The sequence below is a fragment of the Miscanthus floridulus genome, chromosome 7 (assembly GCF_019320115.1).
Source record: "Miscanthus floridulus cultivar M001 chromosome 7, ASM1932011v1, whole genome shotgun sequence".
In the NCBI taxonomy this organism is placed as follows: Eukaryota; Viridiplantae; Streptophyta; class Magnoliopsida; order Poales; family Poaceae; genus Miscanthus; species Miscanthus floridulus.
The window spans coordinates 101,424,108-101,568,286 of NC_089586.1; the positions used below are offsets into that span (position 1 = coordinate 101,424,108).

The window sequence follows — 144,179 nt, forward strand, 5'->3', positions numbered from 1 at the left end:
CGCCGCCGCCCACTCGGCGCACGAACACGCCGGCCGCGACGCTGGACGCGTGCGTCCCGTGCGTGCCCACCCTCGGTGCCGTGCCGCGTGAAGTCCCTCGCGCCGATGAGCTTGTTGGTGCAAGACGCGACGCCGGCGTGCTTGCACCGGCCCCACCACCTGGCGGGAGGCGGCGGCATCCCCTCGTCGCCGAACGACGGGTGGCCCGTGTCGATGCCGTCGTCGAGCACCCCGATGACGACGCCTTCGCCCATGTTGCTCGTGGCCCACACAGCTTCGTGCTGGCCGCCTTGCAGCCGCGGCAGCGTCAGGGTGTCGTCGTCGTCGTGCAACGCGGCTGCCGCGCGCAGCAGCTCGGAGGAGAGCACGAGAAGGAGAGCGATCTTTGAGGAATCCATTTGAGATGGAGAGTGCAATTCACAAGGCCGCTGGAATGGACGTGGAGATTCATGTGGGGAAGGAAGGAGAAGGAGCAGACATATATATACGTGCCGAGGCAGTTCGGTGGCGAACATGCGTTGCCACTCCTGGGCTAAACTGAGCTGGTCAAGCAGTTGAGCTCGTAGTTTGTTCAGTTGAAGAAGTTTGACTGTTTGAGCAGGTAGGTCCAGTTCATCTGTAGCCAGCTGAAGCCCAGTTGAAACTCTGCTTCAACGTTCTGTGCGGTTGGCAGTTGGAACTGGACTGGGCCATTTATGGAAACGGCGTAATCAGACGAACTCGTGCCGCCGGAACCGATTAAGGGCATGTTCGGTTGAAGGGAACGACTCCCTGGAAAGATTTCGATCGGTTATCTAATTTGTATAAGCTTCGAGCCGGAATTGTTCCTGGCCTCGTTCCAGCTAAACCGAACGAGCCCTAAGCAGGTAGGAATGCCTGTCTCTCGTGGAAATGTTTTTCGTGTCTCCAGAAATAGGGGGAGAAAAACCGTCCATTTCACGCTTGTGCTGTTCTGAAACACCAATGCGCGTGGCGCCACGAATGTTACATCACGAATCGGGATAAAAATGCAATTTTGCTTCGATGTTGTTGTGCGCCGAAGAGAATTTGATGTGGTTCTGCGTCGAGTCCATGACAGTTGAGCACCCACTTGTAGCAGTAGCTGGGCTCTCATTGCAACGAGCCCTTGTTGCGAAACGAGCACGGGCCACATGCCCGGCACGGCACAGTCGCACAGATCTCTCCCACACGCAGGAGCCACGCCACGCGACGGACGGCTCAACGCTGGCATCCTCCCTGGCGGACGCGAGGACTGGTAGCCGGCGATGCCGTGCGCGTTGCGCCCACTCGGACACGCTCCCCGCGGTGGGGAGGTAGCAGGACGGGACCCGAAGGCGCCAGGCCGCCAGCGATGGAGGACGCGTGCGGCCGCACGACCGCGGCCGTCACGTGCTGCTGGGGCAGGTTCGGCGTGGCGATGCTGTGGCGCAGGCTCAGGTGCATGACCTGGCCCCGCCGGCGCTACCGAACGTACGTCCTCGGCGCCGGCGGCCTCAACTATGACCCGCTCAGCTACTCCCAGAACTTCGACGACGGCAAAGTCTGCGAGTGCGAGGCCGACTTCCTGGCCAGGTACGCCCTCGCGCAGCTCGCCGGCTTGCCGGGGCAGGCGGAGGCACCATCGAATCCTTCGCCCCGGGCGGCGCAAGTCTCTGGCATGAAGAGCCATGGGGGCAAGGTGCAGCCGAAGAGCCTCGCAGCCGCCTTCCTTGCATTCGCGCGGACTTCCGGCGGCGGCGAGGATGCGAGATGAAGTAGGCGGCGAGGATATGGGTTACATGTACAATTTTAACTCAAAGTATGTACACATGTACCTACACCTACATGGCTACACGAAGTATGTACCTACTAACCTATACTACACGAAGTACCATCATAAGACTAAACTATCGCCTACATATAAATACAAAACTGCCTCCCAAGTTGCTTAGTGCCATATTCCCCGGGCCATGCATGCATATACATGTGGATACTGAGCAAACAGGATACAAAACTGGCCATTGTTTCTATATATAAATATAAACGAAACTAAAATACAAAACTAGGGTTCCCCGAAGCCCGAAGGGAAACCAATCACCTTTACCTTTTTACTGATAATAGTACAAAATTTTCTATCGCCTAGCTCGATCTGAGATTAGCCAAAAGATGTACTGTATTCTGCAATCCTAATACACAACTTTGTTAACAGCACCCAAAAATTGGATTCTGCGGTAACTTCAACTAAAGTCCTCACAAGTCAGATTATCCCAGATCCGCATACCGATACCAGTTCTGTACTTGCAGTGTTGCTGCGCCATCTTCTCATTTCACGATCAAAAGCTCCTCGCAGGAACCTCTTTTTCGGGTTCAGGAAACATCAATGTATTGAGAAACTCATAGGACGTAAAGAATATAGCACCTTGACACATATACATAGCCAGCCTTGGAGTCAAACCCCTGTGAGAAAACATGTCACTTGATAATTTGCGTACTTACAATAGGGTCTTTTTCAGACAGGAATGAATAATAATTGAAATTAACTAGCTTGGTATGCCTCTGGCAAATTTTTGTACCTGTAAAGACCACATAAGCCTTCATGCCGAAAAATTTCTTTTAGTGCATGAACAACCCCATCATACTTGCTAACAGGGCTGAGTGCCTGATTAACAGAAAGAAAGCTGAAGTATTAGCTCTGCTGGGAACATTAGTCTGTCGTTGAACATACGCTGGTTGTCCATAATTTATAATTCTATTATAAAAATAGTCAACAATATACGATAAATGTCACAACTAGAAGTCAATATGGCAGATGCACATGTCACAGTACCTGTAATTGCACTCGTGTCTTGACAACATCAAATGGAGTCGTACAGAGAGCAGCAGTTGACCCAGCAAAACCTCCGCATAAAAGCTGCAATGAACCAAAGCGGTGCAAGGTTGGTTTTATCTGTTGTATTTGAGATGCTAGGAGAGGTCAATCATCATTTTTTCTCTTCGAAGCATTGGCAAACAATGCAGGATAGTATTAGAAGTGCCCATGGGTTCTACACTTCTACTTCAGGTCGATAGGTGGGTATAAGATTGAATGAATGATGCTTTAACAAGGTAAGGTACCGAGGTTAAAAAACTAACCGTTTGGCCAGAATTGAGTTTGGCACTATCAGGTGCTGATTTCAACAGAGACTGCTTCAGACTCTCATAGGCATAAAACTACAAAATTCAGAACAGGGATCATGTTCTTTAAACACCAGAAACAAATTATCAAATTAAAGAAAATTTTGAATTATTGGACTTGAATGCAAGTACTTCAATTTTGATACCTTTACTATGGAATGTGGGATATTTCTACAAAGAACAGCACCCCATCCAGCATATAATGAAGCAATGCCACCCTTTTTGAGACATCCTACTAAAGCATTCCTGATGGCATGAAACTCTTATTAGAGGACGATGAAAATACGACATCCTACTGAAGCATTCGTATGAAGATATCCTACTCAAGCATTAATCATGACATGAAACTAATAGATTTGTGTCTATCTTGCTATTTGTTACGCTAGAAAATGAAGCTTTTAAATACAGGAAATAAACGAATGAACAACCCAAAAAGAGGCAAGGAAAATCCGAAATTGAATACCAGCAGTTCTGATAATGGGAACCCACTTGCATTTGTTGTTTTATGCATTCACTGGGTGTAAAAACAAAGGATGTTGCAATACTAGAACAGCCACCGGCAGCACAATGTGCAATTGAATGATATTCCTGTAGAGATCTCCATGTAACAGCACATAGAAGATTGACGGATATACCATGTAAAGACGACAAAAATTTCAGCATAAAAACTAAACTGAAATTACCTTTGGAAAAACAGGCAGAAGAGCCCCCTTTACTGTTTCATAAGTTAAGGTATAAATTGCAGAAATTGGTGCAGAACAAACAAGTTTGCCAGCAAGTCCTCCATATAGCCCCAGAACACCTTTACTAATCATCAAGCACTAAATTAATATAGGAAATTATAGTTCTCAAAGGGTAGCAATAATTGGAAATTGGAAATTTAGGTTGTGGAAATTGCTCTCATTGCACGTTACCTCTCTCAACAAGGGTGAGCCTTAGTGTATGGTAGACTGAACTTTGTCCACAACTGTTAGCCTGAATTATTGTTTTCACAGTATCAATTGGATGCAAAGAAGCACTGACTGCTGTCCCAGCTAATGCTCCTGCCACAGCATGCCTGTTTACGGTAACAGCACCATCAAATCGATGCTGAAAAGTTGGTTGGAGCTCTTGTGAACACTTGTCTACAGAAAGCCGCAGACACACATCATCCCTACAAGCACATTCATCTGCATTTGCTGAATTAAGAACAGCAGCATCACCCACCAGACAAGACATGTGTTCTGATTCGTCAAGCTGAACATCTGTGCATGCCTTACTGACAACTTGATTCCCTGGCATTATCCTCACATCTTTGGCAATTTCCAATTCGTGAACTGGGCAAGCTAAAAAATTAGAATCTTCTTGAAAATTTTGTAGATTGCACTCAGTATTGTGTCCAGAACTTGCACAATCATGTGTACTGCTAGATTCTTCATTTGAGATAGTAAATAGCTCATTAGGCGTGCTTCTTGTTTGATTCGAATAGCTATCGTCCTTAATGTCCATATTGTTGGAACCAGCACAAGTTTCCTCACACATGCTTCTTTTGCTACTCTGAGAAGTCCCAATTTTTTCCATCTTTTCGGTTTGCATAGAGTATATAGTTCCAAATTGCAAATAATGTGCACCTCCAACCTTATTTGAGGAATGCATATGCCTCCATGTGGATGATGCACCAACAACACTACTGAATGGTGTCAGCATTAACATCTTCTTCTTTACCGAGATAAGATCCTCATAAATTTCTTTTGGTGTAGACAAGCAGTTTTGAGATCTCAGACCACTTGAGCTTTCCACACAGCAAGGTGTCAGTATATTTCCTTGTTGATCCCTGCTAAAGCACACAGGGTCTTCCCTACTCGAAGTCCCATGAATATCAGATCTTTGAGTTGTGCCAGATGATTCAGGCTGGCCAACAAGATTCCAGATTCCAGTCAATGCAGATACAAACTGGGGAGTGGTCAATCTTCTGTAAGCATGTGTTCTGCAAGATTGCGAGCTTTGCCTTGATTGATGATTGGCATCTCGCTCCTTAGTAATCAAAGCATCCGGCTCAAATAAGTGGTGCTCATCTAATGAAAACCTGTGGTAATTGATTGTTGACTTTGCCGCTTTTGAAGCCCGGCGTGTCGAGTTCATCTTTTACTAGCTAGGTAGGAAGTATACCCAAGAAAAAAAAAAGTCCAACCAATCAGCTGCTTGAGATCTGCAGGAAGCAATAATGAACAGAGTATTTAGCTCACTGAAGTAGTTCTCTAGAAGCTAGCACGTAGTATCCGACAGTAGCACCCTACCCTAGTAAGACCGAATCTCAGAGCATCAGCAATCTACAAAAACAACCGAGCAAGCAGAAGCAATCCAGTTGCTGGAATAGGATGAACAGGATCTGAAGGCTCAGATAAATAGAGAAAAGTTCACGGAAACTCCGAATCCCAGCTACTCTGTTATTCGGGGCATTTCTCCGAACACCCCATGTGCGCGAGACGAAGAGCAAGCTCCCAGTCCATGAGCGTCTCATCCCCCGGCATACGCGAGCTACCAATATTATCCGATTCGATACGAGTGGGCACTCGAACACGTGCGACCATTCGAGTTGGGATCGGAGGGTGCTTACCTCGATATGACAGCGAGCGAGCTCCTGTCGGTCGCGGGCCGCGCTTCACGGGGGGCGAGGAGGAGAAGGGCCTCGCTCTGCTTCTCCTCCTCCCCTCCTACTCTAATGGCAGAGAGGTTTATGCCGCCGTGGGAGCCTGGTCTCGCGTCCGCAGCATCTCCATCTCCATGTCTCTTCTTGCTCTGCCGTTCTCCAGCTCTTTCCAGGAATCGAGGGCTACGTTCGGCGGGAGTCATAGCTGCTGCGGTGGATTTTCCACGGTAGCTGAGTCAGGCCTGAATTTATTACGAGAGAAAAAAAATATTATTTATTTACTAAAAAATACAGCTTATAAGTCAAGTAAATAAAAAAAAAAGTATAACGGATTCTGGCTTACAAAAGGAACAGAGCCGAGGCCAGCAGCGCAATCAGTGGGTCAGGGTCCCTCCGGTTGTGTTCAGTTCTTCCCTGCAGGTCCCAAACACGTGCTTGTGATAATTAGTTCGTTGGTTGGTCTCTGGGCTAATAAACTCGACTGACGCTGATTGTTATGAGAGAAAAATACTGTACCATATCTGTAAGCCTTGGTTAAAACCAACCAACGAATATGTTGAACATCATGGACTTACCTAAATAGTAGAGAAATGCTATCCAACCTTCCATGTTGGAACACTCTTTCTCTGTCTTTTTTCTCACCCTCTCTTCTTCTCCATCTCGTTCGGGTTTAGAAGAATCTTTTTTGAAGGCAGCCAAGCTAGGTGGTGGGAATGGAGAGACAGCGGCGAGGCAGAGGCGACGGTGACACCATCCGACAATGGGCGGATGGGCCAGGTCGCGGCGAGGATTGGAGGAAGGGAAGAAAAAGGTTGCCACAGGGGTGGAGACGGTGGGCGGCGACAGCACCAAGGAGAAAGAAGCTAGTACAAAAAAAAAAAACAATCGGGTGTCACGAGATCCAATTTCATTTCGCGATTCGACCGCGATGAATGAGAGACCACGTCTGCGTGGACTCATAACGTTCCTTTTTCGTCCCTTTTCTTTCTGTCCTTTTATTTACTCATTTTCAAATATATTATCCTCGCGACATGGGATATATTCTTTGCATGCGGGTGTATGCTGGTCGGATTCGTTTAGTGGCAGGGACACCTACACGAACATTTTATTTCTTCATTTTTTGCTTTTTTCTTTCTACCATTTTTTATTTTATTACATATTTATAAATTATACTACATAGTTATTTTCATAAGTAGTTTTATATTTCTATTAATATATTATGATATTAATTTGTACATCTAAGATATTGAATATAACTTATGCGTTCAACTTTACATCTAAGTCATTCATCAAGTTATATATCTAAGTTATAAAAACAAGTTATTATAATATAAGTTATTGATATTAATTAACTTATACATATAAGTTTATTCATCTAATTTATAAGTTATACAAATAAATTATTATAATATAAGTTATCAATGTTGACTTGTAATATAAGTTTTCATTTAACTTTTACAAGAATACCATCTAACTTATAAAAAGTATATTTTATTTAATTGCCACCACTCAATTGGGTGCGTAATAAAAAAGGGAGCAAATCAGCCTAGCATGTGCATGCGTCAAAGAAGCAAATCAATATAAACGAACCTACATGTTTACGTTCCTTTCCGTGCGTGCGAAAAGGAAAAGAGGTGAGGAATTATTTTTTCTGGAAAAGGAAATTGGTGCATATGTTGGATTATTGATCGCTGGAAATGAATCGGGTGACCGTTCGCGATTTAGTCCGCTCGGCATGGAGAGCTCAAAACGCTCGAATGTTGTATAGACAGTTTCAAATCGTATCGTAAATCGTAAATTCGTAATAGCGCAAGAAGTATTTTTACCGTTTGACCCAGAGAGATGTTTCAGAAATCAAATAGATCCATTCCCCAATGCCAGATTACTGAATGAGATTAGCAGCAGCTATTGTTCCTGTCCTATTTTTGCTGAATGAATTTCTTTCTTTTATTTTGTGTATGTGCACATGTTTTATATCTGTGCTGCATGCCTGTCAACTGAACAAGATGCCCGTCATATTTTCTCAAGAAAACAAAAACCTTACTCCTTCCTTGGTATTGAAATCAACCTTTTCGGTACACATAGATGGCACCAGCCTAAGGTCTTGTTTAAATCTAGTCAGATGGGAAAATATTTCTAAGTATATGTACTCCTATCAGCCCCCGAGAAAAACCCGACCCTAGGTAGTTGCTGGGGTCAGGTGTTACTGAAGTCTGATCAAATCAGAAGCGAACCCGATAGGAGGTAACATTTTTTGGTTTTTGCAGAAACATTACTTAGTTTGATAAGCATATTGGAAGCTTTGGAACAGAAAGACTAAGGGTAAAAGTGATGTAGCTGCTCGATGTTCCAGGCATTGACGATGGCTTTGCCATCATTAGTCTTGAGCTTGTAGGTGCCGGGTCGGAGTACTTCTGCAATGAAGTATGACCCTTCCCACGACACCGAAAGCTTGTGGTGATTTTTGTTGCTTTGGATACGGCAAAGGACTAAATCGCCTAAGCCAAAGGGGTGACCCCGCACGCGTCGGCTATGGTACCGTCATAGTGCCTGCTGGTATTTGGCTGAACAGAGCAGGACGACATCGCGTGCTTCATCAAGTAGGTCCATGGCGTCTTCCAAAGATGCTTTATTTCCTTGCTCGTTGTAGGCCTTGACCCTTGGCGCTCTGTAGTCAAGGTCGGTCGGGAGGATGGCTTCAGAGCTATAGACCATGAAAAATGGTGTGTAACCAGTTGCTCGACTGCTAGACGTCCTTAGGCTCTAGAGTACTGAGGGGAGCTCCACGACCCATCGTCCACCAGCTTTGTTGAGCTGGTTGAAGATCCTAGGCTTGAGGCCTTGGAGGACCATGCCGTTCACGCACTCGACCTACCCGCTCATGCTTGGGTGCGCTATGGCAGCCCAATCAACGTGGATGTGGTGGTCATCGCAGAACTAGAGGAATTTCTTCCCCGTGAACTATGTGCTGTTGTCGGTTATGATGGAGTTTGGGACCCTGAATCGGTGGATGATGTCCGTGAAGAACAACACGGCATGCTTGGATTTGATCATGGTGATCGGCCGAGCCTCTATCCACTTCATGAGCTTGTCCATGGCGACAAGTAAGTGTGTAAAGCCCCCAGGTGCCCTCTTGAGGGGCCCTACCAGGTCGAGCCCCCAGACCATGAAAGGCCACATGATGGGGATCGTTTGGAGCGCTTGGGCCGGTAGGTGAGTTTGTCGAGCATAGTACTGGCATCCTTTGTAGGTGCGTATGACTCACTTAGCGTCGGCCACCATGGTTGGCCAGTAGAAACCTTGCTGGAATGCATTTCCAACTAAGGTTCTAGGTGCGGCGTGATGTCCGTAGACCCCTCCATGGATGTCTTTCAGCAGGTCCTTCCCCTGCTCGGTGGAGATGCAATGCTGCAGGATTCTGGTGTGGCTACACTTGTAGAGCTCCCCTTTGATGCCGACGAAGGACTTGGCGCGACACGTGAGCCATCGGGCCTCCGTCTTGTCGACAGGGAGCACCTCATGGAGGAGGCAATCGAGATAAGGTGTTCTCTAGTCGGTCGGAGGGTCGGGCTCTGCCACTATGTCTTTGATAAGTGCCATGACCTTAGGGTCAGATGGAACTGAGGGTCGGTCAGCCCCTAGCCCAGAACTAGCGGCTCATTGCTAGTCTATTCTAGCTCCTCGTATCGGACTAAGGGCTTATGCAGGACGCTAGCGAAGATGCTGGTGGGGACCAGCTCTTGGCTCGATGCCATCTTTGCTAACGTGTCGGCTACTTCGTTGAGCCACCTCAGGATATGGTTGAGCTTGAGGCCATCGAACTTGTCCTCCAACTGTCCAACCTCATTGCAATACATAGCCATCTTAGCGTTGTGGTAGCTTGACTCCTTCATGACCTGGTTGATGACCAGTTGTGAGTCGCCTTGAACGTCAAGCCATTGGATGCCCAACTCAATGGCGATGCGCAAGCCATTGATGAGTGCCTCATACTTAGCCACATTATTTGAAACTAGGAAGTGGATGCGAATTGCGTACCTCATGCATACCCCGAGGGGTGAAATGAAAACTAGCCTAACCCTAGTGCCCTTCTTCATTAGTGATCCATCGAAGTACATCATCCAGTACTCTTGATCGATGGCTGCCGGTGGCATCTGGATCTCGGTCCATTCGGCCACAAAGTCAGCTAGTACCTAAGACTTGATGGCCATTCGTGGGGTGTACGTGACGCCCTAATCCATCAGCTTGAGCGCCCATTTCAAGATTCTCCCTATGGCTTCCTGGTTCTGGATAACCTCGTCGAGGGGAAAGATGATACGTTGGTCACCTAGTGTTAGTCGAAGTAGTGGCGTAGCTTCCTCTTGGTGATCAAGCTGGCATATAGGGGCTTCTAGATCTAGAGATAGAATGTCTTGGAGTCGGACAAGACTTCGCTAACGAAGTACATGGGGCACTATACCTTGAGGGCATTTCCCTCTTCTTCCTATTCTACAACCAAGGCGGCGCTGACCACCTGAGTCGTAGCTACAACGTAAAGTAGGAGTAGCTCTCCCTCAGCCGGTAGGACTAGAATCAAGGCCTTTGTCAAGAGCACTTTGAGCTTGTCAAGCGCTTCTTGAGCTTTAGGCGTCCACACGAATCGGTTGGTTTTCTTCAGGAGCTGGTAAAGGGGGAGCCCCTGTTCGCTGAGGCTTAAAATGAAGCGACTAAGCGCTATGAGTCACCCGATGACCTTCTGAACTCCCTTTAGGTTTGGAATTGGGCCCATCTTCGTGATGGCTAAGATTTTTACTGGGTTGGCTTTGATGCCACGCTCGAAGACGATGAATCCGAGCAGCATGCCCCTTGGGACCCCAAAGATGCATTTCTTAGGGTTGAGCTCGATGCTGTTCTCCTAGAGTTTCCTGAAGGTATGCTCTAGGTCAACCATGAGCTGGTCGGTCTGCTTGGACTTGACTATGATGTCGTCCATGTAAGCCTCAATGGTCCGCTTGATGAGGTCCCCAAAGCATTTGGTCATGCAACACTGGTACATAGCCCCAATGTTCTTGAGTCCGAACGTCATTGTAATGTAGCAGAACGATCCAAACAGGGTGATGAAAGAGGTCATGAGGTGGTTGGACTCTTTCATCATAATTTGATGGTACCCGGAGTACGCATCAAGGAAGTATAGGGTTTCACACCCCAAGGTTGAGTCAACTACCTAATCTATGCGTGGCAAAGGAAATGAATCCTTGGGGCACGTCTTATTGCGGCTCATATAGTCAACACACATTCTCTATTTCCCACTTTTCTCTTTTACTAGAATGGGATTGGACAATCACTCTAGGTGGTATACTTCCTTGATGAAACCGATGGCCAAGAGCTTGGTGATTTCCTCACCAATGAGCCTCCGCTTCTCCTCGTTGAAGCGACGTAGGCATTGTTTGACTGGCCTGGAACTTGGCCTAATCTTCAAGGCATGCTCCATGACTTCCCTCAGAATTCTCGGCATATCCGAGGGTTTCCACGCAAAGATGTCTCAATTAGCATGGAGGAAGTCAACGAGCGTGCCTTCCTACTTGGGGGAGAGGGTGGTGTCGATGTGTACCATCTTGTTGGCAGAGTTGTCAGGGTTGATGAAGACCTCCTTGATGTTCTCCACAGGCTCAAAGGATCTGGTTGCTCGCTTTGTGTCGAGCGCTCCTTCAGCGATGTCCTTCCCGATGGTTGCGAGCTCCTCTAAAGCGAGGGTTGTCGAAGCGAGCTCATAGCTTTCGACCTTGCACTCATAGGCCCTCTGGAAAGAAGTGCCAATGGTGATGACCCCACATGGGGCCCAACATCTTGAGCTTGAGGTAGGTGTAGTTGGGAATGGCCATGAACTTTGCATAACATGGTCGCCCAAGAATGGTGTGGTAGACCAGGGGAACCCGACTACCTCGAAGGTGAGGGTCTCTATCCTGTTGTTGGATGGATTCCTGAAGGTGATGGGTAGGTCAATCTACCCGATTGATATGGCCTACTTTCCTGGCATGATGCCATGGAAAGGTGCCCTAGTTGGCCGGATGCGCGATCAGTCGACGCCCATAGCGTTGAGTGTCTCGGCGTACATGATGTTGAGGCCGTTGCCTCCATCCATCAGTACCTTGGTGAGCCACTTCATGCCGATGATAGGGTCGACCATGAGCGGGTACTTGCCTGGGTGTGTGATGCTATCTAGGTGGTCAGATCGGTCAAAGGTTATGGGAAACCCTGACCATTTGAGCAAAGCGGGTGTGGTGGGTCTGGCTTCGTAGACCTCTTAGCACGTGAGCTTCTGTTGGTGCTTGGAGCCATATGCCTCCGGCCCATCGAAGATCATGAGGCAACCATCTGGCAACGAAAATCCACCATCCTTCTCTCCGGCGTCGTCGGCTTCTACCTCGGGCTTCTGCTTCTGCTCCCATTTCTTGGAGCCGCTAGTGAAGAAACACTTCATGAGGGAGTAGTCTTTGTACATGTGTTTGATGGGGAAGGCATGGTTTGGGCATAGCGCCTCGAGCAGCTTGTCAAAGTGATCGGGGGTGCCCTTGGCCGGCGCTCAACTGGCTTTTCGCTCGGCGGCGGCCACGAGCGAGCCCCACGCCATTTTAGGTTCTTCTTATTCAAACGGTTGGAGGGCCCTTCATCAGCGTCCTTGTCCCGCTTTGCCTTTGAAAGGTCCTTGTGTGGTTTTGGTAATTAAGTGACAACCTAGGTAGACTAATTATGTTTATGTAAGATACACAGGTAATTAGTCCACAGATACATATGTGTGAGCAACATATGCCATGAAGGTGAAAATGGCTTAGAGATGTTGCAAAGCTTACACATGTGATGATGAAGGAGCTCATTGCACATGAGACATGTCATTGAGTCATGTGATCAAGGTGGAGATGATCAAGACAAGACTTGGCTTGATAGACCGGTTGCAAGCGTGAAGGGCAAGTCGAAGGCTTTGGAGCGATGGACCACGTGGCGGTAAAGCTTGAGCAAGACTTGGCACCGATGGACGAAGGCAACAGTGAAAAGCAAGTGAAGTCAAGATCGATGAACCAATATGATCACATGATGATATGAAGTGGATCATATCATTGTTGATCATGTTGGTGCATGTGTTGCATCGACATTAGAGGAGATGGAATGGAATGCTCAAGGCAAAGGTATAACATAGGGCATTTCATTTCACCGGTCATAGGTGTGTAGAGAAGTTTGTGACCAGGTTTTGGATAGATGGCTGTACTATCAAGAGGGGCAAAGTTGTTTGCATATCGGTCATCTAGTGCCACTTGAGTGATCTAACTTTGCATCGTCGCTAGGATTGAGTGGCGTGGCAAGTTGAGTGGCTAATCCTTTGGAAAAGATTTGTGAAAATGCTAACACACATACATATGGTGGTGTACACTTGGTGGTGTTGGCACATTTATAAAGGAGATGAAGTTGGAGTTGATGTGGATCAACTCGGCGATGGAATGGAGGTGAGAAGGGTTTGAAACTCCACCGGTGGAGTGTCCGCCCGTAGAGTGTGGACAGTCCGATGATACCATCGGCGCACTAGACATAAAAGATAGGGTCTTATAAAGTGCACCGGACACTGGTCATGTGGTAACCGGACGCTGGGTTCCAGCATCCGGCCAGTGATGGCAGACAGCGTGCAAGCGTCGGTCATCGATCGGACGCTAGCATTGGAAGTGATCGGACACTGACTTTGTGCGTCTGGTCAGGTGATGTGTGATGATGCAGGTAGAGTAGAGAAGCTAGAAGTGACCGGACGCTGGTGTTGCGTCCGATCGCGATCGACCGGACGCGTCCGGTCATATCCAGTACCTTACTGGAAATGACCGGACACTGGGGTTGCTGCGTCCGATTAGTTGAAGCTGGAGCGTTCGGTCGATAGATGACCATTGGGATCGGGCAAACAGTATTTGAAGTAGGGGACACGTGGCGTGCATCACACGACCGGACGCTGAGGTCCAATATCCGGTCGATCGGACCGGAGCGTCCGGTCGTCCCAACTTTTGCCCAGTAAAGGGGTAATAGCTCTATTTGTTCGTGGAGTTATAAATAGAAGCCATAGTCGGCCTTAGGCCGGTAGCTGAGCACACTAGAGCCTTGGTGGCTTGTGTAGTAGTGCTTAGGAGCCCTCCATCTCACATATACTTGATAGTGATCATTCAATTATGTGAGAGGTCGATTCTAGTGTGATTGCATCAAGTGGCACTAGGTGATCGAGTTGCAAGCCAGTGGTGTTTGTTACTCTTAGAGATTGCCACCTCCTAGATGGCTTGGTGGTGGTCTTTGTTGAAGCCCGCAAGAAGCTTGTGCGGTGCTTCAGAGAAGAGCTTTGTGAGGGGCATTGTGCTCGCCCCGCAGGAGCCACGAAGAGCAACTCTAGTTTAGCGTGTCATTAAGCTGCCCTCACTTTTGGGGTAGGTTCTTACGGTGCCCGATGTGCAGGCTTGGCGGGTGATGCCAATTAGCCACCGAACCTCCAAGTGAGTGATCGACACAACGGGGACGTAGCATGTTGGCAAGCACGTGAACCTCAGGAGAAAATCACCGTGTCAACCATGTTTTTCCCATTGGTTTGCAATCCTCTTACACAAGCTTATGATTACTTTTATATACATTGTGCTTGTGTAGTTGCTCTTGTAGTTAGTTAGCTTATGTAGCTCACTAGTTACCTTCTTGCTTGTGTAGCATAGAAGTAGCTTCCTTGCGTGGCTAATTTGGTTTGTGTAACCTTGTTAGTCACTTTGCTTAGTTTGTGTAGCTAAGCATTAGCGCTCTCTAATTTAGCATTGGTTGCCTTGTTATTGAGCATTGCTAGTGAGCTTTGTTGGCTTTGTGCTTTTGCTTACTAGCATGTGTAGAAGCTCCCTCATTACTTGAAATACCAGTGGCATAGGTTTATGTGACTTTGCTCCTAGAATTGGTTAGGTGAGCTCTATCTAGCCCGGCACCTTTGTTGCTTAATCAGTATCTTTGGAAGGTGATAGAGAACATAGATAGAGGGGTGTAGTCTTGGCTAGACCGATAGTTCTAATTCCGCACTTGTTTCGGTTAGCCGACGCGATTAATTTTAGAAAGGACTATTCACCCCCCTCTAGTCCGCTATCTCAACCCTACAGCCTTGCCTCTAGAGCGATCGAAAATTGCTCCAACCACCTCCTCGCTGGAAGCATGGCTGGTCGCAATGTTGAGGAGTTCCTTGGTAGTCCATGGGCCCTTATGTCTCAACTTATGGACTAGGGACTCATAGGTGGTCCCTTATAAGAAGGCTCCGATGATGTCAGCATCGACGACATTGGGGAGCTCGTTGCACTACCGGGAGAAGCATTAGATGTACTCACGGAGAGTCTCTGCCGACTTCTGTCGGTAGTTCTTCAAGTCCTAGGGGTTCCTAGGGTGCACATAAGTGCCCTGAAAGTTCCCCACGAAGATTTGTTTCAGGTCCGCCCAACTCTGAACGTAGTTGGGCGGAAGGTGCTCCAGCCATGTTCATGCCGAGTCGGCCAGGAATAGGGGGAGATTGTGGATGATGAAGTCATCATTGACCGCACCGCCGGCCCAGCAGGTGAGCCGGTAGTCCTCGAGCCACAAGCCAGGGTTCGTTTCCTCAGAGTATTTTCGGGATGTTAGTCGGCGGGCGGTATCGGGGTGGGAGCATCGCCTTGAGGATATGCCAACCGAAAGCCTAGTCCCCATTGGTTTGGGCCTATGACTCCGGTCCTCCTCACGTCCATAGCGCCCACCGCGGCAAGGGTGGTAGCCATGGTTGGCTACCTCATCTCTATCACCATGTGCATGCCTTCGGGCGTTTAGGGTGAGCCGAGCGTCATGATCGTGGCCGAGATGCCCTTGGATTGGGGCCATGGTAGGCCTTCCACTGCCCTACGATGATGGCGCCTGGTGGACGGATATGTCCCTGGTGCGATGTCCTAAGGACGCGCGTTGGCTGGCATCGAGCTCGCATCACCGAGACATCAAGCTCTCTACCTGCTGCACCACTGCTCGCTCGAGCAACGTGCGTATCTTCCGATGAGCTCGGCGCTCATTGGGCATCGTGGGCTCTGGCATGCCTCAGATCATAGTCGCCGCGGCGGCTATGTTCTGACTGGCGCGGGCGAAGTATGTGAGGCCATCGTCGTCCTCGATGATCCTCCTATGTATGTTGTGGGCCACGGCACGTGCGTGCCCACCGTCCATGCGGTGAGCGATCTCATGCTAGAGCTCCACTTGCTCCTGCTCTAGCTAGAGCCATGCGTCCTTGAGCTCCTTCTGCCACACCGCAACTGCTCCACGTGTGGGGCCCTTGCGTCCTCCTCGGCGGCGTCATCCCGGCCATTCGAGGGAGTGGCTTCCCCATCGTGGACACCTTTGTCGTGCACATCACGGATTCCTGCCATGAAGCACTTGCGCGATGGGTGGTGGCTCCCCCCACCGAAGTCAGAATCAGAGACGGTCTCGGAGCCTTCCGCGATTAGGTTGTTGAAAGACTCCGAAACGTAGTTCGTCACGCCCAGGAACTCGCTGCTCACGGTGGACGGGCGTAGGTCACTCCCGGGAGCATGGGTTCCCGGGGTGTGCAGCCATAGCTCCCCAAGGGTCTCGATGACTGCATCGAGATTGACGGCCTGAGGCGATGTGGCGGGGCCGTTAGCCCATGCTAGTTCTCCCTCCGTGGAGACGATGAAGTCTAGGCTCCCGAAACACATGTGCGTGCCCGGGACCCAGCTCGCACCGTGGTTAGCCATCTGCGGCCTAGTGGTGTCGACGTGACGCGCAAAGAGCCCCTACCTGGCGCGCCAACTGTCGGTGTTTCGAACATCCACCTAGTAAATTTGTATATTACGCGTCTGACCCGGATGATGTGCTAAGAGGACACAAGGATTATACTAGTTCGGGCTGAATATTCCTACATCCAGTTTCGGGCTGCTCGTGTTACCAGCACTGAGTTTGTAGTAGGGGGTTACAAACTGACGAGAGAGGGAGGAGCTCCTAAGTCTCTGTGGTTCGATTGCTCGATGCTTCTACCGCTCGATCTATTGGTTGATTGATCTCTCTTCCTGAACGGTGTCCTGCCTTCCCTTTTATAGACCAAGGGGAGAGAACAGGATACCAGAGACCGAGAGAAGGGAAGAGGAGAAAAAAGAAAGAGAAATAAGGCTCCCGGGGGTGTGCCGTCCTCCTCTTTGAGTGGGTCTCGTTGACCCTGTAGATCGTGGTGGCAGCGGCGTCACACCGGGGTCCTGTTGACCGCTGCAGCATACGTGCGGGCGTCGTGCGCCGTTCTTGTTCTCCATCCCATCCGAGCGGACAAAATGGTCAAAGGGTCCCTTGACAGAAGCCATACGGGGGGCTGGCGGTACAGTGTCAGTCAACTGACGTCGGTCGACTGGCGTTGGACGGTGGTCAGGCAGGGAGTTGGCAGCATAGTATTGGCCTGTTGACGCGGAGGATGACGTGAGTCTCCTAGCATGGCTTGATGAGACCGCCAGTCGCATCCGGACGTGCGCCTCCACACCGTAGTAGTTTAAGCGGTTTGGGTCCCACCCTGGGGCTACTGCTTTTGTCTGGTAGCAAATCCGACCCCCAGGGAACGGTCGAGGCGGAAATCTCGTCCTGGGGGCCGGGCGAGATGGAATCCGACCCTCGGGGGTCGGATGAGGGGGAGCCCTTCCCGTGGGACCGGACGAGTTAGAGTCCGCGTCTTGGGGTCGGAGGAGTCGCAGCCCACGCCTTGGGATTGGACGAGGTGGAAACCTTGTGAGGGTCGGACGAGGCCGCAGTTACGTTCTTAACCATTGGATGAGCCGACGTGACGCTCATTAATCCTTCGACAAAGGCCTATAGCATTTGTCAGCCCTATATTAATAAATCCAAAAACCGTATTGACCCACAGTAGTTCAATCTGCCACCGCCAGTCCGCCACAAACAAATGCGAGACCACCGGCCATAAGCAAACGTGGAGCACTGGAGCCTCATAATTTTTGCATCTTCACGGCATACCATGTGTCCATGTCACAAACACTTGACGAACATCTATCTGAGTATCTCACAGCGCCGGGTTTTCAGTCTTCACCCCTCTTTCTCGGCGCTTGTCCATGGTTCCATGCCCAGCGACTGCAGAAGAAGAAGAGCCTCCTCCACGGGATGCTCGGCAGCGCGAAGTTGAGAAACAGCCCGTACCCGGCGGCGCTCGTCTGCTTCGTCGTCGGCGCAGGGCACCGCACGCAGTCTCTCGACTGCTCCAGGCTAACCTGCATTTTATTTGTCGCGATGGACGAGTTCAGGTGCCGTATCATATCGATGGGGGTGAAAACTGAAAGTCAAACGAGTGTACTCATCGTGTGCGTGCGTGCTTACGCTGGAGATGAACTTGAGGCCCAGCTTGAGCACGCCCTTGTACGTGCCGTCCTCGAGCACGATGTTGTACGACGCCGGCTTCATCTGCAGGAACTCCAGCTCGCTGCCCTCGCTGATGATCTCGCCGACGTACACCCTGCAAATTAAGCGTCAACGTGTTCCTGAGCGATGTTTATGTATATGCAGTTGTTGCAAGCGGTCCACGATTCCGAGCTCGTCGTCGTGTTAGCTGTGTGCTCGGCGTACCTGGTTTCGCCGACGGCGGTCTCTTCTGTGAATTTGTCCATCTCCATGATCGTCAGCGTCACCTTCTCCAGCTCCTTGCGTTCGGCGTCTGACAGCGCGAACCTGAACTTCTCGTTCCACCAAATCTTTTTACCCCTACCTGCAGCAAATCACCATTGCCAGCTCTAAGAGAACTCACCAGGCATTCTACTGTTTTTTGGGGGGGCAAGTAAAAATGCACGCCAACTAGAATTTCGAGTAAGACACCTAATTTATATTATCATCATAGGAATTAGCTAGTTCATACCTTGTGTGATTTTGCTCGTCACAATTTTGTCCCCGCACTCAATGGTCACATAATGTCTTTTTGATCCTGGAAACAAGAAGATCAGCTGCGCGATGAGTCTAATAATGATGTGCTCATAAGAAATTCAGCTTCTGAATCTGAAAACTGCAGGGTGGTTGTTGTCACAGACGTCGCGGGTGATGATGAGCATGCTTGAGGCCCTCGGCGCTGACCAAAAGAAGTTCCAAGACGCCCTCCCTAGGCTCCATGGAGAAAAGAAGGGGCCAGAGAGAACAGAATGGAACAAACTGAGATTTATAGTTGCACGCTCAGGAGAGTTACCCCTGAAACTCCTACGAGCAATCAAACACGTTTAACAGCGCCAGGAGTTTCAACAGCGTGAAACGCTTTAGTCATTACTCATTAACGTACTAAACCTCACCTGTGCAGGTCCATGGTCGTCAAACGATGTAGAGGCTGGAACCTCGTTCCATTATCTATAAATTAACGTACTAAACTTACACCGCAGGGAGAAGATGCCACTTGACACTTGGCTTCGTCTTTGAGGGGATGATAATCAAACCCTGAGTAGCTAGGTAACTTGTTCTCATTAAGGACCCACGCGCGCCACTTGTGAGCACTGAGGCACGGCTTCTCTCTACTCGGAACTTTGCAACTGGAGCATTCACTCAATTACATTTGCTCAATTCCATTACAGAAATAATGAATTTATAAGGACCCGTTTAGATCGATGAATTGTGGCCACAGTCGCGGAATTGAATTTGCCCATTTCATTTTCAGGTGTTCAATGTCCCTTCGAGCCGTAATAACTGAAAAAAAGCAATGAAATCTGACGTGAGACTTTGACAGTCTATCTTCAACCTCGGCACTGGTTATCACAGCCAGGTTACCAATGGTGTTTTCTAGGTCAGATAATACATGAACGATTTTTTAAAGAAAATAAAGCTACAATAATGCGTTACACACAACAAATTAATTTTCTGGCGCTAATATTATGCAATTTATTTTAGTAAGTTTGGATCGGCTCAATAACCTAGAAGAAGTGCCTACCCCATTGGTACTAGCCAATACAAGACCACCACTTTCTTCCCTTCCCACCATAAGAACACTCGGGCTGCGGGGTAGACACCCCGAGCTATTTTAGCTTATTAAGGTAGTAGAGGACTTCTCACGTAGTCTGAGAAAACCATCGAATTCTAAGTCCATGAGAAAATTTTAGATTTGAAGAAGAGGAAAACCTCCCCTAGATATGAAGTTATTTTTTTTCCAAATTTTTGGATGCATCCCTTTGGTTTGAAAAAAATTTCTACCGTGCATTTTTTAAAAGTGGAATTTCTTTGAAATTTTGGAGTGAACTGTGTTCATATTGTTCTATTTTATTTATAGGTAGAGATAGAGAGGAACAGGGACTGCCAATCTGCCAAAATTTCAAAGCCCAGGCCCACCACCGTCAGAACGCTTGCACTCGCTCATTTCCCAACGCGCACGGCGCACCCGAACATGGCCGCTCCGACCGCCGCCGTCGACACCACCGCCCCGCTTCCTCCTCCGTCGGCAGAGCCCGCGGCTGCACCCGCACCGGATCAAGAGGTCTCTCCTCCTCCTCATGCCCCTCAGTCCGATGCGCCTGCGCCCGCAGTGGCCGCGCTCGCGCCCGCGCCAGCCCCGGCTCCTGCGCCCGTGCCCGTGCCCGTGCCCGCGCCAGCACCGAGGAAGCGGAAGCTCGAGGAATCGGGGTTCCACACCTCCGAATACTACAAGATCCGTGCCGTCGTCGCCGACCTGCGTGTCCGCTTCGTCCAGGTTCACACTCAATATCTTTTATTTCTTTGTCTAAAAATCCCCCTAATTTTCACTAAGGCTAGTTGTGTACTCTTGTGGAAAACGCAGAGTTGGTCATTTTAGCTAAAGCTTCTGGAAATCTGGGGCTGGGGCAAAATCCACTAATCCAGGCTACATGATAATAGAACAATATTTTAGCGAATTCGAGTATCTTTCACCTGCTACTGCTATGCAGTGTTGTTTCTCGTGTTATGGAATACTGTAAATCTATTCTGAATTGTCGTATATCTTTTTGTGAAGGTTTACCAAGCTACTGATTTCTGCAACACGGATGCTGCTCGTGAGATTTTGAAAGGTATATAAATGAAACCTAATTTTCTGTCTTGTTAGGATGGCAATTGCCAGTTGAAGGGATTTGAGCCAAATCTTAGGTTTAGTACTGAAAATGAATAGCCTTTAGTGGATCCATGATCTAGAGCTCAGGCTTTGCATAACTTGACCCCGCTGTGTCCTTGGTGCTGATCCTCTCGCCATTGCTGGTGAGGTTGTTGCTATGGAGGCCATTGAGGTTGAAATGCAGCATAATCGAGTCCCTTTGTTCAAGATCTCTGGGTGGTATAGGTGGGAGGCGAAGACTTAAAAGACAGCCATGAGAGTTGTCGGAATCTATGAGCAGTTGCTGACTGCTTACCAGTTTGGGCGGGACATTTGAAGAGAGTTTGAGTTGTTGGAGCAAAGAATTTAATGGCATAAGTAGAATTAGGGTGGGTGGGTGGGGGGAATGCAAGCATCTTTTAACTTTAACATGAGATGGGTCAGCGGTGCATGACTTCCAATCTTCCAATTAGAAAACGAAATAAATACTGAATGTTTATAACTAAAATGGGTGCTGTTATATAAGAAGTATAGATCAGGAATAAATATTCCTTTTTTTATTATAAGTATTGTTTCTCTAGGCTGCTTAACAGCTTCAAACCCTGAGCCATTACCTTTGAGCTTAGTAGTTCAGTCATAGTCCTGTATTTTCTCGTGTCTCATCTCTTTAGCCAGAACACTATGATCAACCCTAGTAATGGTAAAATCTCCTAGCATCGTTTGTACTGATGTATAAGCTTGCCTTTTTTTGGACTGGTGAAAATCAGTGTTCATGTGGTTACGTGTCAAGAAAACGTTGGCTGTGCAATTAGAAATTGGCGGTACCAACAACCCAAGACGGGCAACTTAGGGTTGATCCAGGAAAGCTAGAGTAAAAAGGCCTGATAAATATTGTCTTTTTAGTACTTAGCATAAAAATAGAGCTGAGGACGTGAGGTGAAGGAGAGCCATTTAGTCATGAACAATCTTGGCAATCATGAAGCGTGAATAGTAGACCCTATAGGTAAAGGAAAGACGTAATCAGTGCTGAAAGCAAAGTTTTTGAAACTATAGTTTTGTGCAGGGAGTATCAGATTTGGTTCTTTGTACTGGTACAAGGCTTGGTATTGAAGCCACACACTAGGGAAGTTTGAAACCAATTTTTCTTTCTAGAATCACTGCTAGGCAATGAACTAGCTGCAGAGGGAAATGCACCAATGCGGCTACTTGTAATCTTAGTGTTTCATATTATGTAAACAGTCGATGCATTGCACTCTGCGCTTCATTTGGCTAGTTGTATACACAATGGTGTCGTAGGAGATTTTTGTTAATCAATTTTGTTGTGAGTCACTTTCTTCTGTTGATTTGTTGCTAGTGCATTCTAAGTTTGATGTAGCCGCAGCCTTCTGTAACAGCATTGCATCAAATGATGTAACCCATTCGCATCTCTACTTCTTATGACTTGACTTTCATAACTTTCCATATGACATACAAAATCTTGCATGCAAACACATGATTTACACACATTGTACATCCTTCTTCCGTATTTTTTTTTACTAGTAAAAAAATAAAATAAAAATTTATAGGTGTCACTAGAAAAATCAATTATGTGTTTTATCCTTTTAAATGGTCAGCATTGTTTCAAATATATTCTCCACAGAACTGCTAAGCATATGATAGATGTTCTTTACCTATATTTTCAGTAGGTAATTTCTTTATCACTCAATTTAGTAATGATGTTTGTCGAACTTTGTAAGAGCAACTCCAAGAGATGGGCTATTTGTACTGTCTAATCTAAATTTAGATATTTTGGTAAGATATAGAGGTCCAACAGTCGTTCTATCCAGCGATCTAAAATAGCAAGCGCTCTATCCCGTGCTCCTCGCTAGCTAGAAATAGCACACCGCAGCGGCTTGCCATCCGCCTCCCCGGACCTATTCCCACGCGGCGCCCGTGTCCTCCCACGTGCGTGGATCATTTTTCTCGCGAGTTCCTGCCGTGCACCCGCGCTCCAATAGCTTGCCACCATGCTGCTGGGAAACAAGATGATCTCACTCTGCACTTGATTTCGCGGAATCCGATCTCGCACCCCCGTCGCGGCACTTGTGCTGCTGCTGCTGCTGCTGGGAACAAGCTGCTGCTGCCGCCCCCGCCGTGCTTGATCTCGCCGGCCCCATCTCGACACTTTGTGCTGCTGCTGCCACTATTATGGCAAAATTAATGGAGCTCGGTGGGGAAGTGACGAGAAGCGAGGAGTAGAGATGGCAGCCGCTGGTAACTGAAAGGATAATGAGAGATCTAATCCGATGACGTGTAGTAGTTTTAAAAATAGAGAACCGAAAATTTAGACAGGCTGTTGGGTTACTCTAGTTTTTTGGTGGGTATTTTATTTTAGACAATGGCTAAATTATGGATTTTAGCATCTAATTTTACATGATCTCTTGGAGTTGCTCTAATTCATTGTGAAAATAAGCAACCTGAAGTCTTATGTTCAGTTCAATATGTACTATGTACATTTGTCTGTTGACATGGCTTGATCTTATACACATATGCTTGTCATGTGTTTTAGAAATAAATGTTGTCATGGATCTATCCAAGAAAATGAGGCTCAAGCTTGGTGCTACTTCTGAGCCTGTGAAACCATTGGAGAAACCTTCAGCTGGATTTGTGAAGGATGAGCTTGTGAAACCAGCAGAGAAGCCTTCAGCTGGACCTGTGACCGCAGAGCCTGTGAAGCCACCAGAGAAGCCTTCAGCTGGACCTGTGACCGCAGAGCCTGTGAAGCCACTAGAGAAGCCTTCAGCTGGACCTGTGAAAAATGAACCCACTGTACCAGCTCCAGCTGGAGAAAACAATCAAGCTCACGGGGTAAGCCAGACTACAATTTCTCCAAATAATGCAGGTGTTGATACACCAGTCAAGCATGATAACTCGGAGGCGCAGAAGTGAAGACGATAGAGGAAACCCAAAGCACGATCCATTGAGATGGCATATCATGCAAATCTGCTCGACAAAAATGCAGAGTGACTGGTTGATCCCGCTCAGATTTTCTTGCCTCTCCTGGAGGTAAAATTGTTTGCCTTGGGCAAAAGCTAATCGACGAAGAGTGGTGGGCATATCAAGATCCAAATTAGATTGTGTTCAGTTGTTCACATTCATTCATTCTGTACTGTGTTGCTAATTGCCCATGGATAATTTAATCTTCAAATAGTTACTCTGTAACTGGATCATACTATACATCACATTGCCCTGTTGTATGAAGTATTAGCCAGTCAATTTCAAGTCGTGCTTGAGAAGAGGTGATGGAACTGCAAGCAGGGTGTTCAGTGTCTCATCAGGATTTTATCCGTATCACTTATTATGTCTTATAGCAGGGTGTTCTTGCATAATCTGCAGTTTATGGTCCAAACTAAAGTGTGCAGTGTTTTTAAATTTCTGGATTTACTTTGAACCCTTCTCCAAGGATTTCTTGAGGTTTCGCGCCTCGACCGGAGAGCACGCAACTAGTGCCAGCATGCACGGCATGAGCTATGAATGGCCGTGAGTTTCCTATGCATATTACACCTTTCCTCCTAAATATAGGGCTTTTGAAACTTTCCAAAACGAATTTCCAACGATGCCCCACACGCCGCCGGGTTTCACGCTAACGACATCGAATCCGTTATTATTTTCCCAATTAATAGAAACCATCAGGAACTCAGGATAAGTTCGGGAGACAGACAGATCCATCCGATCTCGCCACCCAGCCAGCTTTGATTTGATGATCACAATATCCGCGACTTCCCACAAACCACGGATCCGATCCACGACTTCCTCCTTCCAAACAATCTCCGGTGTCTCCAAACCATGGCGCTAGGCTACCCATGAATCACCGGCCGCCTCGGACTCCGGGCTCCAGACGCGTCCGTCCACGCGCGCGCGTCGTCATGTGGCGCTGGTGGGAGCTACAAAGACGCGACGCGCCCGAGGGCAAGCTGGGCAGGGGGCGCGCAGTTTGCGCCGCGCCGTGCCTTCCGCGGGCGTCCCTGCTCGTGATCCCCGCACACGCGCGCCCGTCTCTAGCAGCCGCCGCGCAAGGGGGCTGTCAGGGGACGAGCAGGCGGATCGATCCGCTTATAGCCCCCCCGTGCGGGCGGGGGGAGAAACGGAGATGAGAGAGGCCGCGGAAGGAGAAGGAGGAGGGCTCACGCGCGTGGAAGACGCGGCCGGCTATATATACCAGGAGGGCTCGCACCTCCGCCCACCCACGCGCGCACCCTCGTTGTTTTCCCCCAGATCGACGAACCCACGAAGCCGCGGGCTGCATCGTGCCATCGTCGACTTCGTAACAAGATCTTTGCACGGCGCGCCGGCATTACGATCTCGTGATCGTGAGGTGAGTCGCCTTTCCATGCTCCGATTCCGCCGTGAAAAGTTGCCCCCGCCGCCGGTTCACCAGCCCACGTACGGCGCCGTTCGCCAGGCATTGTTAGGGCTAGAGATTTCCGCCGAGATAGTTTTGTTTTCCAACAATTAACTTTTTTTTAACATAACAATTAACCTTTTCTTTGCATATTCTTCTGTGCAAACTAAAATTGTTATGCAGTATCTTTTTTACCAAAAAAAGATTGATTTTGATCTGTGCTCGAACTCTTTGCTTCCTTCGTACATCTTCTCGTGTGCCATTGAAATCATTGATCGATTTTGTTGATCTGAATTCTTACAACAAGTTTGGTCTCAATTTATTCTAGGCATTCTTCTGAAGTTAGTACGCTCAGTTGGATTGTGAGCAGATGGCGAGCAAGTTCGACAACCAAAACAATGTAAGTTAAGATATATCACTTGGGTAAATAACTTCAAGCACGATTCGTTTCAAAAAAATCACGATTGTATCATGTTGTTTATCGCGAAGATTATTGTAAATAAGAGCAGGTGCCACCATTACATCTCATATTTAGCAATTGAACGGATTTCATCGTTTCTAATCTTTCAACGGATGCTGCCAGGAGCAACTCGTGGACGAATATTGTGACCAAGATGAGGACGGCCTCGGTGACTTCATTGTGTATAGCGACGACGACGAGGAGTCATTGAAGCAAAAGCAGCACCAGCAGGAGTTGGATGATGAGGTGGAAGAGGAAGAGGATGATGAGCACCAGCAGGAGTTGGATGATGAGGTGGAAGAGGAAGAAGAGGAAGAGGTTGAGGATGAAGAAGAGGAGGCACCAGTTGGGCAGCAAGAGATCCTTAGCCTGAGGGAGCAGTTAAAGGAGGAAATCAGGAGGAAAAACGCGGCAATGGCTGCTGGCGCTCGCAAACCTAATTTACCATTGTCATCCAAGAACCAGACGATGCCACCCGTTAAGGACGGGTAAGATTTCTATGCTCTTGCGGACGTGCTATAGTCTTATTTGGTTCTGATTTTAGTTCCAGTTGCTAATAGCAAAACTTTTGTAGATATGGCACCTTCTTTGGGCCATCAAAGCCAGTGCTTGCTCGCCGAGTCATCGAAGAAGGGTGTTCAACGATCATGAAAGATCTACAGAATGTACCCTCCAAAGTATGTGTTAACACTTCTATGTGTCTTGGTTTTTTTTGTAACATTGAACTTTGCATTCATCGTATGATCATATTTCGTGCAGAAAGATGTTTCCTTGGCTTTGAAGATGCGACAAGGCGCAGTTGAGAAAATGCAGAAACTGAAGTTTGTTAGTGAGGTAATAACAAGAAATTAACACCTGACCATGCTATTTACTGTATGGTGCTCTGGAGCCAATTCATTTATAAACTTGTTACAATACGCAGGAGAAGAGAAAGGTTGATACACTTCGAAAGAATCGAGATTACTCATGTCTGTTCTCAGATGATGCTGATACTCAACCCCCTACTAAAGATCATCCTGAGAGTAGTAGGGCCCTTCTTCTTGTTCCGAAATCTGGTATGGACACTACTTTTTTGTTGAACAAAATATACTTATTTCCCTTTGCAGTAAATGTAATGAACAAAATACTTACATACTTGATGTGTAGAGACTCAAGATGCTGGGCAGGTGAATTCTGCCAGGAAAAGCAGAGTGTTCACAGGTCAACCTGCCACATTATCATCAACAGACCATGGATTGAAGAAGGGTTCTGGGTCTCTGGGAAAGAAGGCTCATGCAGAAAGAAAAGGCGCTATAGCTGCTGGTAGAAACGGGTCCAACCTGCCTAACTTGAAGAAGAAATCTCCAGGGCTGCTATCATCCTCGAAAGGCCAAGAGCTGCAGCCGTCACTCCATAACAAGAGGCCGCAGGCGTCGATTCCAGGACAGAAGCTGCGGCAGCAGCCGCAGAGTCAGAGGCCGCAAGGCAATGGCCGTCAGCCACCGTTGCAAGGTCGAAGTCTACAAGGTCAGCTTATTGGACAGAATAGATCGGCTGCGCAAAATGGGAGATTGAAATCAGCACAAAAGCAGCTCATTCCTTCCTCAAAATTCAAGGTAACAAATCGTTCACTGCACAAAAAGCATTGTTTTTCTCTTATTATTACAGGACACCAATTAACAAGGACTTTTTGTTTTTTCGACGTTGAGCATTTGCAGGCATCTCATGGAGTAGAAAAGCATATAGTAAAAAGAAGGAAATCCAATGATGACAGACAAATAATGCATAAGTACGATTCTCATTATTGTTCTTGGTATTATTACTGTATTTGTATCAGTGCTCTTGCGTTTGCATTCACATGGGTTCCGGGCATACTACTACCTCCGTTGGGTTTTAGTAGGCATATTAGGATTTCACAAAAAAACGTTTAAAGGGAATACTTTGACCACAAATTCTCACAATATATCATTATTTGCTACCATAATATTAACGTTGTTAAAAATATTATTATATGGATTTATTTATACACCTTTTATAAACACAAAACAAAACATGCTTATATTTTGACTAAATTGATGGTCTCATGAAGTTTAGTATTTTTGTGAAGTAGTAATACGTTTACTAAGAGTTAACAGAGGGGAACGCTATGTTATGTGCCACATGCCGGTGCATACTGTTCTAGATCCTGCACTCCTGGTTCTAAAAATTGTTACATCACTACATCTAGGGGCCGTAGATTGTTTTTGAACTGTGGGGTCGTAGATTGTACAGTTAAGTTTGTACTTACTTTGATTTGGTGTTTGACTTTATGTGCTCAGATATGACGAATTTGCTATCAGCGATGAAGACGAGAGTGATATGGAAGCTGATTTTGCTAGCATACAAAGGGAAGAGAGAAGAAGGTAAACTTTCAGCTCCATTCACACGTGAAGACCCTTTTTTGGTCTGAGGTTGCTTAAGTCAAATCTTTGAAATATATATGGAGGTAATCATCCACCAAATTAATGGTTTCCAACCCACAATAGATAGCCTCTTTTAACAAGATATATAAAATGGTTCCTTCAACCAAACATTTTAGAACGTGCGCTTTTGTACCAAGTTAGTTTTAATTTGCTGAATGTGTACTGATTAAATCTTATGCATTGGTCGTTCAGCGCGGCACTTGCAAGGAAAGAGGACCAGGAGCAGCTCCGGTTGATCAAGGAAGAAGAGAGGCGCGAACGCGCAATGAAGAGGAAAAGGGCAGCACAAAAGGAATAATAAGCGGTTAGGGCAGAATAGCCTTCCAAGTGTGACAGACTGACAGTAGAAGTTAGTTAGAAGCGGCCAGTTCTTGAAATCCAGTATTATACAGGGAACGGTTTGGCCAAAGGGTTAGGTTATTGATATGGTAATCTATCGTCATGTAAATCTACGTACGCAGGCATGCAGCAAGTAAGACCCCAGTTTCGAAGCTAATCTAAGGCCTATGTAGGAGAACTCAGTTCCAAGCCTATATCGATTTTTTTTTTTATGAAACAAAGCTACATATGAAAAAAATGGCCAATAAGGCCTATGTAGTAGACCTCAGTTCCAAAGCCTATATCGATTTTTTTATGAAAAGCTACTTATGAAAAAATTTTATGGAAGTTAGCTAGGTGAGGACAACGTATATTATGGATGAAGTAGTAGGCCAGACCGACGACTCTAAATAAATATATGTGGCCAACTGCTCCTCCTGTTCTGAAATATATAAGGTATTGAGGCATTCAAAATTTGTCCTAAATCATAAAATATTCTATGTGAATTAACTCTCCAAAAGTTTCATCCTGTCATTAGTACCACCAGGACCAAGCTTAAATGGTAAGCACAGAGTCCCTCTATAGTTAAAATATCCTCACCTGTTTTGATTGATGACAAAGGTGAGGGTAGTCCCCACCTATTTTGATTGATGACAGTGTCCATACATGCGCCGGTCCTCTTGAATTTATGCAATATACACATCTGCTACTAATTGCTCCTGAATTTATGCAATGGCCCTAGATTTACACAGTTAGAGCATCTTCATCAAGAGACTATATCCTTCCTAAATGCTAGGAATAGAGATTTTGGTAAAAAACTAACCCCAACAGTTTCTCTAAATGGTTATCCAAATATAACATTCTTTTATTCTGGGTTTTTCGCTACCAAAGATAGAAGACGAAAATGGCTCTCTAGAGTACGTACGAGATATAGAAAAACTGTTGGAGAGTGAAAAGATATATAAAGCTATTTTTATGCAAATGACTCTTCAAATGATGATTTAGAGAGTGAGCTTTAGAAAGGCTCTTGGAAATGCTCTTAGATGCTTGCGCGGTAGTCTCATGATGGTCAAGCGAGAATTGTCCTCATCTAGTCCCCCCCCCCTCTCTTCACATATATGCCTTGACACAGCCCATCTCTTTTCTCTCTCGTTCCAACTAGGTTTCATCACCTAAATCCAAGCACTATGTGCTTTGTTTGACTTCTCTTCTAGTCCTAGCCAAATTGATATTTAAGCATTAAAATCTCAGGAGTGCTTTGTTTGACTTCTCTTCTAGTCCTAGCCCAATTGATATTTAAGCATTAAGGATTTGTTTGGATGCAGCCCTGAGTCACTTTTGCCTGGAAAATCTGTTGCCTGTAATCTGCCCGGAAGGTATTTGGTTGAAGCCCTGGGCAGCAGCTTGGGCCAGGCAGATGCCTCTTCCCCAGGCAACCAAAATTGACTGCCTGGTTGCTGCTTGCAGTTGCCTGGACTTTAATCACCGTGAAAACTCTCCAGGGGCCCACAACTCTCTTTTCCAAACCGTCACCCATGCGGTTGCCTGGCCAGGCAAAATCGAATGGATTTGCAGGCAACATACAGACAGCATGTTTCTTCAGGCAAATGATTCAGGGCTGCAACCAAACAAGCCCTAAAACCTCAATAGACTATATTATTTTTTATGAGCTATCCTTGTCTATGTTATATATCCACATACTTTAATGTCTACTTGTGTAATAATTTTGTAATTACAAAAACATTGATAAAGAAAAATGGCTACTTTTACCTACCATTTTTATTTGAATTTCTTCACTTGACCTATCATTTTATTAAATATTATCCATTATAATTTAGCTCACTTCAATATTGGAGATTATTACAATTGTATTTTGATTTTATTTCACTTTGGTTATCGACGAACTTAGTAGTAAAATTCTATTCATGTATGTTGAATCCAGACAAAATTGGCCACCAGACACTGAAAGTGGCCTCTCTTTGCTTGCGGACATGTAAAATGAAGCAGTTTGCTGGTGGACACCAACGTTGTTGTCAAATTTGTTCCTGGGCACTACGCTGAATAAAATATTCATTTCTGGCTAAGGAGAAGAGAATAGGCGCGAAATGTCCTTTTTGCCCCTGACTCTTTCTTCTTCCCCATCTCCTTCTCTACTCAGGCCAAGCCCCGCCGCCTCCATGGCTGAGCTCACCTCCTCCATGGCCGCCTCTGGGAGAAGCTGAGCGCGGAGTAGCAGGACAGGTCGAGGTCGAAGAACGGGCCCTCGTCCTCCTCCTCACCATATAACCCGTATACGCCGCAGCCGCAGCCGCCGCGAGGGGTCACCGGTGTTGCTGGGGACGGTGCGGCCACCCAGGGATAGAACGCCGGGGATGGGGGCGAGCTTACTGCGGACGGGGATGAGGTCGCCGGGGATGGGGATGAGCTCGCCGCGGATGGGGACAAGGTCATCGGGGATTTGGATGAGCTCGCCCATGGAGGTGGTGGACACAGAGGAGGTGAGCTCGGCCATGGAAGCGGCGGGGCTTGGCCTGAGTAGAGAAGGAGATGGGGAAGAAGAAGAGCCAGGGGCAAAAAGGACATTTCATGCCTATTCTCTCTCCTTATCTAGAAATGAATATTTTATTCGGCATGGTGCCCAGGAGCAAATTTGACAACAACGTTGGTGTCCACCAGCAAACTGCTCCATTTAACATGTCCGCTAGCAAAGAGTTTCAGTGTTTGGTGGCCAATTTTACCTTGAATCTAACAATATGCACTTTGAGTTGAATTGAGTAAATACCTGAATAAAATATGAATTCGAGACATCTATTTTGTATTTGAAAATATCCGTATCATATTCAAATTTGAATAAAAATATGGTAAAAGGTGATATATGTATCCAACTATATGCGAATCCGATCCGTTTCAATAGGAGGTCTTGTTGTATCAGACATGAATCAGTTGGTTCTCTATGTTGATTACCACCATCATAGGCATCATTGCCGCCTTGCCACCCCTTAAGCCATTATGGCCAGACAACGAAGATGGTGCTTCCACCGGCCAAGGTCATGCCTCTCCTCTCCTACTAGTATAAAGCGTGCGTCTCTACGCGCGTGTCGGTAAACAATATGGGTGTGATACACTAAAATTATATGAGAAGTTAATTAAGAGTAATAGGCAAATACATACCTAATTGAACATACTTTATGGAACATAGTTTTGTAGCTGACTAATTATACATTATGGTTGGGGCATTAGTGCAGAGCTCTTTAGAACCGTGCACAATAGGCGTAAGAGCACTATTTAGGGCATAATACAGGGTGCATATAAGAGCAGGAAATAAGTAAGCAGCTAGGCAGGGACATAGACAGATGTTGGGGCTATATAATGACATCATTCAAGAAGCGCATTTGCAGAAGGTGTTAGCTAAGTAGAAGTTGTGGCACAATAGGAAAGCTTTCCTTCCAGAGTAGCTGATGGTGGCCCAACGTGGATCTTCTCAGTAGTTTGGTTCACGATCAGAGAGGTCGCCGGTGTGGCGGTGTAAGATCGTCAGCTGCATAGAACAATATCCACCATTAGATGGATTTAAAGCATACACATATCATTCAGTAGGTCTGTCACATTTCAAATCTTATTCAAATCGCCTAAATTATCACTTAAGAAAAACACTACAAAAAACATGAGACAGGTTAATTGAATGAGGAAAGGCCAAATTAGGAAGGAAAATGGCATAACCTCAGAGTCTCAACATCCGAGGACATTCCCGCAGCATATGTAGGTGAATCATAGGTCCAAGAATTATGTGTAGCTGGAGGAGTAAATATTGGCGGAGCATCTATAGGACGTTTTGGGAACACCACACCTCTTGTTTGCAGCAAAGTTCATCAGTTACCTAAGGTAGTTGCAACTAAAAGGATTGTTTGCAGAAAAGGCAGAGAGGCATAAATGGATCTATGCGGCTATGCCAATTCAAACAAACAGAATTTGGGGAAAAATGCTACTCAATACTCTACCTGGGAAGATGCCACTCAAAATCTCTGTTGCTTTGAAATATCCCATTGTCTCTCCCTTTTCGTATCTGAACATTCTTGTCCTCCTAGAAATGAGATAAAAGGGCAGGGACCAAAAGAAAAGTAGAAAGAGAGCGATTTTTTTAATCAACATGTTTTTTAGCAGCTTGCTAAAATCAAATTCGCCAAAAAGAAGGGGATGCTTTGCAATAACAACATTGCCAATGCATGTTGAATGCAGAACATGTTTCTGAAACCCTGCATAGTGGTAACAATATTTGGTGAAAACATCCTGCATATTATTCTGGAATCAAATTCTAAAAGAGATATTGCCTAAAATTCTAACATGGATGTCACCTTATTATAGGCAGTGACAAAACAAGAAAGGAATACAGCACAAATAAACTAAAATGGATCTTTGTAGAACCAAAAACTATGGCATGTCAGCTGATCCAAACAATAATTTATGGTTTCTCATTGCAAAGGACTTTGGAAAAAGTACTTACAAAGGAAAAGGTGTGTTGTGGTATGAACAAAAAATTTAGGAGAAAGTACTGTAGCATCAGTAACCGGAGAAAACAAAATATTCTGAGTGACTATTTTGTCAGTGCCAAATTGTCCAAGTGCAGCAACCATACAATCTATCTAATTCTATCTAATAGGTCAAAACATGCACATGGAAATGTTAGTTTTAGCATTGTAGGTATCTTCGGTCCATGTCTCAAGCCGTTGTTCAAGGTTATTTCATACTAAAATGATGCCTTCTCAAGCAGATCACACCTTGAGATAATATGAGCTTCATGCAATGCCAAAAGAAAATAGCAGAACAGCCTAGACATACTTATTAATGTATTGTCACCCCCTACCTTGTCTGTTTTTTTAATTTGTCAACTTGCTAATTTCTGTACAGCTGCAACCAGTTAATGAGCAATCCAATAGCATAGGTAAGCATTCAGAAGGCATAGGCACAACTGTACTTGTTATTAGTAGATACCGAAACAAATATATTTTTTCCTATCTAATCCAAGCATAGAAAAACTGAACTAATATGAGAATGGTTGTTTCAGTCTGCATTGATTAGTTTCACTCTACAAAATCACCTTTACTTTGGCAACATGTTTTAGAGGCACCATATTGTTTTTTAGTAGCATAGGTGTTATGGAAGTCTATAAATAATCACATCCAAATTTGATGAGTAAAAAAGTAGAGTAAATTGGCACTACTAACTACAACAAAATCACCAGTTCTACAGGAATCGACTTCAGGGCATCACATAAATAACCAAGCTGACTTTGTGGAAACTCAAAACATTGGTTTTCACCATTAGTTTTTTTCGTCTCGTTTCAATGATTCCATCGACCTTTTGTTAGCAATGCTATTCTTACACGCTGGGCATCCCAGTAGCTAAATTAATGGGCCATGAATAATAAGAACTTGCAGACCTAAGGGAACCAAGAGGAAGAAAACAATGTAGTATAGTTTGAAAATTTATTCTCTCAATATCACAGTAGGCACGTTTGCTATGTCATTTAGTTTGGTAAATAGTTTCGTCTGAGGAGGAAACTATGTTTTTTTTTTCGTTGGAAGTGAAGGACACGAATAAGGGAACATACCATTAATTCGAAAAGGCTAAATCATGCAGTTACTTGAACATGACTACAAAGACCTGGAAAGAGAATACCTTGAAATTTGCCATTCCTCCATAGTTTCGAAAAGGCTAAATCATGCAGTTACCTGAACATGAATACAAAACCTGGAAAGAGAACACCTTGAAATTTGCCATTCCTCCACAGTGTGCATACTGTTGTCGGAACCCACAGTAGAGAAAGAACTACTGCAAGCAAGAATAAGGAGCAGCCTTTAGTAGTTTTTTTTTTGCTGATGCGTTGCACCACACACTTGGTATATGCAGTCGACAAAGAAACATTGCAAGAAAGAATAAGAGTGCTGTTTTTAGTGGCTTAGTTAGCCTTATAGCAAAAGTGGCAGCTATTAGAAAGTTAGCGACACCATCAAGAAATTAAAAAAAAGACTATCTATGTGAAACTGAACCTATATCAACAGTGTACATTGTATACGTGAAAAGGACAAACGGATCTTATAAATGAATCAAACTGAATAATATCATAAATAGATTGTGTGAAGCAGATCACACAATAAATCTTAGAGAGATAAAAAAGCATTTAGATTGCAAAGCTGCGTTTATTCTTACCAAGAGTGGTTGTCAAACCTTTTTCCATGCCATGCATCCATGCACCCATTACACTAATCTCCAATATTGTTAGCATGTGTTTCTGCAATAGGTATTGTTTTTACAAATTTAGCCAATATAAAAGGAGTAGGTCCTTCTGATTGTTGCAAATAATTAGATAAATCTTTTGTACCCAAGGCAATTGTAGATAATTGTATGTCCTGTTTCCCAAAATAGCATGATGAAGCAAACCAAAATCTATTAGTTGGTATAGAAAACAAGACCTTCAGCTGTTGCCGCTAAACCAGACCTCATGCCATCCCCTGAGTGCAGGCTGGTGCCTCTGCACTTTGGTGCTGCCCTGCAACAATCCAAATGTGAAGCACCATTGTATGAATAATATACAGAAATGGCTCTATGTTAGTGCCCTTTAGCTATACTTATTACTTTGGTGGTTGCTATGCGGTAGCATACAATAGAGACATGTAGAACCAAAGCTTAATTTCTGTTGTTTTGTGTAATCCAATGAGCAAGATGAACATGTCTGTCAGCAACGATGCTAACATCTTGTATGCTAAAGCAGCAACAACAGCAGTATGGAACTGAATGGACCAGAAAACACAAGCAATAGATTTAGAAAAGAAAGGGATAGACGATATGGAACAGAATGCATACCATTCTAATAGAAACTGTAGAGGCTGAGTTGTTGGTTCCATTTTAGGGTGACACTCTTATTTATCAACTATGCCTTCAACCTGTGGGAAAAGCCGCAAAATAAGTACAATTAGTAGACACACGTATATGTGAAAAGGGACAGTAGAGAACTAAAAGGGGAACTTTAAACGTGAAAAATAGAATTCAAATACTCTAAGAACACAAATTTGTCAGGTCTATTGCAAGAAAGCTAAGGAAGTACGTTTACACAACCTGAGCGTACGTAAAAGAAATAGAAAACACAATTACAGCAACAGTCGCACAGACCAGGCAATAAATAAATCCATATTTGCTCATGATACTAATGGAGGCAGACTTGTCCAACCCAAACTCAACAACAGAGAAAGATGGAAGTCCAAACACGAAAGAGCGTATAGAATTATCGTTTGAGTAGAATTTAATATAAGAGAGCACACCAAGGAGCCCTGGCAAAATTAACTTTGTGATATCCGGTGAGCATCGTGGAAAACCCAGTGAGCATCATGGAAAAGCAATCATCCTGAAAGCATCTAGGCCCCTAGTTGGATTTCGGTGATTAATGACAACACAAGATTACTGTGACTCACGTGTGTTTTGCATAGGCAACTTGAGTTAGGTCATGATAATGGTGATTGATTGGGCAATTATGGTTTTCATGCCCCTGTCGATGGAAATCGCTTCAGTTTTCAAAGGATGGACGACAAGGTTAAGGACGGACTAGTTCTAAGTGTTGTTTGGCGTTGGAGAAACACTTAGAGTAGTTTAGGACTTTGTTTCTTTTCCTTTGGCCATACTATTAAGGGGGATATGAACTAGTAGCTTGACCTATATGAGTCTAATGGTTTAGGTGTGGTGCACACGTATCAAATTTAGCACTAGGTAGCTCAAGGATAGCCCATAGATCAGTTGAAGTCGATGTTGTTCATAAAGTTGGTAAAATTTGAGGTGAATGGAGACTTGGATGATGACCAGACGTTGGACCGGACACATAGGTGCCACGTTTGGTCAGTGTTAGCTCACGTAGCTAGGGTGTGTTCATCGACCGAATGCTGGACCGGACTCACGGATGTCTCATCCGGTCAGTATTAGCTTGCGTTGCTAGGGTTTGCTTTTCGACCAGATGTTGAGGACGTTGTGACCTGACGCACTAGAGGTAGTGTCCGGTCAACAACAGTAAGCATCCAGAGAAGGAAATTTTTTGACCGGATGCGTCTGGTGGGTGGTGACTGGACGCTAGTCAGAGTCCGGTCTCTGATAACTGGGCTGATGTCATGTAGCCGTTGGCCACTGACCAGACGCGTCAGATCACTTTGACCTGAGCGTCCGGACACCCCGAAATGTGCTGAGTTGGACCCCCAACGAGTATGTTTTGAAGTGGGGAGTATAAATACCTCTCCTACTAGTCCAACTTAGCACTCTTGCCCATATGTTTAGTTGAGAAACACCTTTGGAGTGCAAGAGCCTAGTGGGGTGATTGAGATTTGATAATCCAAGATTAAGGACCTCATTAGTGCATAGGGAGTAGCAAGTGTGCATCCACCCTTCTCATTAGGCTTGTCTTGGTCAAGTGAGAGCTTATGCTTATTACTCTTGGTGATCGCCATCACCTAGATGGCTTGGTGGTGATTGGGAACTTGGTGATCATCCAACAGAGCTTGTGGATGGCCCAAGTCATGGTGTGAGCGGTTGTGGACGATTCATCGCGATGGAGTGTCAAAGAATCAGTCGATAGAGAGCACTTGATCCTTGCGTTGATCAAGGGGGAGCTACACCCTTGCACGGGTGCTCCAACGAGAACTAGTGGGGAGTGGTGACTCTCTGATACCTCAGAAAAACATTGGCGTGTTCCTCTTCCTCTCTTTACTTTGAGCATTTACATTTGAGCAATTCAATTCATGTCTCTATATTCCTAGAATTGTTATGCTAGAGTAGGATTAGAACCTAGGGTGTAAAACTCTTGTGCAATAGAACAATAGAAACACTTCTAAGGATAAGGGGGTGAAATGGGCTAAGTGTAGCCCAATTCACCCCCTCTTGGGCATCTTGATCATTTCAATTGGTATCGAAGCCTCGTGCTCCTTAAATTAGGCTTAACCGCCTTGAGCAAGATGTCCCACGGGGATAGACCCCCTCCCGTCTTTGAGGGAGATGATTTTTCTTATTGAAAAATTCACATGGAGGCGTATCTAGAGGCTTTAGATGCTGGAGTGCTTAGAGCCGCCACATAAGGTTTTCCAACACCTAGGGATCCCGCTAACCTTCACGGTGATGAGGTTCACTATGAGAAGTGGAATGCAAAGGCGCTCATTCATTATGATCGGATATTTGTGCGCTCCATGAGGGAACCAAGAGTGAGCATGAGGAATGCTACCACCTTGTAATGAAGAAGCTTAACTCATTTGAAATGCTTTCTAGTGAAAATGCTAATGAAATGTATTAATGTTTGAATGTTCTTGTAGAGGAATTCAATGGGCTTGGACTCACTCAAATGCAACCATCCTATGTTGTGAGAAAGATTTTGAGTGTCCTCCCCATTGACAAGTATGGGCATATTGTGACGGTGCTTCATCAAAGTGATCTTTCCACCGCTACGCGAACTCAAATATTGGGGAAGATCAATGCACATGAGATGTACATGCCCATCACTCCTCAAGATGGCTCCTCTTCTACCAAGAAGAAAGATTTGGCTTTCAAGGCTTGCCAAGAGAAGAGGGGCAAAGCAAAAGTTGATCATGATAGCTCAAGTGATGATGAGATTAATGATGCAAACCTTGCTCTCATGGTGAGAAGAACTGCCAAGATGCTCAAGAAGCTAAACAAGAATGGTGTCAAGTTTGATGGTAAGAAAAAAAATTCACTAGTAGTAGAAGGAAGCCCATCTCCGAAATAGATTGCTACAATTGTGGAGATCTTGGTCATCTAGCTCATCAATGTCCTAAACCCAAGAAAGACAAGTACTAGAAGAAATACAAGGGCAAGAAAGATGACTCAAGTGATGATGATGATGAGAAGAAGAACAAACCATACAAGAAGAAGAATGGCAAGAAGAAGGAATTTCATAAGAAGAAGAATGGCAAGGCCTATATTGTTGGTGATTGGCTCACGGACATTGAATCTTCAAGCGGCTCATCTAATGATGAAAGTGAAAATGAGAAGGAGAAGGTGGCCGCTCTTGTGATTGGTTCTTCACTACATCCACCGACACCACCGTCATCATCCTCTACACACCTATGCCTCATGGCCAAGGGTGAATGAAAGGTACAAATGATGATGATAGTTGTGGTGATGACAATGCTAGTGATGATGAGAATGGTAGTGATAGTGATGAAGAATTTGAATTACCTTCTTATGATGATCTTGTCAAATTGTTAAACCAATACACTAAAATCATTAGAAAGATAAGAGCTAAAAATGAGAAGCTAGAACTTATGAATGACTCACTCTTAGCAAAGTATGACATAGCCAAAAAGGCTAATGATGAGCTTAGAGAAGAGAACAAAATTGTGTCATCCAAACTCAAGGAACTCAAAACCTCTAAAAGGGAGCTTAGAGAAAAACATGATAAACTTGAGGAGATACACAATGAGCTCACCACTAGTTACAACTTGATAAAAGAAGAGTACACTAATCTTAAGGTTAATCATGATAATCTTGTTCTTTCTCATGAGTTATTACCAAATGAGCCACATGATGCTACTAACAATGTTGTTAAGATTGATATAGCCATATCCTGTGATGACTTGATTGTTGAGAGTATTGAGCAAGGTTCTAGTAGCAAAGGGAAGAAAGTGGTTGAATCCAACAACTATGATGATTATGTCAAGCTCAAGAATGAAAATGAAAAGCTCAAGAAGGATCCTGAGAAACTATCAACCACCAACACAATTATGATAGAGAATCTTAACAATAATCATGATATGGCACTTGAGAATGAGATGCTTAGAGAAGAGAACAAGAAACTCAAGATGAAGAAGAACCATGATGAACTTAGAGAAGAAAACAAGAAACTTAAGTTGGAGAAAGAGCATCTCAACACCGATTTGAGCAAGTTCACAAGAGGTAAATATCTCCAAAGTGAGCTACTTATGAACACCATGATAAAGATGGATAGAAGTGGTATTGGGTTCTTGGCAAATCAGGAGAAGAAAACTCAAGCTCAACATCAACAATAATACAAGTCAAAGCCTAAGCCAAAGAGATGCTTCGAGTGTGGACAAGAAGGTCACTTTACTCATGAATGTGAAACTCCACCACCACAGCCCTTGCCCAAGCATGCTAGACCCTTTGCCTTCAATGCTCACTACATGCTTAGAAATGATTCTAGTGGAAAAATGAAAGTCATATTCTTAGGTCCACCCAACAAGAATAGGCCTAAGCAAATTTGGGTTGCTAAGTCACTAGTTGAGAAAGTCAAGGGCCCTCATCAAGTTTGGGTCCCTAAACAATAAGCTTGATCTCTTGTGTGTAGGTGAACTACAAGACCAGTGGAAGTCATTAGGTTATTGATAGTGGTTGTACTCAACATATGACCGGTGATCCTTGTATGTTCACCTCATTAGATGAAGAATTAGATGGTCAAGAAAGGATTACATTTGGTGACAATTCAAAGGGCAAAGTACAAGGGTTGGGCAAAGTTGCAATATGAAATTATCACTCAATATCAAATGTTCTATATATTGCTTCTTTGAGATTCAACTTGCTATCCGTTGGTTAATTGTGTGATCTTGGTTTTCAATGTTTGTTCACCGAGAAGGAAGTGGTTGTGTCAAACAAAGATGATCATCAAGTTATATTCAAGGGCTTTAGATACAACAACCTATATCTAGTGGATTTCACCTCCAAAGATACAAACTTGAAGACATGCTTATTCACCAAAACATCACTTGGGTGGCTTTGGCATAGAAGACTTGCACATGTTGGGATAAGTTCACTCAAGAAGTTAATGAAAAATGAGTTGGTGAGAGGTTTGAAGGATGTGAAATTTGAAAAGGACAAGCTTTGTAGACTTGTAGTGCATGTCAAGCCGGCAAGCAAGTTGCAAACACTTATCCAACCAAAGCTTATATGTCAACAACAAGAGTGCTAGAGCTTCTCCACATGGATCTATTTGGACCAACAACTTACAAGAGTTTGGGAGACAATCTCTATTGTCTTGTGATAGTTGATGACTACTCTAGATACACTTGGGTGTTCTTCCTTCATGACAAGACTGAAGTGTCCACTTGTTTCAAGAAGTTTGCCAAGAGAGCACAAAATGAATTTGAAGTGAAGCTCAAGAAGATAAGAAGTGACAATGGAAAAGAATTTGACAACACAAACATTGAAGCATATTATGATGAAGTTGGGATCAAGCATGAGGTCTCCGCAACCTACACTCCTCAACAAAATTATGTAGTAGAGAGAAAGAACCAGACACTAATCACCCTTGCAAGAACAATGCTTGATGAGTACAATACACCTCAAGATCTATGGGCGGAAGCTATCAACACCGCATGCTATGCATCCAACCGCCTATTTCTTCAAAAGTTTTTTTGGTAAGACCCCTTATGAGTTGCTCAATGGTAAGAATCCGGATGTCTCATTCTTCTGGGTGTTTGGTTGCAAATGCTACATCTACAAGAAGTGGCAACACCTAGGAAAGTTCCAAAGATGTTGTGATATTGGTTTTCTTATTGGTCACTCATCAAAGTCCAAAGCATATTGAATATTTAATCATATCACCGGCTTGGTTGAAGAAAGATATGATGTGGAATTTGATGAATCTAACAGCTCCTAAGGAGCACATGAGAATCTTGATGATGTAGGTGATGAACCATTTATGGAGGTCATAAAGAACATTCCATTTGGAGACATCAAGCCCAAAGATGATGAAGATGATGTACAAGTGATTAATCCACTTTCTTCATCAAATGTGCCACAAGATGATGATAAAGATGGGAGAGTAGAAAATGAAGATACTCACGTCTCCCATGACCAAATGGTGGCACAAGCCCAAGATGTTTATGCTCCACATCCTCCTCCTCAAGTGGTTGATAGAAGAAATTCACCCCTACTACAAGCACATCCACAAGATCTCATCATAGGGAGTCATTCAAAGGGTGTAATGACTCGCTCTCAAAAACTCGCTTCATTTATTGAACATGACTCGTTTGTTTCTTGCATTGAGCCTAAGAATGTAGAAGAAGCTCTTCAAGATTCGGATTGGATAAATGCCATGCAAGGAAGTTTGGACACTTGAAGAGCGACCACATGATGCAAGAGTCATTGGAACAAAGTGGGTGTTCCGTGACAAGCAAGATGATCAAGGCATCATTGTGAGGAACAAGGCAAGGTTAGTTGCAAAGGGGTTCTCTCAAGTTGACGGGTTGGATTTTGGAGAGACCTTTGCACCGGTTACAAGACTTGAAGCCATTCGTATCCTTCTTGCATATGCATCTCATCATGAAATGAAATTATGTCAAATGAATGTTAAAAGTGCATTTTTAAATGGCTTCATAAATGAACTAGTCTATGTCGATCAACCTCCGGGGTTTAAAGACCCTAGATATCCTAATCATGTTTATAGATTGTCCAAGGCACTATATGGGCTAAAGCAAGCCCCAAGAGCTTGGTCTGAGTGCCTTTGGAATTTCCTCATTGAGAAAGGCTTCACCATTGGGAAGGTTGACACTACACTATTCACCAAGAAGCTTGATGGAGAGATCTTCATTTGTTAAGTTTATGTTGATGATATCATATTTGGCTCATCAAATGAAGACTATTGCAAAGAGTTTGGTGAATTAATGTCGAAGGAGTTCAAGATGTTTATGATTGGAGAGCTTACATTCTTTCTTGGTTTTCAAGTCAAGCAAATGAGAGAAGGGATCTTCATCTCTCAAGAAAAATATACCAAGGATCTTCTCAAGAAGTTTAAAATGGATGAATGTAAACCAATCAAGACACCAATGCCATCTAATGGACATCTCAACCTAGATGAGGGAGGTAAATCGGTTGATCAAACTCTCTATCGTTCTATGATTGGTAGCTTGTTATACTTGACTGTATCTAGGCCCAACATCATGTTTAGTGTGTGTATGTGTGCTAGATTTCAAGCTAATCCTAAGGAGGCTCACATGGTTGCCATTAAAAGAATCCTTAGGTATCTTAAGCACACACCAAGCATTGGTCTTTGGTATCCCAAAGGAGCTAGATTCCATCTAGTTGGCTATTCCGATTCAGATTATGCTGGTTGCAAAATTGATAGAAAAAGCACACCCGGAGGGTGCCATTTGCTTGGTAGATCACTAGTGTCTTGGACCTCTAAGAAGCAAAATGGTGTGGCCTTGTCCACCACCGAGGTGGAGTACATTGTCACGGGTGCTTGTTGTGCACAAATCCTTTATATGGAGCAAACTCTTCTAGACTATGGTGTAGTTCTAGAAAAGGTACCTCTTTTGTGTGACAATGAGAGCATGGTAAAACTTGCTAATAATCTGGTTCGACACTCTTGCACCAAGCACATAGATATTCGGTATCACTTTCTTAGAGATTATGTTGCTAAAAATGATATATCACTAGAAGGTGTAAGGACCAAAGATCAATTGGCGGATATCTTCACAAAACCACTATATGAGGCTACGTTTTGTCGGTTAAGGAATGAGCTCAATGTGCTTGACCTAAGTCACTTCACTAAAAAATGAGCTTGTGTTGTCCCTTGCATTGCATTATAATATAAAACATGTTTAATTTTTAGTAAAGCACTTAGAGCTTGTCTAACATGGTTAAGATAACCATCGAAAAGCATGTGAAAAAGCTTAACCTTGGATCAAACTTGGCAAGCAACTAGATTTTCCTTCAAGTATGGCATTGCATATGCAAGTGTGTTGCTTTGTCATTTCTTTTTGGTTATTTTTTGAGCATCCGCTGTGTTCATCAATAAATAGGGAGAGCATTTGAAGCTCCTATTGGTTATAAACCCTGCCACATGTTGAGGCTACACTTCCTACAGTGACACCTTCTACACCACAGGGTTAGGCTACTACTTCAGCTTCTACCTCACAGCTAGCCGACCTAGTTACTAAGACCATAGTGTAGACCAAGACCGCTTCACCTCCACTTCCAGTGACCGAGGGTCCGACCGCTTAGAGTTTTGGGTCCGAGGATGATGCAGCTCAGTTTCAAATCTCTCACCATACCTCAGTGCTCGACTCATCTGCTGCTATCCCACCGCCCGATCCTTAGGTTTTTGTGCTTAACGCCAAAGGGGGAGAGGGAGCGAGTATGTTAGATTTATGGAGAGCATGTGAGATGGACTCATTCTTTTGTGTGTGATACTTTATGCATTCACGTTTATTCTCATGCATTATGTTATATGTGATATATGTGTGAGACTTATGTGACATGTGTGCTCTCTACCTTGATATATATGTCATGTCACTTGATTATGCTCATTTGCTTTGCTTCCATGTTTTACTCCGATACAAATGAGCTTTACTTTGTGTACTTATGCTTATTTCTTACCTTGTAAGTACATTGTGTTGGCTTGGATCATATAAGCATGCCTAACTCTCCTTTGTTTCTATTGTCAATTGCTTATATGAACCAAGCATGTTGAAAACCTCACTCATCTTTTATACATACTCAAGGTTGTGTTGTCATCAATCACCAAAAAGGGGGAGATTGAAAGCATCTAGCCCCTAGTTGGGTTTCGGTGATTAATGACGACACAAGATTACTGTGACTAACGTGTGTTTTGCAGAGGCAACTTGAGTTAGGTCATGGTAATGGTGATTGATTGGGCAATTATGGTTTTCATGCCCCTATCGATGGAAATCGCTTCGGTTTTCAAAGGATGGATGACAAGGTTAAGGACGGACTAGTTCTAAGTGTCACTTGGCGTTGGAGAAACACTTAGAGTAGTTTATGACTTTGTTTCTTTTCCTTTGGCCATACTATTAAGGGGGGTATGAACTAGTAGCTTGACCTAGATGAGTCTAATGGTTTAGGTGTGGTGCACACTTGTCAAACTTAGCACTAGGTAACTCAAGGGCAGCCCATAGATCAGTTGAAGTCGATATCATTCACAAAGTTGGTAAAATTTGAGGTGAATGGAGACTTGGATGATGACCGGACGCTGGACCGGACGCACAGGTGCCGTGTCCGGTTAGTGTTAGCTCATGCAGCTAGGGTGTGTTCATTGATCGGACGCTGGATCGGACTCACAGATGTCGTGTCTGGTCAGTATTAGCTCGCGTTGCTAGGGTTTGCTTTTCGATCGGAAGCTGAGGACGTTGTGACCTGACGCACTAGAGGTAGCGTCCGGTCAACAACAGTAAGCATCCAGAGAAGGAAAAATTTTAACCGGACGCGTCTGATGGGTGGCGACCGGACGCTAGTCACAATCCGGTCTCTAATAACTAGGCTGGCGTCATGTAGCCGTTGGCCACTGACCGGACACGTCCGGTCACTTTGACCTGAGGGTCCGGTCACCCCGAAATGTGCTGAGTTGGACCCCAACGAGTATGTTTTGAAGTGGGGAGTATAAATACCTCTCCTACTCGTCCAACTTAGCACTCTTGCCCATATGTTCAGCTGAGAAACACCTTTGGAGTGCAAGGGAGAGCAAGAGCTTAGTGGGGTGATTGAGATTTGATAATCCAAGATTAAGGACCTCATTAGTGCATAGGAAGTAGCAAGTGTGCATCCACCCTTCTCATTAGGCTTGTCTTGGTCAAATGAGAGCTTGTGCTTACTCTTGGTGATCGCCATCACCTAGATGGCTTGATGGTGATTGAGAACGTGGTGATCATCCGACGGAGCTTGTGGATCGCCCAAGTCATGGTGTGAGCAGTTGTAGGCGATTCACCGCGACGGAGTGTAAAAGAATCAGCCCATAGAGAGCACTTGATCCTTGTGCGGATCAAGAGGAGCTACACCCTTGCACGGGTGCTCCAACGAGGACTAGTGGGGAATGATGACTCTCCGACACCTTGGAAAAACATTGATGCGTTCCTCTTCCTCTCTTTACTTTAAGCATTTATATTTGAGCAATTTAATTTATGTCTCTATATTCCAAGATTGCCATGCTAGAGTAGGATTGAAACCTAGGGTGCAAAGCTCTTGTGCGATAGAACAATAGAAACACTTCTAGGCAAAAGAGGGTGAAATGAGCTAAGTGTAGAGCTTAATTATTACAAGAAATTTAGAAGTAGCCTAATTCACCCCTCTCTTGGGCATCTTGATCCTTTCACATCCGACAAATCAAATTGAGAATCTAAGAACCAGAACACAGTGATGATTAAGCAGCAATCTAACTCTCCCCAACGACATGGCAGACTAACTACACAAGAAAAATAGTCACTTTATTTTTTGTCCTGATTCTTAACGATGTGGTCTACAACTGAATATATGCTTTATTTTATGAAACAACCAAAGGTGAACCATGTAGAACACTACTCGGTAAAACACCATGCGTACCTATCTGGCACTTCCACCGGACCTTGGACGCTGCAGTACAGTCAACGTTGCTATTTTTCTACATGCAAATAGGTATACTACGACATGATGAGCACAGAAGAGATGAAAAAGAAACTGTGACCAGGCTGAGCGAGGGGCTGTACCTTCAATGAAGGAGCACAAGAAGCACCTTGAGGTTAATTCTAGCACACCATTGCTGCAAAACATGGAGACAAAGTCTGTAGTAATAAAATAAATATAATAGGAATTGCCAAGAAGAACCAAGACATAACACATATTTCAATATGAAGGAACTAATAAAAGCATATCACTCTACCATCGGTAATCTGCTTTTGGCATGGAAGAATGATTTTTTAAGGGAAAATATCTTACCACTGTAGTACTATTTAGACATTTTAAATAGTGCATAAAGATAAGGCTATAAATAGCCGATCAAACAAATTGAGCTCAGTGCAAAGAATAGTAGTATTCGTCGACACAAACTAACTATTTCTATAAGAGAAGGGAAACATTGTTGAGACATAGTTGAGTAGTGAACAGAATCCAATGGGCCAAAACACGGAGGCTCAACACGAAATTGTATAAAACACTAATCATTCAGCTAACAGAATAATAAGGCTCTAAATACTGTAAGCAATTACTCTTAAATAAAAGATAGGAAATACACCCTAAGCATAACACATAAACTGCATATTTATCTTAATGGTGCACGGATAGTAATGAAACCAAATAAAAAAAGATGAGGCACCAAAAAAAAAATTACACATTACTGTTATAAACTTGGTATACATCTATCTCTCTCTACCTCTCTCTATATGTTACCTCTTTGCCCTAGAAATTTTAAAAAAATGTGACGCAAATATAAGAACGGTGCACTTAGATACAAATTCAATAATAGATTTTATAGGATTAAATCCACGTAACATCCAACCTACTGCTATGGCGATGATAGTATAGTGGTGGATATGACACCATTAAGCTTCATGAACCCCGCTGCTGCAACAAGCAAGGAGAGATCAGAACATTTACGAAATTAAACTATAAGTGTAACAAATCGATGTAAAAGAGCACAAAATCCAAAAACAAAACAACCTTTAACCCTAGCCAGGTCAAAATCGGACAAAAAACAACCTTTAACCCTAGCCAGGTCGTGGAGGTGACCATTTGCGCGGGTACAACAGGCGGAGGAGGGTACACCGCTCGGGTCAGGGACACCGTGCAGAGGTTCAGCCGTGACAGGTCATCGTAGCCGGAGCGGACTACGAGATCCATAAATGAAATCGAGGAAAGTGTAAGAAAACAAGAATCAAACAATGGAGAGAACCATCCATAAATGGAATCGAGGAAAGTGTAAGAAAAGAAGAATCAAACAATGGAGAGAACTGACGAGGTTACCTGGCCCTGAAATCGTCTATTAGGGTACCGCCGAGGAGGAGGCATTCAGGAGGGATGGAGGTATGGAGTCGACGGCCGGGCACGGTGGTGGCGCCAGAGATGGGGAGGGGGCGCTGGGCTGCGGCAGTGGAGGCGCGGGGTCAGGAGGCGACGGAAGCGAGGGGGATATTTAACTTTTTATCATCATAACAGATGGCGCCTCCTCAAATAGCGGCTTTAGTTTTGGTGCTACGTTTTTAGCAGCAGAGGGAGAAAAACGATACACATTTACCACTTTTACTCACGTGGCACGCCAGCTCCGCTTTCCAGCTTGGATCCAACTCAGCGTCCTCAAGTAAAATGACCGCCCCTGCCCCTAGCTTCTCCCTCTCCCCATTACTGACACACGGGCCCCACAAGTCAGATTCTTCTTCAACCTCCGGCCATCACCACACAGTGAGGAAGGGGAGGAGCTCGTGCAGTCCATGGTGACACCGCCCGTCTCCACCCGAGACGCCAGTGACCCCGACGAGGGCGCGTAAACCGCCGAAGCCAGGGTCACGCCAGACGGAGGCGACGGAAGCGAGGGGGATATTTAACTTTTTATCATCATAACATATGGCGCCTCCTCAAATAGCGGCTTTAGTTTTGGTGCTACATTTTTAGCAGCAGAGAGAGAAAAACGATACACATTTACCACTTTTACTCGCGTGGCACGCCAGCTCCGCTTTCCAGCTTGGATCCGACTCAGCGTCCTCAAGTAAAATGACCGCCCCTGCCCCTAGCTTCTCCCTCTCCCCATTACTGACACACGGGCCCCACAAGTCAGATTCTTCTTCAACCTCCGGCCATCACCACACAGTGAGGAAGGGGAGGAGCTCATGCAGTCCATGGTGACACCGCCCGTCTCCACCCGAGACGCCAGTGACCCCGACGAGGGCGCGTAAACCGCCGAAGCCAGGGTCACGCCAGACGGAGCCGACTGCGCTCGTCGGAGCCAGGGACGGGCGGCGCTCGCTGGAGCCAGGGTCACGTCCGCGCCATGTTGCTTCTTCCTCTTCTTGTGCTTGTTCTTGCCCTTGGACGGCGCCTCGGCGGGCGGTATCTCCGCAGGCGGTGCGAGGGCCTTGGCCACGGGCGGGGGCGTTGTCGTGGGAGGCAGCGAAGCGGACGCCTCGGTCGGGGGCGGTGTGGCCGTCGGCGGAGGCGCCGCGGCGGGCAGCAGCACGGCGGGTGGGAGCACCGCGGGCGGCGTCGTGGGAGGTGGCGTGACCGGTGGCGGCGTCACCGACGGGGGTTTGGCCGGCGCGACCGGCGGTGGCTTTGCTGGTGCGACAGGGGTGGCGGTGGGCGCTGGCGTTGTCAGGGTGGCAGTGGGCGCCGGCGTCGCTGGGGTCGTGGGTGCGGCAGGGGTCGTGGGTGCAGTTGGCAGTGACTGCGCCATGGCGGCAGTGAGGTGGAGCACGAGGAGGTCGCCGAGCACGGCGAGGCGGCGCCATTGCCGGAGCAGCGCCGCAGCCATGCTGCCGGCGGTGGCGGTCTGCTTGTTTGGGGTGCGTGCGGATGCTTCGGCTAGAGGACGAAGGAGAATCTGACTTGGGGCCCGCGTGTCAGTGAGGGGATAAAGACGCCAGGGGCAGGGGAGGTCTTTTTATCTGAGCCTGCTGACTCGGATCTGAGCTGAACAGCGGAGCTGGCGTGCCATGCGAGCACAAGTGGTAAATATGTATCGTTTTTCTCTCTCTGCTAAAGTGTAGCGTCAAACCTAAAGCTGCTATTTGAGGAGGCGGCATCCGTTATGATGGTAAAAAGTTAAATATCCCGAAGCGAGGTTAGAGGGATCGTTTTTTTCGATGAGGAGAGGGGAGGCTTTTGTGGACGTGAATTTCGGGCGGCGTGGCTCGTTTGTGGCCACATGAAGGGAATTCGGGGGCGATGTGGCTCAATGTGGGAATTGCGGGTGACAGTGTTGTAGCTGAGCTGCTGGGAGGAACATAGGATTGAAGAGGTTAATGGTTAAATCGGGCTCAGTGGAGACTAACGAGGTTACCCGGAGGTGAGCAACCGCCAGCAGAAAATGTCATTTCTTATCCGACGAGGTCTTGCTATCCTAGACACAGAACGATTGGCTCTCTATCTTGACCACCACTGGCATGCCTTGGTAGGCGTCGTCATCGACCTTGCCAAGCCACTATGACGCCATCAATGGTTAGACGAAGAAACTGGCACTTTCATCAGCCAAGGCCATGCCTCTCATTCTTACGTCTCTCGTGGTTGAATCGAGCTCATGGTGGCACCAAGTGCATTTCTTAACCATGCAAACATAGGTGGCACCATGGCGGGAGCCGCAACAGCATTGACAACCTGTGCTTGAATCGAGCTCGTGGTGGGGCACCGAGTGCATTTCTTCACTGTGCAAACATAGTCGGCATTGGCGCCATGGCGGAAGCAGCAACAACATTGACACGGGAGTAATGGTAGAAGAGAAAGATTATTATAATCTCCCTCGGTCTAATATACTTTTATTCTAAATTATAAGATATTTTAGCAATTCTAGATACATTAGTTTTATTATGTATCTAGATATAGTGTATATCTAAGTGTATATAAAAAATTACCGTATCTAGAAAAGCCAAAGCATCTTATAATTTAGGATGGAGCATTAGGCATTGTTTCTATTAATGGCGGCATCAATGTTTTTAAACTAAATATTATTGATAGTCAAAAGTTTGACCTTACCTCGTTTAGAAATCAATACGACAGAAATTATACCCCTCAAAAGCACCAAGCGTTAAATCCCGGTATGAATGCAAATTCCTTATGCACATTTTGCATTAAATAGGTCAAGTTTGGATCTCCCAAGAAAAATGAGAATGAGGTAGAAATATAAGAACTTGATCCAAACACTTGATTCTAGAATGAGATTATAAAATCCAACTATCTACCCAAAACCTATTATTTGAAGGTTTTTGCTATACAAAGACAATACTATGAGAATGAGATCCAAACATCCTTATTTTTTAATCCAAAATCCAGATTTTACATTCACTGTCTAGAATCCAGAATTTCACTATGAGAATGAGATCCAAACATGCACATAGTAATCCTTTCTCTTGTTCATCAGTTATTTACCTCTCTGTCTATCGCGTCCTCGAAGTGCCTTAACAAGTGATGCTTTTGTGCGGTTATTCTGCTTAATGTTCAGCTAACTCTGTTTAATGCTAAATTGTTAAAGCCAAGTCCATATCATCCTCGACTATACTACACTCCTTTAGGTCTTGTTTTTTTGATAAGGAAGACCTTATTCGGTTTGATAGGCATTATAGGGATTGAAGGGATAAAATCCCCTTCAAGTCAAAATCTCTCAGTGTTCCGTCCTATCTCCTTGGAGAAAGGACTCCAAGGATTAAAAGGATTCTATTGTACCACTGGTTAACTTTGAAACAACGGTGTGACGGCTAACCTTGAAATCGAAGATTCCTCCTGCCTATACATTGCTACTCATTACGTCAGTTCCCACTGCACAGATGCCCCGTGCGCAATCTCGTCCTCTTTACATCTTGTTCGATTATTCCCCGTTCCACGGGGTTTGAAGGAGATTAGGAGGGATTTTTTTAAAAAACAAAGACAGGAGCTCTGCCGCTCAATTAAGACAGAAAGAATTTATGTACAAAAGGGCTAGCCAACGGGATGTCAAAAGGGCACCCGAAGGCTAACCAACCCACATAACGCAGCTGAGCACTAACACGGCACACTACCATGGGTTATCGTTGCCGAGCATGGCAGAAGACGTCAGCAGCTCCGACTTCTCATGGCAGTCCACACACAAGCCACCCACCAACGAGCCCGAAGCAAGCGGCCGCAACCGGTCATCGTTGCCAAGCTCTAGCACCCCGCAAAGAGCAGCTCCAACTTCCAATCACGGCCACCCGCCTCGCCTCCAGCGCTTGCCGACCCCTAGCAGACCCCAGCCAACGATGAAGGAGGGTGCTCGCCGCGTGTCATCGTTGCCGAGCCACGTCCCTGACACAGCAGCTTCGACTTCTCGCAGCAAGACCCACCTCCACGTGTCATCGAGGCGCCATGAAGCGAAGAACAATCACCGAGGAGACATCGAGGCCACGACGAAATCCAAACGCGACGCCGTCGCACGTCCAAAGTGGACCGAGCTTTCACCCTTGGATGATAGTGCTAGAGGGGATACACGACGCCCCCAACAGGGAAAGCGGCACCCACAGATGTCGCCGTCGCTAGGCTTTCGCCCAAGGAGTCCTTGAGCACGAACGTCGGGCCAAGAAGCAAGGCCCCTTGCCATCCGTCACTGCCTTCACCGTTGTCCTGCCGCTCCACAGTAACCCCTTCAGAGGGGCCTCGACGCGCCGGCTGCACGCAGCAGCCGCACAGCTGCGTCGGTCGTCACCCCCTCCGGCCGGGCAACGCGGAGCCGGACCTGACTCCGCTGCTCGCGAAAACACCGCCGCACGACCAACGCCTCAAGCGGCCGCTGTCGCCGACTCTTGGCACGTGCTGCTGACGCTGCGATCCGACGTCAGCCACCACCAGGCACGTGCCCCACCCCCGTGGACGCCGCCCCCTGCCCAGCGACGTCAGAACCGGCAGTAGAGCACCGGTGCCGACACCCTTTGCTGTCACCGCCGCCTCCGCCTTGGCCAGCCACCACCCTCGCCAGCCCTTCGAGAGAGTGCCAGGTCCAGGTACCGAAGCTCCAGATCCGGCCGCGTCGAGCTCGCCGTCGCATCACCCGCCCATCCTTCCAACCACGGTCGCTGTCGCCGCCATCGCCAAGCTCGCCGAGAGCCAGCACCGCGCAGTTGCACAGCAGCGCGGGCACGGCCCCCTGGCCGGCCACCGGCCGCCGCCTGATCCCTGCAGACGTGCACGAGCCGACCCGGCTAGCCTCCGCCGCCCCAGGCTCGGGCAGGAGCCCCGACGCTCCCCATCTTCGCCGGATCTGGCCGCGGGCCCCAGCATCGCATCTCTGCCGCGCCGCCACCGCGCCCCGCCCACTCCACGCCGTGCTGGAGCCCGCAACGCCGGTGAGCACCAACGCCACCGCGGCGCCAGCCGTAGATTCATGGCATGGGGCGCCGGTTCCACGCCGCTGCACAGCTCCACGCACAGCAGTCAGGCGCTGAGGTCGATCTACCCTCAGCCAGATCCAGCCGCCGAGGCCGTGGATCCGTGAGCCAACCGCTGGAGCAACCACCACCACCGCCGGAGCAGCCACCACCATCACCGGGCACCGGGAGGAGAGAAGGAGAGAAAGGTTGGAGGATGGAGGAAGGCCCCGCCGCCACCATCATCGCGGCTACGCAGCCTCTAGCAGCACGCTCCGACGGCAGCAAGGAGTCACGAGGAGGGAGGGAGGAGGGGTTGGTGGAGGCGGCGGCGCCGCCCGTGTCGCTCAGGCGGAGCGACGCGGGGGACAGGTTCGAATTCCGGGATTAGGAGGGATTAGAGGGGATTTTGACTTGCTAGGGATTAAAACCCCCTCAATCCCCTTGGATTGATTTGCAACCGAACAAGGCCTTAACAAAATCATAATGTCACCATCCAAACTTTGTTTGACCCTGAATCCCTGATATAATAATCGACAATCTGGATCTTAAAAAGTCAATTGCGATCAAAAGATGACAAAAAAAGGAATAACGCACAAATCCAGTAGCTTGCCTAGTTGGCTTTTTTATATTATTATTTTTTTGCGAAAATTTTATATTATTATTTATAAGAGAAAACTGCAGTGTAAGCAAATGACCATCGAAATAATGAACTGACGCACCCAACAATGAAAATGACAACTACTGAACCCAGGATGATAGAATGATTGTCAACATATGACTTCGCAATCAAAATGGTGGCAGACTTGGGGGAAAGCGGACTTGCATCCACTGCTTTTCGTAGGTTGAGACATGGCTCCATCCCATCTCCTCAATCAACTGGATCTTCAAATCGTAAAGCTTTTTCTTTGGTTCAGATTCATTTTGAATCAAATCATTTAGAATCTGGCCATCATGAAAATAGTTACTATTAGCGCTGAGCTTAGATGAACGCAAGGGAAAAAAAACAAAAAGTAGTACTACAACAGTAACTGGCAAGCATCAGATCAAACAATAACTAACAGATAGTCATCTATTATCATTAAACATAGTTGCTGACAAAATATAGTACTCTGCAATACTACATGTCTTCACTTGGACCAGCAACCACTCAACCATAGAATAACTAATGACATGTAGGCAGAACCACCACTCCTCTAACAGTTAACATGAAGATTACATAACTGCAAATAGTAAGCACTTGATAGGCAGAGCATACCTTCAATGCTGTGCCAGGTCTTCCACAGCGTTTTTCACGCAAAACAGTCAGAGTGCCATATTTTGCAGATTTGGCATCAACCCATTTAATCAATTCTTTGTAATTCTCCTCAAAAATATCTTTAGCAGATGCCTCAATTGACTCATCAGGCTGTCACAAAACAAAAGAATTATTTCCGAAACATGAACCATGGCAATACACAGATAGACATAAAATACATGTATTGTAAGTTCAGTTGTATGACGCCATGCAAGAAATTAGAATACCAATGCATGGCATAAAGATCCACATACTGACTGAGCAAAAAGTAGAAAAACAATCTTGTTATGCTTTGCAATGTTGATACAAGGTTTGGACAGTTAGAAATTCAGGAAAAAGAAATCCAGGAAATCAATGAGCAAGATGCAGGTCTAAGTTCTAGGTTATGATAACATGAGTAATAAAAAGTAAAATAAAAACAGTAAAGGCATTAATGTCAAGAAAATATGAAATGCAAAGATGCTGTACCTTCAGTGACTCAATCTCTGCCAATGCAAGACACTTTTGATATAGTGCATCAGCTAACTGATCCCGTGTTTCTTCCATTTTTTTCTTGAATTTCTGTCATGGAAAAAATATTTCAGATAGTCAGCATTAAGTAGGAGCTACTCTCACCATTCCAAATTATAAGACATTTTAGTTTTTCTAGATACATTGCTTTTACTATGTATCTGGACATAGTGTATATCTAGAAAAGCCAAAACGTCTTATAATTTGGAATGGAGGGAGTAATACATTTTCAGAAAAAGAAAAGAACAAAACAAAGTAGTGGTACTACTGCCGTTTGAAATTACAAGGCACGTTTCATTTTGTTAGGACAAGGTTTTGACCAACAATTACTCACTTATGTGATATAAACCCATAATCATAAGTATGTATGTTCAACACGAATCTAATACCATCAAGTTTGTTTCACAAAAATCAAAATCATGTATTGATATAGTAATTGCTGGTAAAGGCTTGCACTAACGAAGCGAAAAACTTCAAAAGGAGGAAGTACTATCTGTTACCTGTGCTTCTTCATCTTCGGGATCTGAATTTAGAGATAAATACTTGGCCAGTTCCTCTTTATCAATACTGCCCACAACCTCATCGGCTGCAGCAATAACCTGAACACCAAAATGACAAAGTGGAAAAAAGAACTCTTGCTTGATAAGGAATAGTGAAATTGATTAAAAAGAGAGAGAGAAATGAAAGTTGATTTAAAAAAGGAGAACTTATCAAAGCACAGCACTGACATAAAAGTAATACACTTGAACTTTGCATAAGGTCGAAAATATAACATGATTTTATCTGACAGATTAAAGGCATTAACCCACCTATGTGACAGGAAAATGTCTTCTGTAAGTTGGAATAGGCACACGGAATAATCGGTTTATTATGGAAGATATAATTGTAGACATATATAGGCAAGGATGACCTAGGTTTATAGAAATACTCCCTCCATCCACAAAAGGATGCAACTATGGGATTTGTGCAAGTCAAACTAGCTTAACTTTGACCAAGTTTACAGTGAGTAGTATTAACATTTATGTCTCCAACTAGGTTTACTACAAAAATAAAAAAAGAGCAGACCCAGTGCCGGAGGCTCCCACATGAGTGGGGTCTGGGGAAGGGAAAAACCGAGGCAAGCCTTCAGTTGTAGCCACAAGCAAGTTTGGGTAGGGTATAGATGAAAGCCAACATGAGTTGACAGCAATATAGATGCATTAATAATGGTAATAGTAATTTATAACCATAAAAAGGCACCAAAAAAGCCTAGTTCATGAATCAGGCATGTCGACTGCTGATTCCCATGCGCTTCCGAGGACAATTATTTGGCCATATTCCACTTTTCAAATCCATTTCATGTCAAAGCTATAGCCAAACTTTTACCTGTGTGATTGTTTCCTAAGAGAAAAATGCAACAGGATTTTATTTCATTAAACAGTGATGACATGAGCTAAAGTTTCCAATTCCAACACTAATCAGGCTTGCCAGAAAATCCAACTTAAGGACGCAGAAATGGACCCTGCAGGGATAGATGACAATTCTATTGCACCAAATAAAGGGCCAGTTTTTTTTTTTTTTTTTTTTGGGGGGGGGGGGGGGGGGGGGGCAATATATGCTTGTTGCCACTAGTAGTGAGTTCGGGCATTAACCAAACAGTTCCAACACACCAACCATAGGCATGGTAGATAGTTAAACAAGGACAGCTTCATACGAGGACAACAAATTTGTAAATTCATTTAAGCGTTGCTAAGCTCAGTAGGTAGGCTGTAGGCATAAGATGCAGGGCACCTAAATGAAATGGAACATTATTCAACATTTACCTCTTTTTCATGGCTAATCTTATCATCATCAGTTCCTTTCTGGAGAACACATTCCAAAATCTTAGAAAGCAGAGGTGTGTACTTTGGATATTCTGACTGCCACATGCCAAGAAAGTTAAGTCAGTTGGAGTAACAAAACAAAATAATACAATATAAATATTCAGTTTCTACAATTTTGATGGCAGAAAAAAACTTTTTGGAAAGAGAAACAATAAGGTATCTTATTTATAATTTTTTCTCAAATACACAGGAGAACTGCATATCATTGCATTAAGAAGAATGTAATAGAAACAACGCACCCAAAACACACCCCTCACAATGTAATAGAAACAACGCACCCAAAACATAACCCTCACATGTCAGAAGAATGCAAATGCACCAGGAGAAAAAAACACAACCTCGCCCAAACAAACCAAAACCTCCTCAAGTAATAGTAACCACCAGGGCTAGTAGTAGTGCATAGAAGGAAGCTGAGCCTAGCTCAGTTGGTTGAGGATATGGATGCACGCCTAGACCGCCCAGGTTAAGTCCTCATCGAGACAAATTTGGATGTCAATCCATAGGTTGGTCTAGTTTAAAGCCACCTAGTTCCTCTTACTGGATTAGTTTTTTTAGTGCATAGTAATTCTGGAAAGTACACATCCTAACAAGAAAAAAAGAAATAAAGAGAAGGAAATAAACTGTTAGTAAGCTACATGATACTCCCCCCAACCAAATATGATGGATGTATAAGCTCTGTGCACAGAGACCAAGGATAAATCCTCCCCACAATGCAACAATCGAAGCATCAAATCTGATGAGGACATTTCGTTGCCGTTAGTGTACGCCCACCATTGGCACATGCTGCACGTAGGGATTTAAATCAACCAGAGAACGGCAACTACCCATAACTATGCAAGCATTGTTATGTTGCATGCATGCACTACAAAGCTGACGCCCACGTTGAAACCAAAAAAAGCGGCGCCCACGTACAAATATGCTAAGTCAGTGATCAATATTGGGAGTTTTTCAACATCAAAGTATTGGCCATCAGGGGTTCCAACCCATATCTTTTATCAAAGTTTCGAAGATGAAATTATGTAGGAAACAGATATATTTGGAGAAAACAGTTCTATAGGAAACGAAATCTAACTATTACATCGAAAAGTGGACTGCAAGTTTGATCCAAGAACAGAATGATTTTTGTTAAGACCCTTTGGTAGAAGAACTTTGAATAAAAGATAAGACTTCTCATGAAAGGCAAGCCGAAACATATCAGATGAATGATTTTTACAACATGAAAAATAGCACACCTTGAGTTTTCTTATACACTTATCGCATCTTTATGATTGTCATTTAGCCATTATGCATGGCACCCAAATTAAGCACACATAGACCTCCAAATTTATGTCAACACGATGAGTAAAAACATGTGAAATAAGATAGTAAAATGTGAATAAGGAATTAAGGATGATTCAGCAGTACTACATCTGAGGATACTACAAAAACATCATAAAAGGAAACAATAATCCTTGCAGATAAGATTGCCTACAGCTTCAGCTATAAAGGACAGTGGACACATAGTTAGCAGACCGTTAGACTAGTGTATGTTTGGCACTGCAGCTATTCTGTAACATTTGATCTTTCTGAATACAGCTAATCATAAGAGATTGTTACTAAGAATCATATGCCAACGCTACCTTCAGAGAAGCCACAAGCTCCGACCAGGCAGACTTGTCCTCCTCAGTTTGTTGCTTAACACTGGAAAGAAACTTTATCTTGGTGTCTCGAACCTAGTCATGCAATACAATGATACATTGAGGATTGTATTACTCCAGAGTTTGGATGGCAATAAGAGAAAACCATTGTAATCATGTATACAAACATGATTTGATCATTATTTCCATGTAACTGAAATTTACAACTATCTAATCAGCATAATAATATATTACATGGATCTAAAATTTATTATCCGATGAAAACCTTCCAAAGCAATTAAGTTTCAGATAAAAAAAAATGGATGGATCAGAACTTATTATGAAACAAAAATAGTACATGTAAGAAGTAAGAAACCTAACTAAAAAGTAAAAAGAATACTGAATTCCAATAAATAGTATTACTAGCAGATTAAATGTGTACCAACCTCCTCATCTAACTGCTCAGATACGCTCTTTGTACCAACTGAAACCCCCTTTTCTTTATCATCATCAACCTGCAATAACTTGTATTGATTACGTCGAACAAGGAATGAACCACAGTATGAAACAAAATAGATCCCAACATATATGAGACAAAATGTAGAGCACAAATATATGCTGTACAACATGTATGGTGATCCTGAACTGGAGATCCAGAACTAATACAAGGATGATCATAACAGCAACAAAGGTAGAAAATTGGGAGCTGGTGCATTCAATACTACTGACCTTTGATGGCAGAATGGTATATGAGATACTATAAGATACTGGAGCATGGTGGTTTTGTTCACCTTTCTTGTTAAATGTGCTTACAGTACCATAGGTTATGGACCCAACCAAAACAGCCCCAGGTGGAGCATTCTGCAGAGCAATAAACAAATAACACAAAAACAAAATCTTATGACCGACAGTAGTGAAATCTAATCAAAATTATACATCAAGAGGATAAATACCTTTGGGAGTTTTTCTCTAGATGGAGGACCCACATAGAATGCTTCAGGTTCGCTGAAAATGCAAATGATTGTTGTAACTAAGTGCTCTTATAATAAGATACTCACAAACATTTGAGTAGGAGGTACCCTGGAACTAAAACAGTGGATTTGAAGGTGCCACTTCCAACTATAGGGCCATCAGGTTCAGAGTAGAAACTCAATGGAACGAAATCCTGCAATAAGGTCATAACATCTACATCAGCCATATTGGTAATCGGTCTAAATGTGCACAATTCTTGATGAACATGGACCCCTGGCTAGCTTTCACAATAAAGCATGTTTGGATGAGGGGAGGTTTTGGATTTGGGTAAAATTTGAATCAAATCCAAGGAATTTAAATCCCAAATTCCCTAACCAAATAGGCCATCATTGGCAACAAACTAACAACTAACAAGAATATAATTGACTGCAAGGTCCACACTCCACAGAGCAAAAGGCACTGAGTTCAGTAAATCATCCTTGAGAGTTAAGACCATGAGCCAAGCAGTAGTAGCAATTATTGGGCAGGCAAACCTGACACCACCTTTTTGCTCAAACCAGCCTACAGAAACGAACGTAAGAAAATCTTATCTTCCAACCAATTCTGTGATCTATACTGTTGCTCAGACATAGAATCACCAGGACTCAGGAACATGTTGTTTCATACATTCTTGCAGGCTTGTTCAAGTAGAAAGGTTAGTTGACAGGCTGGCAAATTTCAGATGTACAAGCAGATGCAAACTAGTGATAGTAGTTTTGTATTATTGCCTTGTGTACAGAACCATATTCAAATAAGGGATGTCAATAAAAAAATCTAGTCCTTACATGGGATATTCACAGCATTTTCAGAGTAAATCTCCAGGACAATTTATATTTTATGGGTATGAGGCTATCAGCCCACCCATTGACCAAAAGTACGTATGTCAAAGAGGTGGTTGTAACATGAGTATAGAAATAATACCTTTTTATCTAGTTTCCTCTCAATAATCACAACCAATTCCTTGAGTTTCTCCAAGAATTGCACATTTTCATGCCTACACCATTAGATATATTATAAAATAAACGAGACCATGGTAAATGAAATAGCTTACAGCATCTGACAAGATAACCTTGCATTTTTAATCTATCAAAATACAAGGCATCCACATCACGCTATTAGTTTTGCTATTCCATCATCTTTTAATGCAATCTAATATTCTATTAGTTTGTTTATTCGTCCATTAACTTGCTCAGTTTTGACCCAGAAGTAATGTAAGAACACGCATGTCCAGCTTATACATACAACACCTTTATTTCTAGGAAAGTCCTGCTACAACTTGCGGACTATCCTTCTAGTATTAAATAAAGAGGATTCCCATGTATTGCCGTATGATGCAAAAGAATTTATTGTGCAATGAAACTACAACCAAAACAAATGGGTTCGTATTTAATAACTGAGAACAAAACATGTATGAAATTTTAAAGATGCACAATTTATTCTTTCTGGCAACAACATTTTCTGTGTAGACAGATCTAAAGATGTAGATGAAGAAATAACCACAGGGGGTGCATGGAAAAAGGACGCTCAATGTTTAGTATGCAACAGTCTTTCCCTGTAGCCATAAATCTAGTTTATATTATTGGGGGTTCCTAGCTCATGATTTGCCATCAGATAGCATGGTTTAAAGAGATTTGATGATAAGATGGTATAGAGTCAAACACGACTAATTAAGTGGCAAATACTCAGTGTGTAAATATCTTGGCCGTTGGAGCTGAGTTATTCAAGTTTCAATAGTCAGTAACACATGAGCTACGGTGGCGCTGTGTATGGGTGGGGCAGGGGTTCGGGGGTTTTCTTGACTTGCGTGAGAAGGTATTCTTAATGCAATGCCCAGGGGCTGTCTTACCCCCGTAGGTCGAGTTTTTTTTCAGTATCTTCCCTTTTTTAGTAAACCAGTAGGTTGGTTAGAGTTCTCGCTGAGTACTGGTTGTGCAAAGATATACAGTGTCATAATAAGTTACTCTATGTTAACCCATGTGCAACATTTGCATATTATTAAAACAAGATGACATTAAAAAAAAAGAGAATGCATATGAAGATGGGAGAGATTTACCTTATGTACAGTTGCAGCGTGTATTCACCTTTTGAAAGTTTGACATAACTAGGGTAAACGTCTCCAGACGAGTAAATACGCTGATTAACACAAAAAATATATATTCTAAGCAAGGCAACATCAGATATGTTGGTTAGGCTAAAAAGGGGAGCAAGAGTAACATCGATAAATCATAGTGATGTCTAGACAGGAATTCAATCAATTGGCAAAATAAGTTAATACTTCCATAGTTTCTCTGATTCTCTCACATTAACAAAGTTGTATTTTTAAGAAGAGCGAAAACACAAATTACGAAGTACATAATGATCCATGCAGAAAAGGGAAAAGATGAGGATGAATCAATCAACACAAGAGAAACAGTCAATGGAAAGAAAACATCTAAAATTCACCACCATTGGAAGGGACAAATAAATTAAAGAAATGTTTTTCTATAAGCAAAAGAAATGCACCTTGTTTGAATCTGATATTCTATAAAACTGAGACTCAAATTTGTTGTCATATATTCTGTTGTTAAGCAGTGGCACATGGGGCTTTATTTCAGCACTGTCTTCTAGTTTGAACTTGTAACTGCAGAGATTCAATGAGAGAAAGAAAATGAAAAAAAAAAGCAAGTCTTGAGTCTTGACAAGAATGTATAGGTATGTCAGAAGCAAATATAAACTCACGTTAAGGTCAGGGCAATAATTTGCTTGCCAGAGGGCAATCTATCACGGTCAGTGGGAAGCGAAGAAAGATTACACTCCACAGGTCGATAAGGCATCCTGATCTGCAATCTTAAAAATCAATATATGGAAGGAAAAAAAACTCTTCAGACTTCTACAGATTCTCAACTGACCTTGTTCAGGGTGGCAACAGGAACAAGCTTCTCTGATGCTAGAAGTGATCTAGCAACTATAAGCAAGGGTGACTCACCATCAAGGGTAGTTACTTTCTGATCAATGGATATTCCATGGAACACAATCTGCAATTTGTAATGAAAATATTAAGCAAGGAAATAGCTGGTATAAACAAATTGCCTCACCAGTCAACTTACAAATTTATCTAGGAGACCAATGATTAAGGCTGATCAGAGACAAAGAAGAAAGAAAGAAAGAAAGAAAGAAAAAGATTATTGATGTAGATAGAAGCACCTCAAAATCAACACAGGTAGGCTCATGGCTAGCAATTCCACTAGACCAGAACTGGGCTATGGACAACTCCAAAGTTAAGCCACCTTCAACAGGAAAACTGAAATTCTTTGAAGATGGAGAAGAGAAAGTAACAACAGCCTCCCATTTAACAGGCCGCTTCAGTGGACAGATCTGTCATATTTGATGTTAGAGATTGCATCTTAGAAATAGGAATTAAGATAAAATCCTATATAGTATACCTGAACAGTATCCAAAAAGAACCTTCTAGGAGTATCAAAAGCTGATGTTCGCATAGTAACTTCCGCCCATGAAGCTCCAAAAGGTACATTTATGAACCTCCTTTCAATATGACCTGAAGGAAAGAATATGTATAAAAAAAAAGTTGCCTTTACTTTGAACCTACAAAATTTGTCAGTCCCTCCTCCCTGTGTTGGTACACATTGGTGCTTAAAAGGTCCTCAAATTTGCCTCCAAAAAAAAAGGTCATCAAATATTCATAAGTGCAAACCATATTAAAAATAAGTGTACATCCAAAAACAAAGATATGTAAGTTAGCAAAAAGGACTTTTAGCAGGCAGTAGCAATGAATACCAGATTGAAAAGAAAGGTTTGAAATTGACAATAGTGGTGGCTCTCCCAATAGAGTAATAGGCTTTATTACAGTAATTGGCACACGGAAAATAGGTCCACGCCATGGTGCTTTGTAATCTATGCCATAAACTTCAAAATAGTGAAGGCCACTGCTGATATTAGCAGGATTGACGACAATGCTGCAAGGAAGTCAAAGAAAAAACAAATGAAGAGTTTCACTCGACAGAATTGAAATCATATATTGATCAAATAATTTTGATACTATTAATATTGTGCAAATTGAAAGAGAATGTGATCATTTCCCAAATTTACGGTTTGATAAGAAACAATATTTAGCTTCAATTGAAGAGCTTATGCTATCGCTTCAATAAAAGTTTGCAGCAATAAGTTAATGAACATTGTCCAGTGACAAAATCATGTATCATCATCAACCATGATCAGATGAGCGACACGTGTTATCTTTTTGTATGTGTTCATATAAACAGATGCCACAACAAATATTAATGAACCACTACACTGAAGTCGGAGGAACTGAATATAAAAGAAAACGATATGGTTGTGGTTGAATACACAAAAGATACCAACTTGAAACTGCGCCCATTGTTTGTGACCAATATATACTCAGGAATTTGAACCACAGAGGTATCAGTTGAATGCAGTTGCAGGCACTCCTCGAAAGGAACCAGTTGCTCCAAGTTACTCGCACCCTCATGAAATTTTGGGTCAAGTTGCACAGTCCACTGAAAAGTGAAACAGTTAATACAGTAGAAACCTTTTTGTGCTGCCCTAGCCCCACAGAAAAAAGAAAGAAAAAACACGTTTGTAACTTTGTAAAAGCACATCTTCCATTGGTCAATGATGCTTCTTGCACCTCCAGCCTCTTTTTAGGAAGGAAAAATACAAAGCAGGACACTGTAACCCAAACAGGTTAGCAGAAACTGACCTCACTTGTTTGGCGGCATGCATTGCCCCCGCGGAGGTATATTCCTCTTAGTTTTGGAACTGCAAGGCATACATGCTACCATGTTATCCTAATACATAATATATCAAATCAACATCAATTATCAATACAGATCCTTTAGCTTGCATGTCATAAAAACACAACAGATGTTGAGATTGCATCATTATTCGAAACTAGAGGCAATAGAGAATAAACACCATGAAAGCACCACTATGGGTGAGCTTTCAGTGGAGGCTCCTAGTGTTAGTGCGGTTATTAGGTCGATAACAGAGGAGGCTGCCATGTGGTGTGCAGCCAGGGCTAATGTAATGAGCATAGGCAGCCTAAGATAGTTTGGCAGGGTGCCTAAGGTCGTGTGTTTTATCTGGCTGGTGGCGTGCCATTTATTATTTTTGAATGGATTGATTGAAAACATCATGCAATTAAAAACACTTTAGAGGAAAAAAATGGCTTCGATGAAAAGAAAGAGAACCCTAAGATTTAATTAAAAAAACTCGGTCTTGAGGGAAAGACCACCCCAAGGTATTGATAGCAGAAGAAACTCTCACTGCAGGACTGAGATAATAGTAATATAGTATAATACCCTGAAGACCCCCACCCACACGAGGCATCTGTCCAGGAGCAGCCAGGACGCGCCTGCAGGCCATAACAGATTAACAGCAGGGGGCAAGGGTTTCAATTTAAACCCAGCCCCGGAAATTCGCACCCATGGGGAGACGAACCAGGGACATTGGGATGCTACTAAGGCATTACAACCACTAGGCTGCAGGCACTTTCGCAGATTTAATTAAATGAAATTTCAAAAGCCCTTGGAAGAAGATTTATTAGATTAAATACTAAAAACAGAGAGGGTATTTACTTGACTTTCCCACTTGATTGATTGAGATTCTATAAGAAACAAGTGGCAACTTCTTAGCCTGCTGTGCATATTCAAAAGCCCTGCCAAAGCAAAACTATGATGTCAACTGAAATTCCAACATCATATCACAAAATTTTCGTCAAATAGAATAACATGTACAAGTTAACTGCGGCTAACCTATCAACTTGCAAAAGCCCATTTCCTGTGGTCAGTTTCTCCTCAGGTGCATTACTTATAGATGCAGCTGTATTCTCTATTGCTCTTCTCACAGAATAAGGGCTTAATGGAATGCCTTCAGCCTGAAATATATTCCAAATTAGAATAACATATGTCTTGCTTTACGCCTTTACCAAACATAAAAATGGGTGTATTGCATTAATGAACAAAAAAAAAAAAAATTGGCCACACAAACCTTCATGCCACTAACAAGAAGAGCTACCCCACCACAGGCAGAAGGAGATGCCATGGAAGTGCCATTCATGAGCATGCGAGATTGAAGCGTCCAAGTTGGTACAGGAGCAACTGCACCACCAGGTGCACTAATGGAGACGCCAAGATCCCCATCAGCAGTAGGGCCTCGGCTAGACCTTACATTTCCAATAACAGATTTAAATGTTACTGTCTAAAAACAAGCACAGTTGTAATAAACCTATTAAGTCAAGACAAGTAAAGAATCTAGAATTTGCCACCTATCCTATTGGATCGATTGGAAACAATACCACAAGACACATTACCACCCCTTGCATTTTTCTCCAACCACCACCCGATATTTCACAAGGACAAGTATAATATATTTCACCAGGACAAGTATGGAATATGATAAAACAGGTTAGATTGAAACTGAACATTTGGTTTGTAGGCAAAAAGCTTACCTGAGAAACATTTATTTTCAAAAGATTACATAGAAAAAGGTTACTTGGTGGGAACCCAATTACGATAACTTAGATTTCCCCTAATCCCCTTCTCCATATTATTTGTCAGATACTGATAAATTTGGGAGGCTAGGGCAACAATTCATAATGCAAGGCGCCGTACAGCTCATGGATTATGATAAACAACTATCTCCTCTAAGTTTGCTATGGACTTGTCCCTCACTGCTCACTATGTATGCACTCATACCAGGTTATCTCTAGAAAGGATTACCTTATAAACAAACCAAAGAGTGGAAAGATTTTTAGTATACAGAGAATGAGGCCCTGTTTGTTAGGGCTGAAACTTCTCCAGATTAGGTGGCTGCTCTAGGAAGTCATAAGGCTAAACTATCCAAGAGCACGAAAAATATAAAGGTAGGAATATGAAAAAACATTCAAAATTCTTTTATAGATTTTACAAATTCAAAAGCCATAATTCAGATATGGTTTCAAATATTCTAAACTTTAAATTTTGCAAATTATGGATTTCAAGCATTCAAAACCTTCTAGATATTAAGATTTGAATTCTGGATTCCAAATGCTAAATAAAAATTAAAATCTGAATTCCAGATTTTAAGCTAACAACTTCAAAATCTAATCTATTAAAAATATTGAAGACATCAAATGTTTAAAACTTTGGATTCAAGCATTTATGTTATGGGTTTCAGTCTCCAAATTTTATCTCAAACAACAACTACCATCTTCTTGCTTCTAGTCATACGGGTTGCTTTCACTTTTGAAAAGGCCGCACATTTGGATTTCGGTTTACTTTCCAAGAGAAGAGGAAGCAAAGCCCGAACAAACAGAGACAGGACTTGATGTTAAATTCCAGTGGTTCTACGAGACTTATTTTATTAGTTGCACAATACGGTTTGCACAATATATATCATCATTCATAACAAAACGGTGTCACATCACATGAAATTGTGGGACTGACATACCATGTGTACTCCATTCCCTTTGCAGGTGGTTGTACAACACAGTGAGCTCCAGCAGCCATAGCTGGTGAAACATAAGCACCAACACCAATAATGCTTGTACTAGTCCCACCTGGAGCACCAACAGTGTTTAAAGCCGGTCCATTGTTTCCGGCGCTACTAATGAATATAATACGATGCTTGTCCACAACCTGTGAAACAATATAGATCTTCAGCCACATTTCCATGAGCATTCTAAAATAGAATACTGTAACCAAAGAATTGATGAAATAACACTGCAGTAAAGGACCCCACCTCATTAGAAAGATCAATGAATCTGCCATAGTCAGGAAGAAGGGTAGCCTCTCCATAGCTCATGTTAATTAGATCACATTTGTGCTGGATGCCAGAATTCAAGGAATCAGTTCAGGGAAAATCCTAAGAATTGATGGAGAAGGCTGCTGAGCAACTTTAGTGAATAGGTATTCCTCGAAAATTACATTAAAACTTCATAAGGATGCATTTACAATGGTACTGTGTTCAATAGACCACAAGCAAATGCATTTTGCACTCCACACCAATAAATGATATACAGAATAAGGTTAGTGTTATAACCTCTACTGCAGCTATCAAGGCCCTCACCAGGCCCGTCCCTGTCTCCATTGATCCTAAGCGAGTGTCTCCAATCTTACAGGAAATCAATTGTGCTCCAGGCGCAACTCCATTCAGCAGAGGTTCCTGTGTAAGAACTCAACACAATAGTGCCTTCGAAAATTTTAATACAAATGAAAAGCCAACAGTTAGGTAACATACATCTGGATGAAATGCAGCTGCAATGCCCGCGACATGAGTAGCATGGGGAGAGCAATCAGTTACTATACTAACAAGGTTCCCATCATTATAAACATTTGCTACAAAAGAGCAAGCATCGAATTTGCTAAAAATTGCATATTTACGTTCAAGCCTGCAGGAAAAAAAATAGTGCATCAACCATTCATCTGAGATCAGAAACACATTGTTTAATATATAAGAACACTGCATACCAAACTGAAGCTAAAACAAAGATAAAAGATTATGTTTCAACGATTAGCTGTAAAACAAAGATAAAAGATTATGTTTCGAGAAACACATTGTTTAATATATAAGAACACTGCATACCAAACTTGAGCTAGGCACGTACTATCTTTTTTTTTCTCGAAAACGCAGGAGAGCTGCGTCTCATTATATTAAGAAGAATGAAAGGGGCTACAGCCCTACAACACACACCACACACAACCCCACACAAACCCAGGAATTACATTCGTGCCTGAAAAAGGGCAAAGGACAACCAAACACTAGCACTAAGCTAACCACCAAAAAGAGGGGCTGTCAAGGAAGACAGACCCTTGGCCCCTGCTAGATTCCACAACTGGCGCTCTTCTCCAGCAAGGGTGAGAGCACCACCATGGTTAGGGGTAATACCATAAAAAATGCAACGATTCCGGTGGTTCCAAAGAGTCCAAGCTCCAAGCACAATGAGATCCACTTGTTGCTCCACTAGCCTTTTCCCACCAGCTATCAAAGGAAGTATCCGAAGGCTGTGGCGACAAGGAGTGGAGGCCGACCTGTCTTAGAAGGAAGTACCAAAATTGTCTAGCAAAGACACAGGAGACAAGGAGGTGGTTAATAGTCTCATCCTCCTGGTCACGGAGAGGGCACTGCTCAGGATGAGGCAGCCCACGACGCACAAGGCGATCTGCCGTCCAGCACCGATTGTGGGCCACCAACCAAAGGAAAAAACGGCATTTGGGCGGTGCCCAGGTCTTCCAGATCCTCTCATATGGTCCAAACTGAGTAGATCCCAGGAAGAAACTCTCATAGGCAGACTTGGCTGAGTATTGCCCACTAGCAGAAAATCGCCATATGTGGACATCTTCGACATCAGGTTCTAACTCAAAGTTATACAGCAAATCCCAGAGATGGAGGAAGTCCACAATAACACCAACAGTGCGGGCTCCCTTAATATCCAAAACCCAACTGCGACCATTAAGAGCTTCCTGGACAGTACGTCGCTTCACCCTTCTCTTTGGGATGGCTTCTAGTAGTCGAGGTGCAAGATCAGCAATACACTGTCCATGGATCCAACGATCAGTCCAGAACAAAGTGCGATTCCCATTGCCCACTTCCAATACAACAGCTACTGAGAAGAAGGAATAAACTTAGTCCGGGGTCTGCATAGGGAGGGCTACCCATGGACGATGAGGCTCAGTTTTTTTCAGCCAAACCCACCTCATCCTTAGTGCCCAGCTGAGATGCTTGAGGTCAGAAATGCCAAGCCCACCGAGTTCAGGGGGGCGGGTAACCTTTCCCCTCCACGAGCATCTTTGCGGCCCCTCCAAAGGAAACTTCTCTGAAGCTTGTCCACGGCTTTAATAGCCCATGGTGGGAAATCAATTGCCATTACCAAATAAATAAGCATGGCAGTGAGGACAAACTGCACCTGAATTCTTCGTCCTGCCCGTGTCATGAGATCTCCTTTCCATCCCTGTAGCTGATCAGCTATTTTATCTATAATAGGTTGGATGTGTTCCTTAGTTAACTTCTTGAGAGAGAGAGGCAACCCCAAATATTTGCAAGGAAAATCCATGAGAGCACAAGGGAGAAGTTCCTGTACCAAGGACATTTCTGTATTCCCACACCTGATTGGCAACACATTGCTTTTCTGCAAATTGGTTTTGAGACCTGAAGCTTCACCGAAGAGCTGGAGGATGCCCATTGTGACAGTAATATCTGTTGCCTCTGGGCAGAGAAAAAGAACCACATCATCCGCATAGAGGGATATACGATGTTGAAGAGCTCAAGACGATAGTGGCTGCAACATACCATCAGCGGCTGCCTTGGCTACCATATGCCCCAACACGTCCATAACTAGAATAAAAAGCATGGGTGATAACGGGTCACCTTGCCTTAATCCTCGTCGGTGAGAAATACGCTCCCCAGGTATCCCATTCAACATCACTTGAGTAGAAGAGGAGGAGAGTAACCCACTGATTATGTCCCTCCAAATCTGGCCAAAGCCTAAGTGCTGTAAAACCTCAAGCAAAAAGGGCCAAGAAACTGAATCAAAGGCCTTTGAGATGTCTAATTTTAATAGAATTCTGGGCTGCTATTGTTGATTGAGAAATCTTGCTGTTTGCTGAACAAGCATGAAATTGTCTTGTATGAAACGCCCCTTTATAAAAGACTTTGATTGGGAGACACCACCTGCTGAAGCCGATTTGCCAGCATTTTAGTGATCAACTTAGCAAAACTATGTACCAGGTCTCTTGGTTGCTCAGCTTCCTCCTCCTTAGGTAGAAGAGTGATGTAGGCTGCATTAAGCACCTCAAAACCAGCAAATCTCCTACTCCACACAGCAGAAACTGCAGCCATAATATCACTTTTTATAACCGGCCAGCAGGCCTTGTAGAAGCGGCCAGTAAAACCATCTGGACAGGGCGCTTTGTCCGGAGGCAGCTGCTTGATTGTTTTCCACACCTCTTCCTCAGTAAAAGGGAGCTCGAGATCAGCCAAATCATGGGAGAGGATCCCAAGCTCATCAAGGTTGATAGTGCGCTCTCTGTCTATGTTTTTCCCGAGCAAATCCTCATAGAATTCATCTATCAATCTTGCCTTGTCTTCATGCTTGGTGTAGACATGGTCACCAGAAACTAGCTTGCCAATGAAGTTCTTCCTCTTGCGGTGACGGGCAGGGAGTTGAAAAAGCTTTGTGTTGGCGTCCCCATCACGTACCCAATCAATTCTTGAGCAAAGACGGGCAATTGTCCGCTTGAGGGATGCAAGAGCAAGGCTGTGCTTCTTAAGATTGTTTTTCAGCCAATTTTCTCTTGGCGAAAGGTTGCGACTGTCTTGGGCGATCTCCAATTGATGGAGGATTTCACGAGCAAGGGCTAGCTGTGAATTAACATGACCAACTGTTTTATCACTCCAACTCTGTAAAGCTCTAGTAGCAGCTTTGAACTTGAGGTCCAAGGTGAAGAAAGGACAAGGACCAGCCGGCACTGAGGCCCAAGCAGCTGCTATGGTGTCCTGAAATCCCTCAAACTTAGGCCAAAAAGATTCAAAATGAAAACGTCTGTGGCCCGATTTATTATCCTCAAGCCCAAGCAAAAGAGGGCAATGGTCTGAATCCTCCAAGGCCATACTTTGCAGCACACAATTTGGAAAAGGATCCTCCCAGTCCACTGAACAAAACACCCTGTCCAGCTTTACCAAAGTAGGATTTGTTTGCTGATTTGACCACGTATACTTCCGACCATGCAGAGGAATTTCCTTGATAGCAAGATCATTAATTAGACGTCTGAAACGACCCATCATTGCTTGGTTATAATTATCATTATTCTTGTCTTCCTCTTTGTAAATCAAATTGAAATCACCAACTAAAACCCATGGGCCAAGACAACCCCCTCTGATATCTCTTAGCTCCTGTAGAAACTGAATTTTCTCATCCATGCCCTGAGGAACATACACACAGGTTAACCACCAGGAAACACCATTAACCGGGCAGAACTGAACGGTTACGCTGTTGGCATTCACATGGCAGGCCCCTGCAATACCAAGATGACGACGACAAGCAACAAGAATACCACCGCTAGCACCTACAGATGGGAGCTCAGCGAACTCTGACAAATCTGTCCCCAGAGCAGACAGGATCACTCGCCTGGATGATGAAGAGATTTTCGTTTCCTGGATGCACACAATATCTGACCAAGAAGCTTCCACAAGAGTACGAAGAGAATCTTGCCTTGCTATAGAATTGAGGCCCCTTACATTCCAAATTAAAATTTTGGCTGGATCCATTACAAGATTGTAAAGAAATGACCAAGAGCACAGACCAAAGCAGCTTATGCAGCTAATACATCTTCTCCAGCTTCATCACCACCCTCACTGAATTCGGGGATGGACCAATTGAACAAGGCAGCCAAACCAATTAACTGGGTATCAGAAAGCGGGTTTTTAAAAAGCTTACTATATTCTTCTTCAGCCTGTTGACTGACACCATTTTGCTCACTGATGATTTCCAGCGAGCGCATGACCTTCTTCCTTGATCGTCCTGCCCAGTCCGCCGGCTGGAGCTAAGGCACAGCACCAGAAAGGCGTCGACTGCGCCGTGGGGTCTCACCCGGTGGCAGAGTTTTTGTGCGACGTTTGCTGATGGTGGGGACTGGCAGCAGACCTGCTGTCCGACGGGAGAGCTTGTTGATGAAGGCTTCCTGGTTCGAAGGCGTCACAGCTGGGGACGGAGCCGGAGCTGCCACGTCCCCCGCTGGGATACACGGAGATTTGGGGATGACCTCAGGTTCCAGCTCTGCTATCGGCACTGTCGTGGTGCCCTCTGGTTGAGCAGCCCCGCGTGGGCGAAAGCGGCGACGAGAGTAGACTCGTAACGGCTTCGCAGAGCGTTTGCCCAACCCCGGCGGCGAACCCAGGGACCTGAACTCTGGTGGCGGAGAGGTCCATGGGGAGCGAAGAGCTGCCGGCGACCTTGGGGGATTTCCTTCAGTGGCCAAGCTTGGGGTGGGGTGCGGCGGTGAGCATGGTGAGGCCGGCGAGACTAGGGGATTCCCCTCCGTTGCCTCACCATGGCCCACGGCAAAAGTGTCAACAATTGGGCCATGTGTCTCGGCAGGTCCATAGCCAGCCCCATCCACCGGCCCAAGAAGAGCAGCATTTGACGGGCTGGGCTGAACAAGATCAGCCTTCAAAACAGTCCCAGAATCCTTCATCCGCCCAAGGGAGGCCAACCCATCGTCAACATCAAACCTCACGAGCGTGGGCAAGATAACCGAAGGGCTAGCCTCGTCAGGCGCAACAGCAGCGGTAATGACTGGTCTTCTCTCATTAAGATCCATCGAGCCGTTAGCAGGAACAGCCACCGCCGAATCGAGCACAGGAGTCTCCTCGGAAATCTTCCCGGGGCGGCCAAGTTCAATGCGACGGTGTTAGTCGCTGAATTCTCACTCTTGGTAGTAGGAGAATTCTTACTCTCATCGAGAGAGGATGACACTAGGAGTTGGGGCAATTTTCTTGTCTATTTCTCACACAAGCTCACACAAATGCCATGCCAACCCAAGGGGTTGGGGTTACATATTTATAGGCTGCTAGCCAGCCAAGCATATGCCAAGATGCTAGTCTAAGATGCTAGTCTAAGATGCTAATATGCTGTCCTAGCTAAGATGCTGTCCTCTAGTCTAAGATGCTGTCCTCTAAGATGCTGTCCTCTAGTCTAAGATGCTGTCCTAAAAACAGAAAAACAGCCACAAGGACCATGACCATGTGAGCATCATAGCCCCACAAAGACCAGCCACACATGAGACTTATCCATCATTCTCCCCCTAAGTCTTGTGCGTCGTCTTGTGGGAGAGTTGAACCATCCCGGTCCTGGAGCAGAGCTCAAGGAACTTGATCCTCCCAAGGGGCTTGGTGAGCAGGTCCGCAAGCTGGTCCTTGGTGTTGATGTAGCTCGCCTTGATGCTCCCTTCCTCCAAACAGCTTCGGATGAAGTGGTACCTCACCCGGATGTGCTTGCTGCGTTCGTGGAACACGGGGTTCTTTGCCAGGGCCAGAGCGGACTTGCTGTCCACCCTGAGCTCCACCGCTCTAGTGTCTCTGCCGAGGAGATCACCAAGCAGTCGAGCGAGCCAGAGCGCCTGAGTCGAAGCGGTGGAGGCCGCTATGTACTCGGCCTCGCAGCTGGACAGGGCCACCACCTGCTGCTTGACCGACTGCCAGCTAACGAGGCACTTGCCGAGGAAGAAGAGGATCCCGCTCGTGCTCTTGCTGGTGTCGATGTCGCCGGCGTGGTCGCTGTCGCTGTACCCGACGAAGTGTGCCGCCCCAGGGCACCTCGGGTAGTAGAGGCCGTGGTCGAGAGTCCCCGCAACATAGCGGATGATCCTCTTCACAGCCTGCTGGTGCTCCGTCGTCGGTCGCTGCATGAACCGACTAACGTAGCCGACGGAGAATGCCAAGTCCGGCCGTGTGTGGGCGAGGTAGCGAAGGCTCCCCACAAGACGCCGGTACTGCGTAGCGTCCACCTCCAACGTCGTGCTGTCGCGGCTCAGCTTCAGCCTCTCCTCCATCGGAGTGAGAGCTGGGTTGCAGTCGGTGAGCCCAGCTAGCTCAACGACGCGCTTGGCGTAGGCGGTCTGTCGAAGCGTGATCCCAGAGTCATCCTGGTGTACCTCGATTCCCAGGTAGAAGGAGAGAGGCCCCAGGTCACTCATCTGGAAGGTGGCCTTCATCTCTTCCTTGAATGCCGCCACCTCCGCATCCTTGGTGCCGGTGATCACCAAGTCGTCGACGTAGACACCCACCAACAGGGCATTACCTCCATTGCCCCGTCGGTAGATGGCCGCCTCGTGCGGGCTTTGCTCGAAGCCCATCCCCTTTAGCGTGGAATCCAGCTTGGCATTCCACGCCCTCGGTGCCTGCCGCAAGCCATAGAGGGCCTTGCGCAGGCGGAGCACCTTGCCCTCCTTGCCGGGGATCGCAAATCCCGGCGGCTGGTGCACGTAGACCTCCTCCTTCAAGTCGCCGTTAAGGAATGCCGACTTGACGTCCATGTGATGAACACGCCAGCCCTCCTGGGCAGCTAGCGCAAGGAGGAGTCGCACGGACTCCATCCGTGCCACGGGAGCAAAGGCGTCGTCGAAGTCGACCCCCTCCTGCTGCACGAAACCTCGTGCCACCAAGCGAGCCTTGTGCTTGACGATGGCACCGGCTTTATCCCTCTTCAGCTTGTACACCCACTTAAGGGTGATCGCGCGATGACCACGAGGAAGGTCAGCAAGCTCCCAGGTGCGGTTCTTCTCAACCGCATCCATCTCCAACTGCATCGCGGCGCGCCATGCCGCGTGTCTCTCGGCCTCTGCGAACGACCGAGGCTCGCCGTCGTCACACGCAAGGTGCAACTGCGCCTCCAGGTCCTCCAGGTCATGAGGCACCAGTCCCGGCACCAACTGGTCGCCGAGAAGGTTCTCCATCGTACGGTACCGCAACGGCTCGCCGTCGTGGTACGCGTCGATGCGCTCCTCGTCGTGAGAGAGCGGAGTAGCGAGCTCAACCGGGCTATGCTCGACACGAGCTGGTGTTGGAGTAGACGTGCCCGGAGAGGTGCCTGTCGGTGCTGGAGTGCGTGGCGTTGCCGGCTGTGGTGGAGCCGGCGAAGAACTCATCGCAGCCGAGGTCCTGGCTGGAGAGCGTGGAGCTGTCGGAGTAGCAGGCGCCGGGGTCGGTGGAGGCTCGGGGACTGGGGTAGACGCGCTCGCCGAAGAAGAGCTGCCTACTCCCCCAGCTCCCTCGAAGTGGACATACTCGACAGTGAAGTCGTCGTAAGTCGGAGCCGAGCCATCGTCCACCGCCTTGTCCCACGCCCATCCTCGCCCTTCGTCGAACACAACGTCGCGCGCCGTGCGCACACGCTGTGTCTTCGGGTCGAGGATGCGGTAGGCCTTCGAGCCCTCCGCGTAGCCGATGAACACTCCCGGAGTGCTCCTGTCGTCGAGCTTGCTGATGTGGCCAAGCTCCTTGGCGAACGCGAGGCAGCCGAAGACCCGCAAGTGGGAGACCGTCGGCTTGCGCCCATGCCAAGCCTCGTACGGCGTCCTGCCGTCGAGCGCCTTGGTAGGCGAGCGGTTGAGGATGTAGACGGCCGTCACCACCGCCTCTCCCCAAAAGACAGCCGGCATCCCCCTCTGCTTGAGGAGGGCCCGAGCCATCCCCACAACCGTCTGGTTGCGCCGCTCGACGACGCCGTTCTGCTGCGGGCTGTACGGCGCGGAGTAGTGGCGCTGAATGCCCTCGTCAGCGCAGTACGACGCGAATTCAGCCGCCGTGAATTCGCCGCCGTTGTCGGTGCGCAGCACGCGCAGCTTGCGGCCGCACTCCGCCTCCGCAGAAGCCTGCGCGCGTCTGATGGCGTCCGCAGCCTCTCCCTTGCCGCCGAGGACCATCACCCACATGTAGCGGGAGAGGTCGTCGACGAGCAGCAGGAAGTAGCATCGTCCTCCCGGTGTGGCCGGTGTCACCGGGCCACACAAGTCCCCGTGCACGAGCTCGAGCCTCTCCTTGGCTCGAAAGCTCGCCTGCTGGGGAAAGGGGAGTCGCCTCTGCTTCGTCAACACGCAGACGTCGCAGAGCTGCTCCACATGGTCGAGGCACGGCAGGCCTCGCACCATCTCCGTGGCACTGAGCCGCTTCAGGGCCTCAAAGTGAAGGTGCCCGAAACGCTCGTGCCACTGCCACGCCTCGTCGTCCCGACGAGCAGCGAGACAGAGGGGTTGTGCCACCTGCACGTTAAGGACGTAGAGTCGATTTGCGCTTCTGGATACCTTGGCAAGAAGGCGACGACGACGATCCCAAATCCTCATGACTCCGTCCTCAACCACCACGCGCGAACCGTTCTCATCCAGCTGTCCCAAGCTGATGATGGAGTTCCTCAACGCGGGGATGTAGTAGACTCCGGTGAGCAGCCTGTGCTCACCAGACACGGCGGTGAAGATGATGGAGCCGACGCCCTTGATCTCCACGCCGGAGGCATCCCCAAACTTGACGGAGCCTCGAACGCTAGAGTCAAGCTCGGTGAAGAACTCCCGTCGACCGGTCATGTGATGGGTGGCGCCGGTGTCGAGGCACCACCCGTCAGTCTTGTCGTTGCCGGAGCTGTCGCCGAGGAGGGCGTGTGCTTTTGGCTCGTCAAGGTGGAGGAGAGCCGCTGCGGCCGGTGCCGCTGGAGGTAGCTCGATGCTGGCATGTGCCATGAACAGAGCCGGCTCCTCCTCCTCCGCCTGTGCGACGTGGGCCTGGCCGCGTCGTGGCTGTCGACAGTCCTTGGCCCAATGGCCAAGCTGGCCGCAGTTGCGGCAGGCGTCGTCTCGTGCCGGCTTGTGCCTGCCGGCGGCGCCGCCCTGGGCGCCTCCGCGGGCATCACCCTCGGCACGTCCTCGCGCCCCGGCCTGGGCGTCTCTGCGCGCCTTGCGTGGCTTGCCACGCTTGCGGCCGCCTGTCGCGGAAGAAGGCTCCCCCTTCCTCCGGTCACCCTGGCTGGCAAGCCACTGCTCCCGAGTAAGAAGGAGCTTCCCGCCAGTGGTGATGGGCCCTGAGAGGGACTGTGGCTCATCACTATCGACGACCTTGAGGCGACCTATCGCCTCCTCGATCGACATCGTGGAGAGATCCAGCAGCGACTCGATCGAGCGAGCCATCTGCTTGTACTTCTCGGGGACGCAGCGGAAGAGCTTTTCGACAGCTCTCTCCTCGCCGTAGGTGTCGTCGCCGAACTGCACCATCTTCTGCAACAGAGTGTTGAGACGGAGAGCAAAGTCGTCAACGTCCTCACCTGGCTTGAAAGCCAGGTTCTCCCACTCCTTGCGAAGTGCCTGCAGTGTGGACTTGCGGGCGCGGTCGCTGCCGATGCGTGCCGCAGCGATGGCGTCCCAAGCCTCCTTGGCAGTCCGCTTGCTGGTAAGCGAGAACTGCATCTCGGGCGGGACTGCAGCGATGAGAGCATCCAGCGCCCGTCGATCTAGGTCGTAGTCGACGTCGCCGTACCGGACTGCCTCCCACATGTGCCGCACCTGGAGCTTTACCCTCATCACCGCAGCCCACTCGACGTAGTTGGTCTTGGTGAGGGTAGGCCACCCACCGCCGGGACCGACGTCCCTGACAACAGCCTGGAGCCCGTGGTAACCACGGTACCGATCCGGGGAGAGAGAGCCACGCTGCCTGTGAAGGCCGCGCTCTCCATCGACCCGTCGGTACCGATCCGGGGAGAGAGAGCCACGCTGCCTGTGAAGGCCGCGCTCTCCATCGACCCGTCCGCCACCGTTGCCGTGCGCGCCTCCTCCAGGAGCGCCGCCGCCGTGCGCGCCTCCTCCAGGAGCGCCACCGGCGCGTCCGCGCCTGTCTGGGCTGCCGCCGCGCTCGTGGGCGTGCGCGGCTGCCCCAGGAGCGCCACCGCCGTGCGCGCCTCCTCCAGGAGCGCCGCCAGCGCGTCCGCGCCTGTCTGGGCTGCCGCCACGCTCGTGGACGTGCGCGGCTGTCCACTGCGCCGCCCGCGCTCGCGCTGCCTCCCTCTCTAGCAGCTCGAGGTCCGCGTCGGCGGTGTCGTCAGCGGAAATGGAGCTGCCGATGCTGCCGCGCAGAGCCTCGACCTCCGCCGCCGCCGCACGCGCTGCATTCGCCGCCGCCGCTGCTTCCGCCTCCGCTCTGGCTGCTGCCAGCTCCGCCGCTGCTAGCCTCGACGCCCTTGCCGCCGCCGCAGCGGTCTCTGCCGCCGCTCGCTCGCGTTCCTCTGCCGCGGCAAGTTCGGCCTCCTGCCGACGCCGCGTGCTCGAGGCGACCGAGCGCTGAGACTGCCCTGCGGACATGACGCGCTACCGGGGGGCTGCTGCGTGGGGAGAGGGCTGCTTCAGACGAGCTGGGAGAGGAGTGAACAGGAGCGGCCGGAGGAGCTGTTGCTGCCAACAGCTGGGGCTGTTGTGGGGCTGGGAGAGAAGATGAGCAAGAGATGCTCAGGCTACAGGATAATACGGCTCTGATACCACTTGTTAGTCGCTGAATTCTCACTCTTGGTAGTAGGAGAATTCTTACTCTCATCGAGAGAGGATGACACTAGGAGTTGGGGCAATTTTCTTGTCTATTTCTCACACAAGCTCACACAAATGCCATGCCAACCCAAGGGGTTGGGGTTACATATTTATAGGCTGCTAGCCAGCCAAGCATATGCCAAGATGCTAGTCTAAGATGCTAGTCTAAGATGCTAATATGCTGTCCTAGCTAAGATGCTGTCCTCTAGTCTAAGATGCTGTCCTCTAAGATGCTGTCCTCTAGTCTAAGATGCTGTCCTAAAAACAGAAAAACAGCCACAAGGACCATGACCATGTGAGCATCATAGCCCCACAAAGACCAGCCACACATGAGACTTATCCATCAGACGGCTGTCTGGGAGCACGCGTGCACCATCAAGAGCTTCCTGGCATCGGCGCCCTGTTCCGGCGCAGTCATCGTAGAGGATGACGCCACGTGTATTGCGCACGAAACAGGCGGGCCCACACGTTCATGAACCGACCGGCGCTGCGAAACCATCTTGCCGTCAGCCGCTACGTTGGTCGCCATCCCGGAGTCAGGTCGCGTCGAGGGAGAGCGCAGCCAGCAGCGCCGCCTAGCAGATGCATCCTCATTGCTGTCGTCCCCAGGAGATGCGGGGGGGAGGAGGAGGACTAGGATCAGCGCCATGAGGACGGAGAACTGTCGTAGAACGGACGTCGATCGGGTACGCCAGAAGCCGCTTCACCGGAGGATCTTCCACGACGGCGACTGGAGGCTCAGCGACCCAGAGTTCCTTGGCAGTTGGAATCGCGAGGGATCCAAGCACCAGGCAGAACATCGGAAGGGAGATAGATCCACCAAATTCAAAGTATCAGGATGAACTTGTTGAATCCAAGCGTGAGGGCTCTAGAACTGCTCCACTGTAGACGTTTCCCGGATGTGAGCGGGGATACCGTAGAGCTCCAAATCAACCAAGCATGGAAGCACCCTCCCTGAAGCGCCAGCTTGACGTGTCCATCATTGGCAAAGCAGACTGAACCCCGGTGAGCGAAGTGGTTGCCGTAGCCCCAGCAGACGCTCCACCAAGGCAGTATTCAGGAAGACCAGCAAATAGCTTGAAGGGGAGGCACGACGGAGAACCAGAGAGGCAGCTTCGAGGTCAAGCCTGGAAGCAATCACCGCTACCACTTCATCTGCTCTGGCCAAGGGATTTGACCCAATCACCGTGACGATCACCGCATGAGCCAGGTCTTGCTCTACCCTGGCAATGCGGTCACCCAGTCGATGATGCATGGAAGAGGTTTTGCAGCTTCTAGGGCATCAACCGGAGCGGCAGTAGAGACATCAACCAACAGATGATCAGCAACCGGAGGGGAGCCATCATGGCCCTGATTTGGTTGTCGATGAAAGCGTGGCCTCCGCCGACGGCGCCTCGTGCCCTGGCTGGATTCAACACGCTGCCCATCATGATCGCCGCTCACCATATCTGCCGGATGAGGCCATTGCGGGGGAGCAGCTTCTGCAGGCAACGGAGCGAGCCGCCGCCAAACCTGAACACGAGGTCGTGGGCGCTGCGGGCGCTGCACCGCGCCGTTGCTGCTCACCAAACCTGCCGGAAGAGATCGTTGCGGGGGAGCAGCTTCAGCGGGCGCAGGCATCGGGGTGATCCGCCGCCAGACCGGTAGACGAAGCCGCGGGCGCTGCACCACGTCGCCGAACCCGCCGGAGGAGGCCGTTGCGGGGGAGCAGCGTCATCAGGCACAGGTAATGGGCTAATCTGCTGTCGAGCCGGTAGACGAGGCCACTGACAAACCCCGCCGCCGCCACCAGACGTGCCCGGGCACATGTATGATCGATGTCCCAAGGCTAGGCAGTGGAAGCAACGGGTCCTCTGGTGGCACTGGGCAGCAATGTGCGAGGCGGAGAAGCAGTTAAAGCATTTGCCGATGAGGTTGGCGGGGACCGGACGTCGAGGATAAGCCGCCTTGCGCCTTCGCCGCCTTGCGCTCCGCGATTCGGCTTTCTGCCAGCCATCTGGATCAGCGCGGCAACCAGCGCGCGGGCCACCAGAACCACGTCGCCCGGGAGCCCGGCAGAGGAGGGTGATCCTGGGTCCGCAGAGAGCCACAGATACCGCCGTGGCGTCCCCGGCCTTCTCCGCTAACACATCACCAGTAGCCATCGAGGTAGCCGAACCAGCCGAGGAAGTCGAACCAGCCATCCCAGATGCGTCGGGAGAAGCCGACCTCAGGACGACGTCACGGAAGGAAGGTGGCGGTCCGTCAGAGCCGGCTAACGCAGCGCTGCTATCGCTCCAGCGCTCTTGCTTCGAGCGACCACGAGAGACGAAAGGAGCGGCGTGAAGAGGAAAGGAGGGGGAAACCGACGCCTTTGAGGGGGAGGAGGAGGTGGTGGCCGCCGAGATCGGGCTGACCGCCGGCGCGGGGCTATGGGTAGACAAGACGTCGGGAGGGGAAGGGTCGCGAGCCATCGGACGATGTTGTTTCCACATACTATCACATCACATACAAATATAAAACGGTCAGATGCCCCAGCCACAATAAGGGTTACATCAGTAATGGACAAATGGTATATAGAGAAGTCTATGACTCGAAATAAAATGCTCTCTGGTTCGGGCTTAAAAAAATAGAGCTTGCGTTCCGGCACATATGAGATTTAATCATTTGAATACCTAAGGTGCTTTGATTAGACAATTCCTTTCTTTTTTTTGTGTTCAAATGGTGGATGTTTGCGAAACCATATAAAATTTTCATGGAGTATTTTATGGCACTGTTTAGAAATTATGACAAGAACCATTGATAAATGAATGCAGTTCATTCAAACAACATGCAGCAAAGCATGGGCCATACAGTAATAGAAAAACAAAACCAGTATAAGAAATGAAAAAGACCAGGAACTGCAACATCTAGTTAACAACACAAAATCAACTATACCTGTAGTTTGTCAGTGGAACAAAATCCGCTAGTTTTCCACCATCATTGCTACCCTCAAGGGTCTGGGTATCGACAGCAACCCTCCACACATCACCATCATTCCATGTAACAATATCGATTACAGGTCCCTTATCATCATAACCCTACAAAAACAGGAGGAATACATTACACTAGAAAAAAAAATCCCCTTGCTTTCTATGTGGTCTTCTTACTTCAGCTTGTTTCCTCAGGTATTCAAGTCTGCTTTGCAGGTCTTCATGAGCCTTCTTCAGCACGGTGTCATCAGGCTTAGGATGCTTCTGCAACCATTACCAACTAACATGAGAACTTCTGAAAGAGCACTTAACAATGCCCCCAGCAGCAATACTTGTCTACACTGCAAAGAGCAAACTAAATGCAGTACATACAATAAAATAAACAATAGGCAGGAGTGGAGAATCAAGATGCAACCAGAATGGACCTAAACCTTTTCAAATTCATTCAGATGCTTCAGAGCATCGGAAATTGCTTCCTGGTTTTCCTCGTCCCATTTCTTCTTTCTTTCTTTCTGAAGTGCCGGTGGGTAGATCCTTGTTAAGATATCAAGTTCAATATAAAAAATTTGGAGTGTAGGCACTGAAAATGAAATTTACCTTCAATCGAGATATAAGTGTGTCAGTAAACAGTTCATATATTAATTTACAGCCAACATGCCACTCTTGAGAAGGGTTTTTTCCATGAGGGGTTTATAACCAAACGAGCACCTGGGTGTAAACAGTATATCAGGGAAGAGTCAGTAGAATTCCAATAGGAATATGGATCCCTATTGGCAGCATTGATGAGACACGGAACATTCATTCATAAATCCATTGCAGGTAAGAAAGGTATACACTCCATACATTTTATTATTTCACAAGAATGCTGAGTATTAAAAACTACCATCCATTTGAGAAGAACAAGAAATGGCATGGAAGCTAAACACCATCTCACCAACCTGAAGCACCAACAATAGCACCATCAGCATCAGCTTTCACCACTTTGGACGTGTCGACATCACCACTACCAGTGCTGCATTTAAGAGCATACATGTATTTGAATTAATGGACACATAATTCAAGAGAAGTAAGCATCCAAATGTTGGAAGGATCAATAGTACCAATCAAGTACATCAAGGATTTTAGGCTTTCCATCTGAAGTAGTCTGCAACCCAGCAGCAGCTGGATCGACTCCTGAATCTGTCGTGTTTACAAGTCAACATCAGCACAACACAGCTAGGAGAATCAAAGCCTATCAAATGTATGGAATTGCACACAAATCGGATCCATCGTAGATCACGCAAGACTCAGACTGTGCCCGACTGCCCATGCCCTGCATTCATGCTTTGCCTAAACAAGAAATTTTACAAAGCAATATCTAATGGAGATGTAACAACCCCCACTGATTATACTTCTCTCCATGTTTATTTATCATATATTTCTTAACTATGGTTATTTATTTGAACAAACTTGGTTGTGTTTCTTTAGCAAGATGAACACTCATGCCAACAGGTAAAGGCTGCTAATATCATCTGAACAATACAACAAGCAAGCAAAGTCAAGCCCATAAACTGCAAGCAGGATTCAATTAAGGATGCAACTATCGGGAGAGGGTTCTCCCAATAACAGTTAGAGTGCAACACCCCCCCCCCCCCCCCCCCCCCCACAAAAAAAAAAACACAAAAAAAAAAGTCCACGTCTTACGCCTTCCCCCAACAGGCAAAAAAACGCTCTTGCTCGTGCCGCCATCAGCCACAACTGGATCTCATTGACTCACCAAGCGCCACCACCGCTACACAAACCACTCAAATCCTCAAGCACTAGCCACATAATTATTGTACCTTGATCGGGGAGAGCAAGGTTTTATGCTCAAAACAAAGCCCCGCCATCCTTCACCATCACAGCTGCAGCCTTGGCCCTTGGCACCAAACCCTCACCCACCCAACTGCCAGTCTGGTGTCCTCCCCCGAAGCTCCCTTTAGTCTGGCAGCACCAGGTAATCCCAGCCCCAAACCCTAACCTTAATAGTCGGCAGCTTCTCCTCTTGTTCTTTTCTTTTCAGGTGTTTGTTGATTCTGACATCCATAGTTGTTAAAATCTCGAATTCTCGATTCTATGGTGCGGTTTTACGACTTTACGATCCAAGTTTATCGGGTTGATCTACGATTCTGTTAATTAGAATCTACGATTCTAGTAGTTATGATCCAACCACTTTTTACCCTACCATTGGAGTTCTGATCCGATTTAGGTTCACAATTTTAATAACCTTGCTCAACAGCAATTTGTTTCCAAATCTAGGGAGCTCTCAGTTTAGATTTATGTTCTATAAATAACAAATCATATTCTGCAAAATTCAGTGTCACTTCCACAGACCATGAGCCTCCTATATGTGACAAAGATCACACCATACACACCAGCTTAAACCACAGATATCGAAAACAGAAATATACTCGCTAAAATTCAGAGAGGCTGCTATCCTTTAACTGGTATAAAACCCACAGCGCCCATCTCAGTTATGAATCCGAAAAGCATGCAGTTACAAGCAACACAGCTCAGTGACTTCACCTACTTAAACACCGCAAACCACACAAATGACAACTACGAACCAAACCAGTTAGCCACATGCCCTATCATAGCATCGCCTACTAAAACCCTCAGCCGAACAGATAGCACCCAACACCCAATCTTATCACTCCGGCGAAAACCAGCCGTGCAGCCCTACAGCAACGGGGCGAAGTCAACTACAGCCAACCCATAGGGGTACGCAATCACACCTACTTACTCACCGAAGATAGCGATGAGTGCGCCGCGCCCGTCGTACTCAGGGTGCGCGGCGAGGAAGCGGTCAACGCCGATCTCCTTCTTCGGCATGAGGGACTCGAGGAACGAGGGCTCGGTGAGGCGGAATCCACCCGCAGGGGCGGGAGCGGCAGCAGAGGCGGTCGTCTCCTCGGCTGGTGGCGGCGGAGACGGGGACGACGAAGGCATCGCGGTGGCCGAGACGCCCCTGCTAGGACTCGAGCGTCCAGTCGTAACCGCCGCCGCCACAGCGCTGGCTGTGCCGAAGTGGAGTGGTCCGGAACAGGCGGAGACTGCGATGAGGAGATGCAGGTTGGCGTGGGCGACGGGTTTATGTAACGACGCCCACATGATTAGTCCTACTCCTACCAGGCTACCACATCTCGTTCTACAGGATTTGAGTTTGTAATTCAAAAAAGTTGGCCTAATTTAATCGTGGAATCTGCGTGGAAAGCTTTGCTCTTGGAAACGATGATGAGATAAATAAGTGGAAAGAAAATTGGACTGGAGAATGGAGACGAGTAATGCAGCATTGGAGCTGGGAGCAACAATGGAGTGTGCCGTCGTGCCGACCGCCAGTGGCTGTTGCAGTCTGGCAGCCGGTGGTTGGACGGGGCTAATGGAGCGTGGCGTAGCCACTAGCCCAACAGATAATTTGTGCCTATCCTAGCAAAACGCTTGGAAAATAAGATGTGGAGAGGTATGAGAAAGACAAACTGAATCCATACCACTTTAGAACCATAGCAATTTAGAAATTCCCACTTCAAACATCAAACCATTACAAAATAATTGCCCCTTACCAAATTAATTTCGTTGCCCTTTAGCAATATCTCTTACGATGTTTGCCCTTGCTCCGGCGAGCAGGTACGCAAGATATGCCCCCATGTCAAAACTTATTTCTAAATATCTCAACAACCAACCCGGTTTCTCAAAGATCTCAACAACCAACCCGGATACATAACCTTTCAAGAGAATTCATGCATTGCATCATTTTTATTACATACATGGCATTTACCACAAAACAGGGCATACAGAAGAAATACAGTAAAAACATCTCGGTTCTAAGCACAGCTTCAAACATCTCGGTTCTAAGAACAGCTTTATTAAAACGCTACTGAGGCAAATGCAATGCAGCAGTTTAGTAGGGCTAGTGGATCCAATTACAAGGTTGAAGAACTCCCTAGTAGCTTCTTGATGTCCTTCTGCAAAAATTTGCCAAAGTTAGTGCTGCAAGATGAAACAAGAAAACTCAAATGACCAGACCACCGACCAGGTCGATGTAGGAACTTACCTCGATGCTCAGTGGGGAAGTTGTTGGTGCGTACCGCTCCACAACACGCCCCTCTTTGTCAACCAAGAACTTGGAGAAGTTCCATTTTATGTTCTCACCAAAGAGACTACCTTTGCTGGACTTCAGGAACTTGTAGATGGGTGCAGTATTGTCGCCATTGACATCAACCTAACAAAATGAAAGTTAAAAACTTTAAACTCCGTGTATGCTAATTAGAATCACATTCACAAGCACATGGATAATTCAACTGATGCATAAATTAAACAATGAAACTGGTCCCTAATCCCCGCCATTTGATTTTTAAAACAATTATGAGATAGCCTTAGCAACAGAACAGTAAAAAAAATGGCAGACACAGTGCCGGAGGCTCCCACATGAGTAGGGTCTGGGAAGGGAAAAACCGAGGCAAGCCTTCCCCCCGCAAAATCCGCGGAGAGGCTGCTTCGAACCCACAACCTGGTGACTCAGTGAGACAGCTCTCACCACTGCACCAGGCCTGCCCTTCCACAGACAACAGAACAACATATATATAAATAGAGAGAGAGAGAATGCTTGGATTCATTGATCAAGTACGGTAGCTGATCATGAACGTCAAGCAGATTTTTCCCCCTTTTGGCTTGGAAAATACAAAGACAAAAGAAATAAGTACTGTGTGCAGATTTACCTTGTCGAAAATTGGATATTCAGCCTTGAAGCGAGTGCAAGCAAACTGGACAATCTCCTCATTAGTGCCAGGCTCCTGCCCACCGAACTGGTTGCATGGGAAAGCAAGGATCTCAAAACCTAAAGACACATCAGATTGACAACATTTAGCACATTAATCATGTTTTGATATGAAGGAGCCAATCTATATGAGCAACAGAGCATGCACAAAAGACACACTCCGTAATTAAGGAATAACGAGGCACAAGATTAGATACTTACCCTGGTCCTTGTACTTCTCATACAACTGGCTCAGCTCTGTGTAGTTGGAATTGGTCAAGCCACTGCAACAGAATAAAAGAGAAGTGGCCATGTTAACTCAAAAGTAGTCAACATAATCTAATACAATGGTACATGTGCACCTCATGATCAGGGATAAAAAGACTATGAGAGAACATACATATATACCTATATTCCTAACGTACAAATAGAAATGGGGAGAATAACATTGACACTTAAAAATGGCGTACCCAGTGTAGAGAGCTCCCGCTCTGTGCGGGGTCTAGGGAAGGGTGTCAGTGGCAAGCCTTACCCTCGCCTGTGCAATGCGAGGAGACCGCGACTCGAACCAGGGACCTTCCGGTCACAGGCGGTAAGACTCTACCGCTTGCACCAGGCCCGCCCTTCAATAACATTGACACTTAAATCTCCATAAATAAATAGTGCAGTTGGCAGGTGTCCCACTATTTTGATGTCCAACTGCAACCACTACCACGCTGTCTGTTTAACAGGCAAATTCCTCCCACACATGGATAACTCAAATGTTGATTCTCAAGAATAGAAATTACTATGGCACTCAGGGTACGCGTTTAGCACAATATATTTAAAGGTAAAAATTTAAATTTGAATTTGCTACGATTATATTACATAACAAAGCATATAATGTGCATCTTTACTTGCTAGCTCCATCACACTTATCCACAAACATAAAGCTCAAATTATAAATACTCCCTCCATTCCAAATTGTAAGTCGTTTTGGCTTTTCTACATTCAAAGTTTTTACTATGTCTATGTATCTAGACATAGTGTATATCTAGATGCATGGCAAAAACTATGTACCTAAAAAAGCCAAGACAACTTACAATTTGGAATGGAGGGAGTACACTACATTAGATGATTAGAAGAACTAAATGAGCATATTGCCACTAGTAAGCACCAAAGCACTCTCCTACGGCCAGTTTCACCGTGAAACATGGCTCCTTTCATTATGAATAAGAGGATTACATGATGCATTCCACATAATTTTTCAAGCCATGATCAATTTTGCAACATAATGGAAAATGGTGTTAAGAAAGCAGTAAATTGGTACCACTGAGATGCAACATTGACTATGAGCAGAACCTTCCCCTTGTAGGTGCTAAGGTCCACATCTTGCCCGCTAGCATCCTGCAATCAACAACAACAACAACAAAAAGATCATTTAGGAAAAGAATCCAAGACGAAAAAAATCATTTAGTATGACAGCACATCCGGAGACTATCGGGAACGAAGCAATCTTCAACCAAAACTGGAGTAGGAAGACAAGACTTGAAAAACAGCGGAATCAGGGAGGGATCTATGTGCAAATGCTAAACTCCGCGAGGACATGTGTACAAACTTTGTAGCTCTCGCTTTCAAAGGGAAATGAGGAATTGGTATTTTATACAGGCGATTGGGCCGTTTTGCGCACCTTGACGGTGAAGTCGTGGACGGAGGTGGCGGAGGAGGCAGCAACCATGCTGAACAGTGCGAACCCGCCGGCTATCGAGCGCAGATCCAGCGACGACGAGACCGCGGCGGCGGCGCGGAGGATGCGCGGGCAAGGTGTGGACAGAGGGAAGGGGCTAGCGAGGCGAGTGTGACGGCCGTAGCGCAGGGGCGCCGCGGAGGATGGAGGGGTGGAGATGGGGACAGCGGCGCACGTCGGGAGGCGGAAGCGCAAGCGAGAGAACAGTGGGGCGGGGCGGGGAGGCATCGGCGATCGGGCCGCGATTATACCGGAGCGCCGGTGCCGGTGACGGCGGGGCTGATGATAGAATGAACGAAGTAGGGGTATCTTACGGCCCACGGGCCACGGCCGTATCGTGTTGGCGGTGGCCACGGACGGGGAAGGCTTCAGCGTTCCAGGGTGTGTCGTTACAAAGATGGTGTCTTGGTGCTAGACGTTAAATTTTCTTATTTTTTATGTCATTCCGTTTATTTTCAAAGGTAACGTTAGCTAACGGTATTGCGAAAAGACTTAAATGTTCGGCCAGAGTAGCTGAGATAAAGTTCTATTTTCCCATGTGACGCTCTCCAGCTGAGTGTGTGGGCACCAAACTGATTGCCGTTGACCATTTTTTACCTCCCTAATTTAATTGGTATTTAAATTATTTGCAATATTTTTTAGTTTTAAATATCACAAATTTGATAGATAAGCATTCCATGTCCACCGATCCACAGCTGCAGAAGTAGCGCCAGTGCCTAATGTGACTTGCTCATGCGTCTGCTTTGCCACGTGAGGCGAGGACTTCTACGCCTGTCGTTCCCAGGTATTGCTCCACGGTGGCAGTCGTACGGCCACCACCAGTGCGCCACCGACGAGAGGGCCGCATGCCGCGCTGCTCAGGCCGGTTGGAGGCCGCGCGCCGCCCTACTCAAACAGGCAAACATGATTGCCGCCCGCCTCCTGGATGCTGTTGCGGTGGTGGTGCTGCCTCCGCAGGAGACCATTCATGGGCCGTTGCGGTGATCGTAGACCTCTACCGAGTACACCACCGAGGCGTCGACCTGCACTTGGCTGCCACCATCTCCCCCATTCCTTGCCGCACCAAAAGTCTGACGCAGCTACCCGAACAAGAACATCGAACACCCGAGATACTCATCGGTTTCCAGCATCTAGTACACACCATGCACGACACATCTACAACACCCCCCAGGCTGGCGAGCTCCTTGGCGAACACCTTGCTGAACTCTGGCGTGCTCTCCGATTCTAGCGACAGTGCGCATGAGCGCGTGGGCCCACAGGTCAGCGGTCAGCGGTGAAGCTAGCGCCGTCCCCCTCGCCCTTCGTGTCCGTGTCCACGGCGCCATCGCCCTCGCAACGCCGCCACAGCCACACCGGGGGAAGGCAGGCCAGGAGAAGGGAGCCGCCGGCTTTGGCGTCGTCGGGCTTAGCCTTTGTGCAGCCGTCCTCGTTCTCATCCGTGTCCGGGAGCAAGCCGCCGAGGTCGGAGCGCTGAAGGCAGAGGAGGCGCTTCACGAGGCCATCGGCGAGGAGCGCGTCCACCACCTCCTTGCGGCCATAGTACCCGATGCCACCAGCGCGCTGACGGCGGGGCCCATGAGTACGAGCCCGATGAAGATGTCCTTGTTGAAGCGCACGAGCACCAGCCCCGCGGCCGCGCAGCCGTCACCCCCCGCGGACAGCAGCCATGCCTTGAGCTCCGCGAGGAGCGCGCGCGTGGGCATCTGTCCTGCCACCGCGCAGCGTGGCCATGAGGCGTGCGATGGCCTCGCGGTCGACCCACGCCTGGATCTCGCCGGCGACGCGCTCGACTGCCCTCCGCGCGCCGCACCGGCGGCACCGCGCGCGTAGAGACAGGGAGCTAGAGCACGATGGGCTCTGAGCTGGCACAGAAGCGGCGCAGGGCGACGAGGTTGGGGTCACCGACAAGGAGGTCGTCGGCGCTGGCCTCGAGCGCGAGGAGCTCCTGCAGCGCCGGCCCGCGTACCTCCTCGGCCTCCACCCTCCGTACGGCGTCGTACCGCAGCGCTCGTAGCACGTCGAGAGGATAGGGTTAGGGAGAGGCCATTTTATATTCTGACTTACTGGCCCACGTGTCAAGGCTCCTGAACTGTGAAAACCAACAGAACGTGAACGGAATGACGTGAAAAACAAGAAAATTTAGCATCATGGCACCAGAGTGTGTTCGAACTTTTTAGTGGCACATAGGTCAATACCATCATTCATGATGCCACACGGGTAAAAGGCTCAAGGCTTATGTCTCACCACGTCTCATGTGGACGTGAGGGCTTTGTCAAAGCGCTGGCGCCGCCCGTCCAATGAGCATCTGACGTGCATGTTACCGTATATTCTGCGCGTGAACGCTTGACCCCCTGGCATTACCCATGATGCGACAATGGATCATATCACAATTATATATTTTATTTTACAAAAGATGTCACTATGATCAAATGGACATGTAGCCAAGACATGAGATAGCTCTAATGCACGATCGGTAATTCTGCCAAGTGGGCGCCCGTCCGCCGGGACACTCCGCTGCTACCCATGGCGCCAGCCCAACAACGTCCGCCTCTTATTTGCTCGTCCACTGGTTCTACAAATGTTCTAAAAAACTCACCTTATTGCAACGTCGTGACAACGCTCCGCGACTACGCTTTGCCGCACCAGCTCGGTGACCGTGTCTCTCTCTCCATCATGCTTCCGCTCTGCTAGCCGGCATCTCCACCGTGCCTAAGCGTGGGAGCTGGTCTTCCTCCCTCTCCACTATGCCTCCCGCTCACCACAACCTTCTCCAGCGTGCGAACCCACCACGGCCTTCTCTACCAGACCTGTCGCGGCCTTCTCCACTGGAGCGGCGAACTTTGCACCATCAGTGAACTCCACAATCCGACGAGCATCCATTCGCAAGCAGCAAGGAGATGTTACGCTAAAGAGCATGTTGCAAGCGTATCTTTCATGTGTTTTAGATGTTCTATAGGTATGTTGCAAGTGTTTCATATGATTGTTGCAAAAGTAGATCGACATGTTACATATGTTGCAATGGTTGTACACGTATGTCGCAAGATTTTGTTCCCAATGTTTTATCTGTTTTTTCAGATATATGTTGCAAGTATGTTTATTTGAATATTGCATATGTTTCACACATATGTTGCATGTGTTTATATGGATATTGCGTATGTTTTACAATGATTTCAAGTGTTTTTGCAAGTGTTTCAGGTGCATATTTTAAGTGTTTCATCTGTCTTCAGACGTATGTTGCAAGTGTTACATCTGCATGTTTTAAATGTAGATCGGGTGTTGCATCTCTCTCCTCACCTTCTGTTTCTTCACCTCAATATCTCCTCATCCTCCCGGCGTTGATTGGGCATCCAAACTAGAGGCGTAGGCGGGCGCTTGCCTTCTCTCCTTCTTCTCGATGCTAGTGACATTCGGGGTGGCGCGGGCCCCATGTAAGGCGTGCGAAATGGAGTGCGGACGTGTGCATCCGTCTTGATGTCTAGGCGCTAGCACTATCGATGCATGATACCTTGAGAACTAAAAACTAATTTTGAATAAAATCACAATCTCTGAGGAGCAAAACCCATGGTAATCTAGACTTTACGTTATATCGACTCTAAAAGAATCAGCTTCACACAAAACGAATGAATACTTAACCAAAGATTTGGCCAAACCAGCAAAGATAAAAATAAATTGACATCAAACTCTAAACATCGAGCAAAGAAAACACCACCAGAAAAGACCTCGCCACCCATGAAAAAAGTGAGTTAATAAAACATTGCCCGCTATTAAAGATTCTAGATACTAGAACGTGGCAATAGCTCCAAGCTCGTTGAACGACGTCTAACCTCACAACGTGCACCTCAAGGGGATCATACCAAAATGACGTCTCTAAGAAGAAAACAAAAATGACAGCAAACACATTGTCACTGCACAAATGACTGGAGGTAGGATTCACCCGAATCGATCACAGCAAGAGGCAAAGGGGCACGGCGATGCTTCCCTTTAGGGGAGTGGCGTCCATAGTCATCACCACCATCGAGAGCGAGCAACGGGCTCTCCATCATTTCCCACAACGCCCTCCCACCATCCACTAGAACCGGATCAGAGTTGACAAGTTGTTATGCCAAACAACATTCCTTGAGGATACATAGGGTCGAGACGACAGATTCGAGGGGGTGAATAGTCCTTTCTAAAACTAATTGCGCCGGCTAACCGAAACAAATGTAGAATTAAAACTATCGATCTAGCCAAGACTACACCCCTCTATCTAAGTACTCAAGCACCTTATAAGGATCCTAATTAGACAATAAAGGTGTCGGGCTAGCTAGAGCTCACCTAACAATTTTAGCTTGCAAGGTCACACAAACCTATGTAACTAGTACTTCAAGCAACGGGGAGCTCCTACACAATTCTAGTGAAGCAAAGCGCACAAAACTCCTATGCTCACTAGCAAAACTCAATAACAAGGCAACTAATGCCAAATTAGAGAGCGTAAATTACTTAGCTACACAAACTAAGCAATGTGACTAATAAGGTTACTCAAACTAAATTAGTCACGCAAGGGAGCTACTTCTACGCTACACAAGCTCAAAGGTAACTAGCAAACTACACAAGTAAACTAATTACAAAAGCAACTACACAAACACAATGTATGAAAAGTAAATACAAGCTTGTGTAAAGGGGATGCAAACCAACGAAAAGACAAGGATGACACGGTGATTTTATCCCGAGGTTCACGTGCTTGCCAACACGCTAATCTCTGTTGTGTCGATCGCTCACTTGGTGGTTCGGTGGTTAATTGGCATCACCTGCCAAGCCTGCACATCGGGCACCGCAAGAACCTACCCCAAAAGTGAGGGTAGCTCAATGACACGCTCTACTAGAATTGCTCTTCGCGATCCTCGTGGGGTGAGCATAATCCCCCTCACAAATCCTTCTTTGGAGCACCGTACAATCTTCTCACGTGCTTCCACGGAGTCACAAGCCACCAAGGCATCTAGGAGGTGGCAACCTCCAAGAGTAATAAGCACCACCGGTTTGAAACTTAATCACCTAGTGTCACTCGATGCAACCTCACAATGCAATCACACTAGAATTGCACTCACACTAAATCGGATGAACACTATCAAGAAAATATGAGATGGAGGGCTCCCAAGCACACCTACACAACCCACCAAGGCTTAAGGGTGCTCAGCTACTAGCCTAAGGCCAACCAAGTGCTCTATTTATAACCCCACGAACAAATAGAGCGCTTTACCCCTTCACTGCGCAGAAAACACACTGACCAGACAAGTCCGACAGCGTGACCAGACGTGTCCGATCGCTGTACCGCCTCCACATGGCACTAGCCATTTCAAATAGCTATTGTTGTCAACGGTTAACTTGCTCATGCATTGAACATTGACTGGCCAGACGCACAGGTCCATGATCGGACGCACCCGCGCGGAGTCTGATCGCCTGCGCGCCACCTTGCTCAGCACCGAGACCAGATGTACCACTACGTGACCTAACGCTCAGCCAGCTAGAGTCCGATCGACTCTAGTAAGGGTCTAGAGATAGAAAACGATGACCGGACGCGTCTAGTATGGCCGACCGGATGCGCCCCTGAGTCCGATCCTCTCTAGATTAACTCCCGCACGCCACGTGACCATGACCTGACGCATGAACAGTGTTCTACCTACGTCCGGTCACCTCCTCGAACCTGAGTCCGATCACGCACCTTAGGTGATCACGTCTGGCCAGAATACTAGACATGTCCAGTATTGATATCGGACGCGTCCAGTCACTGCGGACTGCCCGAGCCTGGGTAAATACCGGATGCGTCCGGTCGCTATGTCGGACGCGTTCGGTCACCCCGTGACCCGCACTTTCAACTCATATTCTTCACTAACTTCTTCTCCTTTGCAAATGTGCCAACACCACCAAGTGTACACCTCCATGTGCTTGTGTGTTAACATTTCACAAACATTTTTCAAAGGATTTGTCACTCAATTTACTACGCCACTCGATCCTAGCAACGATGCAAAGTTAGTTCACTCGAATGGCACTAGATGACCGATATGCAAACAAGTTTGATCCTCTTGATAGTACAACCATTTATCCTAAACCCGGTCATAAACTTATCTACACACATATGATCGGTGAAACAAAATGCCATATAGGTTATACATTTGCCTTGCGCATTCGATTTCATCTCCTCCAATGTTGATGCAACACGTGCACCAACCTTGATCAACAAATGATATGATCTACTTCATATCATCACATGACCTTATTGGTTCATTGATCTTGACCTCACTTGCTTTTCACCGTTGCCTCGGTCCATCGGTGCCAAGTCCTCCACCATAAGGGCAAAGGGTTTTTGTGACAAAAAATTCATCACAAAAGCTTATTTTTCACCACAAACCAACCTTTGTGGTGACTTTTTTAATCGTCACTAGTCACCACAAATACTCGCCTCACAAATACTCTAGTGTAGATTTTTTGTTCCCCACAAATGTCCATACTCATTAGTGACAAATTATACCATCACTAGTAACATGGCCATTTGTGGCCCATTCGTTGCCATAAAAACATAAGCATTAGTGGCAAAAAATGATGCTACTTATAATGTTTTTTAGTGGTGATACTAGTTGATACAACTATATAGAATTTATGGCAATATAATTGTCACAATTACCATTGTAAAAGTGACAAAATTTATGGTCACTAGAGGCTACATATTAGTGAGGGAAGTTTTGCCATTACATGAGTTTGTCGTGTCGATGTTTGTTCTCACTATTACATTATAATTGTGTCTAATGGTTTGCCACAATATGTATGGGAAAAAGAGGTAACTTGTTGACACAAATAATTTTCATTTGTGATGCAAACTCATCCTAGCATGTAAATTACGGTGGCAAACCTTTGTCACACAAAATTACCTTTTTGTGAGAATTAACAAGACAAATTGTATCAATAGTTTCATAAAAAAGCATAGTATTTATAAGAGAATATTTGTAAGGACAAATTTTGTCACAAGATAAGTTTCAATTGTGTGAAACACATTAGATGTTGTGGCGGCCGAATTATCATTATTATCCTTGTTATAGTGACAAAAATAGGTCAACAGATATACATTATAGCAATATGATTCTCTCAAATCTGCACCAATAATATTTATTTCAATAATTCAAATTTAGCAATCAAGCAGTACATAAAATTGAGAACTGTCAACCCTCAAAATAACTCTTTTGACACTACTTTATAGTCTCACAATAACTATTCAACTAATAAAGGGCTTAAACTCTAAGATGGAGACTGAGGCACCAGAATGTATGCGTGCAATTAATTCAGCCATTTGATGATCAAGTTGTTCTCTCACTAGGTGAGCAACTTCTCCACTCTGTGCTTGATGTAAAGAACTAATCTCATCATGTTGGGATTGCTGCTCTTCTTGCAAATGTGTATTTGTTTCGACCACCGTGGAAACTTGGCCTTCCAAAGCTTGTGCTCGTTGCTCGGTAGCCTCACCACGTTGCTCAACAGCATCTGCACGTTGAGTGCTGCAAAGGGCGAGATTTGGTGGAGTCGGGTAGGAGCAAGGATGGCTGGAGACCACGGGCGAGCTCGTCGGCACGAAGCAGAAGCAGCGTGCTGGGGTCCGCCGGAGACACTCGTCAAGATAGGCGGCTGTGACCGTGGGTGAGCTCGCTGAGCGCTGCACGTGCGAGCTTCGGTGGAGCCATGGGCAAGGACATCGACGGCCAGCAACTATGGGCGAGCTCATTGGCGCTTGGCGGAGCTGCGAGCTTAGGGGTGGCCGGAGTCCGGAGGTGCTCTGTCCAACAGTTGCAGCCGCAGGGAGCGATGGAGAAAAGGAAAGAAGATAAGGTGGAGTTTGACTGACAGGTGGAACCTATGATAATAGGGTAACTAGTGACAAAAAAGAATATTTTGCCACAAAATTTTCTTACTAATCGTGTACCATGTGTCTGAGCAGAATTTTGTCACTGATAAATGTATTAATAGTGGGGGGGAATTATTTAGTCACAATTAATATGGTAAATAGTGGCAAAATCTAATTTCGCCATAACATTTTCTCACTAACCTTGAACCATGTGGCCATATAATATTTTGTCAATGATAAGTGGCATAATTGTGAGAAAAAAATATTTAGTCACTGATAAATGGCATAACTGTAGGAAAAAATATTTAGTCACAGTTAACATATTTATTAGTGGCCAATTAATGTTTGTCCACTAAATTCGTCACTAAAGGTTCATCCTATAGTGTTACAGTAGTTTGCCACTAATAATTGACGCAATAGCGATGAAAATTAGTTTGGTCACCAATAACATGGGAATCAGTGACAAAATAAAATTTTGCCACCACATTTCATCACTGATGCTCGGTCTTCTTGTAGTGCTCGACTTGCCCTTCACTCTTGCAACCGGTCCATCAAGCCAAGTCTTGTCTTGATCTTCTCCACCTTAGTCACATGACTCTATGTCATGTCTCATATGCAATGAGCTCCTTCATCACATGTGTGAGCCTTGCAATATATCTAAGCCATTTTTACCTCCATGGTATGTGTCACCCACACAAGTGTTCTTGTGGACTAATCACCTATGTATTTTACTTAAACATATATTAGTCCACCTAAGTTGTCACTCAATTACCAAAACTAAACAAGGACCTTTCAATCCCTCCTTTTTGGTAATTGATGACAACTCTACAAAGATATAGAAATTAAGCACTTTTGTATTCATTTTGCTTGCCCAAGCAATTTTAGCATGTGTAAATAATTTTGGACAAGTACCACAAACCTGAATTGGTAGTAGTAGCTCTCCCTACATATGTGCTAGAGTGTTTGATTTGAAGCTTGCACATATGCATAGATTAGAATTGTGGGAGAGTAATTACTACCAAAGATACTAAGGTGTAAAAAATTAACCTTTGAAGCGTGATACCAATCGGAGTTACACTTTTAACACCATCCTTAGCACCATGAGCAGCTAGACAACAAATACACTAGAAACCCCGTGAGATCAACACTATAAGCAAGGTTCTAGTACAACGTGTAGAAGAACAAGTCTAGCTACCGTCCTATGCATGCTAGTTATTAAATCATTATTCAAGTTCTACTACTAGCATACACCACACAAGAATGCATATCAAATTTAAAAACTTATGCAATGCAAGCAAGCACATGAATATGCACATATCAAATGCAACCAATCCAAGTTCATGAGCTTGCTCCCCTTACTTGTGTGCTTCTCTTGTCCAAGAATTTTGATTCTTCTCCATTCTTCAATGTTACTCCCTCTTTGTTATGTCCATGTCCAACTTCTACTTTTTTGTCTCAATCTCTCCCAAAGCTCTCATATCTTTATACAATCTCTCTCCCTTTGTCATCAATTTCCATATAAGGTGTGCATCTCTTGATACAAAGGGTTGCTCTAGGGATAGATGGTTGACACTTGAATCTTACTATTTTTTATGTACAACACCACATATGTTGGAATGACACCATTTGTATAGCTCTCGAGATACCACATATAGGATCTTTGACCTTAATACCGATTGGTAGAGCACCTCCCCTATGTCATAGAATGGGTCATTCACTTGATAATCTTGAGCACTTGTAGGTGAGGGAACTTTCATCTTGATGATCACTTAAAGTTGAGGATCACTAGTGGAACCACCATCTTGTATGATTGATACAACGTGTAGAAATGTGAAACCACTTGTTGGATTTGTCAATAAAAATCATTTCTTTAACATTTGCTATCTTCATGAGTGCCACTTGTAAGATATCACTTGTAGGTTGATCTTAGACACCATTTGTGAATACTGCTTGATAAATCAATTGAGTCTAGATACTACTTGAAAAACTAGATATCCATTTGCATTGTTGTCTTGTGCTTGTACTCTTATCACTTATCATGAGCTTCTAAGTTGACTTGAACTAAATTGATTTGCCTAAGCTTTCAAGTCCGGTGTGAACCCTCTCTAAGCTTCTTCACACTACACTTATTTGGAGGTTATCTTATCGAGATTGTACTTATCACTTGTTGGCAATCCAAATTAAATCAAGTACTTGGGTTCACTAGCTCATGAATAAACTCATACTCATACCACTAGAGCAATTAACTACTCAAGCAATAGTGGTAGGTTATGAATTTAAATGTTTCATTTGTTATGCATGATCCTAATAAGCATATACTATATGCACTTAACCGCATATAGTAAGGGATAAAAATGATAAAGCACATTACAATGATACCTTTGCTATCTTGGAGTAGAGGATAGTCACATAGATTCCAATTCATTACTCCAATAGCAATGTGAAGTCCAATTTATAGCTTGGTGAAGACCAATCATCATAGATAGAGTCCATTCTTCACCAATATGATTTAAGAACCACTAATGATCAAGTGTACTTTCTTGTTGTGGTTGGCTTGCTTCTTAATTTCATCTTTGCTTGCATGAGAGCATCAATGTGAGAATACCACTTGAAATATCATGACTAGCTCTCTTTTTGGTGTTGCTTGCTTTTCTTGATCAACCCTTTTGATTACTTCAACTAAGCATCTTAAATGTTCCTCAGATCACCACTTCCATGTTAGCCTTCCAAGCACCACACTTTATTTACCTACAAAAGGTGGCATGCCCCTACACTAGGGAGAAGTAACCTCTCTCTAAAGAACCATTCTTGACACTCACTTGAATATCTTGATTGATCCAAGTGATGGACTTAATTTGATGAGTAATCATGAATCCTTCTTTAAGTCCTTTTCTTTCTACTTGTTTTAAGTCCTTTTCTTTCTACCAAATGATCTCTAAATGTTACTAGGACTTAAACATCATCTTCATCTTGAGCTTGGTCTTGATCTTCAAATTGAGTACCAAATATGTGCCAAGTACACTCCACAATCAAATGGCCTTGTACTCATTGCTTGTAATGCTTCTAGATCAATACAAAACCAAACTTATGTGCCTCAGCCACTTATAAACATGATTCCAACTTGATGACCTTTCCATCAAAGTGATTGTTGGTATTTATTAACGCGAATAGAATATGAAGGATTCCGTAAGCGCACAAAATACCATTGTAGCATTTTAGTGAGAGTATTCTAGGTATCGTTATCTATATTTTATTACAGGGAAACAATGGAGTAAAGACTTACTAAGTAATAGAGGAATATCTACTAATCAACATACCAGCATAGCTAAAGCAGGGGTGAATGTAATGATAGGAATAAAGCATAATGACACTCAGGGGATAGATCACTAAGATAATATAAACTAGTCAACTCAGGAGAACAAAGGGTGAGGTAGATTCATATGATATTCTTATTATGTGGTCAAAGTATATATACATCCAACTATAGCTAAGGCTAACTCTACTCTTGTGCACTTCAGGATGCCGCTTAGATAGTAGAGCATCCACAAAAGATAACTCTACTAACACGACTACAGTCCTACAATTTAAGAACCTGCTTAATTCGGTGTGGACTACAAAGGATAGACGGGGTTGTCACCTCCCACTACTACCACACAACCAAGGAACAGGGTGTACTCACAGGAAGGGCATCGTATAAGCACCATGCATACACGAAACTCAGCTACTTAGCCTAACCGATAAACTATCAAGCTAAGCGCTCTATGAACCCACACACAAAAGTATTGATAACCTTTAACTAAGAAAGATATATATTCAAAGTAAGCATAGCCATGTAGATAGGAATATGATAAATTGATAATAAGTCTTACAAGATGTAGAAGTGACGATACAAGGCTTTACCGAGCCTCCAAGACTAAATTCGGAACTTGAACATGAGCCCAACTCAACCCTCACTTCTAAGCTACTAATCTACTACATTGGAGAGTTCTAGACCTAATCCTCCTGTTATTTGTTGATCTAAATGAGAGATATGAATTAGGGTTTCCAAGATGGCTCTAGGGAGCGGGTAGTGGCTGCTATATATAGGCCGAGGTGGAGTAGGGGGCAAGGAATCGAGGTGGAGTAGGGGCAAGGAATCGCCATGTCATCAATCCACGTCAACTCCCTCGATCACCGTTGGATGAACTGACCTTGATCAAAGGCGGTGGGAAACCAACGTAGAAAGGGGACGCTGACCGGTGGGACCCATAGGACGACCGGCCTACAGGTGGGACCAGCCGGCTTGTCTCTATGATAGGTGGGCCCCACCCTCTGGTGGAAGCTTCTAGACTCCATCTTGAGTTGTTTTCTGCAGGTTTCATGAGCTGAATCTTTTTCTAATGTCGGTTTGCTTGTTTGGAGAGTATGACGGTAGTCCTAGGAGCTGTTTTTTGGATAAATCCTCCTGCATTCACATATTCACCAAAGCTCGTAGAATTCATTAGTTTAAACCCCTATTCCTATGTTTGGTGATGAAATTAAGTGCATATGAAGGATATATTGACAGTTTATGATTGATGTTAACGACCGTCAACAGTGACTTTTGATCAATCTAATAGTTGTCACTTTTCTGGTAGATTTTGTACCCTTCAATGAAAAAACTATGTCTCCCAATGTACAGATCCAATTACCATGACATTTGGTGAAGATGTGCTTCGCTAAGTCATCTAGCAGCTGTAAAAATTTGGGCTTCATTTGACTTCTAGATTGCTACCATATTTTAATTCTTTCACCACTGCTACATGCTAAAAACTGCCGCACTATAGCTGACAAGATCCACTCCAAAACCAAAGCATCTCTTATCCAATTCTCATGTAGTTTGTACATAATCTTATACCATAAGTCTAGAGCATGCATACCAAATTTTAAGCCAATCCAAATAGATATGATTACTCAAACATGGCTAAGATCACAACTCACTCAGATTTTGCAATATAGGATAGATTTCAATTACTTGAGTTATTCTTCAACAAATGTGAATCAAACTTGAAAATAACTTGTTTGAATACTTTCACAAGACATATATCCATTCAATCCACTTACTCAAAGTCATGTCATGAATTTATCCAACACAAATCAATCCAAACTTGATTACTAAGCTATTTATCCCTTCAAACACCTCATAGCAAGCAACATATGCATATATATATATATATATATATATATATATATATATATATATATATATATATATATATATATATATATATCCAATTCAATCGACTCATATGCACCCAAATGAATTAGATCAACTAGAGATATACCTTAGTTAGTGCATGATCATCCAATTAGCAAGCTTCAACACATATATATGCAAGCCACCGAATATGTCCAATAAATCACCACAACTTGAATTATAGCACTTGTATGTTGAAGCACATTTGGACTTTACTTGTTGTCATGGAATTAGAATAATGATCATCACTTGTCAATACTTGGCTCAATCACATGATCAACACAATGAATACCACTTGAACCAAGCCTCTAATGCCAATGATACCTACAATCAATCATCCACTTTTTGATGGTGCCCAAACTAGTTTGGGTCCTCTCAAGTTAGGAGCAACATACTTAGGCATAACCTTAGTATGAGTAGCGGGATGTTTTGCAATAGCAACCATAGAGGTACCATTACCATTCTTTCTAAGCACAATATTATCATCAATTAAAATAGGATTAGAATTATTACCTAGGGGACATGAATTAGCCATGTGTCTCCTTTCCCGGCATGAGTAGCAAACTCTCTTTGATTGAGCCTTTTCTTCCTTGCTTATGTGTTGCTTCTCATTGCCTTGCCTCTCATGAGTTGCTTGAGCCTTCTTCTCAAGCTTGGTAGGACACTTTGAGGCAAAGTGTCCCATATCTTCACACTTGAAGGAACTTGATGTGAGCATACACCTCTTCTCATCTTGATTCTTGCTCATCATTTTGGCATCTTGAATAAGCATTGGATGCCTTGCTCTTCCTCCTCTTCTTGTCTTCTTCTTCATCTTCCCCAAACCAACACCATCTTCATGGTTGATCTAGACTTGTACCTAGGGCTTCTTCTCTTGCTCAACTTGTGGCTTTGGTTGAGTCTCTTCTTTTTGCTTCACTAATTGCTTGGTTAGGCACATTGAGGTGAGATGACCCCAAGTGCAGCACTTGAAACACTTGACATGCTTGAGCCTCTCTTCTTCTTTCTTCAACTTGAGCTTCTCAGGGTTGGGGCAACCTTTTTCAAGATGTCCCATTTCATGGCATTTAGAGCACATGGAATGAGAGAGCTTCTTTTGTAGTAACTTCTTCATCCTTCTTTCTCTTTTTCCCTCCCCTTTGGTCATGCTCTTGTTGAAGCCAAGGCCACTATTATCACCAAAGTTTTTTTGAGTCTTCTAAAAGGATTAAGATGCCCGAGAGGGGGGTGAATTGGGCTTATTCTAAATTTTTTGCAATAATTAAGCCCTACACTTAGCCCATTTCACCCTCTTGTGCCTAGAAGTGTTTCTATTGTTCTACCGCACAAAAGTTTTACACACTAGGTTCCAATTCTACTCTAGCTTGGCAATTCTAAGAATATAAAGACACGAATTGAATTGCTCAAATGTAAATGCTCAAAGTAAAGAGAAGGAGAGGAATGCGTTGATGTTTTTCCGAGGTATCAGAGAGTTGCCACTCCTCACTAGTCCTCGTTGGAACACCCATGCAAGGGTGTAGCTCCTTCTTGATCAGCGCAAGGATCAAGTGCTCTCTATGGACTGATTCTTCAACACTCCATCGCGGTGAATCGCCTAAAACCACTCACAACAAGACTTGGGTCATCCACAAGCTCCGCTGGATGATCACCAAGCTTCCAATCACCACTGAGCCATCTTGATGATGGCGATCACCGAGAATAACAAGCACAAACTCTCACTTGACCAAGACAAGCCTAATGAGAAAGGTGGATGCACACTTGCTACTCCCTATGCAATAATGAGGTTCTTAATCTTGGATTATCAAATCTCAATCACCCCACTAGGCTCTTGCTCTCCCTTGCACTCTAAAGGTGTTTCTCAGCTAAACAAATGGGCAAGAGAGATAAGTTGGACAAGTGGGAGAGTATTTATACTCCCCACTTCAAAACATACCCGTTGGGGTCCAACTCAGCACATTTTGAGGTGACCGAACGCGTCCGGTCAGTAGCCAATGGCTACATAACGCTAGCACAGTCATCAGAGACCAGACTCTGACCAGTGTCTGATCACCACTCATCTGACGCGTCTGGTTAGCAATTTCCTTCTCTGGATGCTTACTGTTGTTGACCGGACGTGGCCTCTAGTGTGTTAGGTCACAGCGTCTAGTCCTTCGTGAGTGTTGCTTTCTCTACAGTTGCACATACCTACGTGTCTGATCATAACTAGGAGCCAGCATCCGATCAATGAGCAAGCCCTAGCTACATGAGCTAACACTGATCGGACACGACACCTCTATGTCTGGTCTAGCATTTGGTCATCATCCAAGTCTCCATTCACCTCAAATTCTACCAACTTTGTGAACGACATCGACTTCAACTGATCTATGGGTTGTCCTTGAGCTACCTAGTGCTAAGTTTGATAAGTGTGCACCACACCTAAACCATTAGATTCTCCTAGGTCAAGCTACTAGTTCATACCCCCTTAATAATACGGCCAAAGGAAAAACAAAGTCCTAAACTATTCTAAGTGTCTCTCCAACGTCAAATGACACTTAGAACTAGTCAATCCTTAATCTTGTTGTCCATCCTTTGAAAACCAAAACAATTTCCATCAACAGGGACATGAAAACCATAATTTCCCAATAAATCACTATTACCATGACCTAACTCAAGTTGCCTCTGTAAAACACACATTAGTCACAGTAATCTTATGTCATCATTAATCACTGAAACCAGTTCAAGAGGTCATAGGTCTTAACATGAGAGGTGGTCGGACATAGAGAAACGTTTGTTAGGTAAATATACTCTTAGATGCACACCGACTCTTGCCATAGCTAAGGCCAAAAAGCTCAGGGTGCAAAGAAAAACTCTGATCATGCTAGTGAGCAAAGGCGCCATAGCCGTCGGGGGCGTAGGTTTCTCACAGTTTGACCAATTATACTCAGGGTTTGTTTCCACAAACCTCGCTTCTAGGTCTTAACGTGAGAGAGGGCCAGGCGTAGAGAATGTCTACCAAATAGGTACACTGTTATTAGTCCCAAGTGAGGCCCAACCCTTTGCCGTTGCTGGGGTCGGGTGTCACTAAAGATTAGGGAGTTAGATAGCGAAACTAATAAGAGAAAGTGTGCATTTATTAAGGGTAAAAGCGACATAGCTGCTCGATGTTTTAGGCATTGATGAAGTCCTTGCCGTCGATGGTTTTGAGCTTGTAGGTGCCTAGTCAGAGCACCTCTGCGATGACGTATGGTCCCTCCCATGGTGAAGTGAGCTTGTGGCAGTCCTTATTGCTCTAGACGAGGTAGAGCACCAGGTCACTGACATTGAAGGCCCGACCCTGCATTCAACAACTGTGGTACCGACGCAACACTTGCTGGTACTTGGCCGAGCAAAGAAGGGAAGCGTTGCATGCTTCATCTAGCTAGGCTCCTTCTTGTGCTCCCCCTTATCGAAGCCTCTAGACAAGAATCGCTTCAAGAGGTCGCTGTCCTTGTATAGGTGCTCGACGAGGAAAGAATGGTTTGGGCATGGCCCTTCGTGCAGCTTCTCAAAGTGGTCCAAAGTACCCTCTATGGGCTTCCGACCACCTCTACGGTCGGCAACGGCCATGAGCGAGCCCTCGCACTACTGCTTGTTCTTCTTTTTATTGGAACAGTTGGAGGCTCCCTCCTCGGCATCCTCGTCCTGCTTTGCCTTGCCTTTGAGGAGGTCAAAGATTGCTCCGACCGCTTCCTCGCCCGAGGCATGGCTAGTCGTGATGTCGAGAAGCTCCTTTGTGGTTTGCGAGCCCTTACATCCTAGCTTGTGAACTAGGGACTCACAAGTGGTCCCAGATAGGAAAGCTCCTATAATGTCAGCGTCGGCGATGTTAGGTAGCTCGTTGCACTGCCGGGAGAAGCACCGGATATACCCCCGGAGGGTCTCTCCAGCCTTCTATCGGTAGTTCTTGAGATCCTATGGGTTCTTAGGATGTTTGTACATGTCCTAGAAGTTCCCCATAAAGATCTCTTTTAGGTCCACTCAACTTTGGATTCTATTGGGCGGAAGGTGTTCCAACCATGTCCGCCCTAAATCGGCCAGGAACAATGGAAGGTTGCGGATAATGAAATCGTCATTATCTGCCCCACCGGCTTGGTAGGCAAGCCAATAATCCTTAAGCCATAGTCCAGGGTTCGTTTCCCTAGAGTATTTCAGGATGTTGGTTGGTGGTCAGTACCTTGGTGGAAAGGCGGCGTTGAGGATGTGTCGGCCGAAGGCCTGGGGTCTTGATAGGCCGAGGCTCGAGCTTTGGTCCTCACCACTATCATAGCGTCTACCACATCGAGGGTGGTAGCCATGGCTGGCCCCCTCTCTCGCATCTCCATGGGTACGCCTGCGAGCATCGACGGTGTCATGCGCGTCACGGTTATGGTTGAGGTGCTCATGCATAGGAACCATGATGCGTGGCCTATCGCCTTGAGGTGCCTGGTGGACTGATGCATCCTTGTCAGGTCACTCTAAGGGTGTGCGCTGGCTAGCGTTGAGCTCATGTCATTGAGACAGTGAGCTCTTGGCTTGCTGCGCCATCGCGCGCTGGAGCAGAGTGCGAATCTTGTGATTGGCTCGACGCTCATCGGGCGTCGCGGCCCCTGGAAGCCCGTAGAGGAAGGCCACCACATCAGTGATGTTTTGGCTTGCTCGAACAAACTGTGGGAGGGCTTCATCATCCTCGATGATCCTCTGGTTCACATCACGGGCCATGGCATGTGTGCACCCACCGTCTCTGTGGCGCTCGATCTCGTGATCGAGCTCCACATGTTCCTGCTCGAGCTGGAGCCATGCTTCCTCGAGCTCTCTATTCTAGGCCTTTAGCTGCTCCACTAGTAGGCGGGGTAGGGCTGTTGCCTCACCCTTGACCTCATCATCGAGGTCATTCATTGGGGTAGCTTCCTCCTTGTGGATACTTTTGACGTGCCCTTCGGAGGTACCAACCATGAAGCATTCATGAGAGGGGTGATGGCTTCTCCTGCTAGAGTTAGAGCCAGAGGGTGACTCTGATTCCTCTACGAGGAGGTTATGAAAAGACTCCATGATGTATTCAGTCACCCACATGAACTCATCGTTCATGGGGGATGGAGGCATGCGTGGCGCCACAAGGTGGCCAATGGTCTCTGTGTCGTTATGGAGATTGAATGGGAGCACTATCGAGGCACTCCTAATGAGGTATTTCAGGGAGAGGAGCTCTCCTCTAGCGAGCTGTGGCACAATGTTGGTGAATGAGAAGGTGAGGTGGCATAGGTCTTCCTGTGACGGTTGGGGTCCCAGGAAGACGTCGAGCTAGCGTTCCAACCTCCCATAGTCGAAGTCAAGGGGCTAGTTGCTCCTGGGGCATGGGCCTCTAGTGCATGTAGCTATAACTCCTCAAGCGCCTCGGTGATTGCATCGAGGCTGGCGGAGGGGAGTGGTCGAATGACGGTAGGACCCATCACCAACTCTCCCTCCATCATGATGATGAAGTCCAGGTCCCTGAAGCACACGTGTGCGCCTAGGGCCTAGCTGATGTCGTGTTTGGCCATCCAAAGCCTAGTGTTGGATGTCGAGACACGCAAAAGGTTCCTACCTGGCACGCCAACTATCGGTGTTTCAAGTAAACACCAATGAGTAAATTTGTATTATTGTGTGTCTGGCTCGGATGGTGTGCTAAGAAGACATGAGGTTTATACTGGTTCGGGCATAATATCCCTATGTCCAGTTCATTGCTGCTGCTCATGTTACTAGCACTGAAAATTCATTGTAGGGGTTACAAACGATCGAGAGAGGGACATGTCCCAAGTCTCTGGTGGAAAGAACCAATGGGTCCTGTGAGCTTGGTTGCTGCTCGGCTATGTGTTCGAGGTTTGATGCTAGTGGTTTTGATCTGATGTGGTGTGATGAGATTTTGTGTGCTTCGAGTCTAATGCCCCTTAATGGGACACCCTGCTTTCCCTTTTATAGGTCAAGGGAAAGCACGGGTTACAATAGGAGAAAAGAGGAGAGCGAGAGGAAGAGGAAGTCCTTCAGGGTCGTCAGGCCTTTGCTTCCCTTTGTGTGGGCCCCACTGACTTGGCCGGTGGTGATAGGGACAACCCCACGCTGGGCACCTATCTGCCTGACGATGCCATGCCCTAGTGTTGTTAGTGGGTCGTGATGTCCCATCCCACCCCGGCGAGCAGCGTAGTGAAACTAGCGTGCTGATCAATGGCCATACAGGGAGTAGGCATCATAGTGACCACGCGTCCATCACTGTGGGTGATGTAGTCTCCTAGAATGACATGTCGCGGGGACGGGTCATGTTGAGATGTGACCGCTCCCTACACGATGCCAGAAGTTTGACCTTGGGTTGTACTTTTTGGCCCATAGTGGTTGGTGGTGACATGAGCTTCTGTTAGGAGCCATGCTTGAGGGATTAGGCGAGGCGGAGCTAGCCTATAGACATCGAGCGAGGTGGAGCCAGTCCTTAGACATCGGGCAAGGCAGAGCTAGCCCTCAGATGTCGGGCAAGGTAGAGACTGCCCTCGGGGGTCGGGTGAGGCAGAGCCTGCCCTTAGAGGTCAGGTGAGGCTGAGCCCATGTCTTCGGTGTTAGGCGAGGTGGAGCCAACCTGTAGACGTCGAACGAGGCGAAGCCCGCCCCTAGAGGTCAGGCGAGGTGGATCATGTGACCTTAGGGTCGAGCGAGGTGGAGCCCATGACCAGAGGTTGGGCAAGGCGGAGCCCACGACCTTGGTGTTGGTCTGAGCTATAATCGCACCTTTGACTGCATGATGGATTAACGTATAACGACCATTAGCCCCTCCCCTTCGCATACCCTAATATTGGTCCCTAACAAGGGGCCTAGATGCTTTCAATCTCCCCCTTTTTGGTGATTGATGACAACACAACTTCGGGTATATATAAAAGATGAGTGAGGTTCTCAACATGCTTGGCTCATATATGCAATTGATAATAAGAACAAAGGAGGGTTATGCATGCTTATATGATCCAAGCCAACACAATATACTCACGAGGTATGAAATAAGCATAAGTACACAAAGTAAAACTCATTTGTATCGGAGTGAAATGTAGAAGCAAAGCAAATGAGCATAATCAAGTGACATGACATATATATCAAGGTAGAGAGCACACATGTCACATAAGTCTCATAATCACACATATTTTACATATAACATAATGCATGAGAGTAAACGTGAATGCATGAAGTATCACGCACAAAAGAACAAGTCCATCTCACATGCTTGCCCTAAATTTAACATACTCGCTCCCTCTCCCCCTTTGGCATCAAGCACAAAAACCTAAGGGTCAAACGGCAGGATAGCAACAGACATGTCGAGCGCTGAGGTGCGGTGAGAAATCTAAAACTGAGCTGCATCATCCTCAGACCCTAAACTCGAAGCGGTTGGACCCTCTATCACTGGAAGTGGAGGTGAAGCGGTCTGGGTCTACTCAGTGGACTCGATAGCTAGGGCAACCTATGGTAATGTTGAATCTATGGTAGTAGCCTGACCCTATGGCTTAGAAGGTGTCACTAGAGGAAGTGGAGCCATAACTACCGCTGGTGCTGGCGCTAAAACCCTAGGGGTGGGAGTGACTATTAGAGGTGGCTTGGACGAAGCAACAGAGGATGAGATCATCTCAGCAGTCCCTGTGACCAGAGCTCACTGAAAGTAGCACCCAAACTCCTAGAGACAGGGATGTCCGTCACTAGCACTCATGTGGACTGAGTAGGAGTGAAGTGCTCAGCCTGCTCTGTCCCTGGTGAAGCGAACTACTGAGACACCTACTCGGTAGGTGAGGCAAACTGTGCACCTGGCTGTCCCTGACTTTGAAACCCACTAGACTATATAGCTAGAGTCACTGGGGTAGTAGTAGCAGGCTAATCGAGCTGCAATGCGTGCTAGTAGGGAGCAATCCTTGTGGTAGAAAAGACATGCTGCATGAACCCAAGAAGTTGCTGCTGAATGACTAACTGTTGCTACTACATGGCCTGTTGCTGCTACTAAAAATGATCCTGGCATGCCTACACCTAAGCAATGGTAGTTACTGTCTCCTGTGCCTGATGAGCCTAGTCCTGCTGCATGAGCTCAAGTATAGCCAGCAAGGCAAGGTCTGTCTACGGTGGCTGTGGCTATAGTAGTGCTAAGCTGGAGCCACCAGCCTCTCTGTCATGTGCACGTGGTGGCATATGCGGGATAGGCTGGTAGTCCTCATCTGAGCTATCAGTCGGGCTGCTCTCAACCATGTCCTCCTGCTATGCCTCTAGCTGCTCTAGCTCTATCTCGGCAATGGCCCTAATGGCCTCATCCTGCTCAGCTACAGTCTCTAGCACCTCTGGTCTATGGTTAGGCTGGTTAGGAGTCCTCCCATGACTATGATGTAACAGTTGGCTCATATCGTACTATGGGAACTCTATAGTAGCATTGCTCAACTCAGCCACTATCTCTGGGACTTCTGTGAAACTGCCTGCCTAATAAGAAATGTAATTCAGTAAGCATATGGCAATTGACGATGACCTCTAAAATCCTCTACTAAGGTATCCTCCATCTCTAAAAGCATCACATCCCTAATATCAAACACTATCTAGGAGACCAAGTGGTGGACTAGCCAAAGCTGAATACGGGCCTATCCTTCTCGGTAGCCACTCCTCGAGAGCAAAGACCTCCTCATGACTGCATCAAGGATACAAGTTGTAGGTGTAAGGTCACATGGTGTCTGGCTTGATCCCTCTCCAAATGGCTTAGTGAAGCAAGCCCTGACCAAGTCTATAGGTGGTACTAGTCCACCGTGAGGGCGTCTCGATGGCTCTGTCTCTCCATAATAGATCTTGTGAATCCAAATAGGAGACTCTAGAATCCTCAATATCTCTCTAGCCCTCTGGCTCTATAGCCTATAGTCACGGCCTCTAAAGGCAAAGTGAATGAACCTGAGCCTCGGGTCAATCCACAAGGAAGCATAAAACTCTCTGACCCATGATGAAACATATCAACTAGTCCATCCTAGAAGATCTACCAGATCTAGCAAGTGGCTAAGGTGGGGACGAATTTGCTCTCTTGCAACATCAACTATAGCCTCTAACGAGCAAACTCTCTATGATCTGAATGCCACACCACTATTGAGATAGGCATTGTAGAAATCCTCCTATAACACTGTGTAGAACTGCTCTGAAGCACGCTCATCCCACCTCAGTGGAAACCACTCCTCAAACTCCATAAAATAGAGCTACTGCACCTGCCTAGCTATGGCTGCCCTTAGGTCCAAGTGTACCACTGGAGGAAGACCCTATGGTCTAGGAGGTGGGCGAGAGCCATGTCTGTGTTTCTGAGGCCTCGATGACACCTGGGTGCGAGTGTGATTGGAGCATCAAAGTCATGGCTACTCTGCCAGCTCTACCTCCTCTACCTGCTGCTCGGTCTCCTCCAGAGGCTCAACCTCCTCCACTCAAGTGCCCTCCGGTGCATCCTCTAGAGCAACACACCGACCTCCAAGCAAGATAGTACTAGGAGGACTACCAAGACTAGCCTCAAGCTACTCAACTACAGTCCTCTGAGCTGGTGACAACTGATCACCAATGCAAATACCACTACCTCTGCTACCTCTCTCAACACGCTCTACGGCGATGGCCACTGCTGCTGCTCTCTCTATCTCTATATCACCTCTCTTGCTCTTCTTCTTTGTAGTGGTCTTCTTTGGCCCTTCCCCTTTTTGTGCTATTAGGCGAGGAGGATGCCTCTCATCATCATCACCGGGACCACCCCCGATGTTCTTGCAATGAGCCATATCTAACACTAAAAGGAACCACTGAACCTAAGAGAACTCATTGCCAAAAGATACAACTGCTGCTGACCACTGACACTCCCCCTAGACCATTGCCATCTGTCACTCAAGAGGCTTGGCCACTATTCCATACTTGTGGGCTTGGTCTTGAGTTTATCTATCACTGAAACACTGACAAGCAAACTCACTACCCAAACTCGCTACACAAGATAGAGTAGGAAATATACATAAGCAACATTATATACTAGAGGTGCGATGGTCCATAGAAGAAGCAAGTAATTAGGTAAGTGAACAGATGGAATGGCTTGCTACCTTAGATCAAGTCTAGGACCTGTGAAAGGATGAGACACCGAGCATGGGGGGCACCACACGGGAATCGACAATGTCACTACATAGACATACGATCAATTGAAAGGATCAAGTAGTGAGCTAGAAGTGGTTCAGGCATTATAACGAACACCTGGCGAGCAACAAGGGAACTCACCCAGGGAATTATGTCAATCGACCAAGGGAACACCGAGGATGGGTGTACGCGTTTGCTGGAGTGGAGAATCAACGATGAGGTCGATGGAAGGACCATGACGACAGTGGCGATGACCCATGACGGCTGAGGTTAGGGCACCCTGGCAGCGATGGAGGGGTGTGAGCATGGGTAGAGCGGTGGCCACGGTGGCTACACTATGCGTGGGCACGTGAAAGGGTGACCAGAGTGACACGGCAATGGTGCTAGTGTTCAGGCAAACATGGCAGCATGGCATGGGTGCGGCAGTGCGGCGTGAGGGCGCGGGCATGGTAGCACAAGGGCATAGGCACATGAGGGAGAAGAAGAAAAGAATGTGTGGGCCCTAGTGTTAGACAGAGAAAATATAGATCTATTTTGCTTTGACAGTTGTGACCAGACGCACAGATGAAAATGACCTGACGCTGCCCCCCGGAGTCCGTCGAGTATAGAGAGGTCTAGAGAGCCTCAAAACATGACCGAATGCGGATGGAATATTGTTCATCGTCCAGTCTTCTTCAGTATTTGCATCTCCTCCTGATGTACTGATCGAATGCTACCATGGGTGAGTCTGGTCCCAATGTCCGGTCCATCTTCCACAGTAGTTTCTTCTCCTTTCTATGTGACGCTTTCTCCCAATCAAGTCTCAACTTCGATAAGACCAAAATAACCACAAATTGGGATAGATATGGGAGAGCTCTCTCAAACCCTTAAAAATTTCAAAATAATTTGCCTTTGGCTATAATTCATTTTAGAAAAAAAAATAAGCAACAAAAGAGGCGAGGAGCAACATGTGGCCACCCAATAGGGTTTATAACCAATAGGAGCTTCAAATGCTCTCCCTATTTGTGGACGAACACAGCGGATGCTCAAAAAAATAACCAAAAAGAAACAACAAAGAAACACACATGCATATGCAATGCAATACTTGAAAGAAAAACTAGTTGCTCATCAAGTTTGATCCAAAGTTAAGCTTCTTCACATGCTTTTCGGTGGTTATCTTAACCATGTTAGACAAACCATGTTATAATGCAATGCAAGGATAACACAAGCTCATTTTTGTGAAGTTACTTAGATCAAGCACACTGAGCTCATTCCTCAACCAACAAAACATAGCCTCATCTAGCGGTTTTGTAAAGATATCCACCAATTGATCCTCGGTCCTTACACCTTCTAGTGATATATCATTTTTAGCAATATGATCTCTAAGAAAGTGAAGACGTATATCTATGTGCTTGGTGTGAGAGTGTTGAACCAGGTTATTAGCAAGTTTTACCGTGCTCTCATTGTCACACAAGAGAGGTACTCTTTCTAGAACTACACCATAGTATAGAAGAGTTTGCTTCATGTAAAGAATTTATGCACAACAAGCACCTACGGCAATGTACTCCGCCTCGGTGGTGGACAAGGCCACACTATTTTGCTTCTTAAAGGTCCAAGACACTAGTGATCTATCAAGCAAATGGCACCCTCCGGATGTGCTTTTTCTATCAATTTTGTAACCGGCATAATCCGAATCGGAATAGCCAACTAGTTGGAATCTAGCTCCTTTGGGATACCAAAGACCAATGCTTGGTGTGTGCTTAAGGTACCTAAGGAGTCTTTTAACAGCAACCATGTGAGCCTCCTTAGGATTAGCTTGAAATCTAGCACACATACACACACTAAACATGATGTTAGGACTAGATGCGGTCAAGTATAACAAGCTACCAATCATAGAATGGTATAGAGTTTGATCAACCGGTTTACCTCCCTCATCTAGGTCGAGATATCCATTAGATGGCATTGGTGTCTTGATTCGCTTACATTCATCCATTTTAAACCTCTTGAGAAGATCCTTGGTATATTTTTCTTGAGACATGAAGATCCCTTCTCTCATTTGCTTGACTTGAAAACCAAGAAAGAATGTAAGCTCTCCAATCATAGACATCTCGAACTCCTTCAACGTCAATTCACCAAACTCTTTGCAATAGTCTTGATTTGATGAGCCAAATATGATATCATCAATATATACTTGACAAATGAAGATCTCTCCATCAAGCTTCTTGGTGAATAGTGTGGTGTCGACCATCCCAATGGTGAAGCCCTTCTCAATGAGGAAATCATGAAGGCGCTCATACCAAGCTATTGGGGCTTGATTTAGCCCGTATAGCGCCTTAGACAACATATAAACATGATTAGGATATCTAGGGTCTTCGAACCTGGGAGGTTGGTCAATATAGACTACTTCATTTATGAAGCCATTTAAAAATGCACTTTTAACACCCATTTGATATAATTTCATTTCATGATGATATGCATATGCAAGAAGGATACGAATGGCTTCAAGTCTTGCAACAGGTGCAAAGGTCTCTCCAAAATCCAACCCTTCAACTTGAGAGAACCCTTTTGCATCTAGCCTTGCCTTGTTCCTCACAATGATGCCTTGATCATCTTGCTTGTTGCGGAACACCCACTTTGCTCCAATGACTCTTGCATATTGTGGTCGCTCTTAAAGTGTCCAAACTTCCTTACAGGTGAAGTTGTTCAATTCTTCATGCACGGCATTTATCCAATTCGGATCTTGAAGAGCTTTGTCTACATTCTTAGGCTCAATACAAGAAACAAACGAGTGATGTTCAATAAATGAAGCAAGTTTTTGAGAGTGAGTCATTACACCCTTTGAAGGACTCCCTATGATGAGATCTTGTGGATGTGCTTGTAGTAGGAGTGAATTTCTTCTATTAGCCACTTGAGGAGAAGGTTGTGGAGCATCAACATCTTGGGCTTGTGCCACCATTTGGTCATAGGAGACGTGAGTATCTTCATTCTCTACTCTCCCATCTTTATCATCATCTTGTGGCATATTTGATGAAGATGATGGATCAATCACTAGTACATCATCTTCATGATCTTTAGGCTTGATGTCTCCAACTGGAATGTTCTTCATGGCCTCCCTCTATGGTTCATCACCTACATCATCAAGGTTCTCATGTGCTCCTTGGAAGCCATTAGATTCATCAAATTTCACATCATATGTTTCTTCAACCAAGTCGGTGGCATGATTTAATACTCGATATGCTTTGGACTTTGATGAGTAACCAACAAGAAAACCAATATCACAGTGTCTTTGGAACTCCCCTAGGTGTTACCGCTTCTTGTAGATGTAGTATTTGCAACCAAACACCCTAAAGAATAAGACGTTTGGCTTCTTCCTATTGAGCAACTCATAAGGGGTCTTGCCAACAAACTTTTGGAGAAATAGTCCGTTGGATGCATAGCATACGGTGTTGATAGCTTACGCCCATAGATCTGAAGGTGTATTGTACTCATCAAGCATTGTTCTTTTAAGGGTGATTAGTGTCTGGTTCTTTCTCTCTACTACACCATTTTGTTGAGGAGTGTAGGTTGCGGAGACCTCATGCTTAATCCCAACTTTATCATAATATGCTTCAATGTTTGTGTTGTCAAATTCTTTCCCGTTGTCACTTCTCATCTTCTTAAGCTTCACTTCAAATTTATTTTGTGCTCTCTTGGCAAACTTCTTGAAACATGCGGCTACTTCGGTCTTGTCATGAAGGAAGAACACCCAAGTGTATCTAGAGTAGTCATCAACTATCACAAGACAATAGAGGTTGCCTCCCAAACTCTTGTAAGTTGTTGGTCCAAATAGATCCATGTGGAGAAGTTCTAGCACTCTTATTGCTGATATGTAAGCTTTGGTTGGATGAGTGTTTGCAACTTGCTTGCCGGCTTGACATACACTACAAAGCTTGTCCTTATCAAATTTCACATCCTTCAAACCTCTCACCAATTCATTCTTCATTAGCTTCTTGAGTGAGCTCATCCCAACATGTGCAAGTCCTCTATGCCAAAGCCACCCAAGTGATGTTTTGGTGAATAAGCATGTCTTTAAATTTGCATCTTCAGAGGTGAAATCCACTAGATATAGGTTGTTCTATCTAAAGCCCTTGAATATAACTTGATCATCATCTCTTATTGACACAACCACTTCCTTCTTGGTGAACAAATATTGAAAGCCAAGATCACACAATTGACCCACAGATAGCAAGTTGAAGCATAATGAATCAACATATAGCACATTTGATATTGAGTGATCATTTGATATTGCAACTTTGCCCAACCCTTGTATTTTGCCCTTTGAATTGTCACAAAATGTAATCCTTTCTTGACCATCTACTTCTTCATCTAGTGAGGTGAACATACGAGAATCACCGGTCATATGTTGAATGCAACAACTATCAATAACCCAATGACTTTCACTGGTCTTGTAGTTCACCTACACACACAAGAGATCAAGCTTGTTGTTTAGGGACCCAAACTTGATGAGGGCCCTTGACTTTCTCAACTAGTGACTTAGCAACCCAAATTTGCTTAGGCCTATTCTTGTTGGGTGGACCAAAGAACATGACTTTCATCTTTCCACTAGAATCTTTTCTAAGCATATAGTGAGCATTGAAGGCAAAGGGTCTAGCATGCTTGGGCAAGGGTTGTGGTGGTGGAGTTTCACACTCATGAGCAAAGGACCTTGTCCACACTCAAAGCATCTCTTTGGCTTAGGATTTGACGTGTATTGTTGTTGATGTTGAGCTTGAGCTTTCTTCTCTTGATTTGCCAAAAACCCAATACCACTTCTATCCATCTTCATCACAGTGTTCATAAGTAGCTCACTTTGGAGATATTAGCCTCTTGGGAACTTGCTCAAACCGGTCTTGAGATGCTCTTTCTTCAACTTAAGTTTCTTGTTTTCTTCTCTAAGTTCATCATGGTTCTTCTCCATCTTGAGTCTCTTGTTCTCTTCTCTAAGCATCTCATTCTCAAGAGCCATATCATGATTATTGTCAAGATTCTCTATCACAATTGTGTTGGTGGTTGATAGCTTTTCAAGATCCTTCTTGAGCTTTTCATTTTCATTCTTGAACTTGACACAATCATCATAGTTGTTGGATTCAACCACTTTCTTGTCTTTGCTACTAGAACCTTGCTTAATGCTCTCAACAATCAAGTCCTCACATGATGTGGCTATATCAATCTTAACAATATTGTTAGTAGCATCATGCGGCTCATTGGACAATAACTCATGAGAAAGAACAAGGTTATCATGATTAATCTTGAGATTGATGTACTCTTCTTTTAGCAAGTTGTAACTAGTGGTGAGCTCATTGTGTATCTCCTCAAGTTTATCATGTTTTTCTTTAAGCTCCCTTTTAGAGGTTTTGAGCTCCTTGAGTTTGGATGACATAATTTTATTCTCTTTTCTAAGCTCATCATTAGCTTTTTTGGCTATATCATACTTTGCTAAGAGTGAGTCATTCTCAAGTTCTAGCTTCTCTTTTTTAGCTCTTGTCTTTCTAATGATTTTAGTGTATTGGTTTAATAATTTGACAAGATCATCATAAGAAGGTGATTCAAATTCTTTGTCACTATCACTACCATTCTCAGCATCACTAGCATTGTCATCACCACTACTATCATCATCTTTTTGTACCTGTTGTTCACCCTTGTCCATGAGGCATAGGTATGTAGAGGATGATGGTGGTGGTGTCGATGGAGATAGTGAAGAGCCAATCACAAGAGCGGCCACCTTCTCCTTCTTATTTTCACTTTCATCATTAGATGAGCCACTTGATGATTCAATGTCCATGAGCCAATCACCAATAATATAGGACTTGCAATTCTTCTTCTTGTGAAATTCCTTCTTCTTGCCATATTTGTTCTTGTATGGCTTGTTCTTCTTCTTCTCATCATCATCATCACTTGAGTCATCTTTCTTGCCCTTGTATTTTTTCTTGTATTTGTCTTTCTTGGATTTGGGGCATTGATGAGCTAGATGACCAAGATCTCCACAATTGTAGCAATCTATTTTGGAGATGGGCTTCCTTCTACTACTAGTGAAGAATTTCTTTTCCTTACCATCAAACTTGACACCATTCTTGTTTAGCTTCTTGAACATCTTGGCGGCTCTTCTCACCATGAGAGCAAGGCTTCCATCATCAATCTCATTTTCACTTGAGCTATCATGATCAACTTTTGCTTTGCCCCTCTTCTCTTGGCTAGCCTTGAATGCCAAATCTTTCTTCTTGGTGGAAGAAGAGCCATCTTGTGGAGTGATGTGCATGTACATCTCATGTGCATTGATCTTCCCCAATATTTGAGTTGACGTTGCGGTGGAAAGATCACCTTGATGAAGCACCATCACAATATGCCCATACTTATCAATGGGGGGACACTCAAGATCTTTCTCATAACATCGGATGGTTGCATTTGAGTGAGTCCAAGCCCATTGACCTCCTCTACAATAACATTCAAGCATGAATGCATTTTATTAGCACTTTCACTAGGAAGCATTTCAAATGAATTAAACTTCTTCATCATGAGGTGATAGCGTTCCTCACGCTCACTCTTGGTTCCCTCATAGAGCGCACAAATGTCTGACCATAGTTGATGGGTGTCTTTGTGGTTCCGCATATGGTTAAAGACATCCTTGCAAAGGCCTCTAAAAAGAGTGTTTCTAGCCTTTGCATTCCACTTCTCAAAGTGAATCTCATCACCTTGAAAGTTAGTGGGGTCCCTAGGTGTTGGGAAACCTTGTGAGGTGGCTCTAAGCACTCCAACATCTAGAGCCTCTAGGTACATCTCCATGTGAAATTTCCAATAAGAAAAGTCATCTCCCTCAAAGACGGGAGAGGGTCCATCCCCGTGGGACATCTTGCTCTTGACGGTTAAGCCTAATTCAAGGAGCACGAGGTTTTGATACCAATTAAAAGGATCAAGATGCCCAAGAGGAGGGGTGAATTGGGCTTATTCTAAATTTTTTGCAATAATTAAGCCCTACACTTAGCCCATTTCACCCTCTTGTGCCTAGAAGTGTTTCTATTGTTCTACCGCACAAAAGTTTTGCACACTAGGTTCCAATTCTACTCTAGCTTGGCAATTCTAAGAATGTAAAGACATAAATTGAATTGCTCAAATGTAAATGCTCAAAGTAAAGAGAAGGAGAGGAATGAGGCGATGTTTTTCCGAGGTATTAGAGAGTCGCTACTCCCCACTAGTCCTCGTTGGAGCACCAGTGCAAGGGTGTAGCTCCCCCTTGGTCCGCGCAAGGATCAAGTGCTCTCTATGGGCTAATTCTTCGACACTCCATCGTGATGAATCTCCTACAACCGCTCACAACATGACTTGGGTCATCCACAAGCTCCGCTGGATGATCACCAAGCTTCCAATCACCACCAAGCTGTCTAGGTGATGGTGATCACCAAGAGTAACACGGCCAAAGGAAAAACAAAGTCCTAAACTACTCTAAGTGTCTCTCCAATGTCAAACAACACTTAGAACTAGTCCATCCTTAACCTTATCATCCATCCTTTAAAAACCAAAATGATTTCCATAGACAGGGGCATGAAAACCATAATTACCCAATCAATCACCATTACCATGACCTAACTCAAGTTGCCTCTTCAAAATGCACATTAGTCACAATAATCTTGTGTCATCATTAATCACCAAAACTAAACTAGGGGCCTAGATGCTTTCATCTTCAACATATGCTCAAAAGTAACTTTTGAGTTATAGCACCTCTCTAACTTGTTGCTCAATTTCTTCACTTCTCTTTTAAGTTCATTGTTCTCCTTCAAAATGTTAGTCTCACAAGATATAGAAGAAGAACAAGCATCTATATGTGAAGAACATGGCATAGCTAATAAATCATTACAAGAGGTGGATATATTCTTCTTGCTTACATCATAAGGGTTAGTATCAATATATGATTGATCAATTGACCCATGTAATGAGCTCTCACTAGTTTTAGATTTTTCATTTGAAAGCTCTTTAGTGAGAAAAGCATGGTCTTGTACCAAGTTACCATGAGCAACACTAAGTTCCTCATGAGCCAATTTTAGCTCCTCATGTGAACAACTAATGACATAAAGTAGATACTTTTGTTGTTCGCATGTGTTCTTTAGAAATGAGTTTTCATTTTCCAATTTACTTGTTTTAGCCACCTTATTTTCTAAAGCTATGTTCATGCTAGCAAGTCTACTAACAAGCTCATCATATGAATCATGACCAATTACATTGCAACTTGATACCTTAGTGTCACCTTGTGACATGAGGCAATGTAGAGGTGTTGGAGAGCTTGTTGTAGCAATATCATTCTAGCATGAACTATCATCATCACCACCAAGCGTGCTTGAGGTAAAATCATCATTTGTATCACTTGTGGTATCATCATCAATCTTGTCAAGTGATCTTGTGGTATGATCATCATTATCATCACTTGACCATGAGGTGGAGCAATCTTCCACAATCACCAAATTATGGTCATGCTCAACACACTCATGCACCTCCTCCTTGGACTCCTCCTTCTTGAACTTGCCATCATCGCATGTGGAGGAATCACCGAAGGTGATTGATTGATTCCCATATCTCATGAGCGGTTCCCACGTAGTTTATTCTTTTAATCAAATCAAAGCTCAAAGCATCCATTAGATAAAAACAAGCATGTGCATCAAGTTCAAAGAGAACTCTTTGAGCTTTGGTGAGATTTCTATGGTCCAAGACATGAGTGAGACAACTAGTGACAATCCACCAAAAGTTAGGTCCCTTTTCATGAAAATGATCAAGCATGTGATTTTCCAATGTGCAAAGTTTGTGCCATAAAAAATGTGTCTCACAATCATCTAGCCCACTAATCTCCATTCTCTTAGGTCCATGAAGACCACAAATGAGAGACCTAGCTATGATACCACATGTAGGGTCGAGATGGCGAACTAGAGGGGGGGGTAAATAGTCCTTTCTAAAACTAATTGCACCAGCTAACCGAAATAAATGCGGAATTCAAACTATCGATCTAGCCAAGACTACACCCCTCTATCTAAGTACTCAAGCACCTTACAAAGATCCTAATTAGACAATAAAGGTGTCGGGCTAGCTAGAGCTCACCTAACAATTCTATCTTGCAAGGTCACACAAACCTATGCAACTAGTACTTCAAGCAACGGGGGAGCTCCTACATAATTCTAGTGAAGCAAAGTGCACAAAGCTCCTAGGCTCACTAGCAAAATTCAATAACATGGCAACTAATGCAAATTAGAGAGCACAAATTAATTAGCAACATAAACTAAGCAATGTGACTAACAAGGTTACTCAAACCAAATTAGTCATGCAAGGGAGCTACTTCTATGCTACACAAGATAGAACGTAACTAGCAAACTACACAAGTCAACTAATTACAAGAGCAACTACACAAGCACAATGTATGAAAGGTAAATACAAGCTTGTGTAAAGGGAATGTAAACCAATAGGAAGACAAGGATGACACGGTGATTTTATCCTGAGGTTCGCATGCTTGCCAACACGCTAGTCCCCATTGTGTCGACCGCTCACTTGATGGTTCGGTGGCTAATTGGCATCACCCGCCAAGCCCGCACATTGGGCACCACAAGAACCAACCCCAAAAGTGAGAGTAGCTCAATGACAAGCTCTACTAGAATTACTCTTCGCGATCCCCATGGGGTGAACACAATCCCCCTCACAAATCTTCCTCCGGAGCACCGTACAATCTTTTTGTGTGCTTCAACAGAGTCATAAGCCACCAAGTTGTCTAAGAGGTGGCAACCTCCAAGAGTAACAGGCACCACCGGCTTGTAACTCAATCACCTAGTGCCACTCGATGCAACCTCACGATGCAATCGTACTAGAATTGCACTCACACTCAATCGGATGAACACTATCAAGCAAATGTGAGATGGAGGGCTCTCAAGCACACCTACACAAGCCACCAAGGCTCAAGGGTGCTCAGCTACTAGTCCAAGGCCGGCCAAGTGCTCTATTTATAACCCCATGAACAAATAGAGCCGTTACCCCTTCACTGCACAGAAAACGCATTGACCAGACGTGTCTAGTCACAGCATCCGGTTGTTGTACTGCCTCCACGTGGCACTAGCCATTGGAAATAGCCATTGCCACCAATGGCTAACTCGCTCATGCACTGAACACTGACTGATCGGACACATAGATCCATGATTGGACGCACAAGTGCGGAGTCCGATCGCCTGCACACCACCTTGCTCAGCACCGAGACTGGACGCACCACTACGCACCCTGACGCTCGACCAGCTAGATTTCGATCGACTCTAGTAAGGGTCCAGAGATGGAAAACGATGACCAAGCGTGTCCAGGACGGCCGACCGAATGCGCCCCTGCGTCAGATCCTCTCTAGATTAACTCCCGTATGCCATGTCACCACGACCTGATGCATGAACAGTGTTCTGCCTATGTCCAGTCACCTCCGCAAAGCTGAGTCTGGTCATGCACCTCAGCTGATCACCAGTTGTGTCCAGTATCGATATCGGACGCATTCGGTCACTGCTGACTGCCCGAGCTTAGGTAAATACCGGATGCGTCTGGTCACTATGTCGGACACATTCGATCACCCCGTGACTAGTGCTTTCAACTTCTATTCTTCACTAACTTCTTCTCCTTTGAAAATGTGCCAACACCACCAAGTGTACACCTCCATGTGCTTGTATGTTAGCATTTCACAAATATTTTTCAAAGGATTAGTCACTCAATTCACCACGCCACTCAATCCTAGCAATGATGCAAAGTTAGATCACTCGAGTGGCACTAGATGACCGATATGCAAACAAGTTTGCTCCTCTTGATAGTATAGCCATCTATCCTATACCTGGTCACAAACTTCTCTACACACCTATGACCGATGAAATGAAATCCCCTATAGGTTATACATTTGCCTTGTGTATTCCATTCTATCTCCTCCAATGTTGATGCAACACATGCACTTGATCAACAAATGATATGATCCACTTTATATCATCATGTGACCTTATTGGTTCATCGTTCTTGACCTCACTTGCTTTTCACCATTGCCTCAGTCCATCGGCGCCAAGTCCTTGACTTGCCCTTCACTCTAGCAACAGGTCCATCAAGCCAAGTCTTGTCTTGATATTCTCCACCTTAGTCACAAGACTCCATGTCATGTCTCATATGCAATGAGCTCCTTCATCACATGTGTGAGCCTTGCAACATATCCAAGCCATTTTCACCTCCATGGCATGTGTTGCCACACAAGTGATTATGTTAACTAATCACATGTGTATTTCACTTAAACACATATTAGTCCACCTAGATTGTCACTTAATTATCAAAACTAAATAAGGACCTTTTAGGATCATTGATGGAAGTGTCAGAAGGCGACCAACAATCTAATCTAGAAAGATAAGATCCACTTTAAGTCAGTTTGATCCAAGGGCTCACGTTGAACGCTCCCAGACTATATATATCAGCCCCTGCCCCCTGAGGAGGCATAAGTCATTTGAGAAGATAGAAACCCTAATTATCCTTAGAGCTCCACCATATTCTAGGGCATAGCTAGTTAGGCTCGGTCTAGAGGGAGGCAAGCAGGCTTCGCTTGGATTCCCGATCTTGTCAAGGGGTTTGGTATAATCTTTGTACCCCTCTCTCTTTTGTATCTCCATTACTTTTATATGCTAGTTACAATTGTTATGACAATATCAGTATTCATCTTATTCATGTTCTTTGTTATAATGTTTATGGTCTACTTTGATTATATGCTTAGTATAGTTGTATTATCATTATGTTCATACATAAGTTCGTATAGCGCTCACTCTAAGGATCCATGGTTGGGTGGTCGACATTGTGTAAGCATGGTGCTTATATGTTGTTTGCCTACGAATACACAATATATTCTAGGTCATGTGGTAGATCGCGGATGTGACACTCCCGTTGAGTCCATTGTAGTTCACTCCCTGAATATAGGTGCACATAGGGTTTGGTTACGAAGGAAGAGCAAGATATGTTCTTAATCTTCCTTAGTAATATCCCTTATGTGTAGATATGACGATAATCTTAGCAATGATTACTAGGTATAATTGCACTAATCAATATATGCTTTGACTTGTAATTAAGAATGACTTAGAAATTATTCCTCTAATATTCTACCTGACCATACTAATGCCATAGAAAGGAGTACTCTGAGTGATTTGTTATTATCATTGATCAATACTTATCATATATATATATATATATATATATTATCCTATGACTTACCCCTGTTATGAGTAGAATATTGGTTATGGTTTACTTCTCATTCAATAGTATAAGTTATCAATACATGTCCATGCTAGACCTTCCCTGTGGTAAAAATATAAATAACGATACCTGGAATACTCTCGGGTAAAATGCTACAATGGTATATTATCTGTGCGCTTGGTATTATTAAAGAACTACTTAGTATTATTCTAGTAGTAATGCTATGTAGTACCAACAAGTATCTCTAACATCATCACTAGGGATGATAACCTAGTAAAATTAGGAGATATAGGTTTATAATAGGTGGCTATTTAAAAACAAGTGACACATTAATAAATACCAACAAGCATTTCTGGCATTGTTGCTAGGGACTAGATTTAAAACTCTGTTCTTAGTAGTGACGCTAAGAAATATTAACAAACATTTTTGGCGCCATTGCCAAGGAAGGAAGTATTGATAAACTTATACTTATTGATGTGATCGAGGATAACCATTGACCTCTGCTAAAACAGGCTTACCCTTGTTTTGTCTACTTGTGTATCTTATGCAGAGTAATGTATGACCGGTTTGGACCTTCCGATAAACTACATTGAAGATCCTAAAGCATTAATCAGAAGGACTAGAGCTAAACTCAAGAAAGTTCCAGCTTTAAAGTTGGAAGACAACTATATAAGGCAAAGCTTAACACCAGAATTTGAAGCCATGGCTAACAGGACTCTCCGTGAATTCTCCACTCCAACTATGGCCAACATCCGTACTGGACCAACAGTCAATGTTGGAGACAATAGATTTGAGCTCAAGCTAGCTCTCATCAACATGGTGCAAGCAAACCAGTTTTGTAGAAAGGCACATGAAGATATGAGTGCACATCTCCAGCACTTCTTGGAGATCTATAGCACTTTCACCATCAAAGGAGTAACCTAGGATGCCATATTACTTTGCCTCTTCCCATTCTCACTCCTAGGGAAGGCAATGCAATGGTTCTACACCTACAAAGATATAAATACTATATGGGATAACTGCTCCACTGCCTTTCTAGCAAAGTTTTTTCCTACAAGTAAGACCAATACTCTGCGTGGGAGAATTTCAAGCTTTCAGCAATAACATGATGAATCTATCCCTGAGGCATGGGAACACTTTCAAGATTACATTGCGGAATGTCATCATGGGATGGAGAATTGGCTACTCATGCAGACTTTCTACCATAGGTTGACCAACAGTATTCGTGAGACTATGGATGCTGCTGTTGGAGGTGTATTCCTATCACTCACCATACCAGCTACAATAGCTCTTGTGGAGAAGATGGCCTCCAATCAAGGTTGGAACAAAGAACGTGTTCAAACCTATAAGAGGGGTGGAGGTATGCATCAACTTAAGGTGGTAGACATGCTATCTACTAAGATGGACCTTCTAATGAAGAAGCTTGAAGATCGAGCCATTGAGAAGCAAGAAGTAATGCACATTCATGATTCCCGCATGACGTGTGAAGAGTATGGAAACATTGGACATTCAGAAACAGTTATCCTAAAACCCAAGAGGATGGTAACAACAACTACTACTCTCATCATCAGCAGAATCAAGGATGGAATTAGCAACAAAGGCTGAACTACCAAGGTAACTATCAAGGTAATAATTTTAATAATTTCAATCAACCACCCTTGAGAGAAATAATTGCTGACCAATCCAAACTTATGGAGGGATTATCTAGAATGGTAGCTACCAATGATAAAATTCTAGAGAACACAAATAATAGAATTGATAGCTTTGCTTCTGCCATTAAAAACCAACATAGCTTTAATAAAATGATAGAATCACAAATAGCTCAGCTGGCTGCTGTTGTTCCTCCATCCGACAAAGGTAAGATTTTGGGGCAACCGGAAGATCTAGAAACTATAAATCTTGTTGATATTCATAATGCAGTGTATTACTGTATACAACCATCGATGGGAAGGTGAATAGACTATACCTTGCCAAAAAAGAAGTGTGATCTAGGGAGACCTGTCATCCCCATCGTCATTGGACCTCACATTTTTCAAGAAGCTGTCTGTGACTTCGGAGCAAGTGTCAACATCATGTCTAAGGTAATTTATGATCAAATTAATAGAGATACTTTGTTGTACATAAATATGCATTTGCAACCTGTAGATCAGTCACTCTGCTACACCAAAGGAGTTCTAGAAGATGCCATTGTTCGAGTGGGACAATCATATGTTCCCATAGACTTTGTGGTTTTGAAAATAGGTGGAGATATAAGGGCACCCATTATTTTGGGCTAACTTTTCCTAAGAACAATAAAAGCCATCATCTACGTGGATAGTGCCAAGATCTATTTCACAATCAATGATAGAAAGGAAAAGTTTTCTTTCAAGAATCGTATCTTGCAATCTCTTGGACATCCACAGATGCCATACCTATCCGAAGAGATAACAGTGACCAAGAAGAAGAATAACAGAAGAAGGAGAAAGAACAAGGCTAGGTAGACACAAGAAAAATCAGTCAACATGATCAACACATTCCGATCAGAGTACGACCACCTCCTCGCTTCACCATTCCTTGCTAAGAAGGATGATCCAGGCGTACCCACAATCGAGTGTACCATTGGATAAAGAATATTCCACAAGACCTTCTGCGACATTGGGTCAGGTGTTAATATAATGTCCAAGGTAACATATGAATACTTATTCGGTAATGAACCTTTGTTCCCTACATATATGCAATTGTAGATGGTAGACCAATCAATCCGATTTTTGGAAGGAATAGAAAAAGATGTCATGGTAAGGATACATGATCACTATGCCCTTGTCGACTTCATGATTCTAGACATGGGAGAAGAAGAAGACGATACACCCATCATCCTTGGAAGACCGTTCCTCAACACTACCAATCGATCATCTACGTCGGATCTAGACAAGTCCACTTTCAATTCCCTAGAGAAAAGGTATGATGTTATTTCAATAGTTATACCACTTATGAGTAGCCAAAAAAGTCTCGCTCTAGGAGGAGACATCGATCATCCCGAAACCAAAAGAATTAATCCCTAAAGAAAAGTTGAGAGGAAGATGAGGAACCTGAAGAAGTTGTAAAAGATGAGCCCGCTCCGCCAAAATCAAGTCCACAGACCAAGCAGGTATGGAAAGAAAAGGTAACATCGCTACTAGAGTCACAAGAGGTGCAACCATCAGAGTCTCCATCCCCGGGACTGACTGATGCACCCAAGGAATAAACAAGATAGGAAAAGAGTCCTGTCCGGAGGACTTAAAAATCCGAACCCTCACCGAGAGGAAATATTGGTAGTTATCCATATTTACTTTTTAGTATTGCATGAATTACTTTTCACTTTAGCATATTTACTTTTCTGCATTAGCATTGCATTTAGAACAGGAAGATAAAAAGTTTCATGACTGCATTACAGTATTGCAACATAAATTCTAAGCCCCACGTGAGTAATTTTATGGTGTGTAAACACCCATGGGAAGATTCATTGTGGTGGCATAAAAATAATATATATATATAACATGCATGAATATTTCCTTTCTGCATTATATAAATAAAAAAATCCAAAAATAATAGACTTCCTGCTAGAACTTTGCCAATTAGGAAATCTGTCTAAACCTCCAAGGACAATAAATCTCTGAATGGCTGACCGCTAACCCCTTATCCTAATCTATGCCATGAGTTTTCGTGTTCTTATTGGAGTATTTTGTAGGATAATCAAGAGTAAAGCCATCTATCCGAAGTATATTTTCCCGAACTGTCACTACATTCGTTGCGCGAGGAACACAACTTCTAGACGGATGATAAAGACTTCTGCTAGTGGACTCACTCTAAGAAAGACCACGACAATATCTAGCTTGGGGGAGTAGCATCCCCCATGTATCTAGCTAACTATTTCTTTCCCTTTTGGTTTTACTATTTTTAAGTTTGCTTCATATTTGCTAAACAAATAAAAAGATGCATAACAAACTAAAAACAAAATAAAAATTTATCTTAGCTATATAATAGTAAGGCGTGATCTTAAAAATAAAAACAAAATAAAAAGTGTGTGTCTAGTTTGATTTTTAAGAGCTAAATAAAAGGACTCTGAGGATAATCTCTTGCAATGAAAATGATGAATAGTTGCTTTGTCGTAATTCCTTTCAAGTACCTAGTTTTCAGCCTTGAATTCTCCCGAGTTTTGGATATGACTGTTTTGATATAAGAATTTACTCTGAACTTGAAACTTATGGGTAGCATATGCTTGATCTAAGTCTAGGTAATTAACGGATATGATATGAGAAGGTTTGAGCTGCTGTTTATCTTGTTTCAAGTGATACTAAAGTTTTGAAGATTTATCTTTTGAAAAACATAAAAATCCTACATGATGAGCTCCTGTATGACAAAGCTTGAATTCCCACCAGAGTCATATATGATATTTAGATTAGAAAAACTTCCACTTATTGTTGCTTGCATTACATTGAGTTTAGTCAAGCTTTGTTGACCCTTATGAGAGGTTTGTCATACTCTTAAAATTAAGATCACATACACACCACCCACATATGCACTACTCCTACACTGGGGGTAGGCGCAATAACATACCATTCCATCTAGATCGACCCAAAAATGTTTTACTCCTACATTGAGAGTAAACACCAAAAAATTCTTGATAGGATATCCACCAAATAAATGCTCCAAGTTCTTGTTGCTATCTCTCAAAAGTTTTGTTGCATAAAAGAGGCATGTGGCTATGCAAAAGTTATTCATAAAAAAGAGAAAAAAGAGAAAGATGAGAAAAAATGGACAAGTGTTTGAGATATTTAAAACAATGGGTGCTTAGATGCCCGCCCCCAAAAAAGAAAGATGAATAAGATAGCCCATGTTTTCTTGCAAAATTGTTTTCAAGTTTCAAAAGAGAGATATATTTTTAAGGAGCATAGTAGAAATAGGATTAGCCACCATATACACCACATACATCCATACACATGCACATCTTAATTTGATTGTATGACTCAACTCTCTTTGAATCCGAGGTTTGACTTTACAATATATGTATTGCAAGTATGCTCTTTCATGCTATCTCCATTCTTATCAGCTCCACATAAGCCTTAGTTATAGGAAGAGAAAGGCATAACATCATTACTGCCTTGGTAAGGATCTACAAATACCACATATATTGAGAGACTTGAGAGTGTCATACAAAGGAAGTTCTGAGCTTTATTTTGAAAACCTATAAAAACTCTGGAATAATGGTTGAGCAAAGAACTTGAGACATAGTGCTTGACTTGATCGTTCTGTGTTTCAATTGCTCAAGACCCAAGTGAAGGCTGAGAAGCCCCATGGTTAAAGGTAATATGGGTAAGTTTGAAAGTCAGATCGGTTCATTCTAATCTAAAAGAGAATTCTTGTTTGAACGCATGTGTACTTTTGAGGAGTTGCGTCAATGTTTTTAAAATCCTTAAACTCTTGATCCATTTACTAAGTTTAGCTTTGCTAAAAGACTAGCAAAGGTTAAGCTTGGGGAGTTTGTTGATAGTAGTTAACAACCATTATAAACCATCAATATAACATGTATAAGGGCATAAATATAATCACCAATGAAGGTTTAGGGGGTTTAAACTAACAAATTCCACGAGTTTTGGTGAATCTGTATTTTTTACAAGGTTTATCCAGAAACCTGTCAAGGTGGACCTACATGTAAGATTTAATTGTGCTTATCCACAGAAGACTCTAGAAGACTTGAGAGGACTCCACACCGAAGCGAAGGATGAGACACCACCCACCTGTAAGCCGCTCGGCCCCTGGGCCCACTTGTCAGCCCCTCATTGTTATGTTGGTTCTCCACCGCCTTCTAGGTTGCATCTATGTCATCCTTTAAGTCGGTTTGATCTAAGGGCTCATGTTGGATGCTCCGGCCTATATATATCAGTCGCTGCTCCCCCCTAAGGAGACATAAGTCATTTAAGAAGATAGAAACCCTAATCATCCTTAGAGCTCCACCATATTTTAGGGCATAGCTAGTTAGGCTAGGTCTAAAGGGAGACAAGCAGGCTTCTCTTGGATTCCCGATCTTATCAAGAGCGTGGTTTGGTATAATCTTTGTACCCTTCGCTCTTTTGTATCTCTATTATTTTTATATGCTAGTTACAATTGTTATGATAATATCAGTATTCATCTTATTCATATTCTTTGTTATAATGTTCATGGTCTACTTTGATTATATGCTTAGTATAGTTGGATTATCATTATGTTCATGCATAAATTCGTATAGTGCTCACTCTAAGGATTCATGGGTGGGTGGTCGATATTGTGTAAGCGTGGTGCTTATACATTGTTTACCTATGGATACACCCTATATTCTGGGTCATGTGGTAGATCGTGGATGTGACACTCTTGTTGAGTCCTTTGTAGTCCACTCCCCGAATATAGGCGCACATAGGGCTTGGTTATGAAGGAAGAGCAAGCTCTGTTCTTAATCTTCCTTAGTAATATCCCTTATGTGTAGATATGATGATGATCTTAGCAATGATTACTAGGTATAATTGCACTAATAAATGTATGCTTTGACTTATAATTAAGAATGATTTAGGAATTATTCCTCTAATATTCTACCTGACCATGCTAATGCCATAGAAAGGAGTACTCTGAGTGATTTGTTATTATCATTGATCAATACTTATCAAATATATATCTTATCATATGACTTACTCCTGTTATGAGTAGAATATTGGTTATGGTTTACTTCTCGTTCAATAGTATAAGTTATCAATACATGTCCATGCTAGACCTTCCCTGTGGTAAAAATATAAATAATGATACCTATAATACTCTCAGGTAAAATGCTACAATGGTATATTATCTGTGCGCTTGCAGATTCTTTTCATTCATAAATTTATTTATTCTTCCGGGTCACATAATTAATAAAGAACTGCTTAGTATTATTCTAGTAGTAATGCTATGTAGTACCAACAAGTATCTCTGACATCATCACTAGGGATGACAACCTAGTAAAATTAGGAGATATAGGTTTATAATAGGTGGCTATTGAAAAACAAGTGATACGTTAATAAATACCAACAAGCATTTTTATCGCTGTTGCTAGGGACTAGATTTAAAACTCTATTCTTAGTAGTGACGCTAAGAAATGTCAACATGGACACAGAGACCTAGCTGTTTTGGATGTGTTGCTTGTTGTAGAAGTTCAAGAATTTGTGCCCCATGAACTAGGCACATCGCCGGTGATGATGCAGTTGGGTCCCCCACACATGTGGATGATGTCCTAAATGAACTCAAGAACCTCAAACTTGAGGTTGGTGATAGTCCTCGCCTCCACTCACTTGATGAAGTTGTCGATAGCCACCAGCAGATGGGTATAGCCCCCAGGTGCCTTCTGGGATTGCACGACCATGTCGACCCCCAGACTGCCAAATGTTAGGTGATGGGGTGGTCTTATGGCTTGCATTGGGCGGTGTATTTGTCAAGCGAAATATTGACAGTCTGGACAGGCCGCAAGATGTGCTCGGCATCCACAACCGTTGTTGGCCAATAGAAACCTTATCGAAAGGCATTGTCGACCAGGGACTTGGGCGTCCTGTGGTGCCTGCAGGCATCAATGTGAATATTGTGGAGCAGTTCCTTCCCTCTATTAGGAGCGATGCATCTCTGGAGAATCTCAGAGGGGCTTCGGGGCTTCGCTTATACAACTGTCCCTCCACCACCATGAAGGATTTCACTCAGCCTGCCAAGCACTAAGCATCGGTCTTGTTGGTTGGGAGGATGTCTTGGTTCACAAAGTCGAGGTAGGGACATGTCCAGTCAATGTCGATAGCCATTGCCTCACGACCACGGGGCGGCCTCACATAGGTCGACGAGGGCGGGGCTAGGGCGGTCTTATCCTCAAGTCAGATCAAGGGGGCTAGGAGCATGTCAAGAAAAACTCCTAGGGAAACCGCATCCTGAGCAGAGGCCAACTTGGTGAGGGCGTCCGCTGCCCCATTGTCGCGCGCGAAGGACATGGTGGAGTTCGAATCCATCGTCTGTCCTCCATCTTGCAGATTTCTTGCCCCCATCTTCTCGTCACGACATGTCAATTCCTTAATGACTTGGTTGACCACAAGCTCGAAGTCCTCTTCTAACATCAATATTTCACTATGCATTTGTTTTAGGTGACTTTCTCCCTTTTCCTTCTAAAACTGATTACAAATAATCACCTATACAACTAAAAAGAACAAAGCGTGAACATCTTTTGGTGCGATATTTGTTTTGGTTCGTCCGTCTGCGTATCCATGTGAATCGCCTCTCCCTCACCCCCGACGCCTCCCACCCTGCGTGACTCGCCCACTCCCCCGACGCCTCCTCTCCCACGCATGTGACGATGACTCCTCCATCTCTCATCCCACCAGGCGAGGGAGCCGCCCACCAGGTGAAGGCACCGGCCAAGGATGCCAGGCCGCCCACCAGTGGCCACCACGGCGCAGGGCCCGCATGCACTCTATCTCACCATCGTGGCAGCCCGACGCCAGGTGCCTAGGTTTTTGGGCCCTTTGCTAGGTTACCGTCAATCACTCCGCGATCGCCCAGCGCTCCACTCCGCGCGTAGGTGGCCTCGAACCTCACACCGCTTGACCTAGCCGTCGTCCGCAGCCACGTCGTCACCATGCAATCCGTGGCCGAGGGCCATAGCCCCGCGAACCGCGCGACCATCAAGCGTGCGCGAAGTACGGGACGACCACCAGGGCAGCACCGGTGCACCACCGCTTTGGATCTATGCAGGGCAGACACGGTGGTGGTGGATTCCCTCAGGACGCCTATGGATCGCGGCGGTGGTGGTGCTAGGCAAGATAGCATGGGTGCGCCGGCCTACTGGGGCGTGGCTACCGGGGGTGGGACTGCCGATGTGCGGCCACCGAGGGCGCTGCCGTCGGAGCCATCGCTGGCGAGGCGGTGAAGCGGTCGTAGGAGCTTTCCATGCAGGTGGCCAAGCACTCGTCGGCGCTGATCTTCTCGGAGACTGCCTCCAAGTCACGTCGGCACTTCCGTGGCGCCGTCGGCATCGGCAGTGGCTCACCAGCACGATCTGGCCGGTGGGGATGCGCCGACGAAGCGGGTGGCTTAGGCGAAAAGCGACTGGGCCTTGTGGGCTGGCTCATCACGGACATCCAGCTCGCCGCGGACCGCCTCCTCAAGGCCCAATTCATTACCGGCGGCACATCCCCGTACAGCGTGCACCACCACATCAACATGACGAAGTGCGTTATCGTCGAAGAGGTGGTACCAGCCCCCAGCATCTCCTCCCGCCCTAACACCTCCTCTCCCCCATGCGCTCTCGCGACCAGCATCCATGGAGGGCATCAGGGCGAATCTTGTTGCTTCGTAAGTTTGGTCACACAAGCACATAGGTTTGGGTGCACCTGGGAGCTGTTTGATGAAATGCTTAGATGGGGAATGCTGCCCAGTTTAGTCATGCACAATACTCTTTCTGATGCATGCTGGTACCAGGGTGTTGTGGCCAAGGCTCAGGAGTTGTGGGATCGGATGGTGGCTACTCAAAGGTCAGCAATTTGTACATAATTGAATCTTTCAATTTTCATACATCCTTGGTTGAGAGACTGATCATGCGATCTATACTTTATATTACCTAAAAATGAGATTTGTATTGCGTCTCCATATATCAAGTGGGATGGGTGGAGCACGTCGAAGTGGACAGGTTGGTGCACAACATCTACAAGCTACGGGTGAACTCGGGGCTCGCCTTCGGTGCACACTGGTTGGATGGAATGCTAGATCGCCAGTGCGAGCGTCTTGCCAGTGTCATTATGCCAACAACATTCCAATCAAGTGATATCGGTGGTAATCTCTATTTAGTCTATGACATGCATTATCGTGTACCATTTTCTCTCTATCTAATTGAATCCCCCAAAAATTCAGATCATTATGAAAAATCATTTGTTGCAGTGGTGCCAAGCACGGAGGGAAGGAAGAGCATGCTGAAGCTGGCTGAGAGGATGGTGATGAGCTGTTGCAGTGGTGTCAAACACCCAATGACCCAAAAGCAGAGGGGAGGGAACCATGGTGTTTCTACTATAACAGAGATTTGGTATCTCATTCAAACTTTTAGTTTTTGCTTGTAAAGTTCTAAACAAACCTTGTGTCACCTTCTCAGTGTTTTTTTATTTTTTAGTCAAAATTGATGAGGTGTACTCAACGACCTCCCTACCAACAGTGGTGTCAATTGACATTGTTGGCACCTCCATCGACACTGTGTTGTTGCTGGGAGGTGAAGCACCAGCCTTGCTGCTGGGGCACAAAGCATGTCCAGGCCTGTACTACGCAGGAGCAACAGAGAGATGACAGCTCCAAAGGTGCAATCATGCTGGCCGACATATATGGTGCAGACCTTAGGATATGCGTTCACAAGGTACATCGTTGTCCATGCATAGTGGTTCTTGGATTGGGTTACCTATTTTTTTATCCAGTTATGTGATTAGAACAGTTATCTCTACTTGTGCTTGCAAGTGCGTGATATAAATTTTGTTTTCCTCCACCATTTTTCCTTCCTAAAAATTGCTTCTTGCAAAAGAAGGAAGCTTTGGATTGTATAGTTCTACATGTTACACATCTATTTTAAGCTTCATTGCATCTACTACTAGCTAGAATCTAAAGGCATAACATTTAATTTGATGCTAAAGAGATCTTCATTCAGATTAGCACACATTAGTCATTGGCTGAAATAAATTAGCATGCAAATCAGTAACTAGGAGAGAAAAGAATTCACATCTACATCTCACAAAGTTGAACATCCTCTCATACCATATAGTGAGGCATAATTCTATTTTTTGTTTGCATGTAGCAACGCACAGGCAAGACCTATAAAGCTTAATTCGTCAATGATTTATATGTCTTTCAATTCTCTCTCCCGCAGAGGGTGATAAGTATAATCTTTCGCTAATTTAAACCTTGTAGGAGGGATTTCAATATTATCTTTTGCTAATTATATAAATTATTCTTCCTGAAAGGACTCTTAACACATTGATATTTGATTATCTCAGCAACTGAAAGCCTACATGACAATGCCTAGCTTCAAAAGTACTTCATGTCTCCCTTTAGCATAGATTAGAGTAACCATCAGAGACATCAAGGCCCGATCAGTTTTTACCAGGTCCTTCTGACATTTGTGTGCAGTTTAGTCCTCTTCCTTTGGTATTTTTATTCTTAGCAGCTTCTAATCACCTGGATCCCTGATAGATGATAGCTCTGACCATACCTTAATTTGTTTATAGGCCTACGCAATCCGACAAGCTAAGGTCCATTTAATCGTCCAGCTGGCATTGCTTTGCGATTTGGAGGCAATCCATCTATTGTTCTTCCACTTTTCCCTTACCAATCTAGATGGTTACTGCCTTACAACAGATTTTTTTGCATTGCGTATCGTGTCACCTGCTCGGTTCGGCTGGATCTTGACAATACTAGGTATTGTGCCATATATCTGATGATATCACCATGTCAATGATATTTGTTCGTGCTCATGATTATGTGCCATATATCTGAGGACATGACCATGATATTTGATTCGTTTCTTAGTTCACTGCAGTGCTTATGATTTTGTGGCATATATCTAAGGACATCGCCATGACAATCATATTCGTTTCATTTCTTAGTGCACTGCAGTGGTCATGATTTTGGTAATGTCCAATGATGAGTACACTTTCCTCTTGCTGTTAGATTAATTTGAGGGAATGGGTTCGTGCTGTGATAAATACACAATAAATGTTTATTGTTTGATGCAGTGATCATGGGCTATTGTTCCACAATTTAGACCTCTTTTTTTTCTAGATAACTGAGGCAATGCTCATGAGCTATGATGATTCTTCCTTTCATGTCTCTCTACTGTGTTCATAACTGAGGTGGTGATCATGGGCACAGTTGATTTTGTTTTTCCTGTAGCTGCTCAATGATAACTAGAGGCGATGGTCACTTGGTTGGTTCTGCTTTTTCGATGCTTCCTTTTACATCTCCATGCTATGTTGATATCTGAGACGGTGAACATGACCAACGCTGATTCTATTTTTTTCACCTCTTTCTGCCTCTTTTATGTGCACTACTAAGGCAATGGTCAGTTGGTTGCTTTGATTTTTTGCGTCTCTTTCTGCCTATTCTATTTTGTGTATTTTGGAGCCTTTCTGCTTCTTCCATGACAGCTAAAGCAGTGGTCAATTGGTTATGTTGATGACTGAGGCGGTGATCATGACCAATGTTGGTTTTATTTTTTTCTGTCTCTTTGTACCTGCTCAATGATAACTAAGGCGATGGTCAATTATGACCAATAATGCTGATTCTATTTTTTGCACCTCTTTCTACCTCTTCCATGACCATTGAGGCAATGGTCAGTTGGTAGCTTCAATTTTTTGCGTCTCTTTGTACCTATTCAATTTTGTGTATTTTGGAGCCTTTCTGCTTCTTCCGTGGTAGCTGAGGCAGTGGTCAATTGGTTAGTTCGACTTTTTGCCTCCCTTTGCACCTATTCTGATCATTTCGTTTGATTTTGCGCTTATACTTACTTATGATCATTTTCTATGATGTCAATACCACATAATTATGCAATCTAAGCTTTTGCTTATTGCCTGTGAAATGCTATATATATATTCTTCTTCATTCTAGGCTTGTTAACGTTGTGTGTCACCATTGCTTGTGACGTCAGGTTATACACTTTTGGTTCTGAGCACACACCCTATTCCCATAGATAGCATTGTCAGACACTTTGCTTGTCTGTGATGACTTTTGCTTCTCCTGTTTCTTTGAGTTCTCATTGCAACTATGTGCAATACTAATATAGGTCCGTTTTAACAGAGCCAATCTTTTTCTAATTTCCTGGTAGTGTCATTAACTTCCTACTACAAATATTACCTGAACATGATCTATCTCTACAAAGTATTTCATTTATCGACTTTGTGCAGATTGATTAACATATTAGTTTCCAAGCAAGTGTAGTCAATATACTTTCGCTTATTTAGGTTCATATAAATAAATATACAGTGTACTATAGGCTGGTCAAACCGATTACACATTGATTACAGGTTAATCTTAATTACTAATTGATTGTGCCATTCTCCTTGATGTGCATATTCTATTTGTTTCTACTTTCCTAATAGTGCTCAATTACATCTCCCATTTGATTGAATATTGCTTGTCATGTGATAGAGGAATCACGACAAAATAGGAAGTAGAAAATTATTGTGCTATCCATATACACATTGCATGTTTGCATGCACCAGCATATATGGCAACGAGATCCCCTGCGCCTTGCTCCAAGGAAAGAGAATTAACACAGAAGGAAAGAGAGAGACTGCTATCAATCCTCTGCTATAAATCCTATGGCCTCGCCATAGCGCCCACCCTCACAGCCAGGACACCATAGCTCCCTCCAGCCGATTGGTGAGGAGCTGTTGTAGCCCTGCAGGAACCCGGCAAGGTCAGGCCACCGACCCAACTCGCCTTCTGTCGCCTCATCCCTGCCCTCACCAGGTCTTCTTTTTTACTTTTTTCCCTGGTCAATGCATTATTCTCCCTGTGGTTGCAATGCCCTTGCTTGGCTTCTCTGGTTGGACAATAGATGATAGATGATGTCCAATTAGAAGATGAGGCATGAATTTCAGCTGAAATCTGTGACCTGTGAAAATAGAGTGAGTTGAAATGCTGAATGAAAAACTAATTTAGGTTCCTATTTTTCCCCAGATGAAATCTGCGACCTATGAAAATAGAGTGCAAGATTGAGTTATTGACAGTTGAAATGCTGAATAAAACAAATTTAGGTTCCTATTTTTTTCCTTTAAAAACTAATTTAGGGCTAACTTGATGGGATGGTCTCATTAGTATATACTAAAGATTGGGCACTGGGGTTACGATCTGCCACTGCCAGAGCAAGACGGCATCGGGCTAGGCATAGAAATTAGTAGCTGCGACCTGCAGGTATTAAGAAGTCATTTTTCTAATTATTCAATTCCGTACCTTTTCTATTTGTGGCACAACACAGAAATAGGAATTGTAATACCCTGTTGCTTTGCTTCTTTGCAATATCCTGTTGTGTGCTTCTAAAAGCGTAGTGTCATGTGATGTGCCTGATTGTCGTGAGTAGTTGAGTCTGATAATTGTTTGTCATAGTATTGTTATTATGTTAACTTAAGGGAATTCAGACTTGCTTGTTATGTCAACTAAGGGAATTCAGAATCGTACTGCCCCACTTTGATTCCTGCAATTCCAGAATGAAGGGATTCACTCAGTGGTTTGTTGTGATAACTGATAAGGGTTGCCATCTGCGATTTTTATCATGGTTGGTGTCTTGTGATAGCCTGTGCAGAGCACCATCAATTGTGATGGCATTGCTTGATCAGGCATATATTAATGCCTAAAAGATTAGTGGTATACACCATTCTCTTCAAATTTTAGGTTTTTGAATTTCATATTTGAGGGACCATTTTATTGTGTCTTTTGGATAGATTGCAATGGGCGTCATCGCCACATGCCATCTATTGATTTGAGACTTTGGGTGCAGATAAATTGCATCATTTTTTTCATGATATATTTCAGTTTTCATACTTCTCATCGATGTTTCAATATAAAACTACTCTAAACTACTATATTTGTCTTCTATGGGACATATAGTAGACTTAAAGCTATATAGCATTCTTTGTTTAGCCCCCCTTATATTTTTCCTAGATCTATCACTGGTGATACCCGATAATAGATAGAACTTTTTTTCATATCATATCTCCTGTTATTTGGTACTTTGTGTTGTTTAGCATGATGATTTGAAGACAATCCTAATCTAAGTTTACTGAACAATCGTATATTTAGTTCCTTGTGTTTTTTCCTTTTATTATGGGCATGATGCTGTAGTTTAGTTTAGAGCAACAATTTAGGTAGCAAGTGATGATGTAGTATTATGGTTGCATATTAACTAATCCTTGTTCTTTCATCATGCTTGAGTGCTTTGGGAAAAGAAAACCTAACGAAGCTGATGAAAGGCATTTAGGCTAAAATTTAGAATGCAGAATATAAATTTTGTAAGAAGAGCTCTTCCACCGTATCTATCTGATCGTGAGCAGATACAGTGGGCTAAACTGCTAAAGTAACTGCTTAATCTTTACTGTCCAGTTCAATAACAAAAGCTGGGGTGGCCTTGGAACTTGTAAGTTCTCCTTAGATAGTTCTGTCTTTTGTTTCCTGGGCGTATTTTGTTTTGGTTCTGACAGACTTTATTTTATCCTGGAAAAGAGAGAATCTCTGTTTTTGTTAAAAGCGTAATTGTTGCATAATCGGTGTACCTTTCAACTAAAAAGTCAGAATTAATCTATGTTTTTGTTGAAAGCATAATTGTTGCATAATTCGTGTACCTTTCAACTAAAAAGTCAGAGGTAGTAAGTCTAAAAATCCCCTACACAATAGTTGTTGGGCTAGAACCCAGACTCATGTTCATATTAATTTCTTGCTATTTTAAGATGGCAGCCAACTGAAGTTTAAGATGGCATGTGTTTTCTACCTTGTGCTTTCTGATGCTGGCATGTGTTACCTACTTTATGCACATCTAGAATGCTAGAACTCGTGTTCACGTGATTCACCCACGCAGCCACACTGCGACTGGAGGTGAAGTGCACAGCTGCACTTGGAGGCCACCACGTCTCCCTTGCCAAGAAACTCGCCGCCGGTTTCTGACCCATCGTCGAACTCCCCTGTGGTTGTGATTTGGAATATATAGGTGAGTTCATTGTATACTGGATGATCCTATTTAGATGCACAGTGTCCATCTAACCAAATTTAGTACAGTCTTGTACCTTAGAGGAGATCCACTTTCTTTCTAAGAATACATATGTAGCAGTTAATAGCAACACTGTAGTGGTTTTAGTGTTTCAAATCTTATTCCTTTGTATGAACTTTTGTCATATTATCTGTAACCAATTTCAATTTATTATAATGACCGCACAATGCAACCATGTACAGAACAATATTATTTACAATGAGATGTGAGTTTTTTAGTTTACTTGTTCCTGAACCATAAGAGAGGACTGCATTGATTCATCATCCTGCACAGAATTTATATGCTACTTTGAGTCCAAATTATATGATGCTTTGAGTTTTTGTGTTGTAATTTCTGAAACCTTTAAGAGAGAACTGCATTGATTCATCATCCTACACAGAATTTTCATATGCTACTTTGAGTCCAGATTATATGATGCTTTGAGTTTTTGTGTTGTAATTTCTGAAACCTTGATATGGAATGTTCACATATTCCACACATTAATTTTTATGCATAGCTATCTTATCTTATTTTCTATTACTTCAAAATAGTACTCTATTTAGTGAGACTTCTGTAATCTTTCTCTTGATCTACACTAAAGATCATAAAATAGACTTTATATATTTATCTAAGCCACAAATCCACGTGTGTTCGCGTTGGCATGACTAAAAATGAATTTGTTACCCGTGCATTGCTTTGGTTACTTTGACTAAAAATTATTTCTAAGGCATCATGATAGCAACCAAAACATGATCTCATTTTGGTGGTTTGATTTGCATCATGATCTATCACCGTATACTACAATTCAAATTTTGTTGGCACGTGGCCACGCACGGGCATCAAATTTACGGTCATGTATGCTAACAAATTAACAATGTAGGTGTTGTAGTTATTTCAGAGGCCTCACATGACGTCATGAAGATAACAGGACAGAGGCTCAGAGCACGCGAACAACTTTAAATCTTTAATTGCCTGTCGATCTCCATAGAATAATAGTATATTATGTTCAGACTGACTAATGTCATCCTGTATATTTTTTATGATTTTGATTTCTTAGTTGCCGATATAGGTTCTGGATGTCGGTTGCTCAAAAGAAAGAGAGTGTACGCTGACCCGCCGCCTGCAATCACCGATACACACATCTACAGGTAACTACGTTACATTTATCTTGTAATTGATCGAGGCAATCATTTTCTGACAACATAGGTTTACTCATGTGTTTTATCATTTTGATTGACACGGACGGGATTGTAGATGGGTTGAATTCCATGAAGTGGGAAATGGAACACATATCTTCCATATGGGATGTGAGTGCCATGGTTTTTTGGAAAGGCAACGTACGACATCACCATGGTGATACATATTTGCGTGTAATTTTGAAGGATGAGCAGGTGCATTTTTAGCCCATCTTTTTGGACCATGTCTAATTTTTTTTTCTACAGACCATTGTTATCTATCTGTTGGATCTAATATTCTTACAGGGAACCAAAATGGAAGCTGTTGCGTATGGCGACCAAACCATGAGGTTCGACGCTTTGCTTCGTGTAGGAGAATGTTATGACTTCATGAGAGTTGGCTTCGCACCTACTCATGTTGGTCCTTTGGCCTACATCTTCCATTTATGTGCCGACTACTTTGTGGTTCTATCTCCACAAAGTATGGCTAATGCACCACCGAGAGAGCTATGGATTTGTCAGTGTCCTCGTACCTTTATGGAATTCGATGATGTATACGCTTAAGCTGAGTACTTTTTTGCAGGTATACCTCATACACCTATATTTAAAAATACATAGTTAACTGTTCATGCTCCTATTCCATCAATAACTATTGTTTGTGTTTGTAGATGTCATTGGTATAGTTGTGCATGTGTCTAATATTCGAGGAAGGGATGACGTGCGGATGCGACCGTACAGATATGTGGTGCTGATGAATGAAAGGTACTTAGAATGAAAATTTTATCATTGCTCCATGCTATCAATTTTTTATTGTTTGATGCTAATCAATTTTATAACTCGTAGGTACCACTACATAATAACCGTCAAGTATACACACATATGCCGTCACTTATCGGAATGGCGGCGAGCGGCATCAGAGTTGCGCATTTTAGCTGGTCTCCATGTACAAATGAATAGAAAGAGATGTATTGTATCACTGATGTTCTCATATGTATTGACTAAATAAAGTATCAGTTATTACATTTTTTTTCCTCGTGCATGATAGGCGGAGTGATCACTACTCAGCGAATTGGTATTCAGTCCTATTTGTAATCAGGCGCATGATTTTCAAAGTGAGGTTCTTTTGGGGTAATTCATTGATTTAATTTATTGACTACAACACTAACCCAAAAGTTTTTTATTTATTTATAGGCCTACGCAGTCGTCTGCTTGTTGATGAAGCCAGACATCGCCGAGTTTAAGAATTTGCTAAGGACACCGTGTCGCGTCTCATAGATTTAGAGAACTAAATAATATTGAAATTATTTACATGCTTGTGACATGCACTTTGAATAGATGATGAACATGAATTTAGTTTAATATAATAATCATTTTGTGCATTTTCATTGGTTAAACAGGTTCAAAATATGTGGATTGAGCAATGTTTGTCTGACATATTTGATTGTTTCATTTAGTTTGTAATATCAGAGACTTCTTGCCGATATAAAACATTATTTTAGCCGTATCACGGAAAGATCTATATAGTAGAGTTTGTGAGCCTGCGGTGCCGTGCTCTTAGTGACTGTTAATTTCACAAATTTTGCTTTTTTGGATTAAATATCAGTTTAATGTCTTATAGTATTGTTATCTTAACGTGCGATCCGTGTGTTTTTAGTATAAAAGTTTAGTTGTCCCGTAGCGACGTACGGACATGCTACCTAGTCAAGAATATATACGACGACGCGATAGACGAGCCACAAGTAGTATAGTGAGACACCAGATGAGATGCTCCCCCTGCATTCTCCGATCGGCATCTATATAGGGCTTTTTACCTGTGTGCCATTATAAAAGATCCAAATGACCTACGCACCATTAAAATTTTGAAAAGTTTCTCAGTACCATTGTCTAAAGTTTCTTTTACCTATGTACCACTTCCGTCTATTTTGCCTCTAACAGTAGCTAACAGCCAGCGGAAAAGACGCTTTTGTCCTCAGTTATAGAATGCATCAAAATTTTTATTCTTTCCTCATATGCCACCATAACACTTCCTGTGATCCCAAAAACTACACATTTTTCTCTATACCATTATAAAAAATTCACGGTAACAGCTTGTGTGTGCACGTGGTAAACTTTAATAATTATAATAAATTTGAAATGCATCCAAAATACTCGATAATTGCGACAACCACAATAAATATTTAAACTAAGTACATTCAGGCATAATAGAGGTCCAAATTTATTATGACGTGCATAGTCAGCTTGATTACTAAATCAAGTTTGCACACAAAAGATGGTCACATTGATCTCATTGCTAGTTTAAACATTGTCTGGTCACTACAAAAGCATGCCACAGAGATGCAAACTCATTACAGATCAAGTTTTTCTTGCTTCTAGTTCCCATGGCCGGATTAGAAGGGGAACTAGGGGCCTTGCTGCGGGTTGACATGGCTAGACTACCCTTGTTTGGAGTCATTTTTTTTGAAATGGCCCTCTTCTTCTTGTGCTGGTGCTGACTTGCACTCTTGTCAGCTGTGTGCTGCTCACTTGATCCTGAAGGGTGTAGCTGATTTGATCCTATTCTAGATCCTCTGAAAAAAGAGACATGAGTACAAAACAGTTGGCTTATCAATTAAAGTGGTGAAAAGACAATTATAGGAAATTAGCTTACCTCACGGATGGGTCACTAGCCTCAGTAGTTGAAGTATTGGAAGTACTCTTTTGTTTCTTCGCACGAGTTGATGAGGATGATTTGTTCTTCCTTTTCTTTGATAGATCCACAACAGTAGGTACAACTGGAAAGGCCATCCTTTGTGGTGCTGCAGGCACAATGCTAGTCTCAGTAGTAGCTAGTTCTATCTTCTTTTTCTTCTTTTTAGGTGGACCTCTGCATGGACAGATAGGTTAGCAACAAAGTAAACATCCAGTAATTATAGTCTCAAATACATAAATGATAACAGACAATGGATATAGCCTCAGAGTATACTGGGCAAGCAAACAGTCAAAATAACAACAAAGTCTCACTATAAAATAACAGACTATGAATTGGGGACAATGTACTTGAACTGCAACTTAGAAGACAAAGGCATTGCCATTTGCACGAGCACAAGTAGAAGCAAGACTTGCTGCGAACAGAAATGGAACAAGAACATGGTCTTCTACCACTAAAGGAAATAATTGCAGAATAAATTGGCACTTCTATGTTATCTTTCAGCAAGCATTGCTGCTATGTCTGTTGGGTCACCATCCTTACAAGTGTACCAATGATGTCCATATTGCTGACAGATCGGACACTGATGCCTACCCTTGCCTCCTTTGCTGCCACCCTCTGCTATGCCCTTGTATCTATTTTGCCTTCTCCTACCAGCCGTTGACTTCAACAATGGACGATGCAGGAAGAAACCAAGTTCTTTTTTGGGCCACATGGATTTGTTTGGTATAGAAGGGATTGTACCATCATATGCAGCCATGAAGCTCTGTACAGAGTAGTAGTTGTCCACATGATCTTCTATCTTCTCTCCAGGTATAGAGGTGATGTAGGCAATTGCATGCTTATATGGTAATCCAGAAATGTCCCATGCTCTACAAGAGCATGTTCTTTCCTTTAGGTTCACAACAAACCTGTAAGTAGAACCTCCCCTTGCCATAACCTCTGCAATGCCATCAAGTGAGCTAGTCACAGCATCAATGTCAAGGTTCCTACTTTGCTCCTTTAGCTGACTTATGATGTGTGGCAAAAATTTTCCTTCCATTCTATGTGCAATTTTTTTCCTCTGGTTCCACTTGATTAGAAGCTTCTGTCTTATAGTATCCATCAAGTCATCTAGATGCAGTCCCTTATCAGCTTTTATCTAATTGTTGAAGCTTTCTGCTAAATTATTGGTGACATAGTCAACTTTTGACAATGTAGAGTACTGACTTCTTGTCCACAGTTTTATATGAGTTTGCTGCAAGTATGTCATTGCTGCTGGATTTGCTTTAGCCATGGCCTTGATATGCTTTTCAAACATATATGAATTCCAAGAATAAGCAGTAGCCCACAAATGTTCATCAAAAACTTTTCCACTGAACCTTTTCTTAAAATTCTGCACCAAGTGCCACATGCACTCTCTATGCTCTGCATTTGGGAATACCTCACTAACTCCTATCATGACTGCCTGACCACAATCTGTGCAAAAGGTCAGACCAGGTGGGGTACCTATAGCTTCCTTAAGCCTTTCCATGAACCAAATCCAGTTTTCGTTGGTTTCAGAATCAATGACTCCTATAGCAACTAGGTACATCCATTTGTACCCATCAACTGCACAAGCAATGCATAATTGACCTCTAAATTTTCCAGTTAAGAATGTAATATCAACAGCCAGATAAGGCCTGCAACCTCTAAGGAAACCTTCAACACAAGGTTTTGAATCTGATCTTATCCTCTATTGTATGATGATCAATGACAACAATGCTGCCAGGACAAGATTGTTCTATCTATGCCTTAAACCTGTACAAGTTGTCAAAACTTTCATTCCAGTTACCATACAACTCGTCCATAGCAAGTGCCTTTCCATAATACACTTTCTTGTAGCTGATACTGATCTTCCAATCATCCTTCAATCTTCTCCTAAGTTCTTTGGGCCGAACAGTGGGGTCCTCAGCTAACCAATCCTTTATCTTCTCACAAATCCAAAACTTGGTAGCATGTTTGACTTTCCCAATCCTCCTACTACTTTGACATTTATGATCACAAGGGTTCACCTTGACCTACAAAGTTTAGTTTCAATTAGACTAGAATAATTTTAGAAGTGTGAACACAGTACTAAAATAAATTCAGAAATATGAACAAA

General features: G+C 44.8%; 7 protein-coding genes, 1 non-coding gene and 2 pseudogenes across 10 annotated transcripts; 3 read left to right on the forward strand and 7 right to left on the reverse strand.

Moving 5' to 3' along the window:
* Window positions 1–1,185: 1,185 nt before the first annotated feature.
* On the forward strand, window positions 1,186–1,953 carry LOC136463998 (uncharacterized). Its single transcript, XM_066462959.1, has one exon. The coding sequence runs from the start codon at window positions 1,352–1,354 to the stop codon at window positions 1,751–1,753; it is 402 nt and encodes a 133-aa protein (XP_066319056.1). The 5' UTR covers window positions 1,186–1,351; the 3' UTR covers window positions 1,754–1,953.
* Window positions 1,954–1,969: 16 nt separating this feature from the next.
* LOC136463997 (uncharacterized) lies at window positions 1,970–5,975 on the reverse strand. The gene is made up of 9 exons (XM_066462958.1): window positions 5,750–5,975; window positions 4,068–5,341; window positions 3,837–3,955; window positions 3,617–3,741; window positions 3,300–3,399; window positions 3,112–3,189; window positions 2,807–2,890; window positions 2,553–2,638; window positions 1,970–2,436 (listed from the first exon to the last, which is right to left on the reverse strand). The coding sequence occupies exons 2-9, from the start codon at window positions 5,272–5,274 to the stop codon at window positions 2,313–2,315; spliced, it is 1,923 nt and encodes a 640-aa protein (XP_066319055.1). The 5' UTR covers window positions 5,275–5,341; window positions 5,750–5,975; the 3' UTR covers window positions 1,970–2,312.
* A 13,527-nt stretch (window positions 5,976–19,502) lies between these two features.
* LOC136465961 (uncharacterized) lies at window positions 19,503–24,171 on the forward strand. Its single transcript, XM_066464494.1, has 4 exons — window positions 19,503–19,514; window positions 20,067–20,483; window positions 20,763–20,817; window positions 23,386–24,171. The coding sequence occupies exons 1-4, from the start codon at window positions 19,503–19,505 to the stop codon at window positions 23,763–23,765; spliced, it is 864 nt and encodes a 287-aa protein (XP_066320591.1). The 3' UTR covers window positions 23,766–24,171.
* A 385-nt stretch (window positions 24,172–24,556) lies between these two features.
* LOC136463999 (uncharacterized) lies at window positions 24,557–28,615 on the forward strand. Of its 3 annotated transcripts, XM_066462962.1 has the most exons (11): window positions 24,557–25,191; window positions 25,547–25,618; window positions 25,802–25,924; window positions 25,973–26,166; window positions 26,253–26,355; window positions 26,438–26,512; window positions 26,601–26,733; window positions 26,825–27,273; window positions 27,367–27,446; window positions 27,976–28,059; window positions 28,312–28,615. In XM_066462962.1, exons 2-11 carry the CDS (start codon window positions 25,589–25,591, stop codon window positions 28,415–28,417), a joined length of 1,377 nt encoding a protein of 458 aa, XP_066319059.1. In that variant the 5' UTR covers window positions 24,557–25,191; window positions 25,547–25,588; the 3' UTR covers window positions 28,418–28,615. The 3 variants fall into 3 exon arrangements, with proteins under 3 accessions (XP_066319059.1, XP_066319057.1, XP_066319058.1); XM_066462960.1 differs by having other exon boundaries at window positions 25,802–26,166; XM_066462961.1 differs by having other exon boundaries at window positions 25,802–26,166; window positions 27,376–27,446.
* Window positions 28,616–47,926: 19,311 nt separating this feature from the next.
* On the reverse strand, window positions 47,927–48,667 carry LOC136465962 (lysine-rich arabinogalactan protein 19-like). The gene has a single exon (XM_066464495.1). It carries the CDS (start codon window positions 48,665–48,667, stop codon window positions 47,927–47,929), a length of 741 nt encoding a protein of 246 aa, XP_066320592.1.
* Window positions 48,668–51,694: 3,027 nt separating this feature from the next.
* Window positions 51,695–52,399, reverse strand: LOC136465963 (uncharacterized). Its single transcript, XM_066464496.1, has one exon. It carries the CDS (start codon window positions 52,397–52,399, stop codon window positions 51,695–51,697), a length of 705 nt encoding a protein of 234 aa, XP_066320593.1.
* A 413-nt stretch (window positions 52,400–52,812) lies between these two features.
* Window positions 52,813–83,889, reverse strand: LOC136467443 (tripeptidyl-peptidase 2-like; annotated as a pseudogene).
* Window positions 67,251–71,832, reverse strand: LOC136462258 (uncharacterized; annotated as a pseudogene).
* A 386-nt stretch (window positions 83,890–84,275) lies between the features above and the next one.
* LOC136467444 (probable phospholipid hydroperoxide glutathione peroxidase) lies at window positions 84,276–87,334 on the reverse strand. The gene is made up of 6 exons (XM_066466152.1): window positions 86,960–87,334; window positions 86,600–86,676; window positions 85,513–85,574; window positions 85,253–85,371; window positions 84,589–84,756; window positions 84,276–84,499 (listed from the first exon to the last, which is right to left on the reverse strand). Exons 1-6 carry the CDS (start codon window positions 87,242–87,244, stop codon window positions 84,458–84,460), a joined length of 753 nt encoding a protein of 250 aa, XP_066322249.1. The 5' UTR covers window positions 87,245–87,334; the 3' UTR covers window positions 84,276–84,457.
* A 36,167-nt stretch (window positions 87,335–123,501) lies between these two features.
* On the reverse strand, window positions 123,502–123,605 carry LOC136468217 (small nucleolar RNA R71). Its single transcript, XR_010761750.1, has one exon. It is a non-coding gene; the product is annotated as a small nucleolar RNA R71 (small nucleolar RNA).
* Between the last annotated feature and the right edge of the window lie 20,574 nt (window positions 123,606–144,179).

Coding starts and splice junctions, on each gene's coding strand:
- LOC136463998 (XM_066462959.1), top strand. CDS start 1,352: ATGGAGGACGCGTGCGGCCGCACGACCGCGGCCGTCACGTGCTGCTGG.
- LOC136463997 (XM_066462958.1), bottom strand. CDS start 5,274: ATGAACTCGACACGCCGGGCTTCAAAAGCGGCAAAGTCAACAATCAAT. Junction 3,742..3,836: donor TTCTGCCTGTTTTTCCAAAG/GTAATTTCAGTT, acceptor AGATCTCTACAG/GAATATCATTCAATTGCACA. Junction 2,891..3,111: donor AACTCAATTCTGGCCAAACG/GTTAGTTTTTTA, acceptor GGTTCATTGCAG/CTTTTATGCGGAGGTTTTGC.
- LOC136465961 (XM_066464494.1), top strand. Junction 20,484..20,762: donor TGCGTGTCCGCTTCGTCCAG/GTTCACACTCAA, acceptor CTTTTTGTGAAG/GTTTACCAAGCTACTGATTT. Junction 20,818..23,385: donor TGCTCGTGAGATTTTGAAAG/GTATATAAATGA, acceptor CATGTGTTTTAG/AAATAAATGTTGTCATGGAT.
- LOC136463999 (XM_066462960.1), top strand. CDS start 25,589: ATGGCGAGCAAGTTCGACAACCAAAACAAT. Junction 26,356..26,437: donor TACAGAATGTACCCTCCAAA/GTATGTGTTAAC, acceptor TATTTCGTGCAG/AAAGATGTTTCCTTGGCTTT. Junction 26,513..26,600: donor AACTGAAGTTTGTTAGTGAG/GTAATAACAAGA, acceptor TACAATACGCAG/GAGAAGAGAAAGGTTGATAC.
- LOC136465962 (XM_066464495.1), bottom strand. CDS start 48,667: ATGGCTGCGGCGCTGCTCCGGCAATGGCGCCGCCTCGCCGTGCTCGGC.
- LOC136465963 (XM_066464496.1), bottom strand. CDS start 52,399: ATGGTGGTGGCTGCTCCGGCGGTGGTGGTGGTTGCTCCAGCGGTTGGC.
- LOC136467444 (XM_066466152.1), bottom strand. CDS start 87,244: ATGCCTCCCCGCCCCGCCCCACTGTTCTCTCGCTTGCGCTTCCGCCTC. Junction 85,575..86,599: donor GTCAATGTTGCATCTCAGTG/GTACCAATTTAC, acceptor ATTCTGTTGCAG/TGGCTTGACCAATTCCAACT. Junction 84,500..84,588: donor CTTCCCCACTGAGCATCGAG/GTAAGTTCCTAC, acceptor AAATTTTTGCAG/AAGGACATCAAGAAGCTACT.